This window comes from Myotis nattereri (assembly GCF_964212035.1).
Source record: "Myotis nattereri genome assembly, chromosome: 10".
NCBI lineage: Eukaryota > Metazoa > Chordata > Mammalia > Chiroptera > Vespertilionidae > Myotis > Myotis nattereri.
Genome location: NC_138085.1, coordinates 42,987,104 through 43,125,355, shown reverse-complemented (window position 1 = coordinate 43,125,355; position 138,252 = coordinate 42,987,104). Strand labels below are relative to the sequence as shown.

The window sequence follows — 138,252 nt, the reverse complement described above, 5'->3', positions numbered from 1 at the left end:
TGGTGGGGTTCCTTGGCCAGGCCTGTAGGGATCAGGCTGAAACCAACAGTCCAACATCCCCCAAGGGGTCCTGGATTGTGAGAAGGCACAGGCCAGGCTAAGGGACCCCACCAGTGCATGAATCCGTGCACCAGGCCTCTAGTATGCATATAAGATCTTTGGTTAATCTCTTCCCGCCCTCTCCCTCCCCCCTACCCTCTGAGATTCATCAGTCTCTTCCATGTTTCCGTGCCTGTGCTTGAGCATCTGCCCGCTGGTGGCATTCTACCTAGGAGGGTAGATGGTTCACACAAAGGTACCACATGGGTTAGCAAAGGTCTCATCATTTGAAAATGGAAAGCAGTTCTCCACGAGGATTGCTTTAGATACATTTGAAATACTGCTCAATCAATCTAAAGGGTTCTCCCAATTTTACCATCCCTGTAACAATTTTCTCACCATTTCTTATAGTCACCAAGAAAGCATTTTCTTGGTTAATGGAGTTTTTACCTTTATTATCTTTTTTCTTTACCAAGTTTTGATCATACTGCATATCACTTACTGCCTAATTCTTTCATTTCATTTAATAATAATTTTTAAGTCACTTTTTGTTTACTAGGCAATTAAAATAATTAAAACCAGTTTTACGTGAGCTGATAAGACATTGTGTGTGTGTGTGTGTGTGTGTGTGTGTGTGTGTGTGTGTGTAAAGAAACAAACATTCACATTTGAACAGCTCGTTGGTGAAACAACTTCACCTGGCCTAAGTACCAGCACATCAGCTTCCCAACACCACCAAACAATGTGGTGCCAAGTGATCATTTGAGCATCCAGAATACACGAAGCTGGTTGACATTCCATAGGAACTGAACCCACCAGAGATAAGAATTCAGAAAGCACATTTTGCCCTGGCCAGTGTGACTCAGTTGGTTGAGCGTCATCCTGTGCACAGAGAGGTTGCCAGTTCGATTCCAGTCAGGGCACATGCCTGGGTTGTGAGCTCCATCCCCAATAAGGGGCGTGCATGAGGCAGCCGATCGATGTTTCTATCTCCCTCTCCCTTCCTCTCTCTCTAAAAAAAATAAAAATCAATAAAAACATTTAAATCATTGGTGATTAAAAGAACCAAGTTATCTACAAATTGAAGTCTTTATGTGAAGATCAGTCTTTCCTTTTGCAATAGACAGTAAGCTTTATATTGACTTTTTACATTGAGGAAACAGAGATCTTCAAAGTGTCTATTAGTATCTGATCCCAGGTTGTAATTCCCCAATGAATCCAGAGAGAAAGTCTAATTTGCTGGCCACTGTCTCCTGACCTTTTATAAATGTTTGTCAGAGTAGGTCATTTTTTAAAGGGGGAAAAAAAAAAGCAAATTGTAGGAAATGTTCCTAGAGGGTGTGATGTATTTTGGCACAGCACCTCCTTGGATGTTTGAATTCCCAGTAGAATTTATTTGGTTCTCACCCTTGGAAACCTTTCCTCCACTATCTCATTGGAGAGTGAAATGAGTTTTTTAGAATTCTTGGCTTATTTTCCTGAACTCAAAAAATAAAAAGTTCAAGGCATCCTCTGTTCACAGCAAAAACCAAACTGTACCCAAAACCTGCCAAGTTAATTTTCTTCAGAGAAGCCAAATCTAAAGTTGATGATGCAAAATATACCATCTTGAGACTTTTTATTGCACCAAATTCTTTCCCCCTCAGTAGGAGGTCTCTTTAAATAAATAAATTTGGAGGCAATTGATGTGGTTGAGGGCTCTTCCTCTTCCTTCCCTCCCTCTGCCTTCGAATCCTTCACATTCACATTCACACACTCATCATTATCATCATCATCATCACCATCATCGTAGTCGTCATTTTATAGTTTTTCTTTGGACTTACACCTTTGAATTGCTTCATCTCTCAAACAGCTGCAGCAACAGAAGATCAAATCCTAGTACCAAACTGCAAATAGCAAACAGAGGAGAAATAGAGGCTGAATGAGACAGAGTTGGGTTATAAAGACACCGCTGTTCAAATTCACTTACCTCATTTTTTCCTTCCAAACAGAATCAGGATTGAGGGAGGTAGGGCTTGGTTCTAGGGTAAAATTCACCCAAGTGCATAACATTTTGAGAAGTTTGCTACTTTGTTCAAATGTGGTGTTTATGTCTAGCCACTTGGCTGCAGTGGGCCTGTCCTCCAGCTGAGAGCATTGGGAAAGATCATCTCTAGGGACAGTCCACGACTCTGGGATGGGACTCAATTGAGAATCACCTTTCTCCAGCCTGGCAGGAAGTTCTTTTCTGGCCTGAAAGTGTTTCATCATAGGTAGCAAAATCTGACCTAGGAGATGGCCTCCCAGAATTCTCAGTGTGGAAAAGAGCCAGCCTGCTATAGACCATCTATATGTCCCCCTATCTTCTCTCAGCATCTCCATGACCATCCCACCTCAACCTGACATTCGGTGTCAGGAATGGATTGGTATTTCCACATAGTTCCAGTCCCTTCGTCTTACAGGTGAGGAAATTGAGGTCTAGAAAGGTGATGGGGAGACTTGGAAGTACTCCCTAGTAATTTTCTCCTTTGTTCCCATCACCACCTTATACTCTTTTTGCATGTTAGGAATATGAGGCTAAAATAATAAGGCCCCTGTTTGTTCAAGGTCACAAAGGAAATTAGTGGAAGTGGCAAGACCAAAACCCACCAGCCCTACGCTGCCTGGCTCTCCTTGAGTCCTACCGCCAGGCCAGGAGAAGGGGGTGGGCACTGTGAAAGGGTTTGATCTCTCAAGAGAAGGTAGGACCACACCCAGCTTTGGAAGGCAGAGTTAGTTCCTGCTACCCAGCCACCTCCGTTTCTGTCCTCCTACCTGCTGGTACCTCCCAGCATCTTTGCATTTTCATACCCTGCCCAGGATGACATCATCACTGACACCCCCCCACTCTGGCCTGGCCTCCTGGCACAGTGTGCTGTGCTCTCCAATTACCTCATGTGCTTGTTATCTCCCTGATTCCACCTTTCCCTGCCTTCTCCTTAATTGCCAACAATGTGTCTAGGACAAGGTATACCGTCTCTTTCAAAAAATAGGTTTTGAGCTCCTACTCTGCAGCAGACACCAGGTAGGCAGGCAGTAGGGGTTTAGCATGAATGAGGCAAGGTCCTGGACCTTATGCACATAACATCAGAGCACTCAGAAAGGTGCTAAATTGCAACTCGATGTGGTGAGTGGTAGGGAGGAGGAATTTAGGGTTCCCTGGGTACATAGAGCAAGATTTAACCCAGACTAGGGGATCAGGGAAGACTGCCAAAAAGAAGAGATCATTTGGCTGAGAGCTGGAGAATGAGCTCTCGTGGTGAAGTGAGGAAAGGCCTTCTGGTGGGAAGGAATGGCAGATGTGATGGCCCAGATGGGAGAGGAAGTGACGCAGAAGGCCCAGGCTGACAGTGGAGAGAGAGAGAGGGGAGCGCACCGACACACCACTTTCTCACTCTGCCTTCTCCAATCTTTTACCTACTCACAGCCTTCATCCTTTCCGTACGCAGAAGTCCCACTTCCTCCTAGGCCAGCCGTGGGCAAACTACAGCCTGCGGGCCAGATCCGGCCCGTTTGAAATGAATAAAACTAAAAAAAAAAAGACCGTACCCTTTTATGTAATGATGTTTACTTTGAATTTATATTAGTTCACACAAACACTCCATCCATGCTTTTGTTCCGGCCCTCCTGTCCAGTTTAAGAACCCGTTGTGGTCCTCGAGTCAAAAAGTTTGCCCACCCCTGACTAGGCCCTCCCCAAACCCCTGCTCACCATCCAGCCCCTCCTTCTTTCCGTGCTTACAGCTATTGCCACAAAGTTTAGCACCATTTTCGTTTAAAGTCAATACTGACTTTTCACTCCATGAACAACCTGTAAGTGACTTGAAGAAAGGGACCATCGCTCATACTTGCTTACCTTCACTCACAGCACTGAAGACATGGCTTCATTTGTTTCCTTGTCCCAGGAGTTATCACTTCTTCTGCAACTCCCAGGTGGTCTCGTCTGCTTGTGAACTTTTATAATGTTCCCTTCATGGGCAACCGCTTGTTAGTAGTGGGCAAGGATGTCTCACTAAACCCTCGCCTCTTAGTAACAGGAGAGCTCGCAAAGTCTTCCTGGGGCATCTCTAGGTAAAATGAGGCTGATTAAGAGTTATCAACGAGCTAAACATTTATTTCAATTGCTATTTGCACTTTTTATCTTTGCCATTTATTATTAACTTTGACTTTAAAAATTGTTTGAAAATAGAAAGTGTGGTAGAAAAACAACTGTCTAAGAGTTTACTAGTCTCACTTTACAAATTCATCCTTATGGCATTTGTTTAATATTTCAGTGTTTTTCCAACTTTTCCTTTTGGCTAATAGCATCAAGAGCAAAGTGCTCAGAACCCACAGTGATGGCTGAGTTAGCTTTGGGCATGTTCACTCCTCTAGCCTTCAGCACCTCTGCATTCCTGTGTTTCCCCCCAACATCTGGATTGAGTTGAATGGTGTGGCCCTGGCAGCTGGCATCTAGGCATTGCCCTCCACCCATTGGCATAGCTACTTTTCAAGGACTCTGTGGCTCTGACTTGGATACAAACTCTAAATGAGAGTAAATCTTGTGTGAGCTTTTCCATATTCTGTACTGCTCACTAAAGGTGATTTGTAATGGGGAAACTCTTAAATGTCACAGAGCCTGGAAAATTATACATCATAACAGACATCCATTCCCCTTAGTGATATAACTAATAAAAATGGGCCCACTGCAAAGTCCACTGTGGAAGCATCCCTCTGGTGTACGAGGCAGACAGTGTTCCCCTTCTTTCTCTTTCTAGGGAGGGAAGGAGTTTTGATCAAGCAAGGCCAGGTGTGTTAGGCACGGAGGTAGAGAGCAATGGAAGGAGAATGTTTGTCCGTTGGTGGTGGGAGCAAGCTTACCAGAGGTCATGAGGCCATTGCCTCAAGGCCCCACCACATTTACAGGTCTGCAAGATGCCGTGTGGTCCTCCAGATATGGCCAAGGTAACTTGTGCTTATAAACAATGAGCACCTCTCCAAACCAAGAATAAGTACATGGGAACTCCTCATAGCCCATGGGCCCCACAGCAGCCCATCAGCTGCCTGTTTGTTCGGCACTCCTCTGCTGGTGGCCTAAGGTTGCAAATATGCCTGCTAATGGGTCAAAAAAGAATCTCCTGGCATCAAGCCAACAACCGCATGTCTACATCCACACTAGGCCACTCATAAGCAACATGGAGGGACACTTCCAAAGATTCCCCTACCTTTGTGAAAACTCCAGTGTCATTCAGCAGCCTTGCTGTGCCTTCACATTGCTCTAGACTCTGATGCTGGAATGAATGTTCTGCCCCTGAGTGTCATCCACAGCCAGGCTCTGATGTCTGCCCTTTATAAAATTCATCCAATCCATGCTCAAAACCTCCCAGACTAGGTAATATATTTAAGTGCCAAAAAAACGAGCAATAATTTTGGAGTAAAATTGACTCTAATAATTTTCCTGCTCTCTCTGGATAACGTGTTTAGTACTAGTCCATTTTCAAGTTTGATGTTTACGTTATGGCAACAGTTTGATCATTGAAATTCTCTGGCTTTGTAAACCATGGAACAAACTGTCCCTCCCTAAAGAAACACAGCTTCCTGTAGATCTTCCCCCGAAACAACAGGGATAGAGAAGGGCCTATACTCTACTGCTACTTTCTCCTCACCTTGCCCCGTCAAAACATCATGATGATGATTTTAAATGCGTAATCTTCCCATCACTTCCAGAAAATAGATGATAGATAGATAGATAGATAGATAGATAGATAGATAGATAGATGATAGATAGATAGATAGATAAATAGATAGATAGATAGATAGATAGTTAGATAGATAGAAGCAATTTCAAATAGTTTTACATGTCCTTGAAAGTCCATGAGATCAAAAGATAAAAGTACTTTCATGACAGGAGTTTAAATTAGTCTTAAAAGAACTTTCTTTTAGGCTCTTCAGTGGCCAATAGAAGAGTCACCCAGGGCTTTCCTCCATGTGCAGAATAACAAACTCTAGGCAAGTTGGTGGGATTACAGATGGAGTCACATTTTTTAAAATTACTTTTGGCCTCTTATTTTTTACTCCCAAAAGTAGCAAAAGATGGTTTTACATCTTGAACACCTCAAAAGTAAAGTCTACACTTCCCAGTAAGGCAGCCACTAGCCACAGGTGAGTCTGGAGGATTTGAAATGTGCTGGTTAGAAATGGCATGTGCCATAAGTACAAAATACACTGTGGGTTTTCAAACATATAGTATGAAGGAACAGATGTGAAATATCTTTTTAGTAATGTTTATATTAGGTACATGTTGAAATTTTGTGGATATATTGGGTTAAATTAGACATATGATTAAAATTAATTTCACCCATTTCTTTTTACATTTACAAATATGGCTACTCAAAAACTGAACATCACCCAGGTGGTTACATTTCTATTGGACTGTGCTGGTCTAGAGTACTGGCCACTTGTGGGAAGAGGGACAGCATGATTTTATTCAGGCCTTGAGTCCTCCAACCATTTTTATTTTGTGGACACAATGAAAATTTCAGAAATTATAGGTCTCTGTACTCTTTTCTGGTTTTCTATTAGGTCAGCTATGATTTTGCCTTTCTGGGTCAGTTCTGATCAGAAACTTTGTGTTCTCAGCTAGAAGTCTTGCATGCTAGAGGTGATTAAAAGTTGGGGAATGGCCCTGGCCAGCTTTCTCAGTGGTTAGAGCTTTGGTTCATGGAAAAAAGGGCTGCAGGTTTGTCGCGGCCAAAGGCATGTACCTTGGTTGCAGGTTCAATCCCTGACCCCAGTTGGGACACATGCAGGAAACAATCAATTGATGTGTCTGTGTCTCTCTCATATCAATGTTTCTCTCTCTCTCTCTCTCTCTCTCTCTCTCTCTCTCTCTCTCCCTTCCCAGCCCTCCTCCTTCCCTTTCACTCTCTCTAAAATTCAATGGAAAATATATCCTCAAGTAAGGATTTAAAAAAAAAAAAAAAAGGTTAGGGAATGGATGCCAAGTCAGTTTAAGGAGCAAATTACTTAGAAGACTGCACCAGCCTTCCCTGCTGGTTTACTGTTTTTCTAATCCTGCTGATGATATTATTGTTTGCTTCACCTACTTACACACTGTGCCTCCAGAAGAGCAGAAAATATCATAATTTTTGAGCATCCAGAAGGTTATGCTAATCAGACAATCAGAAAAGAAATATTGTCATATGGATCTCTTAACTCTCTATGACCTGTTTACTGACCCCCACCCAGGGGTACTGATTGCTCCTTTTACTGAACCCATATGGTTCTCGTAGACAGCACACAATTTAGTGATGACTACTAAGCTTCTTTCTTTCCTCCAAGATAACTTTCCTCCAAGATATCTGGCAGAAAATCAGAGATAGACAACTTGGCCCAGTCTTTTCAGTTTCTGCTTCCCCAAATCCATTATGCTCCCAGAAGTTATGTGGGAGGCAGGAGTGCATGCTTCCTTTTATAAAAGACAAGAGGCCCAGCACGCAAAATCACACGAGACCCGGACCTGCCGCACCAGCGGGACCCAGACCCTCAGCACCACGAGACCAAGGCCCACCACACAGTGAGACCCATCAATGCACCTCCTGGTGACCGGTCATTTGGTCGTTACGGTGTTACGGCGTTACAGTCACTAGCTTTTTATAATATAGATTCAGGAACCTAGCCTCTTTCAGAAATCCCAAATCAATCAAAATAGCCCAACATTGAATAGTCAGAGACATATTTTATTGTTATCTAAGCCTCTAAGAAGGTCTTTTTTAATCTAAGCCTCTAATTTAAATGGTTCTTGTTGACTCACCTAAGTTGTAAACAATTCAAGAGTGGAGAAAGCAGAGGCCAGAGCCTGCCCACAAATGTTACTTGCTTGGTTGACTCAAACAGGTTTCAAAATTCTATTAAATTTAATCATATTGCTCAACATCTTTTGGGTTGCAATCTAGCAACACTTTGTAACGGCCATTCATCTTTTTCAAATGTCTAATGATTCTAGTCTACCTTCCCCTTCTTGCATTAGAAAGATTATCCTGCTGAGTTGTTGTTGTTTTGAAAAGGAAAGAATATTGTGATTTGAAAAATAGGACATTTTTATCAGTGTTTCTTGTATTATAAGAGCTATAGTTAATGAACAGGCAGTAGAAATCAATGATTAGTGTGCACTAGACTTGGGTAGGTGTTGAAATGTTAGCTAGCATTTCAAGCTGCATTACTTATTGATTGGGAGCTGCCTTAAGACTGAAACGTAATGTTTGCTACCAGAGTTCTAGAAATCACAATATATAAAACCATGTTCAGAGTCACTACAATAGCTGAGGTCTAGTTAGAAGCAGAAAGGGAACTCAGTGGAAAATAAGGAAGGTGGGAATTTGGATTGAGTCCATGACCAATTTAAAATATACAAGCCTGCCTCTGGAGATAGTGAAATCCTCAGCAGCGTATTGGAAATATGTTCAGAATGTTTCATAACACAAGGTAAATGAAAGTCTAATTTTAAGAAAACTTAAAAAGCAGGAGTACATTGCAGAGTGGAGGCTGCCAGACTTTAGAATTTATGGATCACTACATTAAAGATAATAAATAATTGAATAACTGATTTTTTTAAATATGCATGTTAGACTTTATTTTATTTTTTTTCTAGCTATTAAGCATTTAAAGAAGTCTCTCTACTGCTTCTTCCCTCCTCTGTCATCACAGGGAAAGACAGACTTGTAGGATTTTAACTTTGTTCTAAGTTTTTGTACATTTATTGGATACTCTACTTTATCTTTGAAAAATTCCTGGAAAACATATGTTATCTTCATTTTACCAAAAAGGAAACTGACTTCACTTGAGCAATACTATTATTTGCCAAGAATCTTGTAATTTTCAAGTATTTTTACTGCTTTTCCTCCAATAACCCTTGGATGTAGGTGTTCTCATTTCCGTTTTACAGATGAGGAGGTTCTCTTTTCAGAGGTCTCAAGATAAGTGGGAAAACTGTCATTTATTCATTCAAGACATGTATTTGTTGTACTAAGCACTAGTGAGCCAGGAGGCCATGTCCATTCATGAAACTTGCACTGAAGGGCTCCCAGCACCCAAGTGCTAAGTGCTATGCTGAGAAATAAATAGAGTGGTGGGATAGAGAGAGAAAGGATGATTAGCCTGTGAGGTCAGAAGCCCTCTCTTCAGAGAGGTTGACATTGAAAAGTTGACATGGAAGGTGAGATCTGAATGACAAGAAAGGACTGGCCACCTCAGGACCAGAGGACAAACAACTAGTGCAAAACCCACAAGGCTGAGAGAGCTCAGCACAGTAGAGGAAGTCAGAAGCCAGCACTGGACAAGCACAGTGGGAGATGGGAGGGCTGTGGGGCCAGAGAGAAAGGCAGGGGTCATGGCAGGCAGGGCTCTAACCCAGTGATTGGGTTTTACTCTCAGCCTAACATAAAGGATTCATGGAGTGGGGGTTAGAGGAGGTACGTGATCTAACTGGCTGCCCTGGGTGCGGTGGAAGAATCAACTGTAGGGAGGCCAGAGTGGAAGCCGATTAGTGAGGTGATCTCAGTGAGGTGGTCATTACAACAGTCCTGGGTGGTCCCACGCGGACAGAGCAGAAATGGCGAGGAGTGGATAGGTTCTGGAATATTGTGGAGCTAGAGCCCTGGAGACTGGCTGATGGAGGCCTTAGCCCTCCTTTGGCCTGATTGTCCCTCCAGCCCCGTCCACCTCCTGCAGTGTCCTTCCCCACACACTCTGCCCTGGGAAGTCTAATCCCTCTGAATAATGCCCAGAAAGAAGAATGAAAGTGGCAGATGGCCACTGCTTGTGGCCCCATTGTTTGGCCTTGTTAACTCATCGCCTGCCTAGCTGTTAGCCTCTTGATTGTCCATGCTGACCCTTAGGAAGACAACATGATGAGTGACGAGCCTCTAGCCTCGCGGTACTCCACAGTCACTGCAGTGGAAAGAAAAGTGAAGTGGCTACTCTTTCTATGTCATTTTGAGGCTGGCAGAAAGACGAGTCCATTGCATATTCATTTGCCCTGAAAAGCAGAAGAATGTAATGTCATATATGCCAAAAATCAGCGTATGCGCCATGCACTCTGGCACGTGGCATGGGACAGGCTCTCCTGAGTAGGGGACCAGGAGATGGGGAAGGAAAATTGTATTTAAGAACCAGATGGTGTGTCATAAAGTGCTGGTTTGCTGCTGACAGTAAGATGAATAAGAGAGAGGTCATGGATGGAGGGGGCAAGCTGGAGGCCAGGGTTGGTCCAAATAGACTGGGGAGAGGAGGCCTGACTGAAGCTTCTCCTTAGAGGATGCTCAGGCTTTGTCTAAACAAAGAGGAGGAGGGAGGATATAAGATCCGAAAGGGTTGCCAGTCAGCAGAAGTTTACATGTGCATGCATATGGATACGCAACTCCTTCTCCGGCCAGAGAAAACATTTTCTTGGCCTGTGCACTGAGCTTTCGCTAATACCCAAGGGCAATAAATGCTCTCAGTGCTCAGGAATGGGAACGCGCCCTTCTTCACCTACCAACACAGCCAGTCTCTTCCCGGGGAAACAGAGGGGGATCCGCCGCGGAGCAGGTGTTTGGCACGCCAGCACACACACTCCACGCCCACCTCTCAGACGTGCGGTGGATTTTTCTTCTCCACAGCAATGAACTCTGCCCCCTCAGAATCCTTCACTGCCTCCCACTGTCTGCCCACACAAGGTGTGTTTTGCCGAACACTAGTTCCACAGCTGCTCATAGGCATCATACGTTTGGAAAATATCACGCTCACCAATGTTAAACAGGTGTTTTTTCTCTCTGTGGGACTTCCAAGATGCTTTAATAAGCTGGTGTTCCTTTGGAGAAAGGGGGATTCATTATACAGCATTTCTCAAACTTAAAAATGACCCATCTGTTTATATAGAGCATCACTGGGTACTGGTGCTCTGTGAAGGCACTTTGGGAAATGCTGGGCTAAGCAGGACTTCTCCCACCGCCATGCACAGTCCATCAGACCCTGCCTGGCTCCCCGTGAGTCCCGCACAAAGCAGCCTGCCCTCTGAGGCGCTGTCTCAGCAGATATGCCTTTTGTATTCCTGCCTCTCAACCTCCGCTCACGCCATGCTCTTGCCCAAATTATCCTGGCCTTTCCCCTCCTCTCGCTGTAATTCAACCCAAGTCCTATCTCCTCCGGAAGCTCTGGAGATGCCTCTGCCTCTGAACCATCATCACATGCTTCTTGTCTCACTCGTTGAGCTTTTCAGCGCTTGTTTCCACCCCTTCCGTCTCTTAGTGCCTCGCACGTGGCAGGTATTAAAGACAAGGAGAGGCAGGAAGGAGATAAAGCTGGAGGATGGGAAGAAGGCGGGAGAGGAAGAGGAGAGAGAGCATGGAGGTGACAAAGGGAAGGAGAACCCCCCCGGATCGGCGACATGGTGCTTTGGTTGGATGCAGACGGGTGGCCAAGCCCGGGGAAAGCCCCTTGATCTTCTTGTGGGAAACAATGCATGAGGTTCTCCTTCCATGACCCGCGGAGGTGACCCTGGGTCTGGCCCACTGTGCTGAAGGCCAGCGCCCATTTGTGGGCCATCAGTTTCAACTGGAGGTGGCATACCCGAGCCTGGGCACCCGCTGCGACCCCTCGACCTCAGCTGGTTTAGTAACATAATCATTAGTATAATAATGACACTAGTAAGAAAACAGCACATGCATCCAATTCTTCGCTGTTTTGTAGTACAAAATAAATAAAGTACAAATTAAATAACCCTAAGCTAGTGCTGTAAGAGGCCCGTGCCTGCCTTTTACACGGGAGGGGCCTCAAACCACCGGTCAGCTTGAGCTGGGGCTGCAACCTCAACTTTGCAGCCCAGCTTTTTCAGCGGCTGGACGGTTCTAAGCGCTGCTTCTCGTGGCCAGGCGGTCTGTGATCGCTCCACCAGCCAAATGGCCAACTGCCTGAGACGGAGACACAAGAAACATTCCCACGTCTGCCTCATGCTTCCAACGCATACAAAAGTGGCCCCCTGTTAATAAACCTGCTTCCTAAAGGGACCAGACCTTTTACCTTTTCCTGTGCATTTGAAAAATGGCAAACGTGTGGCATTTGTTGTCAACAAGGTTAAACACACATCTTCCCATAGAGCTAGCTCGTCCTTTGTAAAATGTCAGTCCGTTTCCATGGAGGCAGTCACCTTTGGCAGAGGCCAGTAGCCCCGCCGGGGTCCCACCCTGGAAAAGCTCATCCTATGGAAACCCAGCTTGGCAGGTTCGCAGACCCCACCTCTGACGCTCCGTGAAATGCCCAGATGTACGTCATTCGTGCTTGTGCATAAATTCCACGTCAGAGTGTCAGGGCAACGCCTCACTCAGGCTCCCGATGCGGTTCATGGAAGGAGCCTGCCGGCCAAGAGGCTGGGTCCCGTCAACATCTCCTCGGGCTTTTACAAGTTACCAACAGATGACGCTGCCCCAGGTGCCAGCAGCCTTGGGATGTGGGTGGGGGCCCTGAACACTGGGCATAATGGGCCGACGTGGGTGTGGGAGAGAGGGTGGCCCTGCTTCTCCGATCCCAGAGGACCCGTGGCCTGGGGGGTGAGGCCCAGGCAGGGCTGAGGCCGGAGTGAGAGCCGTCTGCACACTAAGTCGCGGCCAGCCCCATAGGAGAAAAAGAGCTGAGTGTGGGTAGGACCTGCGGATCTGTAAAAGCCAAGCCCAGGGCAGATTCCTGAGGCCTGTGAGGAGGAGGAAGAGAAAATGATACTGGCGTTCCCACGCTCAGGGCGACCACTTTCTCCCATTCTGAGCTCTGGCACCTGGTACGGGGAACAAGATGACTTGTGACGTGATGGTGTTTCCCTTTCCTATTGCCACCAGACACAAACTGGTTAGGCCCCATTAATGTTTGTCCCTCTCTTAGGTTATAGGCAGGTTTGCGATCAAAATCACACTCAAATTCAGTAGTTAGGAAGTCCAATATAAGAGAAGATTTAAAACCTCAAACCTGACCCAGTTAAATCTCCCTCCTCCCAGAGCTGGGCTGAACCCCGTGGAAAGGAGGAGTGTGGCTGTCTCTCCTCTATTCCTCCACTTCACTCTTCTCCCTCCCACCCCCCATCTCAGCCAATTCCTTATGCCTCCTTGGCAGGGACAAGTGACCGGAGTAGGAGAACGGGTAGATCTTCCTTGAGCTGTGACCATTAAGCTGGCTTGATGCTCTGTGGGCCCGGCATGGGTTTAATGCTGACTCTTTTTCCCTGTGGGGCGTTCTTTGGAGCTTCCCTCTGGATCCTCTCTCCCGCCATTTCCTTGACATGAGCTACATCTCCTTTTCCATTGCTTTCTCTTCCACTGGGGGGAAGGGGGCACGGGGAGGAGAGGAACATTGATGTGAAAGATACATCAATTGCTTGCCTCCTGTAATCACCCCAACCGGGGCTGGGAACAAACTTGCAACCTATGACCCCTCAGTGCGAGGTCCGACGCTCTAACCACTGGGCACACCAGCCAGGGTTCCACTTACTTTTTAGAGCTAGAAGGTATCTTAGATATCACCAGAGTCTGTGGTTTTCAAATAATTTTGAGCTAGAAAGAGAATGCCTTTAAAATACAATCTTACCAGAAGCCCAATATGCAGAACTGACAAGTGAAGCTGATCTGGTTGTAGATGGGCAGTGGACCAGGAGGCCAAACACACACACACACACACACACACACACACACAGTTTCCCCACAGTCGTCTCTGAACCCCCTCAGAATTCCTAAGTGCTTCGGACCACAGTGTGTCCAAACACCAGAAAGACGTGTGGTTGTCCTCAATCAACACCATGGCTCCAGAGGTCAAAGGAAAATGGACAGAACTAGACCCTCCCTCCATCGAGGATCCGACCTCGTTCCCTCCACTTCCCAAACTCCTCATCTATTCTGTCAATGTTTGCTAAATCAAAGAAAGAGCCCTTTCCTGGGGCCACTAACGACTTCCCGTGAGCTTAAGACGACCAACAAATATTTACTAAATGCTTGACCCTGTTGTCATTGCTACATTAATCAGCACTCTGGTTGCTGTCTGTTCAACCTTCTCTGAACCATCTAAATTGCAACTGCACAACCCACCCACGCCCGCATCTGTCCATCTTTTCTCTAAACGGGCTATGAGAGGTTGTGTGAAGTGATTTGCTGAAATGCAGATAAACTACATCTGTCAGCCCCCATCTATGAATTATTAGGACTTGCAAAAAAAATGAGGTTTGGCACAGTTCATTCCCTGCAAACCTTTGCTCGCAAGGGTGACCACTGTTTCCTGTCTTTGGAACTTATAAGCCATCTGTTTAATAATCTGCTCGAGCGTCCTGCCAAGGACGGAGTCCCATCGCACCCGTCAGCAGTTCCCACCAAAAGTGCTTCGGGTCTCCCGCCCCTGCTGCTGGCCAGTGTTCAGGACACAGAAATGGCTCCTTTGTCGCTAATCCCTCTAGGTTTTCTCGGAGAGGATGGGCCACCGGCGTGTTACAAGAGCATGATGTGGATAATGGCGAGATCGATTTAGTGTAGTCATTCCTGCATCAGCAACACCGACTCAGGGCTCAGCGTCGCTTTGCTGCGAGTGTAAGAACAGAGACTTTGCCATGCAGCACAGCTCGGTTATGAGCTCAGCTCCCCACACACTGCGTGGTGTTGTTAATTGCCCTCTGAGCCTGCACCATGGGGCCATGGGAAGGTTGTGAGGGTTCAACGCAATATTGTACGCAAAGCGCTCAGCACAGGGTCTGGCATGTGCCATCATTATTGTTATTAAAAGAAAATAACCCTATTGATCCACTGCTGCAGGTCAGGGGTAGGGACAGGGCAAGGAACTGGCCTAGAGGGAGGGCCTATGTGAGGGGCATATTTATAGGTTCACACTTTGCTTATTTTTCTAGGCATTGTTAGGTATTCAGAAAGACCCTCTTCCCTCTAAAGTTTGGATTCTTCTAGAGAAGAAATCATGAGAAAATATCTGTCCCCTTTTAGTGGCATGCTTGTGCACTTGCTGTCCTCGGGTCAGACTGAGGTCAAGAGGACTGACTCCAGGCCAGTTCCTACAGCTACTTTTCAAAGGCCACACAGGTTATCTTGTGGGCAAGTTCTTCAGGGCGACTTCTAACCCGGAGCGACTCAGTCTCTGAGCACGCTGAGGAGACAAAGAGGAACCCGGAGGCAAAGGTTATCACAGTCTATGCACCCAGCCCTCATGGGAAAGCTGCAGAAAGGTCAGGCTTTGTGGATTAAAATTAAGCTAACAGGATTCAGCTACAGTGCATTTTAGAAGTCCTGGGTCAGTTTCTAAAGCTAATTTATTTTAAAAGTCCTTGAGCTAAAAGCAATAGTAATAAGTGACAACTGGGAATTTTAACTTTTATTTTTCGCTCTGAAAAAAATAAGGGGGTTGGGCATCCTGTCATTATTTTTAAACTATTTTTTATTGCTTGTCTTTTAAAGAAAGAGGAAGGGAGAAGGATAGAGAGTTAAAAACATCGATGAGAGAGAAACATCAATTGGCTGCCTCCTGCACTCCCCCTATCAGTGCCCCAACCAGCCATCAAACCATGACCTCCGGGTCCATGGTCAACACTCAACCACTGAGCCACTCCAGCCGGGCTTGGGTGTCCTTTTATATTTTCATATAATTCAATAGGGTAAGTCAATAGGAAGATTTAATTGTCAGTTCAGTGTGCCATAGTCATGGGTTCAAACTGCTTAGGAAAGTCAGGATAATTTAGCCCTGTCCACTGGGTAACAGGAAAGTACAGGGGTAGGTTAAGGTCCTAGGAGAGGGAAATGGTGCCTCCTGGTTGCTTTTTCATAAAGCACCTACTCCAGCCTGCCTGGGGGAGCCTGCAGCTCTTCTAGGAGGGGTGGTACTTCCAGCCTTGACTTTGACTAACTTTGATCAGGAGTCAGAAACCATAGCGGGTACAAAACCACAACGGCCAGGCCCCCGGCACCAGAAGGTGAAACCCAGCAGAGAGCCTCTGACCACTGTTACTTGCAACATTAATAAAAGACTAACAAAAAACCAAAGGCCTATTAAATATCCCAGCCCCACCTGGACTCACCACTTAATTGGAGTGTGGGCCCTGAAGGCAGATGGAATATAGATGGTTCCAAAGGTTGGAGAGAGATGGTCTGAATGGCCCTAGTCCAATTAAAACAAGCCAGAGCCTTAACAGCTACCTGATTTTGGCATCAGGAAACCCATTCTTAGTTCTGCCAATGGCTATGATATTATTATTTTCTTTATTTCATGGGCTTAATTAATGCTTGAAATAATTAAAGCAATAAGACCTCAGGCTAGAACTTCCTCAGCCAGCACAAATGGGCTACTTTTCCCAGAGCCTGCCTCTTTAGGGAAGAAGTCTCCCCATTCCTTACCAGGATTCTGGTGGTCCTATTATTAGATTTGGGGCTTAGTCAGAACATACATGAGTACATAGGCTCCTGCTATGATTGGAACACTAATCTGTGCATATATATATCCCCAACTTACCTGCCAGAAATTCTTCAAAAGGAGAAAGGTTCATCTCTTTGTTTTAAAGACCTTGAACCTAATTAACATCCCGGTGTCTACTAGCGCACACACACCATGGATGAAAATTAGGGTATCAGCCTCCCTTTACCAACTGGCTAAAGTAGATCGTGTTCTTTTATTGAATCACCATATATTTTTATTTCTAATCATTGGATCCTTTACCATGAGAAAGGCACTATGCTGCATGCTTAATAAATTCATTATCTTCATGTATCACAAAACTTTCTGATTATAACTACTTTCAGAGTGTGTTTGAAAATGAGACTCCCTTGGTAATACCCAGGCAGTACGCCTAGGGCAGGGTTTTGGCACCCGTGTGTTTAACAAGGAGCTAGATGATGCTTGCGATCAAGTAGTTCTCCTGGGAGGCTTCCCAGTTTTCCCACGGCCCCTCGGACTGAGGCGCTCCCAATTTCTCAGCAGGTGTGATTCATTACCCAGAGCACAATGGAGGAGGCAGTTACCTGACCTCCTCGTGTGGCCTGAGGATCCATTCGCTCTCCCTGGGCCGTCACGCAGCTGCCTCATGTGGCCCAGACAGTCTGAAACCCCCAGATGCTCCTCTCCAGACTGTGACTGGGCCAGGGGTCCTGTGTGCCAGAATTGATTTTCTCCGCTTCAGTGCTAGACCTGGCTTTTAATTATAAACACTGTCTTGTTGAATGTAGCCTATTGCTCCAGCATGTCCAGTTCTCTCCCATCCTCCCAGGCCTCAGGCACCCTTCCCAGCCGGGGTCATCAGTATATGTGGTGGAAAGTGCCCGTGTACCCTGTTCATCTGAGGCAGGAGTGCCCCAGACCAGCAGCTCTGCACTTGGCCACAGCCTCCTCCACCATCCGGAAGTTCCCTGCCCTTCCAGAAGCATCTCTATGCTTCTGTGTAGTTTTTAAATAGGCTTGAAGCTATTGAAAACCAACATAGTACACTGTAAGGGATTTTTCATGGAGAGAAACCATTTGTTAAATTCTCAGCGCTAGAGCCATGATTTAAAGAAATGGGAGGCCAACTAACATGGAGTCTATTTTAGTTAACATTTACATTTCCGATGGTTTCACCTATTGAATAGGCAAAAATATGTGACAGAAATAGCCACATAGGAAGCCAAGAAGTCTCATGGCTGCCGAGCAACCTTGGAGCTGTGCCCTGACCTTCCTCTCTGTGGCTCAGTTTTTCCAACCATATTAGGCACGATGCTTCCTGCTGCCTCCTCCACACAGACCCACGGAGGGACCCCTAGAGGACGCTGGCTGGGCTTGGGTTTCCAGAGCAAATCTAACAGTTGAATATTATCCTTTGAAACTAGGTTTCCTCACCCACCACTATTCGCTCCACTGCCTGGAAGGATGAGAAACGCTTAGATGGAGGTGAATAGACAATTCACTGAGGGTTTTCCCATGTGTTATTGATGGAGCAACAAGTCATTGCTTTGAAACCTCTGGGTCTGTGACACAAGGAAAATTACAGCTCGTGTATATCACACCAAGGCCTCTCTGTACTACATAATAATTATAAATTCTAATAATTGCTCTTATAGCCGTGTGTATTTTCTTTATTTCTTTAAAAACAACTTCTCAAAACATACATTCCATGTCTTAGCTTCAGTTGAATGTACTTCTTAGGAAGGATGTATGGGACAACTGGTTGGCTCTCTGTAAATTGTAAAGACAGGATCCATTGTCCTCTCACAAGCAGAGCTGGCCGGGGGCCGATCCTCACTAACTATGAAACTGAAGGATGGAGCCTTTGACCCCTGGAGGCCCCTGCTTGCACTCCAATGATTCCTCTTCCCTGTGTCAAAATTTGTTTTGAGACTCGAGGTGATGATTGCCTCAAACACAAAGGGCGGTTTTATTTGGTATGTCCCATATGAACCGTCGTAATAAAATGAAGGTCTGTTAAATAAAACATCATTTCCAGAACAGAGATGGAAACATCTAAGCAATATTGTTTTCTACGCTGAGAAGTGGGAACATGCAGGAAGATGTTTTGTTTTTGTTGCAATAGTGTGGGGATTTTGAATGACACTACATTTATAGCAGCTGCTTGCTGGCCAGGAGCTATAAAGGGACCCTCCAATTACAGAGGACCAGAACCCAGCAGGCACTCTTCCCCAGAATAGTCATGTCCATTGAGGCCACTTACAGACACCTTTCAAAAAGTACCTACATAACCTTATGTGCCTAAAACACATATGGTATTAGAGTTTGGGGTTTTATTAGCTCTTATATCAATATGACAGGCTATTTCTTTTCAATTCTCCGGATAAAGCCCATCTTTTCCCTGTATCAAAATTGAACCTTTAAAGTGAGTGAGAGTAAAAGGGATCTAAAAGTAAAGTAAAATGCATTCCGTGGGGTCTCAGTTCTAATCATGGGACAGTGCATCTAAGAGAGACTGTCAGCGAGTCCATTAAAGTTTGCCTGGGCTATTTTCCCCTCTAGGAAAAAAAATAAAATTCTGGTTCTGTTGCTTCACCCAAAAAGGGGATGCATTAATATGTAAAATGGTGATGCCCTAACTGGTTTGGCTCAGCGGATAGAGCGTTGGTCTGCAGACTGAAGGGTCCCAGGTTCGATTCCGGTCAAGGGCATGTACCTTGGTTGTGGGCACATCCCCAGTAGGGGGTGTGCAGAAGGCAGCTGATCGATGTTTCTCTCTCATCGATGTTTCTAACTCTCTATTCCTCTCCCTTCCTCTCTGTGAAAAATCAATAAAATATATATTTTTTAAAAAGAGATGTAAAATGGTGCAATGTGGAAGAAAACAAATAAGTCCCAAATATTCAGAGTGCTCATGTTGGGATAGTGAGCCTCCAGGGGGTTTCTTTCTCTTTTTTTCTATAAAGTTTTTAATGCCCTTAATTGCTTTTATTTAATGAAACAAAAGGTAATTGAAGAAAAGAGAAGGAAGCAGACGTGAGCGTTATGGGATGATTGTAGAACTGGATCTGTGATGTCTGAGCTGGACTCCCTGATGGGTAGAAGAATGTCCCAGCCCAATGCATCAAAGCCCCGGTGAGAAGCTGTGAGCAGCTGATCACACTGGGACACGGTGGTTCTCTGCCATGGCCACCTGTTTCCATTGCACCCAGCACCACCTTTGCTTCTGTGGCCCAGTTCTCCCAGGCACTCATTGGCAAGATCGCCATCATTACAAATCATTCTCTGCTCTTCTTGTCATTCTGTTTGTCTAATGATCCCCCAAGGTTTTGAACTCAGAGCTTTGGTATGAAATTCAATCTTCATTTAGTTCACAGTTTTTGTGTTACCCAATGACGGAGTATGATGAGGTAATGTTTTCTGGCAGTCTGGCCCAAGATTTGAACCCTTAAAAATGAAAAACATTGAGAGCTCAAAAAGCCAGTGTTCAATATTCTGACAATGGTCTTAAGTGGACAATGATGTTTTCCTAGTGTTAATTCCAGAGTGACAATACATCATTGTCCTCGCTGCAAAATTATAATTAGTCATTCTCTGTAGCAGTAGTAATGAACTCTAGCAATTTAAAAAAAAAGTGGGGGGAGAAAACTATCTTTTCCATCAGAGACTACTTGGTGGGCTAAGTTTCTCCATCAGTCAGAGCAACAGCAGGCCAGAAGGGGGTGGGAATGACCCAGAATTACTGGCTAGAGAGGAAGGGGGCGGAGAGTGGAAGGTGCTGGAGGAGGAGGCATCTTTATCTAGGTTTCCGTAGACTAAGGCAGGACAGGATCAGGGTCCCAGCACCAACATATTCAAATAAACTTTTCAAAGGATTCTCCTCATTCACAGGAAGAGCTGTGTTCCAAAGCAGTGGGAGACTGACATGTCTGGTCTATAAATCACGCCTGGCCCAGAACCTTCTCAAAGTTTATCTTGCATTAATTATTCTTTTATAATCTCTTTCTAAAACTGCTCCTTTTTGAACTCTTTAAGGCACTTTCAGATATAAATGTAAAGAATGCATACATTTGTGATTTGCCTTCAGAAAGAGCTCCTTCATATCATCATATTCCACACTTTGGGGGTTCCTGGGGGCCCTAGAGAAGCAAGGAAAGGAAGGGCCCTCTTCCAGCCCAGAGCAGCTCTGAGCAGACCTCGGGTCACCTCAGCTCAGAAGACCCAGAGGCTGTGCTGATGGGACCATGGTCCACTGGGGAGATCACTTCAGGCTGCAGGAATGGGGAGAAAAGTCCAGACAAGAGTGACTCAGGGCCAACAACTTGGACACTGACAGGCTAGAGGCAGTGCCATGCCCTACTCAGCCAGCTCCTCTTCATAGGAGAGGTTACAAGCAAACTCCTATGTCACTCTCAGGCAAATAGTGTCTGTGACTCTTCAGCTGGTATGTGACCGATTTCCCTTTCTAAGTCCCGGACACTTTCCCTTCCCATTGTTTTCTGTCTTTGGTGCATTAAGTTTTCCCTCCTACTAATTCACCAACCTGGAGAGAGGAAGGTTCTGAGTTTTCTCACACAATGAAACTATAAGGAGCGCTACCTACATGAGCAAAATAACTCAAGATTGTCGTCCCCTTTAGCTCCTCTAAGGCTGAATCAAACTCCCAGGTCATCATTGAAACTCAGTTCAAACAAGGGCCAACACTTAGGAAACATCATCACCATCATCGTAACTAAAATGAACCCCAAAAAAGTTTTAATTTTTTTAGGAAGTTTGCCTAGAGTTAAAAAAAAAAAAAACTTTCATTGAGTGTTGGCTCTGTTTAATCAAATGGAGGTGTTAAAAGAAAGAATATCTGTAAATCAAGCAAGACCATGCCTCGGGAAACCAATATGAAGTCCCTAAAGGAGGAAATGTATAAAAGTAGAGTATGCCAGATAATTGGTGTAATCTCAAATGTAGCTGTAAACCCAATTTTAGTTAACCATTGGGCTCCTGAATGTCAACAAAAACCACACCTCCACCGGTGCCCTTTGAGATTTAGACTCTGGTGCATAAACTATGTTCGTATGCCCACTTGGTCCTGCCAACAGCCAGGCCGGGTGCCGCCCACTGTAACAGCATGGCCAGAGCCCCCGCCCCGGAGCAGCATTTACAGTGATAGAAAAACAATGACTGTGTCAGTGGCCTTCGAAAGATGACTTATGTCAATATAAGTTCCTGATTATCTCTGGCATGAGCAAGTCGAAGAAACAAGTAGGATCCTCTTTTTCAAGGCATGAACTTTGGAGACTTTGCTTGTAATCCCTCTAAGACAGCGGTTCTCAACCTGTGGGTCGCGACCCCTTTGGTGGTCGAACGACCCTTTCACAGGGGTCGCCTAAGATCATCCTGCATATCAGATATTTACATGATGATTCATAACAGTAGCAACATTACAGTTATGAAGTAGCAACGAAAATAATTTTATGGTTTGGGCACAACATGAGGAACTGTATTTAAAGGGCCAGAAGGTTGAGAACCACTGCATCTAAGAGCTATCAGCCTTTTGGCCAGTGGTGTATGATAATTTGTCAGAAGCTTAAAGAAGAGGTCATGTTTCCATAACTGACAACTTCCCTGAAAGTAGCAGGACTGAAATCTGTTGGTTTTTATTGACTGAAGATTGGGTCGATACACTCTGAAAATGGGCTGAAGTGACCCAGAGAGGAATGGGCCTCTGATTTAGGCTACAGCTCCTCGTAGAATAGCTCTGTTCCTGCAAAGAATGAAGTGCCGGGTCCCTTTGCGGCTCTTCGCTTTAGCTCCACCACCTTTTCCCCTTCCTATTTCTCTCTCTCCTGCCCCCAAATCCCCAGCTAGGCCAGTAAATGCCCTCCCGACTTCAAAGTTTCAGAAAATGGGCTTGCATTCCATTCTATCAGGAAGTGCCTAGCAAGCCCCACCCTTAGCTCAGGCACCCTCTTCACAAGAACATAAAGGATTGTCCGACATCCTTGCGCCGTCCTGCATAGCAGGCCTCGGACACATGCATCTCTTGGTTCAGATCCTGCTCTTTCTTCCCAAAACATGTAAATTCGACAGCTTTCAAAAAAATGTTGTTTTCCTCTGAAAATGATGCAAAGAGCAGAGGAGTTCAAGCCCGCTCCCTTTTGTGAAAATATTCCTAAACTAGTACAACCCTGTGGCCAGGCCAGCTCATACCAGGTGACTAGCATATGAAAGAAATCTCCTTGGAGATTAAACCATCTCTCTTGTGTTCCTTGCTCACATTTGGGAAGGGAAGTGCTAGGTCAGAGACCCATGGACATATCTGTGGTGCTGCCTCCCCTCCCTTTTCTGTGGTTCCCCAGCCAAAGGGGATGAGCTCATGTGCTAACATACCGGCCAGCGGCCAGCTCGCATCCTTTCTCGTTAGCGCTCTGCACACTTTTATCCTTTCGCCTCCCCAACTCCCACCAAAATTTGGCCTTCCTGTGTCCCTTTCTTTTTTTTTTTTTTTTAATATATTTTATTGATTTTGCATAGAGAGGAAGGGAGAGGGATAGAGAGTTAGAAACATCGATGAGAGAGAAACATCAATCAGCCGCCTCCTGCACATCTCCTACTGGGTCTGTGCCCGCAACCCAGGTACATGCCCTTGGCCAGAATCGAACCTGGGACCTTTCAGTCCACAGACCGACGCTCTATCCACTGAGCCAAACCGGTTAGGGCTCCTGTGTCCCTTTCCCCAGACCACCAGCACCCCAGACTTAACAATCCTGAGTGCCCTCTCCCTGGCCTCAAAAGGTTAGGTAATTGTGCCGATAAACCCACATGTTGCCGGGTGCCAATGTTCAGGGAATTTCCCTCCCGGTAACAGTTCGGCATTTTAAGAGGGATCTCTGTGAGATGCCCACAGAGGGCTCTTAAGTTTGAGAATATCAGACCCAGCGGTAGGCTGGACGTGCCTGGGTGTGGGGGTGGGAAGGGGATGTCTCAGACAAAGCAGTTTTGGAGTTCTACTCAGCTCACCCCACAGGCATTAACATCTTGGGTTGGGAGGAAGCAAAGAAGGAGGTAAAATGAAGGAGACAGTTGAGCTGAGAAAGAAGAACGGAGTTCGGAGGTTGACATTGCCCACTCCACAGCTCCCTCTCCAGCAATGTGGCCCTTCAACCCCTTTCCGCAGCTCATTGATTGAAATATTAAGTGTCTAATGCTCTTCCTGAAGCTTGTTTTAGACCAAGTAATATGACAAAGTCCCTGCCCTCAAAGAAGAAGGCTAGAAAACATGGAAGGACCCGGTGGAAATTGTGATGGCCAGAAAAGGGCAAAAAGTATTGCTACTCCCATCAGGTTTCTTCCTTATTCATGATTATGCCCCTTCACGGCAGAAGCTACCAGAGAAACAGAGTGAGCCGTTCAGAATCGGGGTGCGTCCCCACACGGCCTCGCCACTGCATTCCTCTGCCCCGTCCCAGCCACATCTCTCGGCCTCAAGAATCCTCCTCCTTGGTGAACTGGGAGCGGGTTGGTGGCTGTGGCACTAGAAAGGGGAATTGGCCAAACCACTAGCACTCCCCCCCCCCCCCCCCCACTGCAGGTCTTCAGACAAAGAGCAAAGACTGCTCTTACTAAGCATGAGGTCACCTTTCTGTACCCTGGTTTCACAGTGTTTATTTTGGGTTCTCCGGCCGAATTCACTCCAGAGTTCATCTCTGTGACCAGAACCCAGGACCCAGCTGGGAGAAGCCCCTCCAGGCTTCCGCCAACCCCCACAGCCTCTAATACCTGGAGGCTGGGGGAATCCTACAGAACCCCGTTCAAAGGCAACAGCGTTGAAGGAAAAGCTCATCAGCTTCAAAGTCAGACCAAACTAGGTTTGAATCCTGACCCTTACTATTTGTGTGGCCCTGGAGAATGGTCCTAGGGGCCTCCAGTTCTTTGTCTGTAATAGGGATAGTAATACCTACTTTACACAGTGGTGGTGAGATTTTAGAATAACATACGTAAGGCTTGGATCACTCCTGGCTGTTACAGTTATAACACGATGACCACCGTGCCCATTAGATGGGCTTTTAAGCTTATTCACAGGGGACAGACAGTATCATAATGTTCGCAGGGCTTACTGTGGTATTTGACAAATGCTTCACCATCTTTCTAGAAAGCAGAGTCTGCTTCTTCATTCTTTCACTTTGTAACTACTGTGGCAGCCCTGTGTGCCAGCTCTGGGCGGGGAAGGAATACAGTCGGCAGCAAAGAGCTTGCCGTACGGTGACAGACAGTTAACGACAGAGTTTGATAAGGAAAGAGGCAGGAAACCATGAAAGAAATTCGCAGGTGGGCCTCATTGAGACTGGGTACCAGCAGGGAAAATCTCTCTGACAGGTGACTTTGAGCTGAGACATGAGATGTGAACAGAATTTAGCCCAGCAAGCTTGGGGGGAAAGCATGTTCCAGGCAGGACACATACAAAGGTCCTGAAGTAGAGGTGACCATGGAGTTGAAAGGAGGTGTGGCGCTGGCAGGTGGGGAGAAAGGGGAGCTGGCGGGAGGTGAAGCTGATTGTGCGGGTCCTTATTGGCCACGTTGATATTTGAGATCTTAGTCGTATGGAAGCTGGGGAAGGAGTCTAGGATGTGGCATGATCCTGAGATGTTAGGCTCATGTGGCTGCCTTGTGGATGTATTGGAAAGGGGCACCAGCTTCAGAGACTAGTTAGGAGGCAGGAGGCGTGGCAGACTGCCCTGCCTGGAGGAAGACCTTTGCCCTTGGCTCATGTTCAGTGTGGACCAGAGCCCCTTAGAAAAACGTGCCTTCCTCATACTCCTCAGAGGCAAAGATCTTGGTGTTGCGTACAAAGGCAGCATCTTAGAGGCCTTCGCATCCAGGCCTCTTATGGAGTCAGAGAAACCGATTAGAAGATGGAGTCAGAGAAACCGATTAGAAGATGGAGCCTTTCTGTACGTTTTCTGTTTCCTGTGGTCCACGCAGCTTCCCAGCCCCAAACTCTCAGACCTGCCAAATCAGGTGAGAAGGACAAAGGCTTTTTCCCAAAAATCAACTTACATTCCCAAACTGCCCTCGATAAGCCAGCAAATAGAGCTACAGTTCACTTGTTCTTAGGTGTCTGTAGGGGATGCGTTCCCAAACCCCAAGCAGATACCAAAATCCGAGGATGCTCAAGTCCCTTCTATAAAATGGCGTGGCATTGGCATATAGCCTACACACATCCCCCTGTTTACTTTAAAAACCATCTCTAGAGCACGTGTAATACCCAATACGGTGGAAATGCTATATAGATCATTGTTATACTGTATTGTATTGGGAATCAGGACAAAATGGGTCTGTACATATCCCATCTCGGGCCTAACTACACAGTACACATCAGCAACAACGTAACTTTTTTCTAATATTTCAATCTGCTGTTTTTGAATCTGCAGATGTGGGGCTCACTGATGTGGAGGGCCAACTGTATAGCCTTACTGAGTTAGATTTAAATGGTAGTAAGGGAGAGGAAGCACCAGGCACATCAGTAGAAAGCCTGTCTGTTTCAGTGTTGTTCTGTATCAATACAGTGGCTTAAAACAACTGTGGCTACTTTCTCTCACAGTTCTGTGGGTTGGCCTGCTTGGCTGTGTAATGCTCTCACGCAGTTGCAGTCAGATAGTGGCTAGAGCGGGAGTCATCCCACGGTTGATTGGACTGGTCGTCCAAGAGGCCTTCGTCATCCAAGCTGCTGGGTGTCCTCAGACTCCTCGGCATGGCCTCTCCCCACAGCGATGTGGCCTAGACTTCTCCCAGGGCAGCTCAGGGCACCAAAAACAGGGAGCAGAGACTTCCAGGACTCCTAATATCAGACACAGAATCACTTCCATCCTATTCCGTTATTCAAAACTACCACAGACTGCTCCTGGCCGTGAGGGAGGACCCACGCATGCGGGAGGGAAGGAACGGATGCAGCCGCCTTTCAGACCAGCTACCGCCAGGCAGGGAGAGAGAATTGTTTGGAACCAAAGAGAGCCTCTCTGCCCAGACTGCTGAGCAAGGCCCTCTCCCTGCTGCTCTTGGGTGGCCCGATTACCAAAGCAGCAAAGTCAAATTTGAGTAAATATCATTATTTGAAGTATTTGAGCAAATGTCATTATTTGAATAAGGGTGGAAACCCATACCACCCTTAGACTCAATAGATCAAGCAGTTGAAAAAATATATGTAGAGAGAAAGGCTTTAAATAATCTACTAAAAATAATTAGTGGATATTAATTTAACAGTGCATCCATAAAATAGAAAATTCCTATTATGTTTTAAATTTGTAAAAACTGACTATAACTTGGGCAACAAAGAAAACCTGAAGAAGAAAAAAGACAGTATTTTTACAGGCCACATTTTCCCACCACACACACTCAAAAATCTGGAATTTAGCAATAAGGGATTAAACTTTTTAAAAAATAAAAGCACTTAGGAGTTTTAAAACATGCTCATAAATTACTGCTCAGTTGAAATCAAAATTACAATTACTGGGATTCTAGAAAAGTGCTAATTGGGAATGCCACAATAAAAACTTACGGGGTTTGGAAAAATCATAGACTTAAATTTTATTATTAAATAAGAAAAAAATGAAAACAAATGAGCTAAGCATTTAGTTAAAACTTGGAAAAGAATCTAAAACAATCGACAGAAAACAGAAACAAGGACTCTAATAATATAAGAACAAATGAGTGCCCTGGCCGGTTTGATTCTGGCCAAGGGCACATGCCCCTGTTGCGGGCTCCATCCTCTGTGTGGGGCGTGCAGGAGGCAGCCGATCAATGATTCTCTCTCACTGATGTTTCTGTCTCTCTCTCCCTCTCCTTTCTGCTCTAAAATCAATAAAAATATTTTTTAAAAAGAAAATATAAAAAAGGACAAATTAATTAAAACAAAGCAAAATCAATAAAACTGAAAAATGAATCTTAAAAATTTGCTTTGGCAATGTCAATTTTATTGACAAATTTTTGAAAGTCAAAAAAGTCATAACATATAAATATATATAATAATAATACTACTCTAATATTAATAATATAAGAGATGTCACCACAAGTAGATTTCACTGTAAGAATTTTCTGTATACAAAGTACACATCTGTAAAAATGCTTTTAAAAATCTTGATGAAATGAATGATTTTCTAAGAAAGGAGAAATTTGGAAATGGACTCAAGAAAAGGTACAAAATCTGTGGTACAAAATATTTTAAATTATCAAAGATCTGCACTCTAGAAAAACAGCATATTCAGAAAGATTTTGAGAGAATTTTCTATTTTTGATTAATTATTTCATGCTATTTCAGAAATATAGAACACATAAAAATGAAAACTTTCCCAATTTCTCTCATGAAGTTAATATAACCTTGATGACAAAAGAGTAAACAACAAAAGAAAAATGGTCAATCTCACATATGAAATTGGATGAAAAAATCCTAAGTCAAAGATTAATAATTGATTCCAGAACTTTTCATAAGTTTATTTTAGAAATGTAGTGATAATTAGAAGTTAGTTGGACTCCTAATGCACGATAAAGAATTTAACAACTGCATTTGTGATAGAAGATTATGCAACCATTGAAAATGTCAGTGGAGAAATGGCCACAGCATGTTATTTAAAAAAATTTGTATAGGACAATTCCATTTTTGTAACTATATGCACCTGTGTGTGTGTGTGTGTGTGTGTGTGTAAAAGAGTGAGATCTGCAAGAATAAACACAAATTACTAACTCTCTGAGTATTATAATTTAAAACTCTAATCTTTTTTTTCCCTTCTTTTGTGCATTTTACAAATTTTCCACAAAGAAAATGTAAAACTTTGTAATCAGATGGAAAAACACACCAGTGAATTTTATTGTTAAATAAGCCCTATCTCAGTAGTAATCCTTAACAAACCCTATGTTTGCACATGTCCCACTAAAGATGTACCCTTTTTATTTCTACCCTTCCACTTTTCTTGTTTCCTCTTGTTACCAAATATTTCACTTTGCACTTCCATCTAACTCTCAGTTTGGCATCTGAAGAAGTTATTAGACAGAGCGTGCCAGCATGTGTGTCAGCAAAATGAATCAACTGGAAGAATTGACCTTGGCTCCTTTTCCATGCGCAGCACATAAAAGGCAGTCTATCATATGAAATTTATAGACAGGCAAGTTCAAGGTGGAGAGAAGGGAACTGAGAAAGATCCTGGGCTCACCACTCACAACACACCCTTCTCTTTGCCCCCAGCTCAGGCTTTGAGAAAGAGGAAAAAGCAAGACAGGTTCTCTGGGCCACTTTGTCCCTGTGATAGCGTTGGGCCTATGACTGAAAGCTGCTGAATGAAAAGCCGGAGTATGGTGGCTTCATTTCAAATGATGGGCCAAAGCTGGAGTGTAGGAAAGGAAAGGGGAGGGATGGCAGAAAGAAATGCAAAGGGGGCAGGGCCAGGGGCCAGTTCCTGCTCAGGAACTTGGATATTTTCCCTGAGAAGGTGGGGAGGCACTGAAGAGTTTAAGCAGGAAGACGATGTAGAATGTGGGTCAATGTGTATGTATATATTTATATGTGTAAATATATAAGATTTTATGTACATAGGCATATATACATCTTGTATATATATGTGCGTACATATATATGTGTATGTGTATGTGCATAAACACTTTTATTTGTATATGTGTGTGTATATAAATTTTATATGGAAACCAAAATATCACTGGAAAAGAGAAAGGCTGAAGGCAGGAAGACTGGCTTACTTAATGGGCCAAGTTATAGAAGATGAGCAATAGTGAGGGTGGGGAGGAATGCATGGGTGTGAAGGATTTTTAAGAGATAGAAGCAGAACTCTGCTTCTCCCTGAATGTGGCAGAAGAGGGCCACCCCCCCAGTTCCCACGCCCTCTATGCAAGGGATCAACCGTAACTGACTGATTGCCTATAAACTCAAGAAGAGAGAATCTGATTGGCCTAGCTCAGGGTAGGTGTCCACCTCTGGTTCAATCGACTATGACCAAGAAGGCCAGTGTCACAGAGCACAAATGTGATTGTTTGTGGGATCATCGACTGCTGTCTCTCTCCCGCTGTGGACAGTGGTCATGCAGCAGAGGCTGCTTTTGGTTGCTTGGCACTGTCAGCAGCACCTCAGAAGGTGTCCAGGACATAGTGAGCACTCAGAAACCATTTGTCAAAAGGATGAACGCACAAAGGACTTAACAAATGAAGAGAATCGTGGGATAGAAAACTGTGAAGTCATCCAATCCAGCCCTCCATCCATTCATCGCTCATGTGTCTCATTTATCGTTAGAGCACCGACTTCAGCAGGATTACATCAATTGCCTTCAATAGGCCAATGAGCTTTTGTGGTCTAGCCTGAGAACCAATCTCCATTTACAAGAGTGACTTAAGTTAGAAATTATGCTCCTAATTCTAAACAAATGACTTAAAACAAATTTTGGAAACCCAATCCATTTGTAACTTGAGAAATACCTACAGTCTTCCAAACAAGATAATTAATGAACTAGGCCAGAGAGAAAAGGTATTTGTCAGAAGAAACTTGGCATACATGTTATACTTTTTCCATCTGATTATTTTCGTATTCTTCCTGTGAAACCCAATTTCCTTAAGTGACCTCTGTTCATAGGGAACTATTTTGTTTAATCTGTGGGGAGCGTGGCATATTTTTAATGATCTCCAAAGGCCAGCTCCCTCTGCACTGATCGTGCCTGATACCTAAGTGAATGTTTTATAACACTCAGCACACATGAGATCACCACTGGCAAGTCATTGACACACAATCAGCCCACAGTTCTCACATTCCCCTTCATCCGCAAATTCAAATTCAGAACTCACAGTCAAGCTTGAGTCCTTTTTTAAAATATGTTTTTATTGACTTTAGAGAAAGGAGAAAGGAGAAGGAAAGAGAGATAGAAACATCGATGAGAGAGAAACATCCATCAGCTGCCTCCTACATGCACCCTACTGGAGAGCAAGCCTGCAACCCGAACATGTGCCCTGGCTGGGAATTGAACCGGTGATCTCTCCATGTCTGGGATGATACTCAACCAACGGAGCCACACCATCCAGGGCTACGCTTGAGTCTTGACCATGGTAACTAACAAAAGAGCAGACGATGAAGAGTCTAATTTTGAAATTCAATTTTTTATTAATATTTTATAAATCTGATAACCAACTGGAAAACATGCAATGCAAAGTGTTAGCCAAACTAAGTAGTATAAAAAAATGTGCAAACTGCCACAAAAGAATTCAGATTAAAATATTTTGAGTAAAGGGCTCCAAAACAACTGGAATGTTGATTTAATCATAAAATATTCAGGCTAAAAGACCCTTGGATGTCATCTAGCTAGCACAACTCTGTTTTACAAATGAAGAAGCCGAGGTCCATAGAGAGAAAGGGACTTCGCAGTGAGTGCATTAGGGGCAGAACAGGAGGTAGAACTGCCTTCCGGGCCTGGCCCGCAGGGCAGACCACAGCCCACACCTCCAGCTTCCTGTCTCTGTCCTCCTTGGACCATCCGTGTCTGCAGTTCAAAACTTGGAAAAAGCCAGAAACTGGTCCACACGACCTGTCTACGCCATGATTTTATCCGAGTGTGTCACCTCCAAAGGGTTTTGTTGAGGGACAATTTTCTTTGATGAATCAATTAAAAGTAGCTATTTGTGAAGGCAACATGTTAGCATGTCTACTGCGGTGGAAATCAAGGGGAGCACATAGGATGCTTACCAACCTTCCCCCGAGAGCCTAGATGTCCAGAGACCATGAGACAGTGACCAAGGAGACCTAGATGCACAGCTGTGAGTTCATGGACCTTTGATCCTCCGAGAACCTAAACTTGCAGGGAAAATCTGAGCTTTCAACAAAGGCTCACTCCACCTCGGAAACCCTCAGGGGAATGAGCAGTATTTGTTGAGTGCCAACTTGAACTTGAACCTAGTGCTGCTTTAAAGATCTCAGGAAGAAGACCCAGATGCTGCCTCAGAGACGCTCACCCACCAGCTAGAGAGAGATCTTCATACTGAGAAGAGTACCAAGTGGCATAGTATATCTTTTCATGGAACAAATATTTGTGGAGGGCTTGGGATGGACCAACCTGGACATCCTGCAATAAAAGAGCAAGAAATTAATTGAAAGATGGAAGTCAGGACCCTCCCCCTTTTAAAAAAAAAATAAATCACTGACAAGTGTGGGGGGAAAAAAGAAAGATGGAAGTCAGGACCAGATCACAAAAGGGCTGAAATGCTATCAGAGGGGTTTGGATTTTATTCTCAAGATGATGGAGAGCCATTGAAGGCTCTTGAGCTGGGCAGTGAACTGACCAGACTCATATTCTGGAAAGATCTCTACATCGCTAGGTGAAGAGCAGATGGATTGTGGCCAAGGGCTACTTTGTGTGATGCCATCTACAAGGGCTTCAAGAGCTTATTTGTGCTTTTGGTCTATCTTCAGGATAATCCAATGAAAGGAGGAGTAGTGCCTATAGCAAGCAGAGCTGGTTCAATCCAACTTTTATCAGTCCCCGACTATAATGTTGGGCACATTATTTAAATAAAGCTCAGCCGAAACCGGTTTGGCTCAGTGGATAGAGCGTCAGCCTGCGGACTGAAAGGTCCCAGGTTCGATTCCGGTCAAGGGCATGTACCTGGGTTGTGGGCACATCCCCAGTAGGAGATGTGCAGGAGGCAGCTGATCGATGTTTCTCTCTCATTGATGTTTCTAACTATCTCTCTCCCTTCCTCTCTGTAAAAAATCAATAAAATATATTTTAAAAAAAAATAAAAAATAAATAAAGCTCAGCTCTCCATCTTTTTTTCTACACAGTGAAGCTGATAATACTTAGCTCATAGGGTTTTGATAATAAAGAAGATGATGTGCCTGGACATTTCCACTAATCCCCCCAACACCATCAGATTCAGTCAGATAAAAGTGGCATTTCCCAGCCTAGGAGGGATGCCACCTTGCATCCTGCCAAGCTGCCATTTAGCAGAAGATATAATTGCATTTTCTTCTTGGAATTTATCCAGAGCATTTTGTTGCTAATGTGTGAAAATAATTGCCATTCATTCTTCGTCAGTGAGCAACCCCGAGGTAAACTGAGATCAAAGCTCAAGCTTAGATCTGAATCAAACCACCCAAAAACAATACTGCAAAGAATTAAACTGGGTTACACAGACCAGTGCTCCAATCGTCCTAGCAACATTTTAAGCAAACACTGGTGCAGATTTGCTGGCATACACGACACTGAGAACATCTGGCCTTTCTATTATCCTCTCGCAAGCAAAAAATGATGTCGTGTAAACTGATCTTCAGGCCAATTATATGGTCTAAGTGTTACAGTGTTTGTATTGGCTCCTCAGGCTGCAGGTTTTAAGAACTTAGTTTTAGCCACACCCCTCCCTGAAGCCCTAACTGCGTCTTACTGTAACGGACCCCAGGGATTTGTTTATGCGGAATCTGCACCTTTTTTCAGGATGGTCAGTATTTGTAAATGCATCATCAGTCAACTGGGTGTGCAAAGCACTGTGGGAGGTCCTATACAAATAAGTTACAGGAGTTATGTGGCAATGAGACGATAGAAGATGGTGCAGAAGAGGGTGGGCTCTGGGGGCTGCTCTGGTCACACATCCAATGCCACATGTTGCCCCTGTATGCCAGTGTTATTATAGAGGCCAGGTGTGGCGCGTAGAGGCCCTAGCCTGCAGCTCACTTAGAAGGCACTAAACTAGAAGTCAGCAAACCTGATACTACCTGCAGCTCGCCTTTCCACAGTACGTAAGGTCATTATTATCTCTGTATTTCCCCATCTAGACTCAACTTCATTTTCAAAACACCATGTGCCAGGCATCACAAGCATTGATTAGGTTAATTTTCATAATGACTGTCAGTGGCCGCGGTACTATTATCCCCACCATGTCTCACAGGGAAGGGTGTCATGGCAGAGACGTGAGCTTACCCCTCCCCTCTGGCTGCTTAAGGAGTGCTCTGAGCTGTTGTTCTGTCAGCTCTAACCGACTAGGGGCTCTAACAGACCACAGCCCAGCCTCTGGAGCAGGAGACAGTGAGTGCCGTCCTGGGGCTCCACGGGAAGGAAGCTTCTTGCCCTCCCCACCTCAGCCCTCCCTACTGCCCTGCAGCTATAGCCAAGAGGCCATGATGACAGCTGCAGGGGCTGACTAGGGAGGTCTTTCTCTCCTACCACCCACCCCCCCCCCAGCCTCTGGATTAGTGGGCCTCCTCTCTTCCCCAGCCCACCCACCATTGCTGATCCCTAGAGGGAGGAAGAAGCCACACAGGGACCCGACCCCAGGCACCAGCAGCTCCTTCCCCAGGACTGGAATTTCACCAAGGAAATGAATCTCTCATCTCTGGGTCTGACTTAGCATGTCTAGGAACGAAGGGCAGAATGCATAGCACAGTAAATCCCAACTCTGACTTGTCCATGACAGGAATTTACCACAGATGGTAACCATTAGGGCTTTAACGTCTTGAAGGAAAGAGCTTTATCCAGAATCATAAATAAACTGTAACCAAGGCTTAGGTTTATAAACCTGTAAAAGACGGTTGCGTGCCCCACTGGGGATTTCTGTACTGGGTTACAACATCAACTTAAGCCTGAACTTGCTCTGGGAGTCCTGGGCGATGCAGTGAGAAGATGGTCATTTATTTCTGCAGTTAGTGGACCCCCAATCTGAACCTAACAAAGTTAGGCCCTGATTTAACCTCATGAAATGGAAGCTCAGAGAAGATGGGGTGCTGGCATCTCAATATGGCATTGTGATTCCTAAACCAATAGTGTGGCAGCAAAGTATAAAACAAGGCCACTCCCTTCAGAAGTTCCTTGTCGGGTCAGGGAGGCAAGGAAGGCACTTACAGATCAAACAGTTTTAGCGTGCAGGCTTCTGGTGGCCTCGATTATAACCAGAGAAGAATTTAGGGGGGTGGGGGAAGAAGCTAAGGCTGAATGGAGGCTGGAGCCATCAGGGAAGGCTGTGTGGAGGAAAAGGGACTTGACTTAACAACTGTGTGGATGAGGGACATGGGCATATGTGAGCAACGGTTTGCTCAGCCCCACATCTCCCACCAACATGCATTGTGTCCCTGCGGTGAGTCTCATCCCAAGCCAAGACTCAGATCACACACTTGAATATTCTACAGGTAACTATCCTGCAGGTAATTGTTCCTCAAAGGCCACCAACCCCGCCTCTTCCTAGTTGCGTGGCCTTGGGAAAGTGACAACTTTCCTGAGCCTGAGTTTCCTCATCTGTGAAATGCAAATTGATAATAACACCTGGCTGACAAGGCTGTTGAGATGAAAATCAGTGACCTCTGGACTTGGCTTGACCCTATGCGTGCAGTTAAGGTCAGGCCCCTTCTTTTCCTCCTCCGTGAGAGACAGACTGCTGGGAAAATGCACTGTAACAAGTAATTTGCAAGCTTGGGAAAAGGCTTGTTGCATGCCAGTAGAGTGTTGTCATAGACACTGGTCTGCTTTGTACATATTTCTCTCAGGCTGCCCACCGCACCTCCCACCTGACCTGCTGGAAGGTCCTAGCTTCAGCTCACATCTCCTCTCTGATCTCTTCCAGGGGCGCTGCATCAACTTTACCAGAGTCAAGAACAATCAGCCCGCCAAGTACCCACTCAACAACGCCTACCACACCAACTCGCCGCCTCCTGCCCCCATCTACACCCCCCCACCCCCTGCTCCCCACTGCCCTCCCCCACCCCCCAGTGCTCCCACTCCTCCAATTCCATCCCCACCTTCCACGCTTCCCCCTCCCCCTCAGGCTCCACCTCCCAACAGGGCTCCACCCCCCTCCCGGCCTCCTCCTAGGCCTTCGGTCTAGAACCCACAGTTCACGCTCTGGGCTCTCTCAAAAACTTTAGGGAGGAGGCTCCTCTGTGGTGTTAGAACGAGTCTCTCCAGTTAAAGGAGGCTTCTGCTTTGGAAATGAGTGGTGACAAAGCCCACTAACGTTCACACATTTTAAAAACCGGTTTATAATGCCAATATGACGACAATTGTGATCAGAGGAAAGAAATCGAAATGTTGAAATGCCTGAAAACAAATGAGAAGGCAACCACAGTCACAATTATAGCCAGCCAGCCATCACCTCTAGAAGGTTCCAGAGACAGTGAAACTGCTGAGATGCTCTAAATGGGATTGTGTCTCATGGAGACCAATAAGAAATCATTTCTCTGAGGGTGAGATGAGGAGTCGGTTAAGAAATAACATTGCTGAGTTTCTAAATGCTGCTTTCTCGCCTTCTCTCCAACTCCATCATTTAACCTTGGACCCTTGGCCCAGAAACCAAGGAATCCTCAACCCCGTGCACCACCCAGGAAGGTGGAAACCCTTTGCCTACTCATTTCGGGGAAGCTTGGAGTAGCCACTGTGGCAAGAAACTCAACATCAGACAGGTATCCAAAATTATGTCTTACTGGGATTTTCAGAGGAGTAAAAACACACCATATTTTCCTTCCAAACTCTCCCAGTTTCCAAGTGAGGAAGAGAGCAGATGTTTACTGATGGAAAAAGGTATGTTGCCATGTTGCTGTGTAAGTGAATCGGGTGTGTGCATTGATAAGGGGCATACTGATGGGAGCATCAGACAGTTTCTAAAACTCACAGCCATCAGCAGCTGGGCGTGGCTGGCTTTGGCCCGACAACGTCCCCTAAATCATCGACAATACATTGTCAATGAGCAACCCGTTAATGATTCATGGTAAAAATATAGATTGGCTTTGGTTAAATCATTTGAGATATGAAGAAGTGATTGATCCCATTTTCCAGAGATAAATGTGAGTTGATCTTCCCAAAATGGCACCACTAGCACCTACCACACAATTTCACTGATTTTATTCTCCTTTCTTGGGAAAGTTATGCACCAGAGACTTCTAGATAGAGCTGTGAGACAATGGTCCTGACAGAATAAGGAAACTGTCACCCGGTTATTTGATTAACCCCAAAAAGGCACTTATGTGGGTGCAAGTAGATTTCTTCTTGGCTTTTCAACATACTCACAATTTATTATCAGCTATTGACCCAGAGGCAATACACCAGAAGTGCTCTGTCTGGAATTTCCACCACGCCTGGGGCTCACTCCATTGCCCCCAGTCGTTCTGAATCTGTTGTGAGCAGAAGCGCTGTAAACACTTTCTAAACATTGGGTTTCATCACCCAAGGGTGGGAACAGGGCCATTGTTGAAGGCCTCCTGCACAAACCTATTCAAAATTATCTCCTCCTCCAACTTTCCACAGTTCTTAAAATTCCTCTCCCAAGCTCCTTAAATCTTTTCAGGAACAAAGTAAAATATCAATATAAATGCAGTGCGTGGGGCTCTGGTCTCCAGAGATCCTCCAAGAACCCATCAAGCCAGACTCATTCTTTCACTTTTCTTAGAACAAAGACATAAGGACCTGGCATGCGTTCCATAAACACCTATTCTTCTAGCCACGACAGACATTGCTAATCAATCACAGCACTATTCCCATGTAGCCCAATGATTTCCACAGCCCTCAAATTACAACTCAAAAAACCCACCACTCACCTATTAGAATTAGAGAGAGAGAGAGAGAGAGAGAGAGAGAGAGAGAGAGAGAGAGAGAGAAGCTCTATTGGCCAAACCTATTTAGAAAACAAACAAACATGGGGGAATGGGGAAACCCTTAGGCAAAAAAGGTACAGTCAGGGAAAAATAGATCTAGGCACAGTGCCCAGACTACAGGCACTAAATGTGCAGTGTCGATGCCAAACAGACACTTCCCCAAGTGTACCTCAGACCCAGCCCTTCTCCCAGCCTGCCACTCCCAGAGAATCCCCCAGCCTTCTCATAGAGCTAAATCAGAGATGCTGTCCAGGACTTATGAAAGCAACCCCCCTCCTCCCTCCCTCTCCTCCCTCCCCCGCCCGCCCCCAACCTGGCCTGTATTGTCTATTTTTAGAATACTAGGCTGCTTCTTTAGTATAGTCCTTCATGAAGGAGGAGCCAGGATGTCTCAAACACTTGCAGGGACATTGCTGGACTCCAGAAAACCATTCCACAGAAGAATGGGTCCCCCCAGGCTCACAGTATAGGGATGTTGAGCCCATGACAACTGTTTTGACTGCTGGCAGTACAAGACAGTCCACCCCACACCGCTGCCGCATGACTCCCTGCGGCCTTAAGAAAATTCAAGCTGAGATGCTGACGTTGTGGAAAAAAATCGGGTGTGAATGCAACATTCAGGATCTCAACAGCACATCAATCAGAAGCCCTGTGCAGTTTCCGAGATGTTGTTTCGTGAACTTTTTGATGAAATAGGGAACTGCAACTATATGATGATTTTTGAAGAGGATTGGCAGGGTCTGTCCTTAAAACTGACTCATTGTGTCACCCATAGTCATTTAGAATTACAGTTGAGAAAGAAAAACACCTTTACTGTATATGAACAAGGCAATATTTTAAGAGTAGGCTATTACAGGCAGGAAAATTCTTTAACTGGTTTATAAAATCTATCAGTCTTTGTATCATTCCCTGTAAAAGGCAGCAGACATATGATTGTGATCAGGAAACTGCACAAAATTATTTTTTAAACCCCCCATGTTATTGTCTTTGTGAAGTTTTTTTTATATAATAAAACCCAACATTTTGTTGTATATATTCGTATTCCATGTGTTAGATGGAAGCATTTCCTATCCAGTGTGAATAAAAAGAACAGTTGTAGTAAATTATTATAAGGCCAATGATATTTCATGGCAGGTTATTCTACCAAGCTGTGCTTGTTGGTTTTTCCCATGACTGTATTGCTTTTATAAATGTACAAATAGTTATTGAAACGACGAGACCCTTGTTTGCACAGCATTAATAAGAACCTGGAGGGGCCCCCTCTGTTAATGACCAGGAGCTTCTGGCCTGGAGCTTGGCACATATTCCAGTGAGACACAAGGTCTCTCTTTTCCCAAGGTCAAGAACAGAGCTGGAGGACAAATTAAAGAACAGTCTTGGATACCTGGCCATGGGGAACCTCACTGCAAATGTCACTAGAAGGGGCAGAGATGTTCGCAAACGTTCATGTACACTAAAGTCCAGACACTGTCAGATGAGGGAAACCATCAAAAAATCAGGAAAAATAATAATAATAATTGTGAGGTAATGAGCAGCGGTTTCAGCCTGATGAGAACTTAATAAAAAATGATTAATGCTGTGTGAAATGGGTTGAATTAGTTTGCAAACCATATAAAGATGTAAGCAGTAAAGTGCCTGTTAATGCACACCGCGTGGGAAGTGGGTGTTCTGGTCAGTGCCTTTTCTAGTTATCTGAGCTCTACTATATTATCATACTTGGAGAACCAGTTTAAAAGAACTAGAATATGATTTTATAAATACACTTAACATTAAACTCTTCTTCGAAGTCTTTTTTTTTTTCTTTCTCTGATAATTCAGAAGACAGTTATGGATCTCCAGTGCCTCTGAGTCATTATTAAAAAACAATTAGTAATCGCTGTACCATGCTATAGGAGACCGGGCTAAGCCTGTACAATGACGAACTCTGGAAGTTGTTTTTTTTAAAAAAAAAATAATAAATTCTTAAAATCAACTCTTTTACTGGTTGTCTCTTTGTTATAAAAATAAAATGTAGATTGCTCAAGTGTTTAGCATCCTGATCATAATAAAATGGTTGCCCTCTGCACATGAAATTATGTTTCACAAATTATTTTGTGCCCTCTGCTGAACTCCTGTCTTCATTACTCTTTCTTCTTTAGCTGCCCAACATTCAAAATATTCTTTGTTTCCAGTAATGGTTTTAAATTTTAAAAAGTAATCGACGCTAAGTGAAAATGAAAGATGGCGACGGAGAAGAAAACAGAAGAAATGCGTCGTCTCATTTAGGATTGTGTGCCTGCAACAAAAACGTGGCTATGATTGATTTGACTTACAGAGCAAGTATTCCAGAGGTTTGCAGCTGCTCAAGAAACCCAGCAGTATTATAGATAGTGCTGCAGTAAATACCCTTCTATCTACTTACACTTCAAAATATGTTTATTATTGCCCGGCCGGCGTGGCTCAGTGGTTGAGCATTGACCTCTGAACCAGGAGCTCACGGTTGGATTCCCAGTCAGGGCACATGCCTGGAAGCTCGATCCCCAATGTGGGGCATGTGGGAGGCAGCTGATCAGTGATTCGCATCATTGAGATTTCTCTCTCCCTGTGAAAGAGCTGAACTGAAGCTGCTAAGAAGAATGAAGTGGTTTGTATCAGAAATGAAGAAATAATAAACATTTAAAAAATATTTTTATTGATTTCAGAGAGGAAGGGAGAGGGAGAGAGAGATAGAAACATCAATGATGAGAGAGAAACATTGATCAACTGCCTTCCCCACACTGGGGATCGAGCCCACAACCTGAGCATGTGCTCTGACCCTGGAATCGAACCATGACCTCCTGGTTCACAGGTTGACGCTCCACCACTGAGCGTCAGTGGGGCTGAATTTTTTTCTTTGCAAGTCCTCATTAAGCGTTGAATTTATCTTAATTGGAATAAAAACATCTGCAAACAGAAAATCATGCCACAATTTATTTCCAAGATTTCATTAGTATTCTATTTTCATAGCATTTAGGGCACATAGACATTTTTTAAATTACATTCTTAAACATTGAATCGTTGTGAGATAACCGGCTAGCAATTTGGAAGGGGTGGGGGCGAGGGAGTTAGAGTCCTACTTCACTCCTTACACCCAAATAAATTCCAGCTGAATTTAAGTGTAATAAATAAAACCAGAAACATATTAGAAGTAGGAAAAAATGCTTACTGTATGATATGAAGAATTTTTAAATCCTGCATATTGTTTGCATTACTGACCAGCTTTCTGATGAAATCACTTCAACTACCCTGAATAGTGCTCCAATGTATTAAGTTGACTAAGCGAAGGAACCATTAGGGACAGGAATAAGATCATTGATCAGGTGCTGACCATGAACTTGAGCAGGAGATTCACAATTATTCATCACTAAATCCAGTTTTCTGTCTTCGGAAAAATATGCTTTTCTCTGGAGTCTCACAGGTTATCACAATCATTATAACACTTTGTCCCTCTAAATATATAGTAAACAAGTTTAACATTGCTTACAATTATCAAACATTTGGTAGAAGGCTATAGGGTTGGCATATGCAAAACACATGGATTGTATTCTGATTACAGTTATATTGTGTTGACTTGGAGTTATCATACCTAAACCATTTAAAGCCTCATAATTCCATTAGGAATAATCTTTGATTCCTCTCCTTTTTACTGAACATTCAAATGGTCACTTAGTCATATAAATTCTCCCTGAAAATCAATAAATAAAAAAATAAATAAAATAAAATAAAGGGCTAATTAGGGAAACAAATAAGATGAAATTCCTGTCTCTGCTGCATAAAAACAGATTTTGCATGAATTAAAGAAAAGAGAATGCAAGAAAGTTTTCTTTTTTTCTTTTTTTAAATATATTTTATTGATTTTTTACAGAGAGGAAGGGAGAGAGAGTTAGAAACATCGATGAGAGAGAAACATCGATCAGCTGCCTCCTGCACATCTCCTACTGGGGATATGCCCACAACCCAGGTACATGCCCTTGACCAGAATCGAACCTGGGACCCCTCAGTCCGCAGGCCGATGCTCTATCCACTGAGCCAAAATGGTTTCGGCAAGAAAGTTTTCTTGATTGTAATTCATAGTCTGTCCACTGATAGCACTGCCCTGAATGGATGAGTCTTATAATCTTACCGATCAGATAGGTCTCAACTCCCAGGGAAAAGCAGGAAAGGGTGGAAAGAAGAATGGAAGGGCAGGAACGAGTTATACTCTCTATAGTCAAGGCAAAAATAAGCATGGAAAATAAAAAGGTCCTTTTCACTGCTCCCGCACACCCCCCCCAACACACACAAACGCTGATACTGTAGTAGAGCACGTATTCGTGTAGCCTCCCCACCCACAAATCTATGCATAAGGTGCCTGTCACATAACAGGAGTTCACTAATGTTAGTTGAGTGAATAAACATAAATGAAGAATTTCAACCTCTGAATGTTTAAGCAGATCAACAATAGAAATGAAAGCTCTGAGACCATGTTTTCTTTCAAGAACCAGAGGTAATAAACAAGTTCTCATTTTCTCACTGCCTTTGAGCAAATATTCACAGTGCGGACTCTCACTGGGTGGTACTGAATGGATTATTATGAAAATGTATTAACTTTGTCAGCTGACTGGGTTACTTTTCAATGCATACACATTCTTCCACATTCTGGGTCAACTGAGGTCAAGTCCTTTTTGCAGTTGGCCTGGGAGGAAAAATAAGAGTAGATGCCAGAACTTAGGGTAGGTGCCAGAAGGAAAAAAAAAAAACGGCTCCAGCACTGGCAGTCGCCAGCAGAATCAGCTCCAATTTGCCTCGTTTGTTTATCAAGTGTCCTGTCACAGGACCAGATTCCCTGCCATTCCATGAATTCATAGAGCAAGACTCAACGGTTGTGTCATGGTTCATTGAGGAAACAGCAAGAATCCTGAATCAGGAGTCAAGCTGTTGTGATACCCATTAACAAAGCAGCTATACACAGAGCAGCTGTTTATTTGTAGATTTATGTTCTAATATTTCACAGCGGCCTGAAAGGGCTTTGTTCAGTCCTTAATACAGAGGTCTCTTCACCTGTTTGCTGCGCCTGTTCTGTCTCAACTACTGCTAAATGTGTTGCCTTTTGTAGATTACAGAAGCCGAGGCTCACTTTTTTGTTTTTCTTTTTTAATAGACTTTATGTTTTGGAAAAGTTTTAGATTTACAGAAAAATTGAGCAGATAGTATAGAGAATTCCCACATATCCCCACTTCTATGCACACCGTTTTCCTTATTATTAACATCTTACATTAGTGTGGTACATTTTTACAACTGATAAATCTATACTAAAGCCCATAATTTACATTAGCATTCACTCTTTGCAATATACAGTCCTAATAGAATTTAACAAACGCACACGTATCCACCATATTTTCGTACAGAATCATACAGAATAATTCCACCATTCTTCATCCTTCCTCTTCTCTTCCCTTGAGCCCCTGGAAACTTCGGATATTTTTACTGTCTCCACAGTCTTGTCTTTTCCAGAATACAATAAAGCTGGAATCATATAGTGTATGCCCTTTTCAGATTGTCTTCTTTCACTTAGCAATCCTAATATATAAAGAGCCAGGGTCCGAAACGTCCAAAACGGCCGAACGGATGGCCGAACGGATGACCGAACACCAGGCTGCATGCGCAGCAGGCTCCGGTGGGCGGGGACTGGTGGGCGGGGACTGGTGGGCGGGGACTGGCAAGCAGGGACTGGCAAGCGGGCTGAACTGCTGACCTCTCGGTTCCTCCTGGGTTGCGGGCGCTGTGGCGACCCAGCACTGACTGCCGCTGCCAAGGTGGGTGCGATGTGATTGGTTGGGGGACCCCGCCATCACCCCATGATCGCCCGCAGAGGGAGGCCCAGGCTACCTGGCTGGCAGCAGTGGGCAGGGCCTCCCTCTGTGGGCCGATCAACCGCGGGGCTCCTGGACTGTGAGAGAGCAGAGGCTGGGCTGAAGGACACCTCCCCCCGCCCCCCCCCCCCCAGTACACGAATTTCGTGCATCGGGCCTCTAGTAAGCATATAAGGTTCTTTCATGTCTTTTTGTTGCTTGATTGATCATTTTTTTATTGCTGAGTAACATTCCATTGTTTGAATGTACTACAACTTGTTAATCCATTCACCTATTGAAGGACACAGATGTTAACTTTCTAACCAATTTGAACAGTTCATAGAGAGGAATCAGTGGAATGGTTTTATGTGTTCTATAAAGTACTCTAAGGTTTTCTGTATGTGTTTATAAGATATAGGTTGGAGGGAAAAGAAAAGTTATCCATTATTCCAACACCAAGACAAAACCTTTTGAATATTTCCTTTCAGTCATTTTTGTTTTCATATGCCCACTTAAAAATATTGAAATCATACTGTAAATACAATTTTCTACCTTGTGTTTCTTTACTTAATATTATGAAAATTTGTAGTGGATAGTATAGCACTCTGCCCAGATCCAATCTTCAAGGCTGATAGAAAGCATACCCACCCCAGCTGCTGGGAATATCATCTGCTCCAGCTAGTCTTTGGTATTTCTCAGTTTCACTACTATCGGTCTAAGCAAAAATTTGTTTATATTGCTATACATTCATTGGCCTTCCTGAATCTGAACTATGCATGTATGTTCATCAAGTCTAAATTTTTTTAGTCATTATCTCTTCAAATATTTTCTCTCCTCCATTCTCTCTCCTTTTCTTCTAGTACTCCAAGTAGACATATGTTAGACCTTCTCACCCTGTCCTCCATGCCTCTTAACCTGTTTTTTTTTATATTTTCTACCTCTTTGTCTCTGTATTATACATTCTGGAATATTTCTTCAGACCTATTTTCCTGCTCATGGATGTATCACCTATATCTACTTCTCTCTTTAAACCATCATTTGAGTTTTTATTTGAATTTTTATATTTGACTTTTTTAAAAATTCTATTTGGTTGTTTTTCAAATGTGCCTGTTCACCTTTCGTAATCACTTGTACCTTAAATGTGTAGTCACCACTTTTCTTTCTTTGAATATATAAAACATGCTTAATTTATATTTTGTAATCAGTAATTCCCACATTTAAATCTTTGCTGGTGGTTCTGCGGCCTGCTGTTCCTGCTGGCTTTTGCTCACAGTGCCTTATCTCCTTATGTGGTTTTTTATTTTGCCTCTAAGCTCGTATTTCTCAGAACTTTATTCATGAAAAACTTGCAGGGTTGTTTTGTGATTGCATTTCTCCAAAGAGGACTTATATTTGCTTCTGAAATCATTACCAATCCAGAACTATTTTAAAATAAATTCTGACCAAAAGTTATTTAGAATCATGCAGACAGTGTAGATTTGGATTACAACTTGCATGAATGCCAGCTTGTGCTTAAGAATTCTCAAGAAAAAAATGTTCTCCTTTAAGCTAACATTGACAAGCCAGATTCCTTCCTATTTCTGTCTTTGAGGTAGAGTATTTTTCTAGTTCATTCATATACTGACTATGTTGACTTTTAGGGTCCTAGGTCCTTTCCTTGGTTTTTGTCTTTCAGTGTAGTATATGTAATCAAAATATAAACATGTGCATGGTAATAATAAACACCAACTTCAAATAGTGGTTACCTCTAAGGAGAGAGGGAGAGGGAAAGCATCAAGAAAGGCAACACAGAGTGCTTCAACTATGATGTTAACATTTGCTTTTTAAAAGTATGATTCATTTGCAACGTCATGGATGGAACTGGAGAGCATTATGCTAAGTGAAATAAGCCAGTCGATGAAGGAAAAATACCACATGATCTCACTCATTCATGGATAATAGAGACCATTATAAACTTTTGAACAATAATAGATACAGAGGCAGAGCTGCCTCAAACAGATTGTCAAACTGCAGCGGGAAGGCCGGGGAGGGTTGTGGGGCAGGAGGTAGGGGAGTAAGAGATCAACCAAAGGACTTGTATGCATGCATATAAGCATAACCAGTGGACATAAGACATTGGGGGATAGGGGAGGCTAGGGGACTGTCTAGGGCGGGGGGATAAAATGGACACATATGTAATACCCTTTGTAATACTTTAAGCAATAAATTAAAAATAAATAAATAAATAAAAATAAATAAAAGTATGATTCAGGGATGGCTTAATGTTAGAGTCTCATAGAGCTATGAGTAGGTCCAGAAGGTACCAGATATGTTATTCTTGGAATGTTTCTGTTTGTTTGAAGTATTTAATAACAAAAAAAAGTTTAATAAAAATAAATTCTGCTTCTACCACTTAGTATTTGTGTGATCTTGAGCTTCCATTTTTTTTTTCCCTTGGTTGCAAACAAGACTAATATAATGCCTACTAGATGGGCTGTTGAGAGAAGCCAGGACACACTCAGAAACCAGCCAAGACATCTGTGTGGAGTCTGGAAGGAGACCTCAGGAGTAGGCAGGCACTGGGATGAGTTGTGGTCCAGCCAATCGGACATGTGGCATGCCATCATCACACTCTCTTCTAAAAGGAGAGTCCAGAGATGGCCCATTTTCCCTTGGATGAGAATGGTTTGGAAGAATGAACCTGGACCCTGATGTTCCAGTTAAAACAGAAAGGAGGTTTGGATTGTAAGCCTCTCTGATTCCTCTGGCTGGCCAGGCTTACTATTTCCACATCTGTCCTCAGGTCAGCGGAAGCCAAATATGCGAATGTAAACGTACACAGTGGTTCTTGCACAAGAGCACTTCAGGAACCCAGATTCAACCCAGCAGATCTGTAAGGACTGACACCACCTGTAGCAACAGGCAGCCACCTGAGCAGACTAGACACAGAAAATAGCTGAGAGAAGACAGGCCAGTTAGAAATGGCTCCCACCCTTCTCTCATCTACCCTCTGTGGTGCTCTCACTCACTCAACTCACAAGTCAAGCATCTTCTCTCCACCCCCAACACTTACGACTACTATCCTTCCTGCCACCTCTCCCCGCTCTCCCCCCTAGGATCCTCATTTCTAGAGAAACTCTCTCCATCATTGCTTCACCACTGACCTCCTCCTGCCCTTCAGAGACCTGACTCTCCCTTCAGCACTTGGCCCCATATATCACAGGGCCCAGAGGCAGTACTGGAGTCTTCCTCACTACTTCCAGCACCCACACCCCTCCACCTGTTCTCAAGGATGTCGTCAACCAACTTCTCAGGAACAGTCCTCAGAAATTCTGATGCTTCCCAGCACTCTGACCTTGGCGTCTTCATACCACATATTGTCTTCATATCCATGCCTATGATTTTAATTTTTCTCATGAGCCCGGGACTCCCAAATCTATACCTCCAACACAGATGTATCCCCAGCATTCCAGACTCATCTTTCCAACCACTTCTGGATGTGACTACCTGAACATTGTATAGTTGCCTCAATCGCACTATGTTCAATGCTGACTCATTCTCTTTTTCTCCCCTCTCCCAAGCTTGCTATCTTGTACTCCCAAATATAACAAACAAACCACCGTGGCTCAGTCACTGAATCTGGGCCTCATCTTCTCCTAACTCCCACATCTAGCCAGGGACCAAGTTCTGTTGATTCTGCCTCTCAAATAACTTTCCTCATAGCCTCTTCCATTGCAGCCCCATTTCCTGTCTAAATTCAGGAGCCATCATCCATTGCCTGGTACATGGTGCAGCCATCTTCTAATTTGCACCCTGATTCTTGCCTAACATGTTTCCAAATGGTGGTTCCAGAGTAATGTCTCGAACACACAACACTGATCTTGTCACTCCTGTACCTTAAAGCCTATTTTTAGAACCAAGTCCAAACTCCTTGGTCATCTAATGCAATAAAAAACAAACAAAAAAATAAGCTATAGAGCTGGTCTGCCAGGGACCCACTCCCAGCTCCCCACTTATTAACTGAGGGACCTTATGGTCATGTGAGTCTGTGCCTGTTTCCTTGTTGTATATGTGCATAGTAGTTGGACATATGAGGCATGTTAGCTGCCATTGTTAACCTTCTAGTCTCACTCCTCATCATTTCCCCCACAAGCACCTGTGCTCTATCCAGGTAAATAGAATGATTACCTATTCCCTGAACGCACCAAGCTCTCCATGCTTAGGTACTGCTCACTCCTCTGCCTGGAATGCCTTCCCTCTCCCTTGTGCACCTAAAGAGCTCTTATTTAAGCTTGAATATTTCTTCCTCTGTGAAACCTCCCGTGATTTTCCCTTCCTGTATTCTGGCACATCACCTGTTACGTATCTATCGTAGCACTCACCATAAAATCCCATTCTTTTGTCTCTATCCAACTCCTACCCCACTACATGACAGGAAGGGACTATGACTATTTCATCTTTGTTTCTCCAGCATTTAACACAAAACCACATACATGGGAGATCCTCATTAATTTCATAAATGACTTAAAAGTGAGGAACCTGAGCCTCATAAAGATGAATTGTTTAGCCCACTCTTCTCAATGCTTTTCTAATCTTCTACATAATGCCAGTGCCACAGCTACAAGGGATGAAAGGCCATAAAAATGCATTGATCTATATATCTAGAACCCAGAGCTGTCAACAAACCCAACATCTCTCTACTATACTTGTCAAAACTCGTTCTGAAGTTGACTGGGGAGTGGTTGCACAACTCTGAATATACTAAAGCTGTTGAATTGTACACTTTAAATGGGTGAATTTTATGGTATATGAATCATATTTTTAAAAACTGGATTTTAAAACAGGAGAATGGGAGATTAGAAAATGGCAACAAAATTTAAGAAGTAGAACAGCAGATGGATGAGTGATAAATAACCTAGGGATTCCCCTCAAAAAATGAATTGTATTTTTCTGAAGCTGAATTCTGGAGCCATCATCCATTGCCTGGTACATGGTGCAGTCACCCCCTAATTTGCACCCTGACTTTTGCCTAACATGTTTCCAACTGGTGACTCCAGAGTAATGTCTCTAACACATGCCCCAGTAAGGGGCGTGCAGGAATTAAATGAGTTGCACTATGGATGCATCCAAAGATTGGGGATCAACCATCCCAGGTATCTCTGGGAGAGGCAGCCAGAGGTGGCAAAAAATGGAGGTTGAAAAATTAAGGCTCAGTTAAATCTTGGAGGCCTTCCTCCATGCCACACAAATGGGCAGCTGCCAGTGGAGTTGTACTAATGTAAGCATAGAATGCGGAGCTAACCAAAATACTAACACTATGTGGGAAGGATGGGGAATGGGAAGTGTGCATTTTTGCATGGGGAAGAAAGTTAAAGCCCCATCTTTTTTTACTGGAAAAGCAATAGTGAATGCCTAAAACCCAAAACAAGGAATAGCATCGCAAGCAAACTAGTTAGCGATATGGAGGAAAATATCACACGAGTTGAAAGTGGTTGCTTCCGTAAGTCAGTCAGAGAAAGACAAATACCATGTGAGTTCACTTACATGTGGAATCTAAAGAAAAAATAAACAAACAAACAAAACTGAAACAGACTCATAGACATAGAGAACAGATTGGTGGTTGCTAAAGTGGAGGGAGGTTGGGGGACTGGGTGAAAAAGATGAAGGGACTAAGAAATACAAAGTGGTGGGGGGCAGGAGGTAGGGGGTAAGAGATCAACTAAAGGACTGGTATGCATGCATATAAGCATAACAGTGGACATAAGACACTGGGGGATAGGGGAGGCTAGGGGACTGTCTAGGGCGGGGGGATAAAATGGACACATATGTAATACCCTTTGTAATACTTTAAGCAATAAAAAAAAAGAAAAAAAAAGAAATACAAAGTGGTAGCTACAAAATAGTCACAGAGATGTAAAGCAAACCATAAGGAATATAATCAAAAATATTGCATTAACCATGTATAGTGCCAGGTGAGTACTGGAAATATCAAGGGGAACACATTAAGTATATGATTGTCTAACCATTAAGCTGTACACTTGAAACCAATATAAAATAAAATTGAGGCTCAGCCGGTGTGGCCCAAGAACCAGAAGGTTCAGTTTCCAGTCGGGGCACATGCCTGAGTTGTAGGCTCAATCCCCAGTAGAGGGTGTGCAGGAGGCAGCCAATCAATGACTCTTGTCATCGATGTTTCTATCTCTCTCTCCCTCTCCCTCTCTGAAATCAATTAAAAAAATTAAAAATAATAATAATAATAAAATAAAATTGAAAGAGAAAAAAACAGTGGCTGCCTCTAGCAAGCAAGAAGGGGGGTGTCAAGAGACCGCTTTTTTTTTATGTATTTATTCTCCTCCCCTTTTTATAAGAGCTCTATTGAGGTATAATTTGCATACCATAATGTTCTTCCATTTTAAGTGGACAATTCAATGGGTTTTAGTATATTTACAGAGTTATGCAACCACAACCTAATGTTAGATCATTTTCATCATCCCCAAAAGAAACCTGTACTGCTGTTTTAATGACAAGCCTTGTAGAACTATGTCACTTGTTAAACCATAATAAAATAAAATAAAAACTAAATTTTAAAAAGAAACAAAGCAACAATTAAGACTGGTTTCCTCTAGGAAGCAGGACTTGGGGTGGGTGGTAATGGCATGAGAGGCAGGATTTTCGTTGTTGGCCAGAATTTCTGTAACGTTGTCTGCTTTTTTATTTTAACCATGTGCAAGCATCGATTTTCATTTTCTTTCCAAGTGATAGCCGTTCCTTAAACACAAACTTCATGGGAAGTGAGAGGTTGAGTTTGAGGCAGCATCTGTAAAGCCTCCAGAAGTCCCTGCAAGTGAGAGTGCTGTCCTCCAGGCAGCACAGCTGCTGAGCAGGAAGGGAGCACCAGCCGAGTGCAGTGCGTGGTTTGGGGACGGTGGTTGGCAGTTTAACACCTGCAGGAGGGGTGGCCTCAGACTGGAAGACACGGCTGTCCCCGCAAACAAAGGCCCTTTGTGGAGACCCCTGGGGCAGTGTTTGGAGAGGAGGAGGGGGAGGACTGTGCCCCGGAGCACAGGAAGGGCTCCCACCCACCATCGGAGAGGCAGGCCAGGGCTTGTGATGTGCAAGGTGAGTGTCCACGGCCTGCGAGTGAAGAGAAACACGGCTTTGTCCTCTCTGTCAGTCTTCTCTCCTCCAGCAGCAGTTTCCACTCCTCTTGAGAGAACTTTTCTTTCTTTTTTCTTTTTTTTCATAAACTAGATAGAATTTTCCCAAGGGAATTATTTTTGTAATTCTTTATTGTTGAAAATACTAAATATGTCCCCCATTGACTCCTTCCAGCCCCCCCCCCCCCCCGCCCCAGGCCCTCAGCACCCTATTGTCTGATTCCATGTGTTACGCATATATGCATACAAGGTCCTTGGTTGATTACCTCCCCCCCAACCATCCTCCCGCCTTCCCTCTGAGATTCCACTCTCTGTTCCATGCTTCCACGTCGATGAGGCACTTTGTACGTTTTGCATTTTCCTCCACTTAAAAAAGTTTTTAAATGACCCCAAGTTGGACTGACTCCTTTTTTTAATGCTAAAAAACGCTCTGTGCCCCATTGAGGTGCTCTTACCTCTGCCTTAAACTCTGTTTCTCATCTGGCTGTCGAAAGAAGTGGCCCTTACTGTGCCAGCAAACTGCCTCTGGGAAGAAAGGAATGGAAAATGTGAGGAAATTTCCTTCCAAAATCCCAAAGAATCCTTGCCGCAGCGTAACCAATGAGAATTAGCTGCACAACAAACCACACCAGAGAAAACGGAAAATGGGGTCATAATTCCTCAGGGCCTGCGGCATCCGGATTTACAGCAAAATCTCTCTTCCTGGTCCCCAAAGATGTTCCCATGTTGGGGGAGAGGGCTTCCTAAAAGGAATGAAGAAGTGACTCTCATGGGTGAGGCCTCCTGTGGCAGGGCCCGATGGAAAGAGAGGACTGGTCACCCTGGAAACTGAAGAATTTGAAGGCATGAACTTGAGACTGGTAAACTAGAAATTTGGACACAGAGACACACACACAGGGTGAATGCTATGTACAGATGGGCATTATGCTGCCACAAGTCAAGGAGCTGCCAGAGGTAGGAGAGGGGTCTGGAACAGCTCCTGCCCTGGTGCCTTCAGGGGAGCATGGCCCCGCCCACACCTTGATCTCAGACACTGAGCCTACAGAACTGCGAAACATCAATTTTTGTTTAAGCCACTCAGCTTGTGGCACTTGGTGACAGCAGCCCTAGTAAGCTAGTAAATATGTACTGTTATTCTATTTCCACTTTATAGATGAGAAAATCAAAATGCAAGATCTCAAGGTCACACAATAAATAGGAGGCAGCTGAGCAATAATTCTCTCATCATTGGTGTTGTATCTCTCTCTCCCTCTCTGAAGTCAATAAAAATATAAGAAAAGAATGAAGGATAAAAAGCATATGCTCATCTCAACAGGAAATGAAAAAGTATTTGTCAAAATATAACATTCCTTCGTGATAAAAACTGTCAAAAAATTAGGTACAGAAATAACCTATCTCAACATTATAAAGGCCATATTTGACAAACCCACAGTTTACATTATGGAGATGCAATTGACATATAACGTTGTATAAGTTTAAGGGGTAAAATGTGATGGTTTGATGCGCATGTATTGTGAAATATTTCCCATAGGAGAAAAAGTAGAAAATTCACAAATCTGTAGCATCATGCATGAGCAGGTAGAAGATGCCAAGCTAACATTGATTCATTGCATTGAAGGTGGCTGATCATCAGACATGTCCACTACCCAAGTTCTCTACCATGTATGCTTGAATTATACAATTACTAGTATGCAATATTTTTAACTTCCTTTTCTATCTCATGACTCCACTCAAGTTCCACATTCATTCTCTCCCACTGTGTGATTTTACAAAACTACTCATGGGAGCCCTGATAGTCCAGTATTTCCAGTTCTTTACATTATCATCTATAATAATAAAAGTGTAATATGCTAACTAGGCTGGACATCCTTCCAGACGAAGCCAGAGCTGCAAGGGAAACCCGGGTCCTGGGTGCCAGAGGGAAGCTGGTGCCAACAGCTGGGGGAAGGAAGGCCTACTCTTGCATGAATTTCATGCATCTGGCCTCTAGTCTATATTAATAAACGCATAATATGCAAATTAACCAGACAGCTAGGATGGGCACTGACCACCAGGGAGCAGACGCTCAACACAGGAGCTGCCCCCAGCCTGCAGGCATCACCTTATTGGGGCCTGTGGGCCAACCTTTTGGTTGCTTCCCCTAGCCGGCAGGCTCCAATCGCCCAATGGGGAACAGGGAACCAGGGGTGGGTGGGTGCCAGGCCAAGGTCCCCGCCCCACAGGTCACCCCACACACAGAGGGTGACTGGCAGCGGGGGGTGAGGCTGGCAAGCGGGTGGGAATAGCCAACCTCTCAGTCCATCCCCCAGCCAGCAGGCTTCGATCGCCCAATGGGGAACAGGGAACCGGTGGTGGGCAGCAGGGGGGGCGGGGCTGGCTGCCAGCAGCCAGGGAAGATGGCCCTGATCGCAGGCCAGGCCTAGGGACCATACCCATGCATAAATTTCTTGCGCCGGGCCACTAGTGTCATTATAATAGATTATTTTGATGCCCTAGGCCAGTGGTCGGCAAACTCATTAGTCAACAGAGCCAAATATCAACAGTACAATGATTGAAATTTCTTTTGAGAGCCAAATTTTTTAAACTTAAACTATATAGGTAGGTACATTGTTATTAACTTAATTAGGGTACTCCTAAGGCTTAGGAAGAGGCACACTCAAGGGACCAGAGAGCCGCATGTGGCTCGCGAGCCGTGCTTTGCCGACTACTGCCCTGGGCAACCAAGTTTAGTGCCTGCATTCTTATCCTCAAGATAATCCTAATGCTAACTGGTATATTTTACAAGAGTGTATAAATCATGCTAAGCTTCATTGGGTTGAAATATGCAAGGACAAAATGTAGGCCTACCATTTTCTCTTTTCAAGGTCTGGCTTTGGAGTCTTGTTGTATGCTGGTTTTGTGTGTGTTTTTTTAGGGGAAGGGAGGATGTTGTTGGGTTTGTGGTTTTGTTTGTTAGTTGGTTGGTGCCTGCCAGTTTTCCTCAGTTTGTCGACTAATTTTTAAATTTGAACATGAATGCAAATATGTTGTATCATCAGTGTTCTTTCATTCTTTTTTATAATGTGTTATTCTTTCACTGTGGCTCCTACTTTTTCTTTTCATCTCTTTGGCCATGTAAACATCCCTGAATTTGCAGTCTTTTTCAGATTGTTTTTCTATGACCTCAAGTTCAGAGTTATTGACTCTTCTGCTTATTGTGTCTGCAAATTCTTGTTCATATTTTAAACTGAAGGCTCATCTTCAACTGAGTTTGATTTTTCAATGGAAAGCTCCTATGTCCAGAGTGACTTTCCATCTGCCTCTGCATGTGTCCTAGAGGTAACATAACTAGGACCACTCTCTATGTGCATCTCTTAGTTAGGGTGTCCACTGATGGGCAGTATGCATTCAGTCTCCAGAACCTCTCAAAGCATAAGCTTGTGATTTCACTTTTTCAACTCTTTTCCCCCAGAACCCAGGTGGAGGCAAACTTTCTCAGCATATTCTTGATGCAATGACTGGATTTTTTTATTCTAGTCCTCCTTTCATGGAGAGTTCAGCCCTGCAATTGCCCGCCTTTTTGCTTTCTTCTTTAGGCCCTTATAGCATTAACTGAAGGCCTTAATGCATCTCGGCATGGACCCTCTCCCAGCCTAATGAGAATTCAGACAGACATACCCACACCCCTGGCTTGTTGCAGCTCTACTCACCACTTCCAGCTGTTTTTCCATTCCCTCTTCAGTTCCAGCAACTAGATTAATTTGGTTGTCTTTTTACTTGCATTTCTATGTATTTGTAATAGGAAGAGTTCCCCATTGTTCCACTCCCCCAAGTCCCCTTTTCCTTCACAGAGACCCTCAAAAGCAACCAGGCCTTAAACCCTCTTACAGGAACCAGAAGCAGATGCCTGTGGGGTCTAGGGTAGACACTACTGTAGGAAGTATCTCCAGAATTTGGTCAGAATCTTTTTGAGAAAAAAAAGGACAAGGCTTGTCTGATTACTAACTGGATAATTCCTGCTTAACAACCACCTTTCTGTTCTTGTGCTGGGACGAAATCGGAATGTGTCTTCCCTGCCAATTTCAGTGGGTGAGATCATCCTCACAAAGTCCTTGGAGAGACATTAAGTCGGGAATCTTTTATAAAAGAAATACATGTGGCATGTGAGACTTGATGGATTGTCTCTTTGAGAAATAGATACAGTGGGGTCTCTATGATGCTTTTGTTGTTGCTTTGGGAAGAAGGTTTTCCAGGTTTTTGTTTTTTAAGAAAAATAGCAATAAGCCTAGGAGGCTGGTCCTTTATTGAGAGAACACATACCTTCACGGGTCAGCAGGCTGAAGGGTCACAGCTGAGCTCTCTGACAGTGGTCCAAACTGTCTCTTTCCAGCAGGATAGCTGTGGGAAGGCAAGAGGAAAGTCTGCAAGTATCTCAGAAAAGGAGAGTCATGGAAAAGAGCCCAGATTTTAAAGTTCATGACAGTGACAAGCTCCTTGCAGTCATTCCAGGTGATGGCTTTCTTCTACATAGAAAGCCGGGTGGGCACCACACCCATGCACCTGGACTCGAGAGTAATCAGCCCAAGAATAATGTACAGAGATCTCTTGATAGAATTCCTGACCTGTAGACGTACTGATGTCTTCTTTCCAGGATAGTCCCTTTACTCCTTTTGTTCAAAGCTCAATACCCTTCTTAGAGTCAGAACTGGCTCCAAGGAAAAGTTTGAGTCATCTGCCATCGGCACCTTAATGTGAGTTGAACCCAAGGCATCACCCAGTTTTTAAGAGCCGTGTTGTCCCTCACCAACGTGCCTTAAGAAGAGCAGGCTGGGGCCTCTTCTCTGGTCTGTGAGGCCCAGCCAGACCTCCCTCTGCCTCGGGGAGCAGCAGCTCGGGCAGGTATTGGTGATGAACATGCCCAGGTTTTATTTCTACCGCCTCAGTCCCCACCAGTCAGGTCTACTTGCTGGGATCATACAGGAAATAGAAATGGTGAGGAAACTCAGTTCTTTTCTCTTGGGGAGTTCCACCTCATGGGGAAGTATCTTGGAGGCCCATTAGCTAATGCCTTCCTATCCCCTGGGAGATTTCAGCATCTCAGGGAAATAACCAAAGGAATTTTCCTAAACCAATATCATTCATATCAATCTAAAGCCCAATGCACTAAACTCTTTTGGGGGTGTTAATCTCATTAAGAGCCTCTTTTATAAAGTTGCTGAAACACCATCCACAGTTTCTATGGGCCCAAGTTTGGAACATACGGCCCCAGACCCTGGCCAGAGCTGACTAGAACCCACGTGGATACCTGGCCCAAGAGAAATCACCCAATTGGTTGGGTGGAGCCAATCAGATTCGCCCTTTCCAAATGAGAGGCTCAGAGGGTAAGATGGAGATAGACACCAGATCTGTAATTCCAGATCAGGCCAGAGGTATGCCTTGGTGAGCTGAGCCAAACACAGGATGGAGATAGATGCCCATAGACATGAGAAGTGGAACTGCACCCTCAATCTGAGGTCAGCCGGAGGCAGCAAGAAAAAGTTATGAGGGCTCATGTTCTTTACCCTGCACCTGGATACCCCATTGGAACAGAGCAGGAAATGGGGAGAAATCCTGAAAGACAAGTAATTACCCCACAAAGCAAGAGACCTCACAATTACAATGCATCTAAAATCAGACAATCAATGGGTTCAGGCTGTCTGTCACTACTTGAGCCAATTCAGCAGAGACAGGGTTGAATCATGTATGAGCGTTTATTCCAATAATGCCAGCAGTATGGGAGAGCAGCAAGTCATCCACGAAAATCTGGTCTGCACCCCGCCCCCCATAATCCGGCTGCTTATATTGGGTAGAAGGACAAAGATTACACGGGGAAGTGGGCAAAAGGAATAAGAATGGGTATAATGGTTACAGGTTACAGGCATTTGGGGCTGGGCCTGAAGCCTCCATTGTTTGGCAACAAGGTTGTTATATTGCCTTGATAATAGGCAGTTCTCCTGATAAGGAGAATAGACCGCATTTCAGGTTAACTTCCATGTCCTGGGGGTACAACTCCCAGGCAGGTTAAAATGTGCTTTCTTTAATCAGAACAAAACAATCACAGTTAACAGAGCATGATTAACATTTCTTATAACTATAGCTAGTCTCCACTATTCAATTTCTCCTTCCCGCCCCTAACATACCTAGTGTCGAATGCTGTGACAGAAGCAATGGTGATGGGAGTGAGAACAGACAGATGCATAAAGGGTGGCCCATCTGGTAAAAGAAATTAGGGACCACAGAACATGAAAAAGGCCTCCTGGCTGCTACTTCTTCTTTCATTTTTTTTCCAGATGTTTCCAGTTTCCCTCCTTACAGCAGCTTTTTCTAAACTTCTTATTCTATCCCTCACTCCTACATTTTCAGATGCAGATCTGCCTCCTCTGTCGGTAAAAGGATCAAAGCACCCAATCGGAGGCCTGTCAGTGACCCTCACTCTTCCACACACTCCCCATCCCATCACCCACCCATCCCTCTTTCTTATCTGTTACCAAGGAAACACGCCTCCTTTACAGAGCTGATCTTCCATGTCTTGTGTTGATCCTACGGCCTCGCCCCCCAGGACCCCTCCATCCATCATCCACCTGCTCTGCTGCATCTTCCATCTCTCCTCCCCTGATAGCACCTTCCTGTCTGCCTGCAAATGTGCTCCAGAGTCTCCAACCCAGCCATCCCCTTCCTCAACCGGGGTATTCCCTCCAGCTACTGCCCCACTTCCTCATTCCCTGCACAGCCACGCTTTCTGAAGGAGCAGTTTATACTTCCTCGAGTCTCATTCAGCCTTCAACTCACTATGCCCATCATGCTTGGGAAATGGCTCTAGGGAAACAAAGCAAGCTCTCAGTTGCAAAATTTTATGTCCTGCTTCCAGCCCTCCTCTTGCAATTTAAGACAGCAGACCATCCCCTCTCTATTGGTCAGGGTCCAAACAGGATGCAGATGGCGCACACAAGCTTGGTTGCTTTTCCCAAACTATCTCACACCTCTATAAATAGTCCCTTTATTCACGGGGGATGTTGCAGTAGACTGGAGCCAGCAGCAGAGAGAGGAGCTACCAGAAATAAACTGGACAACCAATGGGTCTGGGCTGCCTGTCACTACTTGAGCCAATTAAGCAGAGACAGGGTAGAATCATATATGAGGATTTATTCCAATAGCCGGCAGTATGGGAGAGCAGCAGGTCATCCACAAAAATCTGCTCTGCACCCCACCATAAGCCAGCCGCTTATACTGGGTAGAACAAAGATTACACGGGGAAGTGGGCAAAAAGAATAAGAATGGGTATGCAAAATGGGTATTGTAAATATGGGGGAAATAGGTACTATGGGCTAGGACAACTCCATTTTGGGGGCAATAAGGTTGTTAATCTCTCTATGATAACAGGCAGTTCTTGAAGGAGAATGGACCGCATTCCAAGGTTGACTCCCAAGTCCAAGACTGACGTGGAGTTTAGGGGTTGACTCCCAGGTCTCCAGGCAGGCAAACAACTCCCAGCCAGGTTAGAATATGCTTTCTTTAATCAGAACAAATCAATCACGAATAACAGAGAATGATTGATATTTCTTATAATTATAGCTAGTCTCCACTATTCTATTTCTGCCAGGAACAGAGTGAGCTATGTGCAGAGGGTCACCGACAGGAGTGGGTTTCTGTGGTGGAGGGTAAGAGCCAGGGAAATACACCCCCAACTCACGCTGCTCTACCCTCCAACCTCCAGCCAGCACTCCCCCTTGGCTTAAATCCAACCAGAGTCCAAAAGGCAAGGAAGCCCGTGGCTGCATGTGAGAGGCGCTTCTCCCAGGGCTCAGGGCACCTGAGAAGAATGGGGTGGAGTATCTGCACCCACAAAGACCCAGCACTCTCTGCTCTATTCTCTGTCTCCAACAGGCTTTTAAACCAGCCCCTCCTCCTCCTGACTTTCTTCTAGTGGAGGTTTCTGTCTCACCTATTCTCCTGGGCGTTCTCTCGATGTTCTAACCATGCCTTGTCAGTCTCCTCTGCCTTCTGAAATGTCTTGCCCTAGCCCAGTGGTCGGCAAACTCATTAGTCAGCAGAGCCAAATATCAACAGTACAACGATTGAAATTTCTTTTGAGAGCCAAATTTTTTAAACTTAAACTATATAGGTAGGTACATTGTTATTAACTTAATTAGGGTCCTCCTAAGGCCACATGTGGCTCACGAGCTGCAGTTTGCCAACCATGGCCCTAGCCAGGGGTGGGCAAACTTTTTGACTCGAGGGCCACAATGGGTTCTTAAACTGGACCGGAGGGCCGGAACAAAAGCATGGATGGAGTGTTTGTGTGAACTAATATAAATTCAAAGTGAACATCATTACATAAAAGGGTACGGTCTTTTTGTTTTTTTAGTTTTATTCATTTCAAATGGGCCGGATCCGGCCCGCAGGCCATAGTTTGCCCACGGCTGCCCTAGACCCTCTGTACTATTCTTTTTTTTCCCTTCTCTCTCACTCTCTCTCTCTCTCTCTCTCTCTCTCTCTCTCTCTCTCTCTCTCTCTTTCTCTCTCTCTTCTTTCTTTAGCAATTTCATTTCCCCCAAGGCATCCACTATAACCTCCTACGATCCAGTTCTACATCTTCAACTCTCACCTCTCACTCACCTTTTGCTGACTTCTCATTGAACTCTAACCCCGCGAGTCATCCCCGTTCAATTTCCCACAAGGAAAATGTGAGTGCCTCAAACGCAGCACATCCAAACAGAACTCATGCTCTTCCCCCTCAGGCCCTTGCCCATGTCCCCCTCCTCACTGACCGCAGGCACCTTCGACTTCTTTCTTTCCTTCACAGTCTCGCTACTCAAAGGGTGGTTCACCCTTACCCCCGGAATCACAATCTGCATTTGAGCAGATCCCCAGGTGGCACACACACAGGAAGATGTGGACGTGCTAGTTTACAGCATGTATCACAACCACGCCTCCTTCCATTTAACACGGTGTTAACATGGACCAGGCTTAGAGGCTTAACACTGAAACAGAAAGAAGTCAACTCCACACAAACAGGACCCTGTGGGATCTCCTCTGCCTCCCATCCTCTTTGTCTTAGTGGAGCTGCCTTAAGGAGGAGGGTGTGCTTAGGCTCCTATTGTTTTAAGAAATCCTAACCTTTTTCTTCTTTTTTTAAAATATAGTTTTCCTTTCTTTCATTCTCTCTCTCTTTCTTCCTTCCTCCCTTTCTTTCTTTCTTTTAAGAGAGAGAGGAAAGGAGAGGAAGAGGGAAATAGAAACATCAATGAGATAGAAACATGGATCAGCTGCCTCCTGCACACCTCCTATTGGGGATCAAGCCTGCAAACCGGATATGTACCCTGACTAGGAGTCCCCACCATGCTCACACACATGCACTAACATGCACTTCCACATGCATGCACACACCCATATACACCTGCACACGCAGGCTGATGCATTCACACACATATGTGCTCCCATACACTCACACATACACATTTGCATTGCACACACACAACACAGCCACAGGAACTCTGGGCACTTTCCCCTGATATTGATGGGGAACTCCAGAAGTTAAAAGTATTTTAGCTTTAGATCTATAGCTAACAGGCTTGGTAATTAATGCGTGAAGAAAGCTGTTGTTCCAGGGACCGGTATGTATGACCTGCCCTGACTTCAGGAGACCCACAAGCAACTCGACTTTTGTGTCCCAGGAGGACTGCAGGCCACCAAGATCCGGTCTGAGCAGGTGACCAAGACCGTGTCTGAGCCGGAAGAGACGTCTGCAGCCCAGGCCACAGATAAAGAATCACGGGTCATCAGATGAAGGGATGCCCGGAAAATCACCTGATTGCAGCTCTTCTCTGATTACCCTTTTCCCTGCATTCCAAACCCCTTACCTACTGTCTTCTGAATCCCAAACCCCTTTACCTACACCGTTCTTCTCCTTATAAAAAGGTCAGCTTCAGATGAGATGGAAGATGGTTGTAGGGTACAGAGCCTGCCGTCTACTCAGATCGCTAGCCATCTGAATAAAACGCCCATAGGAATCAATCCTCGTCTCGTCTCATCGGTTCTGGTAGCACAAATGCCGACTCTTCGGGTTTCAATGTCCCCGGCATGGCCTCCTGCTCTCCAGATCCACTCTCTCTCTCATTAATGTTTCCCTCCCTCCCCTCTCTCACACACATCAATGTCTCTCTCTCTGTCTCCTCTCCTCTCCTCCCATTCCCTCTCCTCTCTTCTCCCTAAACATATCCTCGGCTAAGGATTAATAAAAACACGAGTTCTGTCCACACAACCGCTGCCTGCATACACAATGAGGCCAGTCCTCTCCATCAGCCTTCTCTGAATCCCAGGCTCCATCTAAGCAGATGCCATGGACACCAACATCAAATGTCCATGGACTTCGGGAAAGCCGCCGTGGACAGCGCCTGCAGGGAGACTGTGGAGGCTCAGCCTGAAAGAACTGACCAGGCCTCCGCCCTCAAATCAACATGCTCTACCCTGGCTGGGTACCGCCGGGGGTTAAAGGAATTGGACAACAGTTCTTGCTCTAGAGAAACATACATGGCATTGGAGGCAGGGCAGAAGGCACACATGTGGGGAATAAAGAACCCCCGAGGCAGGATGTGGCCAGAAGCTAAACTGGGTGGCACAGATGTCAGCTGCTCTGAAACTTCAGAGAAGAAAGGGAAAGAGCTGTGTGGATAGAAATGGGAAGGCTCAAGAAAAAAAAAAATCAATAAAATAAAGAAAAAAGAAAAGAAAAAGGGAGGCTCAGGAAGGGGCCCTCGGAAGGCTGGGTCCGTGAGGGCGGGAGGGCACTGCAGAGGGACCAGCTCGGGCCAGGGCACAGAGTGTGGCTCGTTGTGGTGTGTCTGTAGCAAAGACAGGCATTGCTGCTGGCTAACTGCTTACGGCTGATTTTGACGAATGATTCACTTTGAAACCAGCCCCGCCAGGGCTCCATGTGGCCCAGGGGCCTGGCTGGTGAAGTCATCTCTCTTGCCCATCCGTGTAAACACATCACAGAGCAGAGCCAAACCACTGGGAGCTGGTGGGACCAGGCGAGGGGAGGCAGCCTTGGGACCAGCGCTCCCTCCCTCTTCAAGGTCCCGGGAGGAAACCAGGCCCTTCTGTCTGTGTGCAGTGTCACCATCTCACCACCTGAGCTTGAAAACACAGACGGGACGCTGGTGGGAAAGAGCTGCAGAGAAGCCTGGAGAACTGCTCAGAGCTATCGGCAAATTTACCCACCTCTTCACCTTTGACTGATTTTTTTCTTACTTTTTTTTCTTTATTGATTAAGTTATTACATATGTGTCCATATCCCCCCATTGCCCCCAATCCCCCCAATCCTGCCCTCACCCCCCCCCCCTTGTCTGTGTCCATTGATTTTCCTGATTGGTCGAAGTTCCCTGCAAGATGAAGTATCCTGAGCCCAAGGAGATCGCTGTGGTGGGGGGCTTCCAAGACGGCTCCCAGTGACTCCCACCTCCTGGGAGGGACCTGGAGACATACTTCAAATGAGGAGAAAATGGTCAAAAAGTGAGGGGATGTCACTTCTGAGATGATAAGACCGACTTCCGCCTGGCTTACCTTCCACTCTCTCTGGCGCCTCTAGCTCAGCGATTTTCAACTGCTGTGCCTCCAGGATTTCCCCCATCCCCAAGGGCACATCGCATGGCTCTGCTCTGCTCTCCGTCTACAACACAACCGCCCGGAGGGCTCCCCACGTTGCAAGCACTTGGACACGAAGCCGGGGCCCCGGGGAGCACAGCTCAGGGCGGCCGGCGGCCCACAAGGGCCTCGGAGGCGAAGTGGGAAGCGCCCTGGCAGGCCCACGGCACCCGCAGGCCCGCGGTGTCCAGGCGACACCGCAATCTGCGCGCATCTGAGAAGGGAAGTGAGTTTTTCTGAACATCGTAGCGTTATCCGTGCAGAGTTTCCTGCCTATCCCACGTTTTCAGTCTGCATGCATGAGAAGGTTTAAATCGCATTCGATTTATTTCATTTCAACCGTTTTGTTTTGAACTTTTGGCAGGTGTGTTCACAAATAATTTCAAGTAATAGCTATATTTTCTTTTGACTGGAAAGTTATTTTTAGGCAACAGCGTTCCATTTGAAATGGACACGTTTCTAATAAAAACACACAACTTCAAGGAGAGCGAAGAAAGCGATGCCCGTGCATCACGTGCTGCTGCGCCCAGCACGACAGCAGCTGACACTCGAGCAGCACCTCACTGCCACGCGTCCTTCCAAAGCTGAATTAGAAACGACGTTCGCCATCACGACAAAGATGATCGTCACTTGGCTTTTCGCCCAGTGAAGAAAATCCGCCGCGACCCACATGTGTCGTTTGTGGAGAAAAAATCGCAACCAACTTACGGTTCCAAGTGAACGCCAACAAGGTATGTTGTTTTGCTCCATCCTCCTGGGTGGGAGGTGGCATCTCACTGTGGTTTGAGGTGCATTTCCCTGGTGATTAGCGATGTTTAGGATTGTTCCCTGGGCTTATTGATCATTTGTATAGAAGATATGGGTTTCTGAGTTGTCAGCAGACGGGTGCCAATGTCACGGGTGATCTCTGCTGCTGCTTTCCCATCCAGTCTTCATCTCCTCCTTCTTTCTTACTCAGATCTGCTTGTCCCCGGCTAGATCACTCACTAATGACACCCTGGAGCCAGGGAGGACGTGGGACCTTGTTCTCCCGCGGGGTGCTGGGGGGACTCCTGAGACAGCATTTATGAAATGCAACGGACTCAGTCAGCATCCTCCTTTTGGCTTGGCTTGTTCCCCTTCTCCTTCCTCCTCCCTGGAAGGTAGACGTGATGCCTGGAGATGTGGCAGCCATTTTGCTCCCCAGGGAGAAGAGCCACATGCTAATGCTGGCGAAGCAGGCTTTTAAACAGAGCCCGGTCAAGCCTGGACTGACAGCCTTCCCCAAACTCTGTCACAGGAGACAGCTGAGCCTCTTGCTTATATCAGCCACCATCTGTTGGGTTACATGCAGCCTAACTGACGTATCACAGGAGTGGGTCTGCTCCGGTGAGTGCACAGAGGACAGAACAGAAGAGAGCGCTGCCCTGGGACATGCTGGGAGGCATAGAAGGCAGCGGAGGAGTCCGTCAGGTCAGGGATTGACTGGGAATGGCTAGTGAATGGGGAAAGCATGAAGTTATGATAGCAAATGAAGGAAGGAAAGGCAGCATTCAAGAGAGAGAAGGCCAGCACTCTAGAAGCTTTAGCAGTGATGGCAAACCTATGACACGCGAACTCATTTTTTTTGGTTGATTTTTCTTTGTTAAACGGCATTTAAATATATAAAATAAATATCAAAAATATAAGTCTTTGTTTTACTATGGTTGCAAATATCAAAAAATTTCTATATGTGACACGGCACCAGAGTTAAGTTAGGGTTTTTCAAAATGCTGACACGCCGAGCTCAAAAGGTTCGCCATCGCTGAGCTATAGAGACACCCAGCAAGGGAGCGGAACCGCGCAGAAACTCCACTTCCTTAACGTGCGCCCTTCCTCCTTTCTGTCTGACCCCCTAGCCCAGCGGTCGGCAAACTCATTAGTCAACAGAGCCAAATATCAACAGTACAACGATTGAAATTTCTTTTGAGAGCCAACTTTTTTTAACTTAAACTATACAGGTAGGTACATTATTATTAACTTGATTAGGGTACTCCTAAGCTGGCCTTTGCTAAAAACGTCCTCAATCTGATGGAGGCACGTTCACTGAGGTCGACCCCTTCCAACTTTCCCATCCACACTCGTCTTGTATACTTGTTTCAGATAGCCGAGTGTGGATGGGAGTTGGAAGGGGTCGACCTCAGCGAACGTACCTCAAAACCATGTGCCTCCCCCGCGTATCCCGCGGCCTGCCTGCACTGTGTCTCCCGTCGCCCCACCGACCGACACCCCCCACTTCTTCTAACGCCACTTCTTCAAAATAGACTCGCACAGGCCGAAAACCGACTTCTGCGCATGGGCCACGAAGTTTCAGTCGCACTGTATGTGCACCCGCACGTGGAATTTGTGGAAGAGCCACACTCAAGGGGCCAAAGAGCCGCATGTGGCTCGGGAGCCGCAGTTTGCCGACCACTGCCTTAGGACATCAGATTCTGATTAGCATCGAACTGAAGCACGGAGCCTCAGGGATGTCACCTGCAGGGACAGGGTTTCGACAAGCTGACGCTAAAGTCTTGGCTTCAGTTTTTTCAGCCCCAGGCCCGTGAATGCTGAGCAACCCTACCGGCCACAAGCTCATGCAACCAGACAGAACAAGGCCGTGGCTGACGTCAGGTAGGTAGCGGCTCCCTACCTCGACCCCAGTTCCTTTAGCAACCATGAGGAATGATTTTTCCCCCTTAGTAACCCGTCCCCTGGAAGCCATTGGGGAGCCAGGCTATGAGCACTAGCTTACCTGTGACTCCAGGTTTGGCGCCATTTCCTCAGCTAATATACCCCTGCCTTCTTGGCTGCAAACTCCTGTTTGTGTTTCATTGGGTTTTGATGCACGCAGACAAATGTACCCCTTTATTCCCCTAACACAGCGGTTCTCAACCTGTGGGTCGCGACCCCTTTGGGGGTCAAATGACCCTTTCACAGGGGTCACCTAAGACCATCGGAAAACACATATATAATTACATATTGTTTTTGTGATTAATCACTATGATTTAATTATGTTCAATTTGTAACAATGAAATTGGGGGTCACCACAACATGAGGAACTGTATTAAAGGGTCGCGGCATTAGGAAGGTTGAGAACCACTGCTTTAAGTGGAGCGTAGAGTCCCAAAGCTACCTCAACACCCAGGAATTCAGACTTCTTTTGAATAACCAGGTTCAACTTCCAAATCAGGGCAAAAATTCTTCTCACCTTGGACCACATCTTAACTACAGCCAGAGACAAAGGTTCCCTGGTCACACCCCAGCCTCACTGACCTCAGCTGTATTCCTTGTGCCAAAAGGGGTAGCAGCCAAAAAGAAATGAGGTGTGAGAGAACAAATTTTAAGGAGAAGGATATTTACAGATAGATTCACCTTTCAACACTGGAGCTATGAAGCCAGGAAAGTTGCAATTTGCAATCAAATGTCAGACATGTAGACTCCTGGCTGAGGAGTGTAATTGTGTCAGCTTCCTGAATTGTATTCTCAAAACCAGCCTGGTGGGCACAAGATGGGCTTTAGCCACCAAAATGTAGAAAAGAGAGAAAGCATAAGGCTTTACACAACTGTAGGAGGGCTTTACACAACTGTGGGAGGGCTTTATGCAACTGTGGGAGGGTTTACACAACTGTGGGAGGGTTTTACACGACTGTGGGAGGGCTTTACACAACTGTGGGAGGGCTTTACACAACTGTGGGAGGGCTTTACACAACTGTAGGAGGGCTTTACACAACTGTAGGAGAGCTTTCCGTGTTGTGTAAGTCCAACGCCTAATTCAACACCTTAGGGAGGTCATCCATCAGCCAGGAACTCATTTCCAGGCTGCTCCTCCTTACACAAGAAGGCAGGATTCCCATCTGGACTGGCATGGCTCAGTGGTTGAGTGTGGACCCATGAACCAGGTGGTCATGGTTGGATTCCCAGTCGGTGCACATGGCCGGGCTGCAGGCACAATCCACAGTGTGGGGCATGGAGAGGCAGCCAATCAGTGATTCTCTCTCATCATTGATGCCTCTCTCTCTCTCTCTCTCTCTCTCTCTCTCTCTTTCTCTCTCTCTCCCTCCCTCCCTCCTTCCTCTCTGAAATCAATAAAAATATACTAAAAAAAAACAAAACAAAAAGAAGGCAGACTCCCCACTCAGCTCTCCCAGGCTACAGCCCATTTCCTGGGTCCAGCTAAGGAGGCAGAACGAAACCACCGAAATCTGACGGATACAAGGAAACTCAGTTTGCAGTCTAGAGCAAATTGCCCCACAGACACCAGCTCATTTACTCCTGCCTTGACCCTAAGTGGAAGGCAGAGGGCTGCATCTTGCAGGTGAATATTTATCTCTGTGTTCAGAGTATTCTTGAGAATTTTCTGAGCAAGTCGGGGGAGGAAGCTGGTTCAAAGAACTGCCATGCTTGCCCCATCACCCTGACTTACTGTGGCCCCAGAGAAATACACTTTGGTCCTTGCTATCACCGCCCTTTGGTATCTTCAAGCGCCCCCTTGTGGTCACTGCGCGCCCCGGCAGCTTCGGTCTCGGCACCATTCCCAGTTATCCTGCCACACCCGGGGGTGCCGCAGACGCAAAGATGTGACAAGCTGAGCCCCTCTGACACCTGTCCTTCCAAAGCAGGAATCATCGACGGCGGCATCTACCGCCTGGCTCGTCGCGACTGAGGCTCCAGGAACAGGTGGAGGTGGCGGCCAGGTGGGAGGAGCTGCGGGGGACCTCTGCCCGCCCCTCCAGAACCAAGTTCCAGAACGGTCGGTACCCGCAGGGCCTAGAAAAGTGCCTGAAGCACAGTGACTGTTAACCACGCATTTCTGGAAAGGGGGGCCGGGAAGGCCGAGGTGCTGGAGAGAAGGGGCGGGGAGAAGGGCTTGGAGGCCGCCTGCCCAGTGCCGCTGGGTCTGCAGCGCGAGATGCTCCTCAGGATGGCTCTTCGCTTCTGCTCTCTAGACCCGGTCTGGACCCATCGCCACCTCCAGCCTCCCAGGGCAATCACACCCCGCAGAGGGAAAAAAAAAAAAAAAAGGAAAAGAAAGAAGAATAAAGGAGGCCTTGCCTGGTGGCTACATTCTTTCCTTCGACTCCCGCGGGATTTTGCCCAACGAAACAAGGACAAGCTGGGACGACCCTGCCCCCTGGTGGCTCCTTCCCGTCACAGCAAGTGTTTTAATCCTGGGCGCCATTCAATTTTTCCTAAGAGATTTTATTAACAACTTGGATGCTCTGTCCATGGAATGACCCGTTGCTTCCTCCCGGTCACCCCACCTTGGGGTGAGTTCAAGAGGCTCACAGTAACAGCACAAAATGGCACTTTTATGCTTCAGCCCCACCTGCGGAATTGTGGGTACTGTGAATCCCCACAAGTTCCAATCAATTCGTTCTACATATCCCAGGGAGCCTGGGCTGCCTGTGACTGCCAACACTTCCTCTTGCTAAGGTGACCCCTTTTCTGCCCTTTGCTCTCCCTCTTTTCCTAATACTCTCCTGTCTGAGCCTCATGAATAAGACTCCACTGCTCTGACCCGTGAGCTCTGCCTCACTCACGGTTGTCCTTTACCTCTTAACCATAAGCCACTGTTCTTAGGCAAGTGGTTGCTATCTTCTGACGCCTCCTTCCGTAAGGCCCTGGTGCAAATAGCTGCTGTCAGTATTATTCCACTGCCTTCCCCCAAGGTTCTCCAATTAGACTCTCAAAACTAAACCCCCTACCCTAGCTGGTTTGGCTCAGTGGATAGAGCGTTGGTCTGCAGGCTGAAGGGCCGCGGGTTCGATTCTGATCAAGGGCATGTATCTTGTTTGCAGACTCTGATCCCCAGCCCCAGTCTGGGTGCCTGCAGGAGGCAACCAATCATCTCACATCAGTGTTTCTGTCTCTCCCCCTCCCTTCTACTCTCTCCAAAAATCAATGGGAAAATATCCCCCCTCAGAAGATTAACAAACAGAAACCTAAAACCCGTTTGCAAGATGCCTCTTTTAACATTTTTTAATTTTTATTTTTGAAATTATTTTATTTTACATATTTTGTTATTCAGTGAATTTTTTACTCTATTTTTATTGACGTTTTATTGTTGACAGATGTCCCTATTCCTCCCACCTTTGCCCATCTTTGCCTCACCCCCACCCACACACACCCCCTTTTCCTCTGGCCATCACCACACTGTTTTCTGTGTTTGTGAGTTATGCATATATGTTCTTTGGCTAATCCCTTCATCTTCTTTCATCCCGTCCCTCTCAATCCATTCCCCTCTGTGACAGCTGTCTATTCCATGTATTCATAAGTCTGTCTCCTTTGTTACTTTATTTTGTTCATTGGATTCCACATGAGATCATATAGTACTTGTTTTCCTCTGACTGGCTTATTTCACTTAGCATAATGCTCTCCAGTTCCATCCATGCTGTTGTGAATGGTAAGAGTTCTTTCTTTTTTACAGCAGAGTAGTATTTCATTGTGTAGATGTACCAGTTTTTTATCCACTCATCTAATGATGGGAATTTGGCTTGCTGCCAAATCTAGGTTAATCCACTCATCTGCTGATGGCACTTAGGCTGTTTCCAAATCGTAGCTATGGTAAATGTGCTGCTATGAACACAGGGGTGCATATATCCTTTCTAATTGGTGTTTCTAGTTTCTTGGGATATATTCCTAGAAGTGGGATTACTGGGTTAATGGGAGTTCCATTTTTAATTTTTTGAGGAAACTCCATACTGTTTTCCACAGTGGCTGCACCAGTCTGCATTCCACCAGCAGTGCATGAGGGTTCCCTTTTCTCCACATCTTCAACACCTGTGTTTGTTGATTTATTGGCAGACATTCTGGCAGGTGTGAGATGATACCTCTTGTGGTTTTAATTTACATGTATCTGATGATTAGTGATGAAGAGCATTCTTTCATATGTCTATCGGCCATCTAATATTTTAAACAAACAGTTCTCTCAGATATCTCCGAGAGAGAAATGATTAATTGGTTCTAAAGGGAAAAAGCAGAGAATGAAGACATCTGGATCCCAGCCCTAGTGGTCACCGTCCAGCTGTGCCCCTGGAGGTCACGTTGTACCTGTCAAAATAGCAAGTGATAAGGAGGCGCCTGGAAGGGTAGGGCCTGTGGTGTTCATGGAGGGGAGAGGGGATCAGGGGGTCTTGGAGGAAAAGAAACTTGAAAAAGAGACAGTGGAGCAGAGGATGAGAGTGAACATGGCATGTTGTCACAGCCTCACCCACTCCAGGAACTGAACCCTGTAGTATCTCAAAAGTCTGCAACTTTTTTTTTGGGGGGGGGGGGGTGACCAGAGAAGAGTTTATTGGGGCCAAACATGGCCCTGAGGAGAGGACCCAATCCAGACCTGCAGGAAGAAGACACGGATTTGTTCCCCAAACACAGAGCAAAACGTTTTCCTGAGAAGTTTCAGAAATGCCCAGACACGAAGCTACTGGGGTTGTGAGGGGTCCTGAAGTTTGGGTAATAGAGCTAAACAGACTGACTGCTCCCAGAGATACCTGGGGACATAATCCTGGTTAGTCTGGGTCACTGGAGTCCTGGTGCTTGGCCTGCGTACATCACGCACATTGCGCTCCCTTGGACTAGAACCAGTTTATCCATTAGGGAAACCCTGGGAGGGCATCAGTAGAGAAGTGTGGTGCTCATAGCTGATAGGGACCCCCAGTGCTCCCTGCTGGCTTTGCAGACCAAGTGAAGAGACCCCACGGGCTGCTCTGAGCCTCTGGGCAGGTGTAGAGATGTGTCCAGATATCCGGGAGAGAGAACACTGCAAAGAGCTTTCCCCAAGCTCGTGGAGATCTCTGATCACTCCATGTTCCCAGGGAAAGGATGCCTGGAAGCTCTCTTTCATTCAGTTCCCTAATGTGCCAAAACCTGGGCATGAAAGCTGGATCCAGCGATTTCTGCGGCTAGATCTGCCCCTGCTTTTCCCGTTACAGGATCCAATAAGGGTTTTTCGTTACTCAGAACCACCAGAGTCCTCTCACAATACAGGAGCTTGTTAAGACTTCACACGATTGGATACAGGCCAAGAGGAGGGCGACATCTCAGGCGATGGCCGTAAGAGGTGTGGTCGATTGTGAGGGCTCTTAAGAGAGACAGAAAAGTTGGGGGGTGGAGTACAGTTAAGTCAGGCATGTGAACTGAATTAAAATGTCAGTCTACTTCTGAATGCTCAGTGCAGGCTGGTCCAATAGACTTCAGATCTGGGAAAAGCCCATTTTACATTTTTATACTGCAGGTTAATCTCTCTTCCCATCACTAAACACCCTTTACCCCGGCACTTCATGATATCAGTACTTAACATTTAATTCTGAAGTGTACTGGGTGCCTAAATACAACCACACACCATAATAAAGTTCTACTCAAGTCTAACTGGCATGAACTAGCTACACACAAAGAGAAGAGGCCCATGTGGATTGAGGATTATTAAATATGAAGTATGTTTATCAGGAAAAACCTTTGTTTATATAAACAGTAGAAACACAGCCATGGCAACCCTGCTTGGTTTGCTCTGCAGTCCAGAAAGGCCTCCCAGCCAAATACCCGCCTCCTTTTTCACTGCTAGCCTAAAAATTTTTTTAAAAGATCTCCAGCCAAAATTCCATGATCTGCCTGGTTTCCAGGCTCAGAAAATATCATTTACAAAGTGCCGGGGAACCAGTTGAAGCCACTGCCAAAGGTTCTAAATGAAAGCTCATTTCTCACACACACACTCACACACAAAGATGCATGTTGTTTGCCAACTACAGTATGCTTTCCCTTCCTTATGTAACCCAAGTTTCCTTGGGCCCCACAAGCCCGCGGGACCAATGAAATCACATAAATGACCAGCAGTAACCCATAGTTCATCTGGGTTCTCCCACCTGTTCAGAGGCCTTCAGCCTCCTAGGAAGTGCTCCAGAGTAGTGTAGGGGGTGTCCTTAGATGTGCCTCTGAATAAATCCTCTCTGCAGTAGTGTCCACAGGGAACCCCAAAACCCTGAGGGGGGTCAGGGCACTTTGTGGGGTGGTGGAACTGAGAACCCTTCACCTCCCTGTGTGTCTCACTCAATAAACACAGCCCAAACAGGCTGCTGTGCCCCGCCTTATCTTACTGACATTTTTAGTGAAAGACTCCCCTTCTATCCAAAGAAAACAGCCACCCATCCAGGAGCTGGTCTAAGTGGTGGCACCAGACTCTTCTCAGGATTACCATCCCCTCCAGGAGGGATGGTCAGTCATCCTGCCTAATCAGCAAGAGGCTGCTCAGGCCTCATCCAAGTAGGCTTGTGGGGAGTCCCGGCCCACCCATTCAGACACAAACATGTCCGGCCCCACTAACACCTAAAGAGGGACACCTGATCCATCAGCAAGAGAGGCCATTAAAGAATTCAGCCCTAGCTGGTTTGGCTCAGGCCCATGGACTGAAGGGTCCTGTGTTTGATTCCGGTCAAGGGCACATACCTAGGTTGCAGGCTCCATCCCCGGCCCTCATTGGGGCTCATGCAGGATACAACCAATCAATGTGTCTCACATAAATGTTTCTCTGTATCTCTCCCTCCCTTCCACTCTCTCTAAAAATCAATAGAAAAATATCAAGTGAGGATTCACCAAATAATAAATAAAAGAATGCAGCGGGCCCGGCCGGTATGGCTCAGTGGTTGAGCATCAACCTATAAACCAGGAGGTCACCATTCGATCCTGGTCAAGGCACATGTCTGGGTTATGGGCTTGATCACGTGTGGGTTATGTAGGAGGCAGCCAATCAATGATTCATCATTGATGTTTTTCTCTCTCCCTTCCTCTCTGAAATAAAAAAATAATTTTAAAAAATTCTTTAAAAAAAGTCCCTGTGAGCCCTAGCCAGTTTGGCTCAGTGGGTAAAGCGTAGGCCTGTGGACTGAAGTGTCCCGGGTTCGATTCTGGTCAAGGGCACATGCCCGGGTTGCAGGCTTGATCCCCAGTAACGGGCATACAGGAGGCAGCCAATCTATGATTCTCTCTCATCACTGATGTTTCTATCTCTCCCTCTCCCTTCCTCTCTGAAATCAATAAAAATATATATTTTTAAAAAATTTTAAGTCCCTGTGATATAAAAATCCAGCAGGGATAGCCGCACTCTTGCCTGCGGCAGGTGATCTGGGCCAGGCCCTGGGGAAAGGATTGCTCTACTCCAAGAGGAAAGTCAACTGACATCAGATTATTTTCCTACAGCTTTTCCCACTTCTTAACATTTGCCACATTGTATTCCACATTCCAATTTTCAAAAGGACAGGAGCATTACTAATATATTTTTTTTTAAAAAGAAGTAAAATTAACTGGAGTCAAGAAATTTATTATTTCCAAATGTATAAAGCATGAGATTTATGGCTGAGCATCAAGTATGGCCTTTATCTGAAATGTTCTCCTTGAGCAGGGGTCCTTAAACTACGGCCCGTGGGCCACATACAAATACAAATATTGTATTTTTTTCCCGTTTTGTTTTTTTACTTCAAAATAAGATATATGCAGTATGCATAGGAATTTGTTCATAGCTTTTTTATACTATAGTCCAGCCCTCCAACGGTCTGAGGGACAGTGAACTGGCCCCCTGTTTAAAAAGTCTGAGGAACCCTGTGAGAGACCAGGGAAATCGGACCTGCAGAGATTGGGTGCTGTTGCAATATATCCAGTTAAGTTTGGTCAAACTTAAATTTTTCTTTCTCTTTTTTTAAAAAACTTGGCTTACTACAGTTTTATTTTTTTTTAAGTTTTTTAAGTTCTTAATAGAGAATAAATAATACCTGTCTCATTTACCTACTTCTCATTCACCATTTCTAATTTACCCATTCTTCAGTGACCTATGGACTTTCCAAAAGTTGTCTCATTAATATAAAAACCACCTTTATGGTGCTCATCACTTACACAATTCCAAGGGTTTGAGGAGCTCTGTGCCAGAAACTGGACAAAGCCAAATACATATTTGTTATTGTTAAGTCACAATACAATACTATACAAGGTACTTCTGCTCTTATTTTACTCAGATTTGGGTCTATAGGAGCACAGGGTGTCACCTCCCATACAATGATCTGAACAATAGACTTCAGTTGGTCAACCCATAAATATACAGGTAAATGATTACTGAAAATTGAAATGAATGTTCTCCCCATCAGGGAGACAGAGCCAGGGCTCACACACATTCTTGCATGAGGTTGTACAATGAACCCCATGAAGCTACGATATCTAAAGATTTTTCTCAAAGTGTGGGCCTCCACCATCCATATCCAGATCATCTTTACTAAAAATGCAAATTACTGGGCTCCAACTTCACCCACTGAATCACAGCCTCTGCCACTGACCTGAGAATCTGCACTTTTTACTTGGCTCCTCGGGCCTGCATTTCCCCAGCCTTCTAGTAGCTGTGTCAGCCCAATTCCCCATATTAAATCCTTTTCCACCAAAAATGCCAGCAAGTAAAGGAAACTGAAAGAGAAAAAAAGCTATTTAGAATATAACTTAGGTCGGCAAGTATTTTATTAAGCTGCTACTATGGCAAAGTCATTGTGCTTAGGCACTGAGAAGTATGTATGTTGTTTAAGCAGAGTATGATCTGTGTACCTGAACTGCACAAGGTGAGAATGGAAAAGCAAGAGTTGGCTAATCAATTGTGTGACAGGCTTATCCATTTAAACATTGATCCAAGTTTTGAAGCATCCTATTTGGGCACAAGCCAAATCATTACAGATCCTTTAATTTAAAAAATAATAACATTTAAAAAATCAGCCTTACCTTCTGACAGGGTGATTGTCAACATGCCCAGTGCTGCCCATACTTAGTTTCAACATACTGAGCCAAAAATAACAACAACAACAAAATTTGAGAACCATCAACTTAAGAAGATCACACTTTGGGAAGATCAAGTTGATGAGACCAATGTTTCCGTAAGTCAGCTAGCTTCTCTCTGTTCCGGGCAACAGTTGTGGTCCTTCATTCCTGTGTACGTCACAGGAAGAACCAGGAATTTACAAACAAACTCATACACATCGACTCTACTGAGAAAACAACTCAAAGCACCTAAGTTTCTAATATGTCAGTAAAGTCTATTCTGCATTCAGAGGCCAGAGTATTTTTCCACTTCACTTAAAGCATAAAAAAAAGACTACATATATGAAGAAGTTTCAAAATTAATTTTCTTTCAAACAAGGAAATGCTTTAAACTTTAGTAACTACACATGGGTCCAAGTTTATAACCAAGAACATAAGAGAGAAATCCTACAAAGACTTCTGACAGTTCCTAGGTTTCTACATAGCAGCAGTAAAAGTAAATTCAACAATCCGTTTACATTTTATTCCAAGGATAAATATAAAATTAAGAGATAAAATTCAAGCCCTAACTAGTCTGGCTCAGTGGATAGAGCGTCAGCTTGCGGACTCAAGGGTCACAGGTTCAGTTCCGGTCAAGGGCATGTACCTTGGTTGCGGGCACATCCCCAGTGGGGAATGTGCAGGAGGCAGCTGATCGATGTTTCTCTCTCATTGATGTTTCTAACTCTCTATACCTCTCCCTCTCTGTAAAAAAATCAATAAAATATATATATTTTTAAAAAGAGATAAAATTCAAAGCAAATATGCTTAACATTTCAAAACATGTCTAAATACAAAGAGGGTTTAAAAAAAAACACACCCACAAGCCCCATGAATCAAACTAGCTAGACATTCAAATCTAACAGAAAGACACAAATTTAATGCAATTTTGCCTGCCCCCAAACTAAAATCCTTTATTGTCTCAGGTATTTTCCATCCCATTGGCGGGGATGGCGGGGAGACAAAGCTTCCTAATGAGTGCCTCTCACATTTAACTTGCCATAGTGAAACCTCCATGACTGATACCACACTGGCTTTTCCTAATGAGGAGAAGGGCCATTGACAGAATCAATCTGTAGTGATTCACATACATCTAGACCTTTGCAGCCTGGATGTTGTATACAATTTAAAATTAATTGACATAAGACTTTGGATTTCACAAATTAAGAATGTATTAGTTAAGCCTTAGCTGGTTTTTCTCAGTGGTTAGAGCGTCGGCCCTCTGACTGAAGGGTCTTGGGTTTGATTCTGGTCAAGGGCCCGGACCTCAGTTGCAGGCTCAATCCCCTGTCCCAGATCAGGGCACCCGCCAGACGCAATCAATCGATATGTATCTCTCACATTGATATTTCTCTCCCTCCCTCCATTCCACTCTAAAAAACAATGGAAAACATATCCTCGGGTGAGGATTAACAAAATAAACAAAGAGAATGTATTAGTTAAGAAACAAGGAATCGCCCTAACCGGTTTGGCTCAGTGGATAGAGCATCGGCCTGCAGACTCAAGGGTCCAGGTTCGATTCCGGCCAAGGGCATGTACCTTGGCTGCGGGCACATTCCCAGTAGGGGGCGTGCAGGAGGCAGCTAATGGATGTTTCTCTCTCATCGATGTTTCTAACTCTCCCTCTCCCTTCCTCTCTGTAAAAAATCCTGGCATCTCCTCTGATATTACTATAAGATTAGTTTATAGCTCTGGGATGCTTGTTAAGCTACTAAAGCTCCTACATCATTTTTGAAAGTGAGGGAGAACTATTTACCTTTGGATTAATGAAACTCAGTAAGAACTTCATTCCCTCATCCAAAAAAATGAAAGAATTTGTTTTTCCCTAAATGCCACTCCAATGAAAAGTGGCCTCTTAACTCAGGGAAATTGTTTCTTGGCCTTTAAGCACGCAGTTTACTGACAGCCAATTGAGGAGGATTTAAAGACAATTCCTCACTTAGGAGTAAAGCTGAATTTTATGTCAAAAATGTGTCCTGTGGAAAAAATGATCCCTCCTGGGTGGCAGCTCTACATTTTGCTACAGAGCAACACAGAGTGAGAGAGACAAGAGACTGGGCTCAATTCTCTGGGCAGGCAAAACAGCACATCTATTCATTCAAACCACCCTGGTATACCGGTATTCTGCAAAACACAGCAAGTGCTGTGAGCACTAAAGACAGAAATTATGGCTTGCTGTTTATAACAGGATCCTGTAAAAGGAATCTTTGTTCTATGATTAACAAATTGCCAGATCTACAGAAACTTTAAATTTGGAGTACAATTGACCCTTGAACAACATGGGGGGAAGGAGTGCTAATTCCCTCCACCCCAGTCAAAAAGCCACATGTAACTTCTGATTCCCAAAAAACGCAATAATTACTGTTGACCAGAAGTTTTACTAGTAACATAAAGTTGATTAACACAAACTTTGTATGTTTTATGTATTATACCATCATAATAAAGGAATCTAGAGAAAAGAAAATGTTATGAAGATAATCATAAGGAAGAGAAAATACATTTATAGTCTATTGAAAAAAATCTGCAATTCAGCCCAAACCCGTGTTGTTCAAGAGTCAACTGGGCATGCTGTCTTGCTACTCACCCATTTTAAATATCCTTCGTTTGCAACTACCAATTAACTTAAAGTTACTGATCACTGTGTACCCCGGCAATTTGCTAGAAGCAACACATTATTAAAAAAAAATTTTAAGACTTGAGAAAGTACATGCATGCAGTATGACATCAGAAGAGTAGAGCCTTTCTAAAACACCTGTGAAGTTGGAGCAGAGACATGTCACTTTTGATTATATTAAATGCAATCATGTCTTCTTTCTAAAAGCAACAATAACGAATAAACTTTTAACATCAGAAATGTTTACTAACAATTCAAGTAAACATTGGCTACATTCTAGTACAATACAATCTTTGACACAATTACAAATATGTATGCATTTCAAATATTAGCAAATTGCTTCAAAATGCAATTCTCAGAAAGTTTTAGTAATTTATTCACAGTTCAGGATTAAAATGACTGGACTTACAAGGCATGAGGAAGAAATGACCAATTGGCTCAGTTAACTAAACATTCATTTTAAAGAACAGAAACTAAACCAGCAAGGACGATCCTAAAATTTCCAGCTCACAAGCAATATAAACAAATACAAAAAGTTTTAGACAAAAAGAAATTCAATCACATAACATTTAAAAAGCTAACAGGATCATTTCTATATTCATTCTGAAAACTAGTATGGTAAGAAAGGTAATTCAAGAATTTCCTAAAATGTTCTCACTAGCCATTATTTATGGTATATTCCCTAACACTTATATCAGCCTATTATAGACCTACAAGTTAATATGTTATAACTTTACCACCTTGCTATTTAGGATTTTATTTTAAGCCTGGATACTATTGGCTCAAATCTAATATTATCAGTCCTATTGGTTACCATGTCACAGATCTGAAGATGTGGTTAAATTAATAAAGCCAAGGAAATATTGATATATTAACAATATTTAAATATTGTGGGAGAAAAATGATTTAAGGGTTATAACTTCCAAATTCGATTCTAACACTAAAAACTAAGCAATCTGAAATATGCTTTTTTATTGTTTAAAGTTTTACATATAGTATTACATGTCTCCTTTTTTCCCCATTGACCTCCCCCCAGCCACTCCCACCCTGAAATATGCTTCTATGGGTAAAACAGTCTATCTAATATCCTGGTATAGAAAAATCTACAAAATGTGTGGATATAAGACTACAATACCTTTCTTTACTAACCATTTCCTTCAATTTCTTTGGCCTTCACAAATTCAATGGGAACTATGAATTCTTTTGAAATAAACATTTTTCAATGACATTGTATTTTTTCAGAAAAATCACTTAGGTTGTATCATACCAAAATTAACATTAGTGTTTCCCTTTTATTGTTATAGCATATTCTAATTAAAAAAAAAAAATAAGAGAAAAAACTGACCCCAAAGGATTTCTTAAAATGTTTGTTAAAGCAAACTTTCAGCTGGTTTTCCTCCCTTGAAGAGTTAACAGAAGAATCAAAGGAACACCACCAAGGAACCAAGAAAAAGGCTCCTTTCCTTCCATCTGCATAATTAACTCAGGCCAAGGGACCTGTATGTGTTCAAAAGGATAAGACAATACCATCTCAGAAGGAATTTTCTAAAAAACTAAAGAAAGAAAATCTGTATTAGCTCCCTTGCCCAACAGCCCCCTCTGCACATTACCCTGTGTCAGTTCCCTTTTAGTAGTACTGATGCTTGTTTTTCACCTTTGCATTTAATGAGTGCTGTTCCTTAGTGAACCGCAGATACAAGGATCTACATATAGCCTGTGGTAACAGCTTACTCTACAAAATGCACTTCACCTCTTCTGAGCATGATATATCCCAAAACTTGGATCATGATTTAAGTGAAATCCACTCATAGCACTTGACATTAAGGGTACTCTGTTACCCTTTCAATGACCCCAGTCTTCACTTGTGATGAGCCTACCTGGAGACAAATGGGCTTTGCTTTAAACAAGATGCACCTTTCAGTTCCTAGCATAGTCGCTTGCCCATAACAGGCTGTTGACATAGTTATAACAAACTAAAATCAGTTAATATTATTTCTCTCTTCTCATTTATTCCTATGGCATAAGTGATTAAAGAAAGATCAAAAAGCTGACTCTGAAGTAACTATCATTTCCTGGGTCCTGTGTTAAATGCTACACAACCCCAGGCCTGAAAAGGGCTTATGGCCTGGCTGGTGTTGCTCAGTGGTTGAGCATTACCAAGAGGTCCCAGGTTCGATTCCCAGTCAGGGCGCATGCCCTTTCTGTGATACACAAGCAGAATTCTATGCTTCTCTTGCAGCAATGGCTGTCAGAAAATCTTCATCTCATCAAGAAGTTCAAAAACAGAGAAAGGAATAGACTGGGCTTACATAATTTGCTAAATATCTTACCTTCACAATTTTAAAGTGAAAACTTTTGAAAGAGGACTTAACCAAAACATAAATATCCTTTGCTATAAAATCCCCAAAATGTGGCCAAAAAAGCTCCGTGAAGAAATTACAACTTTTTCAGTATCAAACTCATAGTCTACTCTAAATATTTTAATCTAAATTGTTAAGTTCCATTTCTGGCACTAAGCAGCTAAAGACACCTCAACATCAATTTATTTATATCTTCTTCATTCCTAAATAAATTGAAGGGGTAGATCACAAAAAATACAGAGAGAAAAATACCTAGGAAATAATACAGGCATACCTCACTTTTTTGTGCTTCACTTTATTGTGCTTCACAGATGTTATGTTTTTTTTACAAACTGAAGGCCAGACCCTCAACCAGCAGAAGGATTATGACTCGTCTACTGCAATCCTGGCTTTATTACGGTGGTCAGGAACCAAACCCGCAATATTCCCAAGTTTTGCTTGTACTGAATTTGACGCAATCCTTCATTAATTTCAGTGTAAAGCACATAGTTTTTTCTAAGTATAGCCCACCATATAGAGTCAAATGACTAGTCAATAGACTTGCAAATCTTCCAAACTATTGCAGAGAGTTTCCAGACTCGCAGGAAGGTACTAGTTTTATAGAAAGTAGTGAAGGGACTTTAAGTTAATTGCAGGAAATTCTTTGGGCCAAAGTTGAAGCGAATTCTGAATATATCAATACTGATTTAATTTGAGACATGTGATGACAACTCTGTGTGGTGACTTCAAAGAACAAGATAAAATATGTCATTCAGCTGTGATTAAAAAACTACAGATACAAGAAAATAAAAACCATTTTTAAGAGATGAAAAAACAGAGTCGGAAATCTAATAAATATATATTCCATCTTCAAATTTAAAATTATACTGTTAGCTGTCCAAAGCAGCTCAAATTTAGTTTGTGCTATGAAATTATACAAATATATTCTGTTAAGGGCTGGAGAAAACCAATGCACTACGATACTATTTAGCTTCCTAAACTACCCTGACCTATAGATAACAAACAATAAATTTGAGAGACTAAGATTAACTTAACTTAGGTAGAAATCCCACCAAGAAAAGTTTGTTTTTAAGTACACTAACAAATTTCAAAATAAATCATAGCATCTTGTCTTTATATATAACTTAGCAAAACTGTAATCAAATGTCCAAATACATTGCCACTGGCTTTAGATCTTCTAATAAATGCACTACTCTTTCATTGGTCTGAATGAATAAAAGCATGGTAAAACAAATGCCAATTACTTTTAAAATACACAATCCTCTCAGATTGAAGCAGAGTCCAGAAATCCAACACCCAGCATCTTTTAAAGAAAATGAAAGCTAGCCCTGGCCAGTCTGGCTCAGTGGTTAGAATGTCAGCCCAAGGACCAAAGGGTCTGAGGTTTGACTCCCGGTTAAGGGCACGTACCTGGGTTACAGGTTGATCCCCACCCTGGTCGGGACATGTATGGGAAACAACCCATCGATGTGTGTCTGTCTCACATTGATGTTTCTCCCTCTCTCTCTCTTCCATCCTCTCTCTCCTTCTCCCTCCTTCTCTCCCTCCCTTCCACTCTCTCTCTAAAAATCAATGGATAAAAGATCCTCAGGTGATGATTAAAAAAAAGAAAATGAAAGCTAACTGTTTCTGATAATGATTCCATTTTTCAAACTTCCCCACAAATTACTGGAAAAATATGAGGTAATTTCACAAAAAGCACAAATTTAGTGGAATTATAACTGATATATAAATTAGGATTTACTAAAAAAAAAAAAAAAAAAAAAGGCTTAAAGGAGTGATATTTTAAATCAAGATTTTAAATACAAAAGGTGTCTTGTGTTGCTTAATCGCCCAGTTTCAGATGCTCCTCATTCTACTGTTACAGATTTGGCAAGATTCCGGGGGAAATCAACCTGCCAAAAAAAAAAGGGGGAGGTGGGGGACAAGATTAAAGAGATTATATAGATTGGGGTGTGGTTGTGTTCTATAAGCAAGTTATTTTTGTAAAAACAGAAAACTTATTCATTAACCATCTTTACTATAGACTACAAAGAATCAGATTAGAAAATATAGTCACATAATGTCTCTTTAAAAGTTTTGAAATCAGTTAGGAAAAAGAATCCTAAAGAAGCCAGTTCTGCACAGGAAGAGTCCAGTGATGGCCTCCAGAGGTGGCAGGCCTCCGAGGGGACAGCAAAAGTGTAAGGGCAGGATGTTTTGGTTGTCACAATGACTGGGGGACAAAGAATTATAAAAGTCCTGAAACCTGTGAGATAATCCTAAACAAAGAATTAGGAAACAGAATAAAAACAGGCAGAGATTCCCTAAGAGGGTAATCTCTGATGGTGGCTATAATCTCCAAGATTCCTTTTTAAGTTCTATGGTAAGAAAATGTTATGATGTAACCTACAAATTGGGCCAAGTAAATGTAACAGGTGATAGATATTATATATATAGTAGAGGCCCGGTGCACGGATTCATACACATTGAAAGGAAATTAATTAGAAGGTGGCTGGCAGGAGCAGGACTGGGTGAGATGGGCTGGACACACTCTGGAGCCAACCTCCTGCAGTCCCTCCCTGGCTGGCACACCTGGGGCAGCACCGGGGCTCAGAGGGCATCTGCTGAGTGAGTGGGGTCCCTCTGGCAGGTGGGGCCTCTCGGCCTGGCCTGCAGGGATCGGGCCAAGACTGGCCATCCGATATTCCCCGAGGAGTCCCAGAGTGTGAGAGGGCACTCTGCAAAGTTGCTGTCGCTCAGCAGCTCCTGCATTGAGCATCTGCCCCCTGGTGGTCAGTGTGTGTCATAGCTACCAGCCGGCCAGTCGGTCGGCTGGTCACTTAGCCTTTTATATGTATAGATGTTATATCTATACTAATAAAAGGGTAATATGCTAATTAGACCACACGTCTTCCAGATGTCCTCCCACAAAGCTGGAGCAGCTCAGTGGCTGTGAGGGCTGGGGCTCCGGCAGCTGTGAGCTGCGGCGGCTGGCAGTGGCAGCAGCAGCAGGGTGATGGGGGTGGCGCCTTCCCCTGATCGTCCCAGTTGCCTCCCGCCCAGCGGGGAGCGGAAGTAGGACATCCCCTGAGGACTCCAGGACTGTGAGAGGGGGCAGGCCAGGTTGAGGGGGAACCCTCCCGCCCCCGCCCAGTGCATAAATTTTTGTGCACTGGGCCTCTGGTATATATATATTGTGTGTGTGTGTATGTGTATGTGTATATATGTATGTGTGTGTGTGTGTGTATATATATATATATATATATATATATATATAGTGGATTTGTCAAATGCTATTGCTAAATATTTAGAAGGAAAACTATTAGAATGTACTCAGGTAAAAAGCCAGCCCTAAATTCCTACAGTGCTCCATCACTTACATCATAGCCTCTCAGCACAGCAAGGTGGAAAGCCAGCAACTGTAAGGGGATCACACTGAGAATGCCTTGCAAGCAGTCCACTGAGTGGGGAACCTTGATTGTTCTTTTTGTGTTCTTAATGGTCTCGGTATCTTCCTTATCACAAATCACCACTGGGCGTCCCTGGGAAAGAAAGCCACATACACAATCACAAGTAAACAAAGAAAGAGCTGTAGCAAGTGAATGTGCAAATTTTACATTCAATAATTCACATGTGGCCTCACTAACACAGACTTATTTAAACTCACAATCCTATATGGTAAGTCAGATTGATCTCATAGTCAAGGAAATTAAAGCTTGGTGGGAGTCAGTAATTTATTTAAGCTCACACAACTAAGAAACACCAAGCTCAATACAGATGCTCCTCTACTTATAAACCCATCATAAGTTGAAAATATAAGCCAAAAATGTATTTAATACACCTAACCTACCAAACATCCTAGATCAACCTAGCCTACCTTTACCATGCTCAGAACACATATTAACTATAGTTGAGAAAAATCATCTAACACAAAGGCTATCTTATAACAGAGTATTGAATATCTCACGTAATTTATTATGCATATTACTTCCATACCATTGTAAAGTCCAAAAATCCTAAGTCAAACCACCATAAGCCAGAGACCATCTGTACTTGAATCCAGGTCTGCCTGCCTTCAAAACCCAAGTTCATAACAACTACACTGTGAGAAGAGATTAGTATCTTTTGATTATATGTTATATATTATAAAAGTATCTTTATAAATAAAGCCAAATGATCAGAGGAAAACTCAGTTAAGCACATCACCAGTAGTTTTAATATAAAATCTAGTTCCTCCTGAAATACACATGTAAGAATACGTATTAAACTAAAAGGGAGCAGCATAAGCTAATTAAAGAGGACAGGATTTGGAGAGCCAGACTTTGGTTTTGGTCTCAATTCTGCCTATTGTGAGATCTATGAGCTGGGTCCTGTCAAAACTCTGAGAATCTAATTCCTCACATGTAAACCTCAACATGTTTTGTAAGCTATCTATTGGGCCCTGGTCTATCACTTTAAATGTCATAAAACTCAATTAAGCTTTAATGGCCCATCTCTTAGATTCCCCAAGGTGTCCTCACAGCAGCCCCTGACTTACCTGCCTAGCAACCACCTGCTGAAGAGCATTCTGACACTTGGCATAAGTATGATCTCTCATAATGATCATGATGACAGGCATTAACTTATCCACCAAAGCCAGAGGACCATGCTTCAATTCACCAGCGAGGATGCCTTCAGAGTGCATGTAAGTGATTTCTTTGATTTTCTAATAGAAAAGAACTAGATTAGTCTTCAGTCTCTTTTTCAAAAACCCATTCTTAATTAAGCATTACACAAATATTAGATATCTGAAGTCGCTTTTTATCCAAAAGTATTAAAGGACCACCGATCTATAAATATAGCCAACAGGCTAACAGATCATTGTTTCTATAATATCTACAGTGACTAGAAGTTTTAAGACCTACAAGGACTTTTTCAAGATTTAATTTAATTTAAATTTTTTTTGTTAATCCTCACCTGAGTATATTTTTTCCATTGCTTTTCAGAGAGAGTGGAAGGGGGTGGGGGAAGAGAGAGAGAAACATCGATGTGAGAGAGACACACATCGACTGATTGCCTCCCACACATGCCTCAACCAGGGGTGGGAAGCAAATCCCCAACCCAGTATGTTCCCTTGACAAAGAATCGAACCCAAGACCCTTTGGTGTGTGGGCTGACATTCTAACCAGGGCTTTTTCAACATTTTAGATTCTCATGAACATACTCATGTAACTGTTCTACTTGGTTAATGTTTGACCTGAATTAAATCCCACACTTAGAGAACTTAATCTTTATTTCAGTCGTATCTGGACAATAAATTAACCAAAGCTACTTGCTAAACCCAAGCTATCATGCTAAAATGTACTCTTCTTTATTTTCACTAAGTATAAATTGTTACACCTTCTCAGGGCAAACAAACCAGAATGCATAAAAACAAAAGCACTTGTAAAAGTTTCACCTATTTCATTCAAACTAAAAGTATGACTATGTACAAGGTCCATAAGTCAACAGGCTGAAATTATAAGTGAGAAGACTTACTAGTGCCCCTTCAAGACAAGTAGCATAATGATAGCCACGCCCCATTATCAAGACCGACTTCTGATGATAAAGTTCTGTTGCCAGTTTCTGAATTTCATCATCTATACTCAGTACTTCCTTAATCAAATCTGTTAAGAAGTAACATTATAAACTGTTGAACAAAAATAGACAGAGGCAAAGAAGCACTGAACAGACTATCAAACTACAGTGGGAAGGTAGGGGAGGGTTGGGGGGGTAAGAGATCAACCGAGGGACTTGTATGCATGCATATAAGCACAACCAACAGATGCAAGACACTGGGGGGGTGGGGTGAGGGGGTGGTGAAGGCAAGTGTCAGGGGGTAGGGGAGGCCCGGGGGAGGTCAATGGGGGAAAAAAAGGAGACATATGTACTACTATTTGTAATACCTTAAACAATAAAATAAAAAATAAAAGAAGTAACATTAGCAACATCTATGAAAAAGGATAATTAACCGAACCAATATAAAAACAATAATATATTGGTAGCAACTGACAAAAGACCAGTGTTTCTATTCCCTTGTGATATCAGAGAGGAATTTTTAAATACAAAGGTGCAAAAGTAGAAAGATTTATTGACTAAACAGCTAGAAGCCACAGCTTCAAGTACAAGAAGAAAATGACACCCATTACGGCTCCCTTAGACAACAAAAGTGTAGTATAAGAGCATCTTCGTACCAGGCAGCCGCTTCAGTCCAAGCATGATCTCTTTGCGTCTCTCTTGCATGGAAATCCTGTCATCACACATCATAAGGGCGAACATCACAAGGGATACAAACTGGCTGGTGTAAGCCTGAAATACCACAAAACAGCAGTTGTATTTTAAGAACTTAGAGTTTTTCATTTAAAAAATATGCAAACAAATTCCCATTGGTTTTATAAGCACATATTGTCCATTTTCTTTTTTTAAATCTTCACTCAAGGACACGCTACTGATTTTATGGAGAGAAGGAGTAAGAAAGAGGGGGAGGGGAGAAGAACAAAGGGGAAGGAGGAGGGAGAAAAACATGGATGTGAAAGAGAAACATCGATTGGTTGCCTAAATGCTGGCAAGGATGTGGAGAAAAAGGAATCCTAGTACACTGTTGGTGGGAATGCAGACTGGTACAACCACTATGGAAAACAGTGTGGAGTTTCCTCAAAAAATTAAAAATGGTGCCCTGACCGGTTTGGCTCAGTGGATAGAGCGTCGGCCTGCGGACTGAAGGGTCCCAGGTTCGATTCCGGTCAAGGGCATGTACCTCGGTTGCTGGCATATCCCCAGTGGGGAGTGTGTAGGAGGCAGCTGATTGATGTTTCTAACTCTCTATCCCTCTCCCTTCCTCTCTGTAAAAATATCAATAAAATACATTAAAAAAAAAAATTAAAACTGGAACTGCCATTTGATCCATAGGAATAATTACATTAATAACATGCTATTAATAACTTTTGTGAATACTGCCTTCCAATCTCTACTATGTTTTTCCTTTTTATATTGTTTAGAAAATTAATTCTTAGCAGGTATAATTTTATAACTTGCTTTTATTTTTGACATAATAAATACTTTCCCAAGACAGAATGCTTTCTTTCTTACTTACTAGTGTGTAATTATCTTAAGGAACTTTTTCCATCTCTTTAGGCCTCAGATGGCCCATCTGTTAAAAGTACACAATACGCCGAGACCGGTTTGGCTCAGTGGATAGAGCGTCGGCCTGCGGACTGAGGGGTCCCAGGCTCAATTCCGGTCGAGGGCATGTACCTGGGTTGCGGGCACATCACCGGTGGGAGATGTGCAGGAGGCGGCTGATTGATGTTTCTCTCTCATCGATGTTTCTAACTTTCTGTCTCTCTCCCTTCCTCTCTGTGAAAAATCAATAAAAAATATATTTATAAAAAAAAAAAAGTACATAATACTTACAAGATAATCATGAGAATAAATGAGACAAGTATAAATCAAACAACATAATGTCTGACATATAGGCTAAAAACAAACTTTTTATTGATGAAAGCTTAAACTAAGACTTTAATTCAAAAAAATTTTTTCTTAACTACAGACTTGTGAATATTTTAAAACTTGCAGTCATGCTGCCGGGACTATTTTTAATCCCATTAGCTGTATATAAATGTAAGACATGACTGCTTTTTCACATTCTTTACAATATTGAGAATTATCCTTTTACCAAATTTTTACCACTGACTGATAGACAATGGACTCTTTCTACTCCTTTACCATATACATCTTGAATCTAAAAAAATTAAGATTTTTATTCATGCTTGTTAGCCATTTATGTTTCTTCTTTTAAGGTTTAACTTCATTGTTCTTCACTTATTTTCAACTTTGGCCTTTTTTTTTCTTTTAAGTGGGTCGTACCCTAGCCAGTTTGGCTCAATGGATAGAGCGTCAGCCTGCAGACTGAAGGGTCCTGGGTTCAATTATGATCAAGGGCACATGCCCAGGTTGCGAGCTCAATCCCCAGAAGGGGGCAGCCAATCAGTGATTCTCTCTTGTCACTGATGTTTCTATCCCTCTCTCCCTCTCCCTTCCTCTCTGAAATCAATAAAAATATATTCTTTTAAAAAAGTTGGTTGTAAGTCCAGGAAGCGCAGAGAACCCCAAACAAAAGGAATCCAAAGAGGACCACACCAAGACACATCATAATTAAAATGCCAAGAGCAAAAGACAAAGAGAGATCTTAAAAGCAGCAACAGAAAGAAAGTCAGTTACCTACAAGGGAGTACCCATACGAATGTCAGCTGATTTCTCAACAGAAACTTTGCAGGCCAGAAGGGAGTGGCAAGAAATATTCAAAGTGATGAATGCCAAGAACCTACAACCAAGATTACTTTATCCAGCAAAGCTATCATTCAGAATTGAAGGCCAGATAAAGAGCTTCACAGATAAGAAAAAGCTAAAGGAGTTCATCACCACCAAACCAGTATTATATGAAATGCTGAAAGGTATCCTTTAAGAAGAGAAAGAAGAAAAAGGTAAAGATACAAATTTTGCCGAAACCGGTTTGGCTCAGTGGATAGAGTGTCGGCCTGCGGACTGAAGGGTCCCAGGTTCGATTCCGGTCAAGGGCATGTACCTGGGTTGCGGGCATATCCCCAGTGGGAGATGTGCAGGAGGCGGCTGATCGATCTTTCTCTCTCATCGATGTTTCTAACTCTCTATCTCTCTCCCTTCCTCTCTGTAAAAAATCAATAAAATATATTAAAAAAAAAGATACAAATTTTGAACAACAAATACACATCTATCAACAAGTGAATCTGAAAATGAAGTGAATAATCTGATGAACAGAATGAACTGGTGATTATAATAGAATCAGGGGCATAGAAAGGGAGTGGACTGGCTATTCTTGGGGGGGGGAAAGGGGTGTGGGGATGCCAGAAGAGATTGGACAAAAATCGTACACCTATGGATGAGGACAGTGGGTGGGGAGTGAGGGAGGATGGTGGGATGGGAACTGGGTAGAGAGGAGTTATGAGGGGAAAAAAGAGGAACAAATGTAATAATCTGAACAATAAAGATTTAATTAAAAAAAAAAGTTGGTTGTAAGGTCTTTACTGTTATGTATCAAATACTTTTTCGCAGTTTGGTTTAACCTTTTATAATGGTGTTTACTGACACAGAAGTTTCATTTTTTTTTTAAACTCTTATGTAGTACTTTTAAATTTAAAGTCCTTCCATCCTAACATCAGTTAAGTATTATTATATTTTCTTAATTCTATTGTTATCATTGTCCCATATTATTTGGCTTTTTTTTTTTTTTTACTTTCAACATTTCATTTATTTGACTTTTTTTAAAGTATATTTTTCTTGATTTCAGAAAGAAAGGGAGAGGGAGATATAGAAATATCAATGATGAGAATCACTGATTGCCTCCTGCATGCCCCCTACTGGGGATCCGGGCATGTGCCCCTGACTGGACTCAAACCTGGGACCCTTCAGGCCACAGGCCGTCTATCTACTGAGCCAAACTAGCCAGGGCCCATTTTATTTAACTTTTTCACTTCATTTTTAAACCAAATGAAATTAATTTTAGTACAGTGTTAACTTATGTTTTTCTATTTTTATAAATAACCAATTTTCCCTTCATTTCAATTTCACTCCACCCTTTCTCTACTAGTTTGCGATATTCATTTAATGTAGTGGAGTTATGTTGCAGAACTATTGATTCCGTCTCACAGATCTGTCATTTTTTTACAAAATAATCTTCCCATCCGGAAATATGGTATTCCACCAATTTGTGTTAGGAATTAAAAGTCTATAAAGTTATACAGTTACCATCTATATTCAACAAATATTTATGGAGCACCTTACACATTTCTTGGTAAAATTATTTTAAGTGTTTTTTATAGCCATTAAAAATAGAATCCCCCTCCAAACACACACATTTATATCATTTTTAAGTAGTCACTACTTTAAAAAGTTTATAAAGAAAGTATTTTTGTATATGTTTTATATAAAGCACTGAGAAATATTTTACTTTTTATTTTTGAGCTTTATACAGTTAGTCAATCATATCAATTGCAACTAAGGAGAATTTTATTTCTCCTTTCCCATTGTTTTACTTATTTTTTCCTATTAAACTGGATAGAACTCCTAGAACTGGGATAGCATATATGTTTCACAGAGAGCCAATCCTAACTCATTGTACTCACAGTGAAACATCATGTTGAAAAAGATTCTAGTCTAAGGCCACCTTTTTTACTTCACAGTAATACAGATAAAATCCTAGGAAGATTCCAGAAGAACAGCAAGGGCCCTCTAAGATGAAGGTCCTGAAGCTTTCCGTTTTGCAGTTCCTTCATTCACTTTTCTCTATTATTTAACTCCATTGCTTTATTGAGTTTCCTTTTTCTAGCTTCTTTAGTTAAATACTTAATTCATTTTTTAAAGATAAGCATTTAATGCTATGAATTTACCTCTAATTATAAATTTGGCCACATACTCTAAACTTTTACTCACAATGTTCATTATCATTATTTCTTCTAAGCCTTTTAAAATAGTAGTTCTGATATCATTTTAACTCAACAGTTATTTAAAGGAATGTTTTAATGTTTCAGGTATTTGAGGTTTTTACTGACACATTTATTATTATATCACTAGGATTACTGTGGTGTGGTCAGCTATAATGTTGTTATCTATAACTTTAACTTTAGAAAATTTATGTTGAGTGTTTTTTTGTGTGTGGATTATATGCTGACTTTCTGTTACTCTTCTCTGGATAAGGAATCACTTCACTAGTGAATATTTTCCTGTCAGAATGTGGATATTGAGCTTCCAATATAACAAAATCAGTCTACCAATGCTCCTTACCTTCCCAACAGTTCAATGAAATTCCCAATTTCCTCTTACTAGACCTCCCAGCTATCAGCTGCTCAGATATTCCTCCACAGACAGCTACCTGTCCCTGTGCTGCTATGAATTCTACTGATGCACTGGGATTTTTTTTTTCTCTATAGCACTGAAGTGGATTTGCAGTTCTTTGCCTCCAGCACATCTATATTCTAAATTTCAGTTCCTCCCAGTCTACCTCTTCCTACTGAAGTTTACTTTACAATAAGCCAACTAATCACAGATTACATTATCAGGACAGAGGGAGAGACCCAGTATCCTGGATGCCTGGGATACCTAAATTGTTTCTAATCCAAACTGATCAGATAATGAGTATTTCAGTTTCTCTATACCACAACTAAAAATGTTATTCTCTAGAGTAATGTTTCTTTGTTTGGACCTGAAACATCTAAACACTGGTTTTCAAGTACAAATATTAAACAGAATAATCTTAATGCACATATTTTTCCATTGAATTCCTATCACAGCTTAATTTCAGTTTCAAGTTTTTCAGTTCCTCAATAACTACCAGGAAACCAATTATGAGAAAAATAAGTTATACCTCACATTTTGAATTTATTGACGTTTGAAAGAATTTACCAGAAAAATGTTGACTCTGAACTTTTAAACTTGGTTTTACCTTTTACTCAGCCAAAAATAAAGTTATATTGGTTTATTTTTTAAAATCAACAAAAGTCAGCATGGTGGTGAAATTCTAAACACCTACAATAACATACAAAATCACTGAACCTGTACATTTATACCCATCAATTCCTACAGATATATCAAATTATCTATGGTATGATACTATGAGAAAGTTAGTAATATCTTTCTAACCCTGACAGGTTCTCAGGCAAAGCTGGGAATTCATAATCAAGATTACAGTATTCTTGCCAAAACCGGTTTGGCTCAGTGGATAGAGCGTCGGCCTGCGGACTGAAAGGTCCCGGGTTTGATTCCGGTCAAGGGCATGTACCTTGGTTGCGGGCACATCCCCAGTGGGGAGTGTGCAGGAGGCAGCTGATCGATGTTTCTCTCTCATCGATGTTTCTAGCTCTCTATCTCTCTCCCTTCCTCTCTGTAAAAAATCAATAAAATATATTAAATAAAAAAAAAAAGATTACAGTATTCTTGTGCTAGCTCCATCACAAGGCCCCCAATGATGAGCTTCTTTGATCATCCATTAACATATTTGCCATTCAGAAATGGTCTATGACTAAACTTTTCAAGATTGTCTAAGGCTATTAAAGAATACAAAATTACTTTAGAATCCAAGAAAAATTAAATGTGACTAAATTACCATACTTATTAATATTTTTAAAGGAGTTATTTTATTAAAGAAATTAAAGTATGTACTTTAAAAAGATACTTATTTTCTTATGTAAGATGTAACCACTAGGGGAAACTGTGTAAAGAGTACATGGACTTCTCTGTACTATCTTTACAACTTCCTATAAAGCTAGTGTTTTCAATATAAAAAGTTTTTTTTAAAAAAGGACTTACAAAAAAAGAACCACTGATATAAATAACATGAATAAATCTCAAAAACCTCATGTTAAATGAAAGAAGACAGCTATAAATGACATGTATTATATAATTCCCTTTTTAAGAACTTTCTAGAAAATGATATAAAAGAAGGCAATAGTAGTTATCTGAGCTTGAGGAGTAGAAATGAGGACTGACTATACCGGGCACAAGGAAACTTTTTCAAGTGAGTAAGTGTTCTAAAATTGGACTGTGATGATAGTTACAGATCCAAATTTACTAAAACTATACATTTAATAACTGGTGAGTGTTATTTATAATATGAAAATTATATTTCAATAAAGCTATAGAAAAAAGATTAACAGTAAAATCAAGGTAATGGGATATGAATTGTTAATGTAAAATTTTTTTTAACTCTGCTATATGTTTGAAAATTATTGTAACAAAATGTTGAGCAAAATTAAAGTTTTCATAAGCTATACAATTAGAAATTTTAAAAAGTTGTATTTCCCATGGCAACTCACAGTTTAAGAAAGATTTACTAAAAAGTAAGTCAACAAAATAGCATCCATTCAATTGATGGATGTACGTATACCACATGAAGCCCTTGTTTCACAATGCGTTGTGAATAAAAGGGCCCTGGGATTCCAATTCCCAATCAAAGCTGTCCAGAAATCCACAAGCCCCTGTTTAGAGCAGTTGGTTATTTATTCAGGCACAGACTAGAAACCCAAACACAAATATCTTACATGTTTTAATTATCACACAGAGAAAATTCAGGTTTCGGCTTTCTATAAAGTATAGTGTTGGCAGTATCCAAGTAACCAACAAACACTCATCAGAGTTTTTACATAAGAAGAACGAATTTTCCACAAAAAAATTCTCCATGAGGTTCTTTAAAAGAAAAAAATATTTAAATGTGGTTATGTATGTTAATATCATCTTTCACACGCCTTTAATTAGAATCAAATCCACCAATACCTAAGCATCTTACCAGACAATTAGCAAGAAATACTGAACTTAAGCAGAAAATTAGACAACTGTAATTTTGTAATCATAAAAGTAATATATTTGTGGAGAGAGAACATCTTTGCATATATACACTTAGTAAGATTCCTATTTTTATTAACATATTATGCACATCCCAATTTCAAAGAGCAAAGTAGTCTCACTAGGCCTTAAAAAAAATGAGGGTGCTTTTAAATCTCCACAAATGTAGTATCTAAAGAGAAATGGACAATTATATAATACTTACTTTTATTTCTTTAATTTCCAAATTCTGTACTAAAGGTGTACTCCTCTTTACAAGCTTTCAAAGGTAGTATGTATATTTTGACATATTTATTAGAAACTATAAATATGTAAATAAAATTTCAAAAATTATTAAAATTAAACTGAATGTTTCTAATCTGTTATTTTTCTAATTCCCTACTATATATAATAAAAGAAGGGAACATTATACTTACCTATGTACCTGGCAGGAGGATATAAGTGATGAATGGGGACAGCAGCAGAGACCTTTTCAAAACGGACTTATGTTATATACATTTGTCCTTTCAAATTCTTAATATGGAAGTGATGAAGGGGACAACAAGTGTTTTATTTATTGTTGACCCTTAAGTCTTACAATAATTAGTAAACTCTGAGTTCTATAAGTGCTAACAAGTTAAATACAAGATATGGATTAGTCTATTTCACCAAAACTATGATTAAATAATTACATAAGAACTAAGTCAAGAATTTACCTTTGTGCTGGCCACGCCAATCTCAGGCCCAGCATTAATGTGAACTCCACAGTCTGTCTCCCTTGATATGGAACTGCCGACAGTGTTGGTGATCCCCACAGTTAAAGCTCCTCTCTCCTTGCAGTATCGAAGACCCATCAGGGTATCTGCTGTCTCACCTGTGTATAAAGGAAGACAAAAGTAACACATACAGCAGTTAATATATGCTTTTTTAGATGTAAAACAAAAAACTGACTACACTTTCAACAAAAAATCATTCGTTTTAAATAAAATTTAAAATATGCATTTAAAATAATAAATGAGCAAAACTTTAATAGGATCCTACTTTTTAGGATCTTCTTTCCTTCTTTGTCTTTGGAAATTCAGCTCTTTAGTGTAAAACGTGTTTATTTTACTAATTCATTAAGAATCACATATCAAAATAAATCTCTATTTGCCATTTGCAATATCATTTTATCTTTAAATATCAATTTTTGCCAAGATAATTCTTAGAAAGAATGACTTTCCTTTTCGCCAAGTCTTTAAAATCAGCATACCTGACTGACTAATAAAAAAGCAAACATCATCTCGGAAAACTGGCGTGTTTCTATCCAGGAAATCACTGGCTAGCTCCACCATAACCGGCAACTCAGTCAGCTCTTCAAGAACTTGACGTGTCTGTAAAGAAAAAATTATTTGGTCAAATAACTTTACTTCAAATACTCTTTTTCACTGGCCTTCTTTGGCCTCAATGTATAGTTTTCACTTTTCTGATTATAAAAATGAAACATGTGCATTGTTAGAAAATATAAACAATACAAATTAAAGCACAAAAAATAAAGTAATCAAAATTTCACCATGCAGGGAAAAGCACATGTATAAAATGTTTTGAGAAGCAGCAAAAGCACTGTTCTGAATTAGCTTGTATGTTATCTCTAACTTCCCAATTCTAATCTTTAAATGATGATTCATAAAATACCAAGCCAGAGAAATTCCAAATAAGATAAACACCCAGTGAAAAATTAAACACTTCAAAAATACTATATATTCATAAGTAGTACCATTCCAAAAAAAAAGTCAATACACTTCAGAAATCTAGTTTGAAAAAAAGCTCACTACTTTCAAATTTTGTAGTATGGAAAGTAAAGTAGGAGGTAGTATGCTTTTGCTCAAAGGGCACCTTAAAATTCATTTTAATTAAATTCCTTTTACTCTAAACATCAGAAAGTTAAAAACAATAGAAAAGTAAAATTTTAGGCAGCAAAAATTTTAGGCCCTTCAGTCACATACATTTAGTTGCCTTAATAATAACTATGTAGATCACCTACTTATTTAGGTAAGTGGCCCTACCCATTTTTTGCCCCATCTCTGCATTTCCTCCTCCTTCACGGAAGTGAAAAACTGTAAAGGTTTCCTTACTTCATATCCCTTTAACTTTCTTGCCACAAATGTGAATTAAATCATTTTGTTCTATAACTTTGGTTGGCCCCTTTTTAAAAATGGTATAACATCATGTACAGAAAGTCTTCAAGGATAAAATGTTCCTATTTTTAACTAACTTTTTTCCATTGATGTATTAAATTTACTAATCCTATGTAATAAAAGGCTAATATGCAAATCGACCAAACAGCGGAACGATCAGTTGCTATAATGTGCACTGACCACTAGGGGGCAGACGCTCAATGCAGGAGCTGCCCCCTAGTGGTCATTGGGCTCCCACAGGGGGAGCGCCTTTCGGCCAGAAGCCGTGGTGAGCACAGCCGCGGTGGCAGGAGCCTCTCCTGCCTCTGCAGCAGCACTAAGGATATCCTATTGACACCTTAGGCCCGCTCCTCAGGGGGAGCGCGCCTAAGCTGTCAGTCAGACACTCACCAAGGGCTCCCAGACTGCAAGAGGGTGCAGGCCAGGATGAGGGACACCACCCCCAAGTGCACAAATCTTGTGCACTGGGCCTCTAGTTTTACATAAATGACTGACACTAAGATGCTAAATATTTTCCCTCAAACATAAATCAAACTTTCCTGTTCCTGTTTACAATGTAAAGTTATACTGAAATTATACTCTTCAAAATTAAAAGAGAAAGATACAAATCTGGCAACTTACCAAGTATTTAAAAACTAGAGGCCTGGTGCACAGATTCGTGGACTGGTGGGTCCCTTACACCAGTGCACGATCAATCGAGGCTGGGGAGGGACTGCTGGAGGGCTCCAGGGTGTGTCTGGCCCATCTTTCCCAGTCCTAATCAACCAGACCCCAGAAGCAAGCTAACCTACCGGTCAGAGCATCTGCCCCCGGTGGTCAGTGTGCATCATAGCTACCAGTAAAATGGTCGTTTAGGTTTATATATATATACTAGAGGCCCAATTCACGGATTCGTGCACTGGTGGGGGGCATGGCCTGCAGGGATTGGCCTGCTGCAGGAGCAGCCATTCATCCCAGTCAGCCAAGCGGCACTCCCACTGTGGGAGCACACTGACCACCAGGGGCAGCTCCTGCATTGAGTGTCTGCCCCCTGGTGGTTAGTGCGTGTCATAGCGACTAGTCGACCAGTCGTTTTGCTGTTCGGTCGCTGGGCTTTTATATATATAGATAATACACCTCAGAAAGTAATCTGAAGGTATATCTGTGCTAATAGTTTGTTCTTTCAATAGAAGCAACTCTTTAGAAATAGACAGAATGACATATTTTCATCATAAGAGACTAATTTAATGTTAAATCCCATTGCATGCCACTGGAAAAACCCAAGACAATAAACATTTTGAAAAGCAATCTATACTTAGAATGATTTTAGTTAATTGTTATTGTTCAGGATACACAGTATATACTAAAAAAGCAATTATGCAAATGTGTCATTCACATTTGACACCACCAAAAACAAACAAAAACCTACATAGAATTAATGATATTATTTTATAGTAGAGGCCCGGTGCACAAAATTTGTACACAGGGGGGTGTGTATCCCTCAGCCCAGCCTGCACCCTCTCCAATCGGGGACATCCCTCTCACAATCCAGGACTGCTGGCTCCCAACCGCTCGCCTGCCTGCCTGCCTGCCTGATTGCCCCTAACCGCTTCTGCCTGCCAGCCTGATTACCCCCTACCCACTCCCCTGCCAGCCTGATCAACACCTAACTGCTCCCCTGGTGCCCTGATTGCCCCAACTAACCTCCCCTGTTGGCCTGGTTCCCAACTACCTTCCCCTGCAGACCTGGTCCCCCCAACTGCCCTCCCCTGCAGGCCTGGTCCCTCCCAACTGCCCTCCCCTGCAGGCCTGGTCCCTCCCAACTGCCCTCCCCTGCCAACCATCTTGTGTCCCCATGGGGGCGGCCATATTGTGTATTGGAGTGATGGTCAATTTGCATATTACTCTTTTATTAGATAGGATGATAAACCATGAGATTGCTAATGTTAGTTAACTATAGTAGTCTCAGCATCCACAAAAACAAAACATAGCCCAAGCTGGTTTGGCTATGTTTTGTTTTTGTGGCTAGAATGTCAGCCTGCAGACTGAAGGGTCCTGGGTTTGATTCCAGTGAAGGGCACATGCCTAGGTTGCAGGCTCGATCCCCAAAAGGGGGCATGCAGGAGGCAATCGATCAGTGATTCTCTCTCATCATTGTTTTTCTCTCTCTCTCCCTTCCTCTCTGAAATGAATAAAAAAATACATGTTTTAAAAAATAGATTAAATCTTCTCAAATTTCAGAGTTAGAAAAGCCTAACAGAGCATATAACTTCTGCTCCAAAATTCAAACTTAGCATTAGATACAACATTTACTCAAATTTTTAATTTCTGAATAATGAGCTTATTCAGTAATAGACCTAAACCACCACTAAATTAACCAATCCCTTAATTTACACTATCATCTTTAATTCATTCTTTCTTTCCCATGCTCAAAACCATCACTTTTTTAAAACTCTTCCCTTTGATACTGCAGACTTCCCTTTTTAGGACTATGTAATTTCTTTTTTAAGAGAAGAGTAAAGCCTGTTGAAATTCAAGGTCTGGGTGATTAGCTAGTTTTAAATCACTAAATAACTAGCTCCCACAGGTGTAGACAACAAATATTTATGCCCCAGCAATAAAAAATTACTATGTCATGAACTTTAAGAATCATCCTCAAAGTAGCAACTGCATATGAAAGGGTCTTCTGTACTTATGGGAGCTGACATCAGCGCACATAAACTACACATGGATTTGATTTATTGGAGTAAAAAAGATGGTTATATTCCTAAGCTTGTGCACTGACAACAACACACTTCTTTAATATAAAATTGCAGCTTCCAAAATAACAGTTTAAAGAACAAAGTCTGACATAAGGCAGACTTCCTTTCCTTGTAGAAACCTGCCTGCCAAGTAAAATCCTGGTGAGGTTCACCCATGGTACCAGCCATCTCATCTCTCTGGGGTAAGCGAACAATGAGAAGCAAAACTCAATAGCTGCTCTTGTAGAAGTAGGCATGTGCACTAGACCACAAGGCTAAGATGGTGCAAAAACTTTCCCTCTCTTTGCCTTTCACTAATGAAGTCATTTGCAGGCATTCTAAGATCCTTTCTAAAGCACATCTTCTATTAAGAAATAATTCCAAGGATCTATTAAAATTTCTGCCTTCTTGATTTTTGTCATGCAAACTGAAAATATAACATGATGTTTTAACAAAGGAGTTTTACATGGTGTGTTACTGGAGGTACTATTTGTTTGCAGATATCTTCTGATACCAAACATATTACAATTAAGATTTTAAGAAGCTACTTACAGCTACACCAGCATGATAACTTGTTCCACAAGCAATAAGAATCAAGCGCCGGCACCTCTGGATCTCCTTAATGTGATCCTTCAAACCGCCCAAATTCACTGAAATAAAAGTTCATGTATATAATTATTTAGGAAAGAACCATATGAAATAAGCAATCATTTTTGATAAGTGCCCACTATCAATCTGGGAAGCAACAGAATTTTAAAGAATTTGTATTCCTCTGAGGAACTCTTATAGAAGTAGGCATGTGCACTATCCACTGAGCCAAACTGGCTAGGGCTCCTCTCAGTCTTTGCCATCTCATTCACCTAATGTCAGAGTCATCCTCATTGCTCCTATCCCTTCTCCACATCCACTCGACCAGCAAGTCCTAGGAACTCCACCTAGGAGTTCTCTGTAGTTCGTTTGTTTTCTTTTTTTTTTTTCTCCTTAGGTCCCTATTTTTTGAAAAGTAATTAAAATAAGGCACAACTTAACTGGTTCCCCAGACTTGTAACTAGCCTTATTCAGCTCCCTACCACATGTCCACACTACTACAGTATGTATCAGACTTTAACTTGTTTGGTCAATTTTACATGCCTTTCTTTTTTTAAAAAAAATATATTTTATTGATTTTTTTAGAGAGGAAGGGAGAGGGATAGAGAGTTAGAAACATCGATAGAGAGAAACATCTGCTGCCTCCTGCACACCCCTCCCCGCCCCCCGGGGATGTGCCCGCAACCAAGGTACATGCCCCTGACTAGAATCAAACCTGGGACCTCTCAGTCCGTAGGCCGATGCTCTATCCACTGAGCCAAACCGGTTAGGGCCATTCCTTTCTTTAGATTAAAAGTTAACTTAGCCGAAACCAGTTTGGCTCAGTGGATAGAGCGTCAGCCTGTGGACTGAAGGGTCCCGGGTTCAATTCCGGTCAAGGGCATGTACCTGGGTTGTGGGCACATCCCCAGGAGGAGATGTGCAGGAGGCGGCTGATCGATGTTTCTCTCGCATCGATGTTTCTAACTCTCTATCCCTCTCCCTTCCTCTCTGTAAAAAAATCAATAAAATATATTTTTAAAAAAATTTAAAAAAAAAGTTATCTTAAAGGCAAAACTATATGGACACAGTAGATGCTGATGTCTGGAGGTGGGGAAGTTGCTGATTACAAAGGACACAAGGAATTTTTAGAGTAATGGAACTGTGCTATGTCTTCATTGTTGTAGAGGTCAGCATTATGAGCATATTATGGAAGTTTTTTGAAACTCACTGAATTATACAATAAGAACAATAAATTTTATTATATCTATACTAATAAAAGGGTAATATGCTAATTAGACCAGATAGCCCGGACATCTTCCAGACGTCTTTCCTGACAAAGACGGGGCCCCGGGTGAAGCCACCCAGAGTCCCAGGTGCCTGTGGCTGGCTGGCCCAGGCTTAGCTGGCCCAGGTCCCGGGTGCCTGCAGCCGGCCAGAGGGAGGGAAGCCTGGGTCTTGGGTGCGGGGGCCAAGGCAGAGGCGGTTAGGGGCAATCGGGCAGGCAGGCGAGCAGTTAGAGGTGATCAGGCAGGTAGGCAGAGACAGTTAGGGGTGATCAGGCAGGTAGGTGAGCAGTTAGGGACGATTAGGCAGGCAGGCAGGCAGGCAGGCAGGCAAGCGGTTAGGAGCCAGTAGTCCCGGACTGCAAGAGGGATGTCCGACTGCCGGTTTAGGCCCGATCCCAGAAGATGGATGGTGGGTCATATACAAGAGGGATTAGGCCTAAACCGGCAGTCGGACATCCCCTGAGGAGTCCTGGATTGCAAGAGGGTGCAGGCCAGGCTGAAGGACCACCCCTCCCCACATGCATGAATTTCATGCACTGGGCCTCTAGTATCTCTATAAGTCTGCATGGGGGAAAAATAACTTAGTTATATTCAGCTCCCTACCACATTCTCCTATGGTACCCAGAACAGTGCTCTGTACATAATATAAACCCACTCTCCTCTCGGTCTTTTTTTTTTTTTTTAAATATTTTATTTTATCTTTAGTTAATCCTCACCTGAGGATATTTTTCCATTGATTTTTAGAGAGAATGGAAGGGAGGGGGAGAGACAGAGAGAGAAACATTGATGTTAGAGACACATTAATTGCCTCCTGCACACATCCCCGACTGGGGCTGGGGACTGAACCTGCAACTGAGGTATGTGCCCTTGACTGGATTCAAACCCAGGATCCTTTCAGTCCAAGGGCCGATGCTCTATCGACTAAGTCAAACTGGCTAGGGCTCCTCTCAGTCTTTTCCAACTCATTCACCTGTCAGAATCATCCTCATTGCTCCTATCCCTTCTCCACATCCACTCCACCAGCAAGTCTTAGGTGCTCTACCTTCAAATCATATCTCTACTGCCATCACCCCAGTCCAACATTTCTCCCCTGGATGAGACCGTTCTAACTATTCTCTCTTCAGTTTTCCACTTCCGCTTGGCCTGTTCTCCACACACAGCCAAAATAACCGTTTAAGTGATTCTTTAATAACATGAATCTGATATTAAAAGCCTCTTGATGAGTCTGTCTCCTTCTATGTATATATTCTTCTAAGAGTACCTTGTCTATGAACACTTCTACACAAGGCTGGTTTTCTACCTGTGAGAAATTTTCATTCAAGAATCATTCAAGTATTGAACTAATATTTACTGAGCACCCACCAAGTGAACATACTGTCCAAGGCTATACTGTGTGGCAACCAGAGCTCTCAGACAGTTCAGAGTCTGGCTGAGGAGACAGATGTGCACACCCAGGCAGCATCCTCCTGCATATGACCCACCATCCATCTGCCTACTTTGTCCCTGTTCTTCATCTCCTTAATTGGCTAAAATATGGAACCAAGGTGTATGTTTTTACTTATCTTTTTGAATAATTTTTGAATATCTTTTTGAATATCTTTTTGAATAATACTGAAGAATAGTATTTCTTTATTTTTAAAAATTAGTAAAGTGGGATATAAAATAACAAAAAGGTTCCCTGGCTTCCCAAATATCTTAGAATAGAATCCAAACCCCTTATTATGTCCTTCAAGTTTCTACATGCCCTGTCTCCTGCTTAACTCTGACCTAATCTCCTCATATTTCCCCTCTCACCCAGGCCACACCAGCCAAACTGACCCTCTGGCTATTCCTGCACTAGACCAAGCCTGTTCGTGTACTTCTACCTACAATGTTCTTCCACTGACCTTGGCATGTAGCAAAAATGTTTGGGAAGAAAGGAAATAACACTAAGAGGTTGGGTAAAGGTTGCACAAAGGCAAATCAGTTTGGAGATGACTCAGTATAAAAGCAGACATACTGTCAAAGAGACTTGTATTTCAGATTATGATCAAGAATGACAGGGATGCCCTGCCGGTGAGGCTCAGTGATTGAGTGTCAACCTATGAACCAGGAGGTCACGATTCGATTTCTGGTCAGGGCACATGCCCAGGATCCCCAGTGTGGGGTGTGCAGGACCCAGTCAATCAATGATCCTCTCGCATCACTGATGTTTCTATCTGTCTCTCCTTCTTCCTTCCTCTAGGAATCAATAAGAATATATTAAACAAACAAAAAAAGATGACTGGCAGCCATATATTCTATAATGCTACTGAGGACAATGAACTTTCAGGCTGTCAATGCCAACCCCCAGACTTTGAAATAAAAAAATAATTGATATGTAATTACCAGTATAGTCATCAAAGTTGACTCTTCCTCTCATTGTGTTCACAACTGACTCTGGCTGCTCAAAAATTTCCTTCTGCATAAATGAACTGAAGTTGCCTAAAGGAATATAAATTATATCATTAAAACAAACAAACAAAAAAAATAAGCCAAAGAATAACAAATTTGTACAAAACTGAAAATCTATCTCCTTTGACATAATCTTAGTAAATGAAATGAAACAAAAGGTCATGCCATTGAGGACAATGCTCATATATGACATTCTACCCTATGTGAAGAAAAATGAACAAGGAGAAAGAATCATGTAAAATATGCAGTTACAGATAAACAGGGGAGTGGGACAAGCTTAAGTTTTGGATTCAAACGTAGGTTTGAATTAAGGATATTATTAGCTAAGAGACCCTGGGGAAATACCTTAATCTGTAAATTAAGAACAGCAACTACTTCATAGCATTGTCGTATACAGACTTGACACATAGCTATTACATGGTGTTACTTTTTATTCCCACTACAACCCCACCAGAAAGGAGAATAAAAGCCACAATCACAATAATTACCTATAATAATAAAAATGTAATATGCTAATTAGACTGGACGTCTTTCAGGACACCCGGGTCCCAGGTGCCTGCCTGTGGCTGGTGGGAAGCCCAGGTCCTGAGTGCCAGAGGGAAGCTGGTGCCAGCAGCCGGGGGAAGGAAGGCCTACTCTAGCATGAATTTTGTGCATCAAGCCTCTAGTAATAGATAAGAGCAGAAAACGTTATGTAGGGTTCATCAAGTGTGTCAGGCACTATTCTAAGGGCTTTACATGTATTGGCTCTCTTAATCCTTAATGAGGTAGAACCTATTATCCTCACTTTATATATAAGAAAACTCAAGCACAGGGAGAATAAGAAAGAAATAAAGAACAGAACACAAACTATGTTTATAAAGCATCTTAAAATTTTCAAGTACTATTTAAATCATCTCTTTTTAATGTTAGAAAAGAAAACCATGGATTAATTAGAGGAAAACTATTATAAAACTAACAGATAATTTCTGCAAAGAATCATCTCTTTTCCTGTGGCTGTCCCTTCACTACTGATGTGGACAATTTCACTCAGCACTGTGTTACCAGATTTCTACACTAGGACAGGAAGTAGAATGTACCCTTTCCAATAAGGACACCAAGCTATAACATGACAAAACTTTCACCCTTCATGATCTGCTGGAGTTCCATCTGGAGGGTTTGCACAGCTCTTCCAGGGTGATCTCCTGCAGTTCGTTTAATTCGATGGATAGAAAGACGGCCATCTACCACCGCTGCTACGTCATCATCTTCAAGGAAGATGACGCGATTGGTGTGTTCTATGACAGCACTATAAAACATTCAAGAACATATTACAATCAATAATCAAGGATGATTATTAAAACTATCATTAGGACACAAAAATCAAATTTAAATAAAAACTCAGATTTTTAATTATTTCCTACAACTTTTGTGATATACTGTTAGTACAGTTTCGGTAGTATTATTATACTTGAAATCCTTTTTTTCTTGAAATATTAATGTTTATTGCATGTAACATTATATTTGAAAAATAAACTTAAAAAAAAATACAAACTCTATCATCCTGCAATATTTCTGATAGCTTTCTGGTTATTGATGCCATTCCTTACAGGGAAGTCAGGGTGAGGGGTGGTCACTGTGGACAGTAAATAAAAGGATCTTGCTTCTTTTCCGACGAAACACCAAATGGCGGATGACGCCGGTGCTGCGGGAGGGCCCGGAGGCCCCGGGGGCCCCGGGGGCCCCGGAATAGGAGGTCGCAGCGGCTTCCGTGGAGGATTTGGCAGCGGCATCCGAGGCCAGGGTCGCGGCCGGGGTCGAGGCCAGGGTCGCGGCCGGGGTCGGGGCCGGGGCCGAGGCCGCGGAGCTCGTGGAGGCAAGGCCGAGGACAAGGAGTGGATCCCTGTCACCAAGCTGGGCCGCCTGGTCAAGGACATGAAAATCAAGTCGCTAGAGGAAATCTACCTATTCTCTTTGCCCATCAGGGAATCGGAGATCACTGACTTTTTCTTGGGGACATCCCTCAAGGATGAAGTCTTGAAGATCATGCCTGTGCAAAAGCAGACACATGCTGGCCAGAGGACCCGGTTCAAGGCATTTGTCGCCATTGGGGACTACAATGGACATGTCGGTCTGGGTGTGAAGTGCTCAAAGGAAGTAGCCACTGCCATCCGTGGAGCCATCATCCTGGCCAAGCTCTCCATTGTGCCTGTGCGGCGAGGCTACTGGGGAAACAAGATTGGCAAGCCCCACACCGTACCTTGCAAGGTAACTGGCCGCTGTGGCTCTGTACTGGTGCGCCTCATCCCTGCCCCCAGGGGTACGGGCATTGTCTCGGCCCCTGTGCCTAAGAAGTTGCTGATGATGGCTGGTATTGACGACTGCTACACTTCAGCCAGGGGCTGCACTGCCACCCTGGGCAACTTCGCCAAGGCCACCTTTGATGCCATCTCTAAGACCTACAGCTATCTCACCCCAGATCTCTGGAAAGAGACCGTGTTCACCAAGTCTCCCTATCAGGAATTCACTGACCATCTTGTCAAGACCCACACCAGAGTTTCTGTGCAGAGGACCCAGGCTCCATCTGTGGCCACCACATAATTTTATACAAGAAAAATAAAATGAATTAAGCCTACTAAAAAAATAATAATAATAATAAAAAAAATAAAAGGATCTCTATGCAGCAACCTAAACCAAATTAGATTAGATCTGAAAAAAAACATGGTTGTTTCTTCCTCATTCTATCCATCACCAAATACTCCAATTTTAACTCCTAAGTATTTCTCAAAGCTTCTATGTCCACCACCACAAACCAGTTCAAGCTATCATCAACTCTTTGCTGAACTACTATAGCAACCTCCTAACTTGTCCACCCACATTCCCTCTAATCTCTCTCCATCCACTGTCCATTTCTGCCAAAATGAATATCAAAAGGCAACTCTGATCAGAATTTCTCCCTCATCCAGCAAACCACATGACTGCTTCCCTTTGGCTCTTAGGAAATCAACAAAATGCATAACTGTGACCCCTGCCTCCTCCTCTAGCCTCATTTCCCAACTCTATTCCAGCCCACACTCCCACCCATCCCAAGCTCTCACAGGCTGATCAATCTGCAGAGAATGAATGTCCTTTCCTCCATCTCTCACCTATTTAACTCTCATTTCAAGCATCATTCCCTTAAAGAAGTTTACTCAGCTCAGCTGGTTACAGCACTGTCCCAATACGCCAAGGCTGTGGGTTCAGCCCCTAGTCAGGGCACACATGAGAGACAGCCAATGCATGCATAAATAAATGGAACACCAAATCAATGGTTCTATTTCTCTCTCTCAAATCAATAAATAATAATTTTTTAAAAATCTCTCCTCCCTATAAAACCTAGATAAGGCTCCTAAAAAAGGAGAAAAAAATACATGAGCTCAGCATAAATACATTGGAACAAGTCTCAAGGTTTATTATCTGTTCTTTATTGATCTATGTGCTTTGAATTGAGAGAAAAGGTGTTCTTAAAACCCATCTCCAAAAAAAGGTCACCTTCACTTTCTTAATTAACGAAGTTCTCCTGTACAACATGACCACATTAATACAAAATGGCTTTCAGATTTCCTGTAGCATCACAAGTTTCACTACAAATTCTCTTTGAATCAACTAAGGGAGCTCACCTTGCATCAGAAGCAAAGTAATATTCTACCGCTTTTTCCTCAACAGGGAAAAGGCAAGTTGTGCTGTCCACACGAGAGAGATTGCAGCTTCCTTTCTTATCTTTGCCTAGAGCACAGAGATAATAGGTAAGCATGTAGAAAACCAGGGCCAATATAAAAATATACATAATTTTCTAGAAAAATCAACAAAAAACCATAGCAACACAAAGTAATTTGAGCAACTTTAAATGCTGAAAAAAAAGATCACTTATTTCCATGCAAGAAGAAAAACAGACAAAGCATGTACAGTGAAATAACAACTATTAAAGAGAGTATGGCCGATAACTGTGCTATAATATAAATGTTTTTTAATATTTCTTTTCCAGGTAAAAATCAAAACACTTTATTAATATCACTCTTTTTTAAGAAAGTATATATATATATATATATATATATATATATATATAGAACTAATACATATTTGTATACCTAAACTTATCATAAAATCACATTAAAAATATCAAAATTGTATAATAAAAAATAAAGACAAGTGGCATAGTAATTTTTATTATCTCATAACAAAACTTCTCTAGAGTTTAATAATAATTTTGTGCCCTGCTGGTGTGGTTCAGTATTTGAGCATCAACTCATGCACTGAGAGGCTGACAGTTCAATTCCCAGTCAGGGCACATGCCTGGGTTGTGAGCTCATTCCCCAATGTGGGGCATGCAGAAGGCAGCCATTTCTCTCTCATAGATGTTTCTATCTTTCTCTCTCTCTCTCTCTCTCTCTCTCTCTCTCTCTCTCTCTCTCCTTCTATCTCTAAAATCAATAAAAAACTATTTTTTAAAAAATAAAAAGCAAACAATTAAAAAAATAGTAAACTGACCTAACAAATCAAGATATAGTCTCCACTAACTGTAATTTAAAAACAAAACAAAGATGCTTATAACTCTAACAAATAAGGAATGAAAATATTATAAACGCAGAACCTCTTCTTTCTTAAAACTGAGTTTTCTGCCGAAACCGGTTTGGCTCAGTGGATAGAGCGTCGGCCTGCGGACTGAAGGGTCCCGGGTTCGGTTCCGGTCAAGGGCATGTGCCTGGGTTGCGGGCACATCCCCAGTGGGAGGTGTGTAGGAGGCAGCTGATCGATGTTTCTCTCTCATCGATGTTTCTAACTCTCTGTCTCTCTCCCTTCCTCTCTGTAAAAGATCAATAAAATATATTTTAAAAAACAAACAAACAAACAAAAACAAAAACTGAGTTTTCTAACATTTAAGTTCAAAAAAAGGAGTAATGGTCCATTTGCATTGACAATATCCTCTTAATTCTAGCACTTTAGAATTTTGGCATCTCTACTTAATTCGTCAATCACTGATGACGATTTTTTTCCTTTTTGCTCATTCATAGCTAAAGTCAAAACTGGAAAGCATATTGAAATTTGACAAATTAGCAAATATATTTTTTAATCTATTAATTGAAGACTATATAAATGTCAAAGAGACAAGAGCACCTTTCTCTAAAATCAGGAGATAATAACTATATAACCTACGTACACAATGACCAGACATCATCATAAATATACTTGCAAAAAATTCATAATGTGTTTAGCCTCTAAAATGCATGTCTATAAAGATTTGGAAGTAATTATTCTTAGAAATACACATCCAAAGTTCTCCACAATCCTGATTATTTGGTGAGGTTTAGGCATGAAAACCAAATATTTCTTCCCATCCAAATTCAATAGCAGAAAAGATACTGCACTACAAAAAATAAGTATTAGGTAACATCCTAGAAAAGATAATACTCAAGACAGATAAAACAGAACAGTGTCTGCCAGAGGCTGAGAATGGGGACCAGGGTTGATTACAAAGTGGCAGTGGGAGGGAACTCTTTGAGGGATGGAATTTTTCTGTACCTTGACTATGGTAGTGGTTACACACCTGTTTGCATTTGACAGAACTCAGGAAATTTTACATGAAAAAGAGTGAGTTTTATTGTCTTTCAAAAAGTGAATCAAGCCTTAGCCAGTTTGGCTCAGTGGGTAGAGCGTTGGCCTGTGGACTGAAGGGTCCCGGATTTGATTCCAGTCAAGGGCACATGCCTGGGTTGCAGGCTCGACCTCCAGTTGGGGGTGTGCAGGAGGCAGCCAATCAATGATTCTCTCTTATCACTGCTGTTTCTATCTCTCTCTCCCTCTCCCTTCCTCTCTGAAATCAATAAAAAATATATTTAAAAAAAATAAAAAGTGAATCAGGAAATAGGTAAAATGCGTACTGACCAGTGTGGTTCATTTGGTTGAGCACCGTCCCATGCACCGAGAGGTCACCAGTTAGATTCCTGGTGGGGGCACACACCCAGGTTGCAGGCTCAATCCCCAGTAGGGGGCGTGCAGGAGGCAGCTGATCAATGTTTCTCTCTCCCTCTCCCTTCCTCTCTCTAAAATCAATAAAAACATCTTTTTTAAAAAATAGGCAAAATGATAGCCCAGCACCTACATTATTTTAAATAAACACAACCAGCTTTGGTTATATAATGCACTAATGGGGCTGAGTTTCACTATACATATTCTTTCTCCAAATATTGGTTATTTCATTCTTCAAGTAACAAAGTATATTTAATTACAATATTCAGAAGAAGTTAAGGTATCATTGCCAATTTAAATGAAAAGAACACTACTACTTGACACCTATATGACTCTTAAAATCTATAAAATGTCTTTCTATATTCTCTCATCTGATTTCATTTAAGTGGAATACAATTATCATCATTCCACTTTATTTGGTCACCTGGAGAAAATAGTAACAGCCTAAAAGCCAGTTCAGGGTTCTCCTCTTTACACAGCCTCTTCAATAAGAGGCCTATTTTTTAAATTACTCTGTTGAGCACACTCCCTACCTATTAGGAGCTAGAGAAGTAAGGGTTACTAAAACAGAAACTCTAATCTCAAAAAGATCTGTTCCGTGATAAACGTTTCCTCCAATTTCTTAAAACCTTAGCCAACGTTTTCCCATTGTTTCTAAAAGCAGCTTAAAACAATGTACAAGGTAATATATAGGTAATGTATACACAGCAGAATTATTAACAGAAATCTGGAACTCTGGATCCAAAATTTGCACTCTCACTGATAGACTAGTTTTTCTTCTGAAAAGGGAGGGAGGGGGATGAGGAAGAAAGAATTCTAACATCTCAGAACTTTTATCTGCTACAGATAAAATAGTGAAAGCAGTTACAATCTAAAGATGAATAGGTTTAGAGTATTTCACTAAATTTTTTTCAAGAAATCAAGAATTACACATTAATAATATAAGTTCTAATTTCCTGAATTTACTTTTAGTAATAAGCAAATGGTAAGAGCACATCTTTTTAAAAATCTAATTATATCCATGAAATGTTCCAGAGTTCATATAGCTGAAAGTCTTATAAAAAATTCAAACTTATTAAAAAAGAACAATTCCAAATCCAAACAAAGCCAATCAAGATACTGAATGTAAATCTAAAAATGAAATGTCATGCATAAAATAAAAACCATTAAAACCGACTATGTCAGTTAAAAATTAGGCTGAATTATTCAAATTGTAACTAAGTCCAATCTATAGTAGTCTAGAACACAATGCTCTTTTCCCCATGTTGGCATCTTAGTTAAAATAAGGTATCCTACATGATTTTAATTTAAAGCAAAGGAAAAAAACTATTTTTTTCAAATCTCAGAGACTTTAAAGAAACGAATTACTAAAAGCAGTTTCCTAAATGCCAAAAGCAGACAGACAAAATATACTCTGCAAGTTAGAAAAAATGTCAAAATATATTTCCCCATAAAATAAGCACATTTTTAGAGGCCCAGCACATTCATTCACTCCAAGAACAAAGAATTAGTAAAGCATAAACAAAACAGGATAAGATTCCTCCCCATCCATGCAGTGCATTTCCCACCTCTTTCTCCCTGTGATCCCCACCGTGTGAATTTTGATCCAATCTGAGTCCTAGCTATGGATATACAACAGAAAAAAATTCTACTTGTCAGAGAAATCACAAAACAAATACTTTTCATGTCTAGACAGAAGTATATATGAGTGGACCTGACCAAAGAAGCATTTATTTCAATTTAAGGAAAATAATTCTTCATTATCTACTACATTCAATTTATACATTCTACCCATGGCATGATATAGGAGCAATTTTTACCTGTTCTGTAGAGTATTGGAATGTGATCAGTAGAGAGTTTATGTTCACTTCGTACACCAATCAACAGAGGGCTACCTCGTCTGTTAGTACAAAATTAAACAGAATTAAACCATTTTTATAAACCACACATGAATGATATAAAATTTATATGTGATGACAACAGAACACTCTTCAAAAAAAGTTTAAATTCTCCCTCCAAGCTCAACTTCAGATATAACAACAGATCAATATAAACAGACTTTTTAAACAAAACATTCAATAACAGAGTTAAGCAAATCTGACCCACAGAGCAGGTTTGTCAATTTTTATTGGAACACAGCCATGCCCATTCTTTTACATATTTTCTACAGCAGCTTTCACACTACAAGAGCAAAACTGAGTAGTTGCTATACAGGCCTTTATGGTGAAGGGAACATTTATAGTGTACAGAGAATAAACTTATAATTCAAAAGTTTCAAAATACATATAATTATTAGGCATTATTAAATTTATACATACCTTGTGACAACTGCTTGGCCAGGAAAATGAACACTTTTAAATACAAGTGCAAAAGCACCTTCCTATGGAGGGAAAAAATGAGTTAGCAATCCATATGATAATCAATTATCAAATGTGACATGTCTAATACATACTGACTTTACCACAGAAACTTTTTGTTTACATAACCACTTTTTGCACTAGTTTATAAATGAGTCTAAATATTAGGCAGACACTTCCTCTTGAGCTTTGGTGTATAAAAGAGTCACTTTTTAAACAAGCTTACTCTTAAAATAGGCTCAATAGATAAATAGCTCCAAAACAGACCATTTTAATGCAAAGAACACATCTTTTTTTCTTTTTCTTTTTTTTTGGTCTAATCTATATATATAAAAGCCCAGCAACAGGAATGGCAGAATGACCAGAATTACTGGTGGCTATGACATATACTGCGGCACCAACTGGCCTGATTCAGGCCCAGATCAGTCCCCCCAATCCCAATCGGGGGTGGGGCCAGCCAGCCAACCACCCACAGCCCACCCGCCCCACTGGCCTGGCCTATGGGCCCCCATTGGGGTGAGCCAGTTGAACCCCACTCATGCACAAATTCATGCACTGGGCCTCTAGTTACATCAATAAAATGTTCTAGGGTTTTTATAGCTGAAAGTCCTATAAAAAATTCAAACATACTACCAATGTTTCTCAATAAATAAATCATATCTCCCATATTATACATTAATAAAGGGAAGATAGAATTAGGAAAGGACCTAAGTTCAATACCCAAAACCCATTTTATACCACTGTTAACTTACACTTTTTTTTACCTTGACATTGGAGATAAATATATACAATCACAATTATTAACATGCATATCATACCACCCAACCTCCTCAAGGACAGGGCCTAAAGAAATCAAGAATGAATAAAGGAGGAACATGAGGTAGGAGAAGGAAGAAAACACCATAGAACACAAACTGGGTTATACACTGAGTAGAAATAAGACAAGACTGGGAAGGCACAATACTCTGCCTTGAGTAAAGGGATGGAATGGACCTCTATTTTCTTCATCTTTCTGTCTCCTCCTTTACTGTAGATATCATAAGGATGGGAGGAGGTGGGAAATGAGGGCTGGACCTTCACTGAGAAGTAAAGGGCTTTTAAATGGGAAAGCTAGAGCTATGAGTGGGGAAGGGGGATAGAAATCACTATGCATTTGGACTTTTGTGGATCTTTAATCTTTATTTAGGGCACTTTAGATGGGATCAAAAAGAATACCACTTTTCTCTTGGACTGGGAAATACTTTTCCATAGAGGCAAAGAGCCTTCCTAGTCCCCATAAGGAAAAATAAGGAGTTGACTAGACTGACTCAGAGATAAGCAAGAATAAAAAGTGTACATTTCACTGAAACTAACCTGAGCAGGAAGCAAGAAAATGATGAGTCCCTGTCTATGTATACTGTATGCATGTGTGTGTGTGGTATGTATGGGTTTGTATGTGTTTGTGTGTGTGTGTATATGCATGCATACATTTTGGAGAAACTGATTTTAGGTTACTTCAATTCCCCTAACACAAAAGTACAGTGAAAGAAGCAGAATTTTAAGTGTGTGGGAAAGGAGGGTTCATCAGTGAAACAACAATCCCTCAAAATTACTCAGGTTGAAAAGTTATATATGAAAAGTAAAAGCCAAAAATATTTTAAAATTAGCATAGTCCCTGCTTCTCAAACTTAATTTTAAGGACATATTATTAAAAAAAGATATATTATGATTAATGTTTGTAATAATTACCTTTAAAAGGGGTAGTTTAAAGACTGTTGGTTGCCAGGGGTGAGGGAGGTTGGGGTGAAATAGGTAAAGGGATTAAGAAAAGTACAGATTGGCAGCTACAAAATAGTCCCAGGGATGTAAAGTACAGCACAGGGAATATAGTCAACAATATTGAAATAATTATGCATGGTGCCAGGTGGGTACTGGAAATATCAGGGGGAACACTTTGTAAAGTATCTGATTTCCCAACCACTATTGAGTGAAAACTGTAATTAAAAAATAATTTTTTTAAAGTGTGATTTAATACCAATTGTTGGATAACTCTCTCCACCAAGGTAGTAAAACTGGTATCTTGACTTTCCCGATTGTCATACATGTACTTAACAAGCTTGGCAATTGTTTCTGTGTCTGTTTCAGATTCAAAGTCATAACCTTTACTTTCCTGTAATTAGAAAGAAAAAAAAAATTGACACATTTAAGGAAATATTCATCATATCCAAATCTTATCTACAGATTTTTTTTCCCCTCAAAAATCTCACTAATCAATTTCTAATCTTTTTGACCACCATACGCCATTACCCACTGTTCAAAATTAAGGTAACAGGAGGCAAGTCAAGATGGTGGCATAGGTAAACGCAGTACTCGCCTTCTCCCACAACTACATCAAAATTATAACTAAACTAGAAAATAACCATGATTCAGAACCACCTGAAATCTGGCTGAATGGAAGTCCTACAATTAGAGAATTAAAGCAGAAGACACATTGAGACTGGTAGGAGGGGCAGAGAGGCGCAGGGGCTGGTCCGATATCCATATGTGTTATCTTTTTAATCCTGGCTCATGCAGAGGTTCCTAATGAGGAGCAAAGGGTTCCAGCCCCATACCAGACCCCTCAGGCCTAGCCCCACACCAGACCCTGGGAAGAGAAGTCTCTAACTTCAGGCTATAAAAACCAGTGGAGATTGTGGCACAGTTGGGTTGCTAAAGTCCCAGGCAGTTCCTCTTAAAGGGCCCACACACAGACTTACTCTGACTCACTGTCTCTGAGCTCCAGTGCTGGGGCAGCAACTTGAAAGGATCCAGGAACATATGGGAGGAACTAATTTGTCTGGCATCAGGGCAAGAACTGGGGCAGCTTTATCCCACACAAAAGTGCTGACAGAGGTGCAGAGAAGACCTCCCTGCCACAATGCCAACAGACAGTTGCAATATCTGAGTATCCATCAACCTGGCCCACAAGTTCGCTCCACCCTCATGATTCCCTGAGACCCCACCACACCCAAATTGTGTGCCCACCCAACCTGTTTGTAGTGGCTTTTCCATATAAATGGCCTCTTGGCTCAGGCTTCAGACTTTCCTAATATCTCTCAAACAAGCAGCAGCTGGCCTAGCAGGCCCCACACCTCTCGATAAGTGGCCCTAGAACCAGCAATAGCAGCAGCCTGCCTTGGTTCACACCTTGGCCTCTCCTGGGCACCTCCAAGCCCAACACAAGTAGCAGCCATCTGCAGATCACTCCATAGCTTGACAGGTGTCCCCAGGCAGGGCACAAGCAGTAGCTGACTTTGCACCTCCCAGGAGGCCCCAGAGCCACTGTACCCGGTGGTCAGCTTCAGACCATGCCAGATTACAGCCTATCACATCCACCAGTGACATACTGAAGGGGCAGACTTGGTGAGCACCAAAGCCCCACTAAAGCAAGTCCTACTCCATAAGGGTGTCTCCTACACAACAGCTCTTCCTCTGTAGTCAAAGCTGGTCTGCACAGCCAATTGGCCTGGGGTCAGTCCCTCCCAGTGATGCCAAAAGCAATTGAGGCTCAACTACAACAGGAAAGCACATACAACCCACATAGGGGCACACTTAGAGTGCCCAGCTCAGGTGACTGGGGAGGCTAAGCCACAGGGCTCTACAGGACACATAATACACAAGGCCACTCTAACAATTCCAGGTGACATAGAAGCTCTACCTAATACAAAGAAACAAACACAGGAAAGCAGCCAAAATGCAGAACAAAGAAACATGTCACAAATGAAAAACAGAAAAAGAACTAAATAAATGGAAGCAAGCAAACTACCAGATACAGAGTTCAAAGGATACTCAAGAAACTCAATGAAAACTTCAAGGAACTTGGTGAGAACCTCAAGGAACTTAGTGAGACCCTCAACAACATAAAAAAGGAAAAGTCAGAAATGAAGGCTACACTAATTGAAATGAAGAATAATTTACAGGGAATCAACAGAAGAGGATGATGAGAATCAAATCAGCAATTTGGAATGAAGGAGCAAAAAACACCCAATCAGAAAAGCAAAAAGAAAAAAGAATCTAAAAATATGAAGAGAGTGTAAGGAGCCTCTGGGACAACTTCAAGCATACCAACATTCACATCAGGGGGATGCCAGAAGGAGAAGAAATGAAGCAAGAAATTGAAAATCTATTTGAAAAAATAATGACAGAAAACTTCCCTTACCTGGTGATAGAACAAGACATACAAGTCCAGGAAGTGCACGATGAACCCAAAGAGGCCCATACCCAAGACATAATTAAAATGTCAAAAGTTAAAGACAAAGAGAGAATCTTAAAAGCAGCAAGAGAAAGGCAGTTAGTTACTTACAAGGGAGCACCCATACGACTGTCAGATGATTTCTCAACAAATTTTGTAGGCAAGAAGGGAGTACCAAGAAATATTCAAAGTGACGAAAAGCAAGGACCTACAACCAAGATTATCCAGCAAAGCTATCATTTATAATTAAAGGTCAGATAAAGAGCTCCATAGACAAGAAAAAGCTAAAGGAGTTCATCACCACCAAATGAGCATTAATGAAACGTTAAAGGGTCTTTAAGAAGGAAAAAAAGGATAAAAAATATGAACGATAAAATGGCAATGAATACATATCTACCAACAACTGAATCTAAAAATCAAAATAAGTGAACAAGGAATCTAACGAATGAAATAAACTGATGAATAAAATAGAATCAGAAACATGGAAACATGGAACACACCAACAAATCTCAGAGGGAAGAGGGGGGTTGTGGGTGGAAAGTGATTAACTAAAGAACTTACATGCATACATGCATTACCCATGAACACAAACTATAGAGGGGTGAAGGCCTGAGGCAGGGTGGATCTGAGTGGAGGGGGACAATAAGGTGAAGAAAGGTGGGGAGGGGTGAGGACACATCTATAATATACTCAACAATAAATTTTTAAAAATAAAAATAAAATAAACAACCCAGCTGGTGTGGCTCAGTGGTGGAGTGCCAACCCATGAACCAGGAGGTCACAGTTCGATTCCCAGTCAGGGCACATGCCTGGATTGCAAGCTCGATCCCCAGAAGGGGGCGTGCAGGAGGCAGCCAAACGACGATTCTCTCGCATCATTGATGTTTCTCTCTCTCCTTCTCCCTTCTTCTCTAAAATCAATAAAAATATATTTACATAAATCTATATGCCAATATGAATTAAATTTTAAATAAAATATAAGAAAATATATAATATAAAAACAAATCCCATAATGAATATGATAATTCTTTATTTAACAATGATATTTTAATATGCAATACTATAGACATTAGATATACGTGGCTATTTAAATTTACATTGATTAAAGTGAAATAATTTCAAATTTAGTTCCTTAGTCATACTAACTCAAAAGCCATATATGGACAGTGGCTACTATATTGGACAGTACAGATATGGAAGGTTTCCATCACTACAGAAAGTTCAGTTGGACAGACCTGAGAAGCCATTATAAAAGTCATCATCATGATCATTACTAGGTAAGTACATAGCTATTTAGGGCATAGAACCTTCATTTAATCTGTTCTGATTCCTCTTACATATCCTAGAATCTTTTAAAAATGGCAAACAAGGTTCTTCTTAATGCAAAACACATAACCCCAAAATTCCAATTTTACTTGAGTTTCTGGATCATTCATAACAAAGCCAAATAATTGTTTCCTTTTCATATAAGGAACAAAAATGTTCCACTGTCAACAAAGAAAACTCCAATAAACCACCATACCCTTGAAACTGTCTTAGGTATTACTTGATCACACCTAGATAGTATTTATTGCACATCTCAACAAACAACCTCACTGCTCTCATTAGAAGTATTGTCAAACACTGGTGGTCTTTTTAGGTTAATTTACTTACCAAAAACTTTTTCAAGTCTTTGTAGTTGGTGATGATTCCATTGTGAATAACAATAAATTCTAAAAGAGATTAAAGAAATTAATGACCAAAAATTATAGGTCTAGTAAACATTATAAACAGTCATTACTGTTAAAGAGATTTTTCAAAAAAGACAAAAAATGTGTCACATGCTATACTTCAAGGTGTAATCAAGTAGTATCTACATTTTGTTACCAGATTATCCTTGGGTAGATCAGCAGCACAGTTTATGTGGCTTAGTGGAAGTAAAGAGTGCCAGGGAGGTGGGTACAGTGGGGAAATACAATAAGCTGGTGTCTAGAGTCATCAATTTCAGCTGTGGCTAAATTCCTAACCCAATGTCATCATGTGAAAGGAGCAAATTCCTTGGGTATATGTGCTCATTTGCAAATTGAGAAGGTTGAACTAAATAACTATTATTCTCACTTCTTTATTCATCCATTCTTATGCATAAAACATTCCTAAATTTAAAGAGAAACCTTTCAAACTAATACAATTATCTGATTGCACTAAATGAACTTAAGAACTAAAGTTAAATAAATTAATAAGAAAAACCAGACATTATTCAGTTCTATAATTAAATCTATTTATCTGAGGTCCAGACAATTCCTAAGTGATAAATAAATGTTAAAACAGAATTCCAACATCAAATACACATGATAGTGGGATAATTTTCAACTTTATGAAATAACTTTGAAGAATGTAAAAATGGATAATCAAGAGTTGACAATATTATTATTTATAACTACTGACAATGTAAAGATCACTAATATGAATTTATTATTTAAAGTTCATGTAAGTGAAGAGAGAAATTACCACTAAATTCAATTTTATATCAAATTATAAAAATGCTTTTAAAATACTTAACAATCTGATATTTTGACCTGACATTAAATGTCAAGACTAAATGCATTACAACCCAGGTAATAAATTAAGCATTTTCACTAGATTTTTTAAGAAAAAAATGATACCACAAAATACTACCACTACCAAAAAAACTAAGTATTTTTAATGCTAGAACACAGAGAATCATAAATAGCTAACAGTTGACATAAAGACTTAATTAAAGCCAAATTCTCAAAATATAATCTAGATATGTTTTTAGGAATTTTTTATAAAGGCCTTGTCAGAATTAAACGTTTGAGAGGTTAGGTTGTTAGCATTCTAATCTGGTTCAATGATAATTATGTGAAGCATAGAAACCTAAAACGGCAGCTTCTTAATTAAATTATACAATCTTGCCGAAACCAGTTTGGCTCAGTAGATAGAGCGTCGGCCTGCGGACTGAAAGGTCCCAGGTTCGATTCCGGTCAAGGGCATGTACCTGGGTTGCGGGCACATCCCCAGTGGGGGATGTGCAGGAAGCGGCTGATTGATGTTTCTCTCTCATCGATGTTTCTGACTATCTCTCTCCCTTCCTCTCTGTAAAAAATCAATAAAATATATATAAAAATAAATAAATAAATTATACAATCTTATCTCAAAAGGGATGTATATACACACACATACATATATACACACACATACTTTTGTATGTATTTACTTATTTAACTAGAGGCCCGATGCACAAAATTTGTGCAAGAGTAGGCCTTCCTTCCCCCAGCTGCCGGCACTGGCTTCCCTCTGGCACCCAGGAGCCGGGCTTCCCTAGAAGCCCCGGCTTCATCCAGAAGGTCGTCCAGAAGGATGTCTGGTCTAATTAGCATATTATGCTTTTATTATTATAGATTTTTAATTTTAGAGCGAGGAAAGAAGAGGGAGAGGAAGAAGGAGAGAGGGAGGGAGGGGGAGAGAGAGAGAGAAATATCAGTTTTGTTGTTCCACTTATTTATGCATTCATTGGTTGATTCTTATATGTGCCCTGATTGGGAATCAAACCCACAACCTTGCTGTATCGGAGGGACACTCTAACTGAGCTACCTGGCCAGGACTTTCTTTTCTTTTTTAAAAAAACAAAAGAATAGACTCTTTTAAATGGTTATTTCCAGGAAAAGACGGAATAAGAAAAATAAGACAGAAACTAGACTTATTTTAACATGCCTATTTTTTTATTTTATTTATTTATTTTTTTGTTAATCCTCACCTGAGGATATTTTGCCATTGATTTTTAGAGAGAGTGGAAAGGAGGGGAAGAGACAGAGAGAAATATCAACGTAGGAGAGACAGATCGATTGGTTGCCTTCTACATGCAGCTGCACTGGTAAGTGCCCTTGACCAGAATTGAACCTGGGACCCTGCAGTCCACAGGCCATCACTATTCACTGAGCCAAACCAGCCAGAGTTTAACATGACTTTTTTATAGGTGTGACCTCAGAACAATGCAAATATTTTTATTTGAAATAAAATTGATTTAAAAAAATCAATCCCTAAAACTCAAAATAAAATAAAATATATTAATAGAATGCTGTATTCAGCTGGTAGCACAACTACAGATAGAAGGATTATTCCAAGTGATTCTAAAACACAGAAATTTGATTATATATATCCCTAAAGAGATATACCCTAAGGACAAAAAATTAACAAGAAAAACTAACAAACAACAGTAAATATATTCTTAAGGAAGTGTTGGTATTATGATTATCTTATGTATATCATGTAACAGATAAATAAGTATGTTACTGATGTTAACAACTACATGAATAAAAGAAAATACATAGATCAATCAGGTAAAGTCAAAACCTTACAACCCTGAATCTGAGTTAGAATTGTTAGTGTAAAATTACATTGTTTTATCTTTAAATTTATACGTGTGCAAGTGCACACACAGAGGTATGTGTATCTCCTAGCTCTGCCCACTGAAAAGACCTATGTGTGATGAACACTTCTAAGACCTGGCTTACAGTCTTTAAGTATCATTTCCACTAAAAAGAACTGGGGCTTCCTTAGAGAAATGGCCGATTCCAAGCATGGGGCAGGAGTAGAGGAACGTGGAACATCTTGGCCTACCAGAAAATAACAAAGACTATTGAGTCTACAGGGGTCATGTCAAAAGGACTTAGAAGACAACCTGAGTAAGTTCCCAATGGCCAAAGATTTTTATGTATCAATATAGACAATTACTTCAGTGTTTTGAATCATATGAAATATTTTAAACCCATGATTTTATAATTTTAAAAAGAACTCATTATTCATTTTAGAACATATGAACCACTTCGTTTTTTAAAAATGGTAAATGAAGGGGGCGGGGGGAGATAAAACATTAATCCTGCCTTTCCTATATGCTCTGTAACTCAGGGTAACCAAGCAGTTGATATGGAGAAGATTCTCTTTATAGGGAAGTATTTGAGATAATAAATGAAAGAAGGAATGATAGTACTAGACTATCACCAATTTAAAAGCCCTAAAGAAATAATCTTGGCAATGATCATCAATGACTGCTAACAACACAAAGAAAAACATCCAACATTATGACAAGAAAAGAAATTCTGAGATGTCCTAAATTAAATTACAGCAGGCCAGAGGAATGCTAGCATTCCTTAATGTATGTTGAAACTTTGAATCAACTTCTAGGCCCCTATTTCAGTTCTTATCTAGAGAGAATAGCCAACCACCAGATGGCACCCACCGCATCCTGTTTATGCATAAACTTTCTGAGCTGTTGCCCACAATCAATCCAAAAGCAACGAACACTTCTTCCTTACCATACACCTCTCCCAGAACTAGCCCTGCTTCACCTATTCCCACACCCCTTATCTATAGCCAATGTAAATTCTTTCAAAACTTACAGCTTTCTTCTCCAAAATTATCGTATAAAAGAACTCCATCAATCCCAGGATAGTGGGCATATTTGTCTTCCCAACTAGCCCTACTGATGGTGGTCTAAACTGTCCCAGAAACTGGTCCTTTTTCTGCCTAACTTATGGCTCAATAAATCCTTTCTTTCAGAAAAACGTTCAACCTCAAAGGTTATCATTTAACAATTATATACCTGCAGTTGTAAACAAACACTGTACCAATCCTATATAATAAAAGGCTAATATGCAAATAGACTGAAAGGCAGAATGACTGGTCACTATGACACGCATTGACCACCAGGGGGCAGACACTGAACACAGGAGCTGTCCCCTGGTGGTCAGTGTGCTAACACCGGGGGAGTGCCACTCAACCAGAAGCCAGGCTCATGGCTGGCGAGCACAGTGGCAGTGGCAGGAGCCTCTCCTGCCTCCGTGGTAGTGCTAAGGATGTCCGACTGACGGCTTAGGTCCGGCAGGGATTGGGCCTCAGCCATCAGTCGAACATCCCCTGAGGGCTCCCGGACTGCGAGAGTTCGCAGGCTGGGCTAAGGGGACCCGCTCCCCACTTCCCCCCCCCAGTGCACGAATGTCGTGCACCAGGCCTCTAGTTTATAATAAATAAAATGGACAGAGAAATGTATTAAATGACCCACAGGATGCAATTAACATGCAATTAACATGATCTAAACTATAGAAAATTCTATAGGACAAACAGAGTAAACTGTAAGGAAAAAGGAGAGAAAGGGAGAAGTCTCTTAAGAGACATATCAATCTACTAAATCCTTACCTTTTAGAGATACACTCTTAAATATTTACAAAATAAATATTATGATATCTAGCTATCTGTGATATATCTATCTATATAATATCTACTAGCTTCCAAGATAATCTAGGTAGGGGCTATGGATAAACATAACTGATCAGATATTGATAAATGTCGAGGCTGGGTAATGGATGCCTCAGGTTCTATATATTCTCTATATATGAATATGTTTTAAATTTTCCAAATTAAAATTATGAAAACGTAAGCGCTTCCATTCTTTTCCCATTATCGAGCCTCTACAATCATTCCAAAGCATTTTTATGTCCATACCATTATTTTTATCAGAGCGCTGGGGATGGCTATTGACAGGATTGGGTTCGCCGTGCGTTGCCCAACGGGTATGAGCTATTCCAAGGTGTACATCAAATTCTATATCCAAATCCATATCCTGTTGTTCTGAAGATAAAATGAAAAATTCCAATATTAAATCATGCTGTAGAGATAACGCTATATTTCAATGTAATTATTACAGCACTGTTTACCTGGAATACACAATTATTAAAACTGAAGATTAGGCATACTCAAAATAGTAATTAAAAGATTTAGAGGAGTTAATGTAGGATGCAGCTGAAATATTTAAAACAAATGGTTCCAATAACAACCCAAGAAAATGTATTCAGAGAGATAAAGCACCCTGGCCAGTGTGGCCCAATTGGTTGGAGCATTGTCCCATGCACCAAAAAGGTAGTGAGTTCAATTCCTGGTCAGGGCACATATTCAGGTTATGCAATCAATCCTGGAAGGGCACATGCAAGAAGCAACCTATCAAAATTTCTCTCTCTCTCTCTCTCTCTCTCTCTCCCTCTTCCTCCATCACTCTCTCCCTCCTTCCCTTCCTCTCTCTAAAATCAATTTTTTAAAAAAAGATAAAGCAAATGTGACAATGTTAACAATTGGTAAAGTAGATGAAATATATGGGTGGTTAATGTATTTTTTCAACTTTTCTGGAGGCTTAAAAATTTTTACTCAGGAGTTAAGGACAAAGAGAGTGAATGTGATTTTTTAATCTATATTTAATCTTCACTTTGGAAATAATCAGTACTGTTTTAATTAGACATGTAAAAGTAAATTCATTTTCTCAGTGCCACAAGCCTTATGACTGTAATTTCTTTGGTCCCCAAACATATCTCAGAATATAAACTGCAATTATGGAGAGCTTCCAAAATCAAAGAATAGGTTCTTGTGAGCAGAGCAACACTGTGAAAATATGGGGTTACAGACTGATGCTCCTTGATCTTGTAAAGCAGCTATTCTGATTCCTTTTCCCTATGAGCTCTCTCTTCTTGCTTCTTCCGGGGGTAGAGGGGGAGAGAGAAAAAAAGGATAGTTCTAGTTACTTAATAGTGATGCCCTTCTTCTAATTTCCTAAATATAAAATTCATTTAGCTAAGATAAAGCTTATCAGATAAAAAAGTTTATCAGAATTAGGTCTAAATTAGGAATAAACTGCTCAGAACTCTGAACGTCCATGCACTTTAGCTTAGTCTTAAGCATAGTTTTTGTGGTTTTTATACTGGCTAATGAGAGGTCATACTAAAATACAAATCTGATCAAGAAATAAGGTTTAAAATCCATGAATAGACTTCCATTGCTTTAAAAAGCGGTATGCACATATGAATCATCCTAAACCTAGTCACAGAGATTTGCAAAAAGATCCTCAAATTCTAACATATAACCAGAGAGCCATTTTCTCAAAATAAAGCCCAATACCTTTTCATAGCATATAAGGTACTACATATCTATCCCCTATCTACCTTTCTATCCTCATCTCCCACCCCTCATCACTGTGACCCACGCCACCACCATCTCTCACCTGAACTACTTCGACAGAATTCTCACTAGTTTCCTTGTATCCAGTCTTCCATCTGTACAATCTAGTTCTGCACACTAACAAAAGTGATCCTTTCAAAACGAAGTCAGATTGTGTCACTCTCCTACACAAAATTTTCTAATGGCTTTGCATGACACACACAGTAAAATCCATCATTCTTAAGATCCTACATGACCTAGCCCTCAGCCACCTCTCTAGCGTCATTTCCCGCCACTCTTCTCACTTACTGTGCCCTAGCCTCACTGACTTCCATCCTACGACAGCCAAGCCCTCACAGGGTCTTTGCACTTGGTGTTCCCTCTGCCCAGAATTCCCTCTTTCAGACAATCACATGGCATCTGCTCAAATGTCACCTCTACTATACTTTTTCTTCATAGCACTAATCACTACTTAACATTATATATTTATCTGCCTGTTTCATTAAACAGTAAACTCCATCATGGCAGAAGGTTTTGCCTATCTTGTTCTGTTTTGTCCTCAGGACCTAGAATGATGGCTGGTATATAATAGGTACTCAATAAATATTCATTTTATTATTGAATTCTCAGAATACTATGAGGGGAGGAGGGGCACTGTTTTCTCCATTTTACAGATTAAAAAAACTGAGGCTCAAAGAGATCACAAAATCTGCCTACCAAAGTTCATAGTGAATAGTAAGTAGAGATAGGATTTCAACCCAAATCTGGTTTACCCTAGAGCCTAAATTTAAAACCACAATGGTGCCCAGCCGATGTGGCTCAGTGGTTGAGGGTCAACCCATGAACCAAGAGTTCACCAGTTCAATTCTCGCTGGAGGCACATGACATGCCCAAGTTGCGGGCTCAATTCCCAGTAAGGGGCATGCAGGAGGCAGCCAATCGATGTTTCTATCTCTCTATCCCTCTCACTTCCTCACTCTCTAAAATCAATAAAAACATATTTTAAAAAAACACACAATGGTAAACTCTGCTGCACTATTTATTACATTTATGACGTTGTCAATCTGGCTTCCATCAGAATTTGAGTTCTACAAAAGCAGCAGCTTATCTTACTATCTTTGAACTGTAAGCACTAAAAGCTAAATAAATAGGGCAGATACTCAAATCTTTATTGGATGCCTCCAACAATAAACAGATATAATCATCAATGCATTCTTTCCTGGCTTACCTGTGTTCTGAATAATTAAGGTGGCCTAATAAATGACCTCCAGAAAAAGGATACTGTTTATCACTAGTTAACAAGCTAATGCAAGTAATAAACGCATCTGATTAGTTTTAAAAAGGCTAACTATAATTAAAGCATCTCCCCCAACACACTGGCAAGCAACATTGGAGAAAGAGTCTTTAACAGGAATCTGTAAATTAAATCCATATCAAGTTCATGCTATTTGCCAACTCTATTTACTTAACTGTTGCCATTTAAGAAACATGTACCCATGTTCCTTATTCATTAAGCTGATAGGTCATTCAATTCCCCAGCCATTCATGACATCTTTTCTATTCTCCTTAAGCCTCAATACTACCTATATTCCTTCAATTTCCACTTTATTAAGCTTTTCCCTCTTACCTCATAACTGTCTAACTTAGCTTTTCTTTTACGTTTGACTCCTATAAAGGTTAACTCTCTCCCTGTGCCTTCACTTATCTGAGCTGTAACCCCTCAATAATTTCCTTACTTGTATCTTGTGTCTTCTCACAAACTTCATGCCCAAGGCTTTTTGCCCTCTTCATACCTTTTCTTAGATGTCACCCTTCTTTTTTTTAATAATTCAAATATTCAAATTTGCTGGCAGTGATAAAGACTCAAATACCTACATCCAGAAATAACAAACATCAACATAAATGGTCCTACTCCTTACATATCCTATACTGCAGGTTGCTTTTTTCGCTCAACATTAGGTTCCCCATAATTCTCCAGGTCCCCACATGCAGAACCAGACCCAGTGCCTTCCTTTTAAAAGCTACATATGGTCACTCACTGTCATTACAATTTATTATCCCATTCCCTTACTGGTATTAATTATCCAAAATTAATAAATCACTTTGAAGAGCAATCTGGCCATGTCTATAAGAGAGATGCCTATACCCTGTGCCCAAGCACCTCTACTGTTGGTTATATACTTGAAAAAAAATACTGTGGACAAGGAGCATGACAAGATTCATTGCAGCAAAATGTAGAAACAACCTCTATGTCTACCAATATCACCCCAATAAATTTAATTTAAAAAAATTTTTAAAAGACTCTTTCCCACCCAGCTGGCATGGCTCAGTGGTTGAGCATCAACCTATGAACCAGGTCATAGTTCGATTCCCGGTAAGGGCACATGCCTGGGTTGCGGGCTCAATCCCCAGTGTGGGGAGTGCAGGAGGCAGCCGATTGATGATTCTCTCTTATCATTGATGTTTTTACCTCTCTCTCCCTCTCTCTTCCTCTCTGAAATAAATACACTTTTTTAATAAATTTTTTTAAAAATTTTAAAAAGGACTATCTCCCATTCCATCAACAAACTTGCCTTCCTTATGTTTGTCCTATGAAAGGCCCTTCCTCACAAATTGTGGTTACTTCATTTTAGAATACTGATCTTGCTCTAAATGCAGTGGACCTAACTAATTTCCTTCCCTAATTAATATGATCATTTTTGAAGCTCAGGTATATTTTAAAACTAGTACAGACAGTAACAAAACTACTTTTCTCCCCTCCCTTCAATATTAATAATCACTAAATGGGCCCTAAAATATGGGAAGAATGGTAATTTGATAAGGGAGAAGGAAGAAAAGGGGGAGGGGGACAAAAACCAAACTAAGTACATTACTGTGAACTTCTTCATCCAGTGCTTTTACTTTCCCTTTCTTCTTAATGAGCTGGATTTTGCCGGCATTTGCTTCCCAATCTTTGTCATTGCCTCCATCAACTCCCACACCTAAATCATCAAAAGGCAGAATAGCAAGATTTAAAAACTGGCTATTATTTAGATTATCAGTGTGAGGCAAAATTTTTAATTAAAATATTTTTAATCTAATTAATTCATTAACTTATTACCAATTCAACATATACTAAACATCCATTACATGTCAAGAACCAGAACAGCTGCTACAGACAAAAATGAAAATAACCCAGTTCCTTTCCACAAATTTCTAATAGCGTACTGAGAAGACAAAGACAAAAATAATTATATTCAGTCTGGTTTCAGATTATAAAAAAGTATTATACTAGCTTGTGAATGGAGTAGAGAAAAACAGAAGATGGGCACCCACCTCAGAAGCGCGATAAAGAGGGAATGTCAGGATGTTCTCTCTTCAGATTCTACTTAAAATCCTAAGGAGTCTGACAAAGTTACTCTGAAGGTATTGGAAAAGCAGAGTAATTTGCGGTAGAGAAATCACATGACAAAAAAAGTTTGAAAAATCTTTTTGGAAACAGTGTAAGAAGTTAGACTAGAGAAACAGAAAGAAGAAATCAATTCTCATAAGTTATAGCTATAGCAAATCTAAAGAAAGAGGGCCTTAACTAAACAATGGGAATGAAGATAGATATGGGTGATATTGAGTAGAAATGACTAGATATAACATGAGAAAGCAGGAGAAGTCTGGGTACCTCCTAGGCTCAAACAAAGGACTTGGTGATAAAAGGCACACAGAAAGTATTGATTGGAGAGTGGAGTGAAAACTGTTACTCAGTTCAATTATAAACATACAAAAGTTCTAATATCTTGGTTTATTGAGGAAGAAATATCTAGGAGGCTGTGCAATTTGGGGAAAACATCTGGATTTTAAGTCACCAACATATGGGAAGCTGGTGAAGTCAGAGCTCACCCATGAAGAAAAGTGAGCCTAGGACAGTATCTTGAAGAACATTAATATTTAAGAAAAAGAGGCCCCAAAGCAGACAGAAAAGAAATAATCAGTATGTAAGGAAGATAATGAGATGTGTTGTCAGAGAAGCTAAGGAAGGAGAGAATTTTAAGAACAAAGTAGTTGAGGAACTGACTTGCCATTAATTGAGGAAAGTCATCCTATATAATAAAAGGCTAATATGCAAATTGTCCCCTCAGGAGTTCGACTGCTTGCTATGATGTGCGCTGAGCATCAGGGGGCAGTGCAGAATGAAAGAAGGCCCTGGTTGCGGCCAGCAGCCAGCAGCTGGGGGAAGGCCCTGATCAGCCCTGATTGCCGGCCAGGCCTAGGAACCCTACCTGTGCACGCATTTCATGCACCAGGACTCTAGTGAAAGATAAATGCCCATCACAGCTGGCAATGTTAAATGTACAGAAAAAGAGTTAACAGAGTAGGCCTGACACTGGTATCCTTAGAAATGCCTGCTTACAAAGTGGGCCTTGGATTTCACAAGGGTTCCCACCACTCTGATGAAAAATAGTTCACTGCACCTAAACAGTCAGTACACCATGTGGCTTATGTTGAACAACTGTTTCTCTTCTAGGAGTCTGTAATTTTGGTACATATTAGACAGAGGGTGTCTACGTGACCAGGCCCTGATAAAAACATTGGGCACTCAGGTGCCAAAGAGCTTCCTAGGTAGACAACATTTCACACAAACTATCACAATTTTCTGGGGAAATTAAGAGCACCTAGTAAGACTCCACTGGGAGAGAACCCTTAGAAACTTGTGCCAGATTGCCTCCAGACTTCACCCATGTGCCTTTACTCTTTGCTGATTTTGCTTTCTATTCCTTTTTGTAATAAATCATAGCCATGAGTACAACTATATGCTGAATCCTTCCAGGAAATCATCAAATCTGAGGGTAGTCTTGGAGACCCCCAATACAGTTAAGGGAAGAAGCTAAAGTAGAACATAAAGTTGACAAAAAGTTATTTTTATTTGCTTTGTCATTTATTTCAGGTAGAAGACTCTTAAGAAGTTTACATACCAAAAGTCTGGAATAACTGGAGAAAATCAAATTAAATTCATAGAAAAGAAAAAAGATAATTTATGGACTAAGTCCTTCAAAATCTTTGTTCTACCATGAAACTGCCCCAGATGATTTATGTTTTTATGGTAACATTCTTAACAAAAGAAGATACCTATAAGAAGCAATACTCAACATAAATGATAATAGTATTGAAATTACATGAACCTTTAAGTATGAGAAAAGACAAAAATTGTTCAGATTTTAGATTTGCCCAAAATAAAGCAAACATTACTACAGGATCTAGTCACCTAAAACAAAATTTTTCCACTTAGATTCAGTAATCATGCAAAAGTCATATTTATTTTTAAAGGAATTACCAGCAGAATCGTATCCTCTGTATTCCAGTCTCTGAAGGCCTTTGATTAGGGTCTCCAAGATTTCTCGTCTTGTGCGAGGGACATGGTAGTTTAAGTAAGCAAATATACCTGCAAATAAACAAACACTTAATAAAAAATTCTGTCTAAAGATTAAAAATTAACATAATTATTATATAATCTTCATTTGCATAATTATGCCTAAGATGTGCAAAAATGTGAAGCTAGAGTCCATCTTTAAAAGAGAAGTAAATCCTCACTTCAAATTGTCTAAAGGCAATGAAACTTTTTCAAAGGGGGTTTTCCATTTGTAAAAGACTAAAGCAAATATGTCAAAATAAATGCTCATTTTTGCCCAGCCAGTGTGACTTAGTGATTGAGCATTGACCTATGGACCAAGAGGTCACAGTTCAATTCCTGATCAGGTACATGCCCAGGTTGCAGGCTCCAGCCCCAAGCAGGGAGCATGCAGGAAGAAGCAGATCAATGATTCTCTCTCATCATTGATGTTTCTCTCTCTCTCTCCCTCTCCCTTCCTCCCTGAAGTCATTACAAATATTTTTTAAAAAAATATGTGTGGTTTTTCCCAAAGCAGCTCATAAGGGTGGTCACATCTTCCATTACTGCCATTTTGTTAAGTAAAATTTAATTTTAAAAAACTAGCCAATCAACAAATCTGCTAAATACTGAGCATTATATTTAAAGAAAAGCATTTCCTGGAGTATTTTAAGCTACATATGGATCTTACAAAACTATACAGATGAAATAATTTTTCTTACTTTCAATAATCATGTTATCAATAACATTTAGGAATAAGTAATTTATAACTATTAATTATGTGAAAAATATTACCTAAATATTCTAATAATATGAGGAAATATTAATACATATATATAATCATGTTAAAAGAAAATAGCTTGAATCACTTATTCACCAGTTACTGGCTAACAACAAATAACTGCAATGTTAACAACTCTTAAGAATTCATAGAGGGGGAAAAAAAAGCAATAATTTGGAAAAGCAAAACTAGAAATAAAAGAACTAGTACATATGAACTGAGCAAGGCAAACAAAGAAATAGTAAACAAAACAGGCAAAAAATATCCACACTTTAGGAATAGCAGTATGGAAATTATCTGAGGCCTCCCATGATTGTGCTTTGGTCAAGGTGGAGAGAGCATTGAAAACCAAAATATTGCCAAAACCGGTTTGGCTCAGTGGATAGAGCGTCGGCTTGCGGACTGAAAGGTCCCAGGTTCGATTCCGGTCAAGGGCATGTACCTGGGTTGCGGGCACCTCCCCAGTAGGAGATGTGCAGGAGGCAGCTGATCGATGTTTCTCTCTCATCGATGTTTCTAACTCTCTATCTCTCTCCCTTCCTCTCTGTAAAAAATCAATAAAATATATTTTAAAAAAAAAAAAAAAAAAAAAGAAAACCAAAATATGCCGAAACCGGTTTGGCTCAGCGGATAGAGCGTCGGCCTGCGGACTGAAAGGTCCCGGGTTCGATTCCGGTCAAGGGCATGTACCTGGGTTGCGGGCACATCCTCAGTGGGGAGTGTGCAGGAGGCAGCTGGTCGATGTTTCTCTCTCATCGATGTTTCTAACTCTCTATCTCTCTCCTTTCCTCTCCGTAAAAACTCAATAAAATTTATAAAAAAAAAAAAAAAAAAGAAAACCAAAATATGAGGAAATTATAAGCTCAAGTTGCTTACTTATGAAATAATTTCCTTTTTCTTATATTACACTATAGTGTCACTGAATCATAAGGAAATAAAATTAACTCAGTGAAGTAGAATTCCAAAACAACTAGTCTTTATTTCCATTTGAAAAGATCTCATTATTTCTATAAATAGCTTGGTCCTATTGAAGCATTTCAGCATCCAAAAATAGTGAATTGTTAATATCCAACAAAGAAGCCATAATAATGGTCTGCTGAGCATCATGATCAGTATAATTTTTTCAAACAAACTATCATGCCCTTGAAAAAAAAGGAAATCCACATTTTTTCTTTTTAAATGTTTTTATTGATTTATTATTATTTTTTAGGGAGAGAGGAAGGGAGAGGGAGAAAAATATAGAAATATAAAACAGCTGCCTCTGGCAAGTCCTCTGCTGGGGATGGAGCTCTGTAATCTGGGCATGTGTCCTGTCTAGACTCGAACTGGTGCACTGGATGACACTCAACCACTAACCCACATTGGCCAGGCAGGAAATCCACATTTTAAAACTAAATCCAAAATAACCTGAAACAACTGTTTAAACTTTCCCCAAAAATGGAAGTATAAGGCCAAGAACTTATAAAAATTCTATATTTCATTATTTAAAAAAAACAACCTTACAATTGAAAAGATTTTTTAAAGTTATCGTATGTTATACAAGCATCTTATTTTCGCAGACACAACCTTGCATGAGATCTGGGGTTTTTATTGTTACTGCTGTTCCTTCATAAAGTAGCTATAATATGAACTAACTAAACCAATTATCAACTGTAAATCAAACTTTCATGTGTTCTACACTTATTCCCCCTATGGGTCACTGACTTATGATAAAGATTAAATGAAGAAAACTATCAGTCCCAAATAAGTATTTTTATTCGATCACTGAAGGACAACACACAGAATATAAATCTTTTCCTCAAATCACTGGACAAGGACTGGAAGAAAAGGATGACACACACACAGAAATTTTCTAAGATCAAAGTAATAAAGATGGGAGAAGGAAGAAAGGGAATTAACCTAAGTAATCCCTGGTTAGGAAAATGAAAGATAAAGAGATTAAATCTGCCAATTTTATACACCAGCTCCTTGACAGAAACAGTGGCCTAAAGACAGTCCACCCCTTGGGATTAGTGGGTTATCTGTAATCTTGGGGTTGCTGGGAAAATAGAATGGCATATAACCCGCCTATCAGGCATGCAAGGGCATGTTTACAAGGAAGGTATTCTTAATTCAAAACAGTGCTTATTAGGGTAGAAATCACTAGATTGCTCCCATTTCCAGGTCTTTAACTTGTCTTATCAAACCTCCCAATAAACAGTTCTGCTTAGGGTAACTACAAAATCCTAAAAATACTCTCCACTGCTCTTCAGTAATTGCTCCCAAACCACACAAAGTAGTTGTAGGGAGCACAGGCCATTCCCTACGCCCAAACCAATAGATCAATGGTTCTCAACCTTGGCTGCACATTAGAATCACCTGGGAATCTTTTTAAAATCCTGATTCCTGGGCCTCACCCTCTGGAAATTCTGGTAACAAAGAAACAGAATTTCCGTATGATGAGGCCCAGAAATCAGGATTTTCAAAAGATTCCCAGGTGATTAATGTGCAGCCAAGGTTGAGAACCACTGCAATAGATGCTCCAGGTGTCATTCTCAGAAAATGGCAACTTAAATTCAAAGCACTTAGGAGCTCCTTGCTTAACAACCTGGATCATGGACTTGACACACCTGGTCAAAAGCAATTTAGTCATAAGTAAAGATTTTTAAGCCTTATTAAAATGAAAACTGAATACAACTTAGCTAACTAATCAAATCATTAAAGTGCCTATGCCTGCTTGAATTTATGTCCTTAAGAAATTTTACTTCTACATATTTTTTCACTTAGCAACCTCAGTATGTTGAGACCCTAAACAGAACTCATCAGTTTTGTGTTCAGATTAGTTCTCTAAATTTTATACTTTCTGAATCAAACTCCATCTACAATAACAATTAAATTTCATCTATTTGTTTTACTTTTTGTTAATCCTCACGCAGGGATATTTTTTCCCATTGTTTGTTTGTGTTTTTTTTCGTTTTTTTTTTTCAGAAAGAGTGAAAGAGAGGGTGGGGATGAAAAAGAAAAAAAGAGAGAGGGTAACATCAATGTGAGAGAGACACATGGATTGGTTGCCTCCCGAACGCGCCCCAATCTGGGCTGTGGATCGAACCTGCAACCCTAGTATCCACCCTTGACTGGAAATCGAACCCATGATCCTCGGTGCATGGGCCAATGCTCCAACCACTAAGACACACCAGCCGAAACCGGTTTGGCTCAGTGGATAGAGCGTCGGCTTGCGGACTGAAGGGTCCCAGGTTCGATTCCGGTCAAGGGCATGTACCTGGGTTGCGGGCACATCCCCGGTGGGGGATGTGCGGGGGGCAGCTGATCGATGTTTCTCTCTCATGGATGTTTCTGGCTCTCTATCTCTCTCCCTTTCTCTCTGTGAAAAATCAATAAAATATATTTAAAAAAAAAAAAAAAAGACACACCAGCCAGGGTCAATTAATTTCATTAAAAAATTTTTTTCTTATAATGCAAGTTTACAAATTAATTCACCGCCATTATTAAAGATTCGAATTACACAAAGGCTACAGAATGAATTGTGAAAATCTCTTTCTAAAGGGGAGATAACCAACATTAATTCAATGCATATTGTCCCAATCTTTCAGCTATAAATGAACCTAGATATATATGGCTTTAAAGGGCTTTTTAAAAACACATAAATTGGATGACACTGTATATATTGTTCTGTACTTGTTTAATTAAAATGTTGACATCTACCCAATTCTATTTAATGGCTGCATACCAGTATATAATAGTCATATTTTACCTAAGCATTTCCCTACTGAGATGTTCCTACCTCTTTGAAATTATGAACAATACTGCAATTAAAGTTATACACATCAACTAAATATTTGTCATAAAACAGTCAATACTACTATAATTGTAGAGACACATTCAACAGGTAAGACCCCTTTAGAAGTTCAACAGGTAAGGCCCCTTTAGAAGATGAAATACTATGAGATAAAATTTTCTACATTCCTAAAAATAAAGTAAAAATTTATAGTATAGAGTGACACAATGAAGGATTTCAATTATTTATGTGTTTTCTAATTGTTTACAAATATTTTTCGTATTTACAAATGTTGGTTTGAGTGTCCCCTAGTTTGCTGGAAATATACACTGCCACTGGAAGGAGCTCTATAACACCTCTCCCTGCACATTTAACAATCTGGAACTCTAAGCACTATTTAAACCCTGACACCTCTAGTTATACTATCCCTCACAGTCGACTTATGTCATCATCTTTCCTGGGAAAAATCATGCACTTCCCGCTCACAAATCTTCAAACGTTTAATCTCTCCCACTTCTCTCTGATCAATCATATCAAACCAGTTTTCCATTATCCTCCCAAGCCAGCTTTTACTCCTGCATCCCTGACACCCTTATAGTGAGGTCCATCCACCCATTTCAGATTCACTTGCAAAACAGCCCTTCCAACAGCTGACCAATCTTGTTAATTCATAGTTTGTCTAACTTTCCCCCAGATATTTTTCTAAAGTCTAGAATCGACTATTCTCAAATTACCATTTCTCCCTTCCCAGATTCTTTCTCATTTTTGGCAGATTCTCACTTTATAGAACCGAAGTCTTCATCTTCATCTTAACAGCATAATACATTATGTACCCTTATCCCTCCTTATAAGCTCAAAACAGAAAACATTCTACATATCTGAACCAGCCTCTCCTACTCATAACTGTTGATAAGTATGGAGGAGAGATTGTTCTGTGAGGTGACTGCTGCCTGTCCTATAAGCTGGACCCAGACGGCTTTCTGCAATCCCTCCTTACAGACTATGATCATAATTAATGTTCACTCTGACATCAATCAGCACCCCTCCCTTGCCTCCTGTTATGTATTGGTCCTGGAACAGATTGTTGTCCTCGTCAATGTAATTTCCATACCTGCTAACATTCTTATACTAGTACCTGTTACTATCTCCACACCATTTCTACCCTACATAATTCTCTGGTGCCTGCCAAGTTTCCCTTAATAAACTCTAGTAATTAACAGATTGGAGTGGCCCGTATCTTTCTTCAGTCTTTCCCTGCCCTCCACTTACGAAGGTAGATTTTCAGTCCTGTGTTTTTTACCCTATGTGTCCTAACATAAGTAATTCTTCAACTTTGTAAATACAGAACTTTTTAAAAATATATATTTTACTTATTTCAGAGAGGAAGAGAGATTGAAACATCAATGATGAGAGAGAAGCATTGATCTGCTGCCTCCTGCCCACCTCGCACTGGGGATTGAGCCCTCAAGCCACATATGTGCCCAGACTGGGAATCGAACCGTGACCTCCTGGTTCATAGGTCACTCCTGGTTCATAGGTCCGTGCTCAATCACTGAGCCACACTGACTGGGCTTAATACAGAACTTTTTGTTAACATCAAAATATTTTGAGGATCCTATACAATAGTGGGTTGAATTTTTATTATCTAACTTTTATTCAAATTACAGATAATGCTTAGAACATGAATTGACCAATGAATGCTCCATAACAAGTTCATAGCTCATAAATCAAGGACCACAGCTCTAGAACTCAACTTTTCAACTCTATCAGAAATCTCAGTTCCACAACACTCCCTTTGTTAGTATACTTGCCCTCCTCCTCAACACAAATTCAGGTCCTTCTGCCTTCATATATGCAACATCTCTAAGGATTTTATTATAGCCCAATGCAATTAACTTCTCTCTACAGTATTAAACATGGATGACCTTCTTCTACATTTGCAGATTCTATCCAATGCAATACATACTACTTTGGAACTCTTTTGCCTTTAACCACAGGTCTTTGGCCTCTTTTCCTGGCACTTCTATTTCTTCTTTCAAACCCGCTGGCAGTAGTTCTCAATTTATTTCTGACTCCATTGATTGTTGGGTAACATATGCCATCAATATCTTTTACAGTGTATTAGTTCTCTACCAGCTGGCACAATTACTCAATGTAAAAGTCCTGCCCAATCATCTATAACATTCCTGGCCTAACCAGTTTCTCAATTTCTATTCATTCCACTTAGGGTTTGTAACATGGCAATGAACAGGGACTGTGTATTATCACCTACACCTGTTGCATGTGTATTCATTGTTTCCTCAAATCAGACAGCAATTCCTTAAAGGCAATTTCCTTGTTTTAGTCTTCTCTCCAAATGGCAGAGTGCCAAATATAAAGCCATCATTTCAAATATCTTCTAACACTTTTGAGGTAGCTGAAATGTAGTAAAAAATTCCAAGACCACAAAAAAAGAACACTATTTTGCAGATGCTAAATAGGGATGAAGTGAAAGAAAGGTTGCATAATTAAAGGTTTAAGAAATACTGGTTCCAGGTTAACAGGCTTATTTGTAGATCTTCTTAGAGCCTTTAATCTCGCTAAGTGCAAATCTCCAAAAGCAGAATGTCCCAAACTTGTGTGTTATAAAACTCTTTCCTACCTTTTACTGCTCATTACCAGCAGTCAACTTATTAACTTCTCCCTTTCCAGGAAACACAATTGAGGAAATGCTTAGTAAGCAATTAATTAATTTTCTTTAACAACTACTTTATATCCAGTATGATTTCTAAGGATATGTTAATATTACTGGTTTTATGACTCATCCTAGCAGCAGTCTCAATATTCTTCAATTACCCCCAAAGTCACTAGACAGTATACTTACAAAAAACTTTTTAAGGATTCATTTCATGATACTTTTAAATTGCAGCTCCCTTACTGCTTTTAAATATAACCTCACTTAGAAAAAGTCTATTTATATACACCATCATTTATTTTAAAAAAAAACAGCAAAAACTGTTAAAAGATGCGGGTAGCTTCAGCAATGTGGGGCGCGGCCACAGTGTTTTGGACAGGTTCAAGCCTTGGACTACTGAGAGGGCACAGTCCTCTCATTGCCACATGCAAGTCCCAGCTTGGATGGCAGAACCCTCCCAGCACAATTATAGCCAACAGCTATAGCTGTAAGCTTGAGCCTGTGGTCCGAGCCTGTGGTCCGAACACGTGGCCCCACGTGCCTGAGTGATAGAGTTCAGGTGCATATAGTGGAGTGGGACTGAAACCAATGAGAATGTTGTAAACAACTTGATCACGCCCTTACTTTGCCTCGTGGCACCTGCTAGAAAATAAAGACACAGCTTGTGAGTGTCGTTGCTGTCTCTCAGAAGCAGCGTCCCACCGAGACCCAGCTTTTGTTCTCATGTCTGTCTTTTCTTAATCCTTTCATCAGCCCCACTGGGGTTCACCCTTGGCAGTGCCGGCGCAGCACAAGTGGTGCCCAAACAGGGACTGAGTTCTGGGACCAGGGACTGAGCTATGAGGAACAGGGCCTGAGTTCAGGCTCCCCACACAGCAAGTTGACAATCTCTCACCAAAGCCAAAGGTTAAAAAAAAACAACAAACACTAAAAAAGAACAAAATGTATTCCAAAGAACCAAGAATAAGAGGAAGATAAAATAAATTTGGGACATAAACATGCTATTCTTCTCTGGGAAATTCATAACTCTTAGCACATTAAAGTTTCCAAGAAGTCCTCCAATTAAAAAAAAAAAGACAGTTCAACATAGTTTAATCTGTTGCTCTCCAAATTTACTTGGCCATGGAATCTTTTTTTTTCCTTAAGCATACCACAGACTTATAGCCTTCATTCCTCTACTTCAATATTATGCAATGTTGAAATAAAATAATCTTTTAGAAAAATCTGAATAGGCAGCAGGAAATCAGAAGGTAAGTCTGAATTTTCCCACCTGATCTCATTCCCCACTCAATTTTTCTGTCTAAAAATTTTACTGCAATGACTAAGATGTGGGAGGAAAATAAAGACGAACTTTTGTCCTAACAGTTAACCTTCATAATTAAAGGGAATAAATTCTAGACCTTATTCCAGATCATGCAAAATTGTGGTCTGGATAGGATTAAAAGCAGGACCTCAAAAATAACTCAAATACCAGTTGTTTATTCTTTATAACCTGTTTCCTCAGCACTAAAACATTGGAATGGGGATGTTGGCTAAGTGATATGCGACATCTAGTCTCCACCCTAAAAGCCTCACTCTAATTTGCACCTTTTCTGAACCAGATCAGGTTTTTTCTTTTATAGTACACTAGAGGCCTGGTGCACGAAATTCATCTACGGGGGGGGGGGGGGGGGGCGGTGTCCCTCAGCCTGGTCTGCACCCTCTCCAATCCGGTACCCCTTGGGGCATGTCTGACTGGGGCATGTCTGACCGCTGGTTTAGGCCCTTTCACAGGGCCTAAACCGGCAGTCGGACATCCTTCTGGCAGTCAGACATCCTTCTCGAAATCTGGGACCGCTGGCGCCTAACCACTCTGCCTGCCTGCCGGCCTGATCACCCCTAACTGCTCTCCCCTGCCAGCCTGATCGTCCCTAACTGCCTCTGCCTTGGCCACAGTGGCTTTGTCCGGAAGACATCGGTCTAATTAGCATATTACCCTTTTATTAGTATAGATATTAGTATAGATACTTTGGCTTCCTTTTTTTCCTGGAACAAGATGAAGAAATTATCTACAACCAGATAGCCAGGTACTTAACTCAGTGCACACTTCATCATTCAGGGACAGTTAACTAGCAAATGAAGCACATTGGGGATCAACCAGTTTACTACTCACAGCTCCAAATTAAATTATGTGTTCTTGCAAACCACTCTACTATCAGAGCAAAAGTCGAGGCAGCTCGACTAATAATTTCAGAAAGCTATTTAAAGGTTTTCTTTTTTGTTTGTTTTTTTAACCTACTCTAAATTTAAACATGCTCCTCTTTTTCAGAAGCTGAAATTTGCATAAAGTTTAATACAGGAAAAATAAAACTAACGAGAGCTTGTCACCTCCTGCTCAGTTCTTGCAAAAGGCTACAAAGAATAAGTTTCCCAGATCGTTTCAATTCCATCACAAGCATACCTCCCTTTCAAAAGTGTTATGTTTTTTCCCTGTCAGGAGTAAGGTTAGTTGTAAATTTCAATGAGAAAGGTAATGAATGAGACAATTCTTTATACTGACAATGAATGGCCAAGTTAATACCAATTTTAGTGCAGACCAGTCATTTCAGATTCAAACCATTCCTTTTAGCTAACACTTTTAGGTACAATTAAAACAACTAAGTCTCAAAACATGGAATAAAATGGCCTTTTTTATTCTTATGTTAATCCTCACCCAAGGATATTTTTCCATTGTTTTTTACAGAGTGGAAGAGAGCGAGAGAGAGAGAGAGAGAGAGAGAGAGAGAGAGAGAGAGAGAGAGAGAAACATCGATGTGAAAGAAACACATCGATTGGTTGACTCCCTTACGGGCCAGGCCCAGGGATCGAGCCTGCAACCGAGGATCGATCGTGCCCTGGATCAGAACAGAGCCACTGAGCCAAATTTGCCAGCTACGGCAGGCCTAACTTTTTTAACTTTTCAGGTAAAACATTCACTAAAGGTAGACCATTATTTTTCATTGATATTTTAAACGGGTGCACATGCAAGTGATAAATGGCGTGTGATCTATCGCCACGGTCACTTCCGGGCCTCTTTCCACCGGATGATCAGGTCTCACCCCACTCTCCAAGTTACTAATTAGCAATGGTTTCTGTTGAGACGGGGATGGCAGGAAATAAGACCATGTGTAATGCCACTGTCATAGTTCTAGTTAAAGTTCTGTTCTCTACTGGGCCTGGCGGAAAGACAGCACTAAACGTAAGTATTTTTTAAAAGGTAAATCCTAGGAGAATACAAGGTCAGTCCAAGAGAACCTCGCCCGAGGTTCCACAGGTGGCCTCCCGCACCTGGTGGGCTCCGGTGAGTCCGCCCCGTCCACACCGCAGTTCCCTCGGCCCCCTCTTCTTTCCCGGTTCAGCACAAACACCTCTCCCCCTCCCGTTCCCTGCTCCGCGCCTCGCCGCCCCCTTCACTCCCCCAGACCGCTCCAGGGCCCGCCCCCCTCTCAGGTGCCCTCCTCAGTCCACCACCCCCCCACACACACACACCCCCGGCTCGCAGAGGCCGGCCCCCGCGGCCGCCGCGGGACGCCCCCCGCCCTTCATCCTGACTCCGCACCCTCCACACCGCCGCTCCCGCCGGCGCCTCGGGCCTCGGCAGTGCCCGCGCCGCCCCGCAACACGCCCCCCGCCCGCGGCCCCTTACCGCACATGATGCCGGCTGCTCGCTCGGTCCGCTAGGAGAGTGGTGAGCGGCTGGCGAAATCGGGAGCACACGGGAGCTGTGGGGCTATCAGCGGGCTTGGGGGTAAGGAGGTACCCGCACGACTCCCTCGAGGATGCGACAGCCGAGGTAACGACTCCCTTCTTGGCCTCCGGGACTCGCCAGCAACTGCCTCCTGGCCCCGCCCCTCGGCACGCACCGCGCCGCCGCCGCCTCCGCCTCCCGCAGGTCCCATTGGGCCGCGTCCGCGCCACTCACGCACAGGTCCCGCCTCCCCGAGCCGCCCCGCCCACGAGCCCACGCAGGCGCTGGCCTGCTGGCAGCGAGGACGTGGCAGCGGCTCCCGGCGCATCCGCTTTAGGTTCCTGGAGCCGCCCGGCCCCGGGGCGAGTAGCGGGAGGAACG

General features: G+C 42.0%; 2 protein-coding genes across 2 annotated transcripts; one reads left to right on the top strand and one right to left on the bottom strand.

The window, feature by feature from the left end:
- Positions 1-78,796: 78,796 nt before the first annotated feature.
- On the bottom strand, positions 78,797-138,035 carry GFPT1 (glutamine--fructose-6-phosphate transaminase 1). The gene is made up of 19 exons (XM_081101147.1): positions 137,830-138,035; positions 126,882-126,989; positions 124,450-124,557; positions 120,098-120,223; positions 115,253-115,311; positions 111,404-111,538; positions 109,351-109,412; positions 108,853-108,932; positions 104,686-104,791; positions 102,172-102,335; positions 100,982-101,077; positions 97,311-97,408; positions 93,114-93,234; positions 92,578-92,735; positions 84,706-84,820; positions 84,011-84,138; positions 83,031-83,198; positions 81,874-82,035; positions 78,797-80,406 (listed from the first exon to the last, which is right to left on the bottom strand). Exons 1-19 carry the CDS (start codon positions 137,834-137,836, stop codon positions 80,362-80,364), a joined length of 2,046 nt encoding a protein of 681 aa, XP_080957273.1. The 5' UTR covers positions 137,837-138,035; the 3' UTR covers positions 78,797-80,361.
- On the top strand, positions 102,464-103,754 carry LOC308526119 (small ribosomal subunit protein uS5-like). The gene has a single exon (XM_081101148.1). The coding sequence runs from the start codon at positions 102,713-102,715 to the stop codon at positions 103,625-103,627; it is 915 nt and encodes a 304-aa protein (XP_080957274.1). The 5' UTR covers positions 102,464-102,712; the 3' UTR covers positions 103,628-103,754.
- Positions 138,036-138,252: the final 217 nt, after the last annotated feature.

What these genes read in the sequence shown, in the direction of transcription:
- LOC308526119 (XM_081101148.1), top strand. Translation starts at nt 102,713, where the DNA reads ATGGCGGATGACGCCGGTGCTGCGGGAGGGCCCGGAGGCCCCGGGGGC.
- GFPT1 (XM_081101147.1), bottom strand. An exon ending in GTTATCATGCTGGTGTAGCT is followed by an intron (nt 93,235 to 97,310) that starts GTAAGTAGCTTC and finishes TTTTCTTTACAG; the next exon opens with ACACGTCAAGTTCTTGAAGA. An exon ending in AGCAGGTGGTTGCTAGGCAG is followed by an intron (nt 82,036 to 83,030) that starts GTAAGTCAGGGG and finishes TTTCTTTCCCAG; the next exon opens with GGACGCCCAGTGGTGATTTG.